Source organism: Boleophthalmus pectinirostris, unplaced genomic scaffold (genome assembly GCF_026225935.1).
Source record: "Boleophthalmus pectinirostris isolate CB_2022bp ecotype Guang Dong unplaced genomic scaffold, ASM2622593v1 HiC_scaffold_23, whole genome shotgun sequence".
Classification (NCBI taxonomy): Eukaryota; Metazoa; Chordata; class Actinopteri; order Gobiiformes; family Gobiidae; genus Boleophthalmus; species Boleophthalmus pectinirostris.
In genome coordinates this window covers 39,584,189-39,722,169 of record NW_026571207.1, presented here as the reverse complement: position 1 = coordinate 39,722,169, position 137,981 = coordinate 39,584,189, and the positions used below count along the sequence as shown (strand labels likewise).

Genomic DNA, 137,981 nt, shown 5'->3' with positions numbered 1-137,981 from the left:
CAACCATTGTTAATTAAGTAAAAAAAACACATTGAATACAAATTGTTCTAACAGTGTGTCTGTGTGTGTGTGCATGTGTTTCTGGGTGTGTGTGTGTGTGCATGTCTGTGTCTATCTGTGCGTGTTCTGTGTGTGCGTGCGTGTGTCTGTGTTTGTATGTGCGTGTGTTTCTGTCTGTGTGTGTGCGTGTTGCTGTGTGTACGTGTGCGTTTTTGTGTATGCGTGTGTGTTTTTGTGTGCGTGTGTTTCTGTGTGTGTGTGTCTGTATGTGCATGTGTGTTTCTGTGTGTGTGTGTGTGCATGTCTGTGTCTATCTGTGCGTGTTCTGTGCGTGCGTGTTTCTGAGTGTGTGTGTCTGTGCGTGTATTTCTGTGTGTGTGTTTGTTTCTGTGTGTGTGTGCATGTCTGTGTCTATCTGTGCGTGTGTGTTTCTGTGTGTGTGTGGCTGTGTGTGCGTGTGTGTGTGTGCGAGTGTGTCTGTGTCTGTTGTTGCATGTGTGTTTCTGTGTGTGCGTGTGTGTCTGTGTGCACGTGTGTGTTTCTGTGTGTGAGTGCACGTGTGTCTGTGTGTGCATGCGTGCGTGTCTGTCTTTCTGAGTGTGTGTGTGTGTGTGCGTGCATGTGTATTTCTCTGTGTGTGCGTGTGTGTGTCTGTGTGTCTGTTTGTGCGTTTGTGTTTCTGTGTGTGTGGGTGTGTGTCTGTTTGTGCGTTTGTGTTTCTGTGTGTCTGTGTGTGTGTCTGTCTGTCTGTGCGTGTTTCTGTGTTTGCGAGTTTCTGTGTGTGAAACTTTAATTGTTGGTGGACACTCTGACCCTGAACAAATTTATATAATAAAATCTAAAATGGATGCAATAGCGCCCCCTAGGGAGATTGTATGGAACAATAAAATTTAACTTTTTCGTACACATACAAAATTGCCAATGGGACGTCCCAACAAAAACTTTGACGTACTCAAACCAAATTTGGTACACAGATGGATCATGGGACTAAGAACTAAAAAGTATATTGTGACGATGCCCCCTGCCAAACCGGAAGTCCGCCATCTTGGATTTAAAAAAAATCTGCACATACAGAAATTGAGAAAAATTGTACAGTTCGGTTAAGATTAGGGGTTAGGATTAGGTTAGGGGTAAGGTTCAACTTAAGGTCTGGGCTACAGTCAGGAGTTCAGGTATGTTTTAATAAACTCTAAAATAAATGCAATAGCACCCGCTAGGGAGATTGTATGAAACAATAACATTTTACTTTTACGTAGAAATACAAAATGTGGTACACACATTTGTGACATGGTCTTGATGAAAAAAGTCAATGATGCCCACACTCCATCTCCCATCGTGTTGCCATGGGAACAGATCAAAAATCTGTCCTTGCCAATGGGACGTCCTAACAAAAACTTTGACGCACTCAAACCAAATTTGGTAGACAGATGCGTCATGGGAATAGGAACAAAAAGTATATTGTGACCATGCCCCCCTGCCAAACCGGAAGTCCGCCATCTTGGATTAAAAAAAAATCTCAACACATAAAGAAATGGAGGAAAAAGGGGTAGGGTTCGGTTAAGATTAGGGGTTGGGGTTAGGTTCGGGGTAAAGCTAGGGTTTGGAATTCGGGTTAGGGCTAGGGTTCGGTTTTGGGTTAGGGCTAGTGTTAATTTTAGGCCTAGGGTTAGGGCTACAGTTAGGAGTTCAGGTGGGTTTAGGGGTTAGGGTTAATTTAGAAGTTAGATCAATTGGTAAGGTGCATTTGTGGGGCACGGCATGTGCAGGGCTCAGCGTGGTCGAGGTGCGGCGTGGCGTGGGCGCGGCGTAGGCTCGAGCGAGGGCCGATCATCGCCGCTTGCGGCTATATTTATTATTATTATTATTATTATTATTATAGTTTATTTTTATCTATTATTTCCATTATATATTATTCAAAGATGCAAAAAGTCAATTGTCAGTTTTTTTCATATTCACATCAAAAGAAGAAATTACGTTTCTCACTCAAGCTAAATTAAATAATAATGATAAAATGACAGAAAATTTCAAAGGTCTTTTTAGGGGGACGCCTGGTGGGTAGGGAGGAGAGCGAGTTTAGCCTCCTAACAGCATTATATTATGTTATATTATATTATATTATTATATTACATTAGATTACATTACATTACATTAATTATATTATATTATATTTATTATATTATATTATTTCATTGGTCTTTTGTATAGCTGATGGCACACTATCGAAAAAGTCAAGAATTGACTTCACGGAATGGGAGGAGAATACAGGAGGTGCAGCTGTGGATGAAGTACAGGAGTATTCCTCTACAAACTTGTGTGTTGATGATGGATCAGAAGAGGAAAATCTACTTTCCTTTTGGGAGAAACAAGGCCAGTCATTTCCACGACTACAGCACCTTGCCAAGAGAGTGTTATGTATTCCAGCAACAAGTGCTGCGAGCGAGCGCTCCTTCAGTGCAGCAGGGCGCGTTATAGAAGCCAGGCGCTCTCGCCTGAATCCGGACACTGTAGATGCCATTTTATTCCTACATAGTGCCAAGAAACAAATCTAGTCAGCATTTTTGTTTGTTCTGTTTAGTTTTTTTGTTTGTTTTGTTTTTTAAGACACACTGCGTCTTAATTAGCCCATTTGACCTCGTTTTTATGTTTATATTATATATTATATGCAGTTTATTTTATTATTTCTAATTTATTTCAGCTGTTTGCAAACACATAAGTGGCTATAGGGCCATATTTATTTAGTTATGCCTATTTTTTGCCTATTTCAATTGGAATATGATTTCAATAAAGGTTCATCTGGATGAGATGATCTGTCTATTTTGTTTCGATATCAGTTATATTTTAAAACACGCAGACATTATAGCATAGACTCCAACTCGGGGGTATTTAAAACTTAAAGAAAGACCCATGGAGTGAGGCTATGACTTTGAAATAACATCGGGCAATGGCAGAATGTTCAGAATGTAACAACATCCAACACGAAGGCAAGAAGGTTCAAAAATAGTCTAGTCGGAAAACGTTGTCAGTTAATTAGCTGCGCAAGAAAACCAGGTAAGTCTGGGGTTGTTACGGACAATTAAGAATGTGAACATACACGCTGAGCGAATTTTGGAATGAATGAGCTATAGAGTTTGCATTTTTATCGAGGCTCCTTAGTTTGTTTGCTGTATGATTGTTCTAAAATCTAAAATCAATCGGCGGATGGCGGGTGGGTGCGGTTTTGAAAACCTTCAGTGCAAAATGGGTAGCGGGCGGATGATGAGTTTTGTGTCGCGGTTGCGGATGAAAAAATAGCCCATCCGCGCATCTCTAATATATATATATATATATATATATGTATGTGTGTATGTATGTGTGTATATATATATATATATATATATATATGTGTGTGTGTATATATATATATATATATATATATATATGTGTGTGTGTGTGTATGTATATATGTATGTATACATATCGGGCTGAATTTATTATTAAGCAAATTGGTTGTTGAATACTTTTGAAATTTATGTAATAGGAAGGAAGATGGATGATTGTTATGTCTGTGTGTTATGTCCTAGGCCAAATCCAAATCAAAATGACCAAAATGTACAATCATTAGGGGAGATGCTACAAGGTTCTGCAATATCGGAAGTGGGAGAGGGTCCAAGCATAGACTTTGACCTGTGCGCTTCCGTGATGCAGTACAAATACCAAGTAAGATCTAAGACTTTAAGAGAAATCCATCGTACTCTTCCATGGCCTACTTTTTACGATAAAAGATTAAGACCGATTTTAAACAGTTCAATGAAAAGTAATCAAATTATTAAGAGGGTGTATTTTTGTGCGATGAGGAGAGAATTTGGACAAATTTGTAATTTCAGAAGAGAATTTGGACATAGAAATGCCCAATGCCTATAGAGAAAAATGATCAACTTCTGCCTTTTCCGGCACCACTCCTCCAGGAATGTCCAGAGTGCTCTGTGGTTCTATAGTTTGGAACCCTAGAAGAGGAGGGACGTCTACTCTTCTAAAATTTTGTGATGAACATTCTGGGAGGATATTTTACACAGGAAATAGACAGGCTGTTTCCACTCTCAAGATGGACTTCTCTAAAGGTCATAGCACCCAATGAAAAGTTTTGTTTCTCTTTTTTATTGTTTTTGCTTGGTAAAATTTAGAAAACTCATATATACTCAATTTAGAGAGCAGTTTGGCACTTATATATCTGTGGTTTGATGTTAAAATCTGTATTTTGTTTTGTTTTTCTTTGAGATGTATCGTGTGCAGCAAACTAGGAAGCCTCAGCCAAATGAGAGAGGGGACGAAGGGCCCAGAGGTCAACAGAGGGGAAACAGGCTCATTGGCCGCAACTGAGGTACCCCAGCATGTGTGTAGTTTGTAGAGAATTTGGCTTGCCCTATTTGGCACCCACGTGCCCTTATTGGACACCGGGAGCAGCTTGGATGGGGTGTTTCACTACTACTTTGCTGAAGTACAGTGAAGTACTGAGGAATTTGTGGCTTCCAAGTTCTCCTTGGGAACTTAATGTTACTGGGGGGGAACAATATATCAAGATCCATTCGGAGAGGTGCATTGTCAGGAGCAAGGGTGGTAATGAACTGATTGGTTATTCTCAAATTGGGGGAACTTGGTGGCAGTGTCCCGCAATGCACCCTGATTTGACCGGGGCAATATTTCAGCACCCGGTAATTAAAAAAACAACGACTGATGTTTGTAATGAAGTCTGGTTGTACAAAGCCTGTAAATGGAAGTATTATGGCGGGTTCGGTGAGCCTGATTACTGTACTTCGGCACATCCAGATTATAACGGTATTATTTGGAGCGATGCTCAAGCCATGCAAGAAAATTCTCCCGAACTGCTTAGCATGCTGCGGACGAGCAATTATAACTCAATTGCAGCCTATCATAGGCAATTTGGTACAGGGAATAGGCGTTACATGTTAAATGAATGCATAGTTCAAAATACGTGTACACAGTTAGTAAAAATCACCAATGAGGCAATGGCTCAGATTGCCTCCCAGTGCTTTAACGGATGGGCAGCCTATTTCTGTCCAGAAATCTTCTATCCTAGAACAATGGACCCAAAGCTGTTGATACCTGCGAGGATGGAAGAGGAGAGGCCCAAGTCAGCTGCACGCGGCATCCAGAACGTCCCGCCCAGTCACATCGTCCTGGGACGCTCGCCAAAACCTTCACAGGGGGATGTCGTGAACCCCCCCTCGGCCACAGGAGAGCTCACTCGGGTAGGGTAAAAGGATGAAGGTTTTGGCGTAAGCCCCACTAAAAGGGCTCCTGAATTCAGATGAAGATGTTCATGATGCTTTATTTTGATAATTGAATAACTGTTAGAGCATTAGAGATTAATAGTGTTTGATTTAGACATTAGAAGTGCTTTTGTGACCCATATTACCATGAGTTACTTGTTTTGCTTTGATTTAATCTGATTTGTTTCCTTTATATTGATTTGCTTAATTCTTTCAATTTAATTTTTTAAGTTTAGGTTGTTTTGCAATAATTTCTGTAACCGTTTGTGTGCAGGAAAGATAAGGGCCTTCTGTTCTTTTGACAGCTGACCTTTATTTGACATTGATGTACGAAACCTATATGTTATGCGGTGTGTGGGAGGCCTGTATGCAATGCGGATGCGAAGCTTCCTGCTCCTTCGACGAAGCGAGGTGGCCTTTACTTCACACCTGGCTGGGGCAGAGGCGTAGGGGGCTAGAATGGTGAAGATTGTGGTTTCTAAGAAGTGTTGCCTGTACTTGAAAAAATGTGTGCTATCTGTGACGTACTGATCACTTTGCATGTACCTGGGTGGAGTTCTGTGACCCTAGATAAATATTGAAAATTCCGCATAATAACTCAGATCCTGATTTTTGGTTGGCATTGGCCCTCCGGCTGTAATCGGCTAAGGAGTTCAGAATCTCTAATTCGGACTAGGCTGTGCTTTATAGCTTTCCTGGTCACAGGGTAATTTCTCCAAAAGGGTACTTGCAAGGTGATTTGTCCTAATTATTTTTGTATGAGCTTTCTGTTAAAAATACAATAAAAAGCAGATGAAATAAGACAAAGACAAATCACTTGTTGGAATCTTTTGTTGAGTCTTTCCCTCAATTATTAAAAATATATATGTATTCACTACGAGCGAGTCAAGTCATCCTAGGTGAGTTACTTACAAAAATGCAATGTTTTTGATGCAAAGCTAAATTTGGTTAAAGGTTTTGAGGCACTGCTAAGGATAAATTAATATTTGCAATGTTTTGGTATAAAACTAAATCTGGTTAAATCCTTTGAGGCACTGTCAAAAATGTGTTTTGGGCAAATGTTGTCAGATAGAGTGTAGAGCATTTCATAGGGTGGTTTCTAAAGCTAAGTGAAGTTGTAAGTGTTCCCCAGGTGATACTTTAAGAGTTGTTAAAGTTACCTGTATTGTGTTTCTTAAAGTTAAGTGATCTTTTTGAGTGTAGTAAGATATTTACCTTGTGTTATCGAAGTTAAACGATAATTTTTGAGTGTAGTAAGATATTTGCCCTGTGTTATTGAAGAAATTATCTTTTTGAGTGTAGTAAGATATTTACCTTGTGTTATCGAAGTTAAACGATAATTTTTGAGTGTAGTAAGATATTTGCCTTGTGTTATTGAAGAAATGATCTTTTTGAGTGTAGTAAGATGATATTTTTGAACATGCATTGTGGTTTTAAAGCTATGTGATCTTTTTGAGAGTAGTCAAACTTATTTGCATTGTGTCTTTAAATCTGAGTGATTTTCTGAGGGTTAATACAGTGATTAGAAAAGGAGTAGTGAGATCCAGGTGGTGTAATTTAGCCGCTGGGACTTTTAACAGACATTGAAATTAAAGAAATTGATGCGGATGTGGAACTCCTGATAGGAGTAGATGTGCCAAAGGCTATGGAACCGTGGCAGATTATAAACAGCCAAGGTAATGGACCCTATGCTGTAAAAACTTTACTTGAATGGGTGGTGAATGGGCCACTAAATTCTGCAGCTGTAGACAAACATGGTAGACCTGTGGCATCAGTAAACCGCATTTCAGTTGAAAACCTGGAGTCTATTCTAAGGCAACAGTACAGCCATGACTTTCCTGAAAAAGAATATGAAGAAAAGCCCCAAATGTCAGTGGAAGACACACAGTTTATGAATATGATGTCACAACAGGCAACATTGAAAGACAATCACTACTACGTACCTTTGCCACTTCGCAACAAAGACACTGTGATGCCGAATAACTATCACATTGCTGAACAAAGAGCTCAATATCTGGCCAGAAAGTTCAAACACAATGACAGTTTTGCAGAGGAGTACAAAACATTTATGGAAGACATCATAACAAAAGGATATGCAGAAAAGGTACCATTAAAAGATCTGCACATAAAAAATGGCAAGGTGTGGTATATACCCCACCATGGTGTCTATCATAAGCGCAAAAAGACACTCAGAGTTGTTTTTGACTGTACTTCCTCGTTCCAGGGTATATCCCTCAATAAAGAGCTGCTTCAAGGACCTGATTTGACCAAGTCACTGCTCAGAGTGTTGCTCAGATTCTGCAAGGAACAAGTTGCTTTAATGGCAGATATTGAAGGAATGTTTCACCAGGTAAGAGTGAATGAAAAGGACTCAAATCTGTTGCGATTTTTGTGGTGGCCAAATGGAGATGTGAGCCAACCACTGGAGCAGTACAGGATGAAAGTGCATTTATTTGGTGCCATTTCTTCACCAAGCTGCGCCAATTTTGCACTGAAAAAGACAGCAGAGCACAATAAACACAGTTTCACAGCTGCAGCGGTCGAAACAATAAAATCAAACTTCTATGTAGATGACTGTCTCAAATCTGTTCCCACAGTAAAAACGGCTATTCAACTAGTCAAAGAACTGAGTATACTGTGTGCAAAAGGAGGTTTCAAACTCACTAAATGGGTTAGTAATAGTCGTGCTGTTTTATCTACTATTTCAGAAGAAAACAAGGCAAAACAAATAAAAGAACTTGATTTAGACAGAGACAAACTACCTGTTGAAAGAGCTCTAGGCATGACATGGAATATAGAAAATGATACATTTGGATTCCAGATTTCAGTCAAAACTAAGTCACTTACCAGAAGAGCTGTTCTGTCCACTGTAAGCTCTGTCTATGACCCCTTGGGCCTGGTAGCTCCATTTGTGCTAAAAGCAAAACTTATCCTGCAAAATCTCTGTCAAATTAAGTGCGGATGGGATACAATTATTCCCAGTGAATTGTGTCAATGTTATGAAAAGTGGTTATCTGAATTGGAACTAAAACATTTTCAAATAAACAGATGTCTAAAACCAGAGAACTTTGGTAAAACAACAACAGCTCAGTTGCATCACTTCTCTGATGCAAATGAGCAGGGGTATGGCACAGCCAGCTACCTGAGACTAACAAACAGCTCAGGACACATCCACGTGGTTTTAATAATGGGCAAATCAAGAGTAACACCCCTAAAGAAAATGACTATCCCCAGACTGGAGCTCACTGCTGCCACTCTTGCTGTTCGTGTTGATCGCATGTTGAAATCAGAGCTGAAAATGGATTTATTGGAATCTGTTTATTGGACAGACAGTCAGTCTGTATTGAAATACATTCGAAACCAGTCACGAAGATTTCAAACCTTTGTTGCAAATCGAGTTGCAGTAATCCAAGCACTGTCTTCAATGGACCAATGGAGATATGTTGATTCTAGGCACAATCCTGCAGATGATGCCTCTTGTGGGTTGAATATTGAGACATTCTTGAAATCTAAAAGATGGATTAATGGACCTGATTTCTTGGCACATGATGAAACACAATGGCCACCAATTCCGAAGGCAATGCAATATGCTGTATCAAATGACGACCCTGAGATTAAGAAAGATGCTTTTGTGAACACTGTCAACACTGTACAAAAGAGTCCCACCAGCAAACTAATGGAGTATTTTTCAGATTGGAATAAACTAAAAAGAAGTGTTGCATGGATACTGATGCTCAAGGGACTGCTGCTGAGAAAGACAAAAGTAAAGAAAGATGAAAAACTGTGAAACTGATAAGTTGACAGTGAAAGATATAAAAAATGCTGAACAATGTATTCTTGCCTATGAACAAAAACGATACTATAAACAAGAAATCAACCTCATAAATCAGGGAAGGTACTGCCAAAAGAACAGTCCACTCTATAAAATGGACCCCAAGCTGGATCAAGATGGCCTACTAAGAGTTGGTGGCAGGGTTAACAAAGAGTCAAATGGAACAAAGTGAAAAGAAATTTACAACCGGGTGATGTTGTTGTCATTGCTGACCACACCGCTCCCAGGAACCCATGGATCCTAGGAAGAGTCCTGCAAACACAACCTGGAGGTAAAGGATTGGTACGAAATGCCCTCATTAAAACTAAGACTGGTATCCTCCAACGACCTGTGACCAAACTCTACTTAATATTAGAAAATGAAGATTAAATGGATGGACTTTGAAACTGCCTCAAAACCAAATTTGACTGACCTGACCTTACTTGACTACCCCCCCATCCAGATATTAAAAATATTTAATAAAATGTGAAATATTTGAAAAAGAATGTAAAATTATTACTTATTAATAATATTGTAATTGCTAGACCAGCAATTAGGGGCTGGAGATGTTAGAGCCATAATTTAATTTATTAAATAGTTATTTTATATTTTACCATAAATTCATATTTTATTATACCTTAAAAACAATTATTAAAATATTATTCTTAAAATTATAGAAATGTTAAAATGATTTATTTTCAGTCCCAATTTAAGTTACTTCAGTCAATTTGTCTTTTGGTTTATAGCGTAAGAGGGTGGGTCCACGTAAGAGGGTGTGTCCTAGGTAGGTAAATTAGGTCAAATAATCAGGTCAAATAGGTAGACAGGTGTGTGGGGAGAATGGCATTGTGGAGGGCGACCGACACGGTCTTTGACCGCACCGAACTGCATACGCTGAAAATCTGCAAATAAAAGAAATCAAACGAACTACGGACTACGTGAGTTTTTGTACATTTCGTGTGAGTCAAGAAGCGGATGCACTAAGGATGGTTATTTACATGTGTTACAGCTCATGTTAAACTAGAAGCCATAACACTGTCTGTGACGATTTATTCTGATTCGGCCTACATCGTTAGTGCAGTTTTTTGTTGACATGGCGACATGGAAAAGAAATGGTTTTATGACAGCTAGAGGCACTCCTATTACACATAAATCTCTTTTTGAACGCCTGGATGTGGCTATTCGTTTGCCAGCTGAGGTAGCAATAGTGAAATGTGTCGGACACTCTAAGGAAGATTCTTTCGTTGCCAGGGGTAATGATGCAGCGGACCACGCAGCTAAGGCTGCGGCTGGGTATAAGCTGCAGGCTCAGGGAGCCTTTGTCGTCAGGGACGACCCATCACCCACAGACTTATTGCCGGCTATCACGGTGGACGTGTTAGTAGATGCTCAGGGAGCTGCTTCTCCGCAGGAAAAGTCTTTGTGGTGTGATAAAGGAGCTGTCAGGGACAGTCAAGGCCTATGGAGAGGCCCCAAGGGCCAACCAGTGTTGCCCATGGGCCCTCTTTCTAAGGCTGCTTTGGAGGAGGCTCATGGCCCCTCCCATGTAGGAACTCAGCCTATGATGAGGAATCTACATATGTGGTGGCATCCATTTATGTCTGATTTGGTCTGGGACCATTGTAACAACTGTGATACTTGTCAGTATTTTAATGCTAAACCCACCCTTAAGCCAGCGCCTGGTAAGTTTCATCCAGCCCTGTGGCCAGGCGCAGAAGTGACCATTGATTTCACGGACATGTTACAACGTGTCCAAGGTAAGAGATATCTTTTAGTTCTCGTGGATTCCTTCACAGGTTGGCCTGAAGCCTATCCCGAGAACCGTGAGGATGCTTCTTCTGTGATTAAGGTAATGATTAATCATTATATTCCTACTCATGGCTTTCCAGCTCTGATTAGGTCTGATAATGATACACATTTCAACAATCATGCGTTACAAAAAGTTGAAAAAATGTTAGGCCTGCGCCATAAGTTTGGTTCTGTGTATCATCCGCAAAGCCAAGGACGAGCTGAACGCATGAATCGCACACTAAAAGACAAATTGGCTAAAATTTGTTCTACTTCAGGGCTTGATTGGCTCCAAGCCCTACCCCTGGTGCTTCTGGCAGTGAGACAAACTATTAATAAGGTCACTGGTTTTTTTCTCCTTATGAATTGCTCACTGGACGATTGATGCCAGGCCCAGGGGCTACATTGGTACTGCAGGAAGAAGTGCCACTTCCAAATCTCCAGTATAAGCCGTATTGGAATATGTTAAGGCAACTGGTATCTAGTTTTTCTTCTCAGGTGCAGGATCGGTTGGATGTTTCTGGAGAGGAGACTGCTGCATCTCCACCCTCTGAAGTCTATTTGAAAGTGCTGTCCCGGAAGTGGTCGGAACCACGCTGGACTGGGCCGTATAAAGTGACTGCTCGTACAACTACGGCTGTTCAATTGGACAAGAAAGGACATAAATGGTTTAATTTTACACAGATTAGACCTGTGAAGTGTTGATTTTTTTGTGTTGGTTTGTTTGTGTTTTCTTTTTGTATATATATTTTTAGATGGATTTTGTTTGGTCCGGTGCTGCACGGTGGTTTTGAATTCCAGGTGTGGTGTTAGACTGTGTTCTCTCCTCCCTGTCCGTGGTTGGTTACTACACTCTGGTTGACGGTTAAGTATCTACACACGATTATATGGCTGTTGTAGATTGTATTGGGCTCCCCCTCACTAGGAGGGGGAAATATAGCATTTTGACAATTTTCATTGTCGGTGTGTTGGTTGTTTTCAGTATTCTGCTATGGGAAATCGTTCAGAAACATGTACAAATCAATCCAAGATGTGACTCAAGGTCACTCTCAACAGCAGAATGTGATAAGTATGTCAAAATGACTATACAGTACTCCAAGGGGTCCTTTAGTACGTACCAATTTGATTTATGTTCTGCAATTCATTGTAAAACACCAAATGTCCCATCAGCAGGTTTTCGGGATGATGATATTATTGCAGGGTGTACCATGAAACCACGTCGGGGTTATTGTAATAGGTTTGAAGATGTCTATTTCTACACAGGACCGGCGGTAATACTTAATCCATATGTAAATAATATTAAGTTAGCTAGGGGTCAAGCGCCCCCAGGTAAGAAATGGGCGGTCCCTTTGGTGTTAACGATACAGAATTTGACACAACCCTTTGAGAAAGATTATTGTGGTGTTCCGGATATTCTACATATATTTATTACAGTTGACGCAGGAGTTAAACGCTTTGATGATGGAGTGATTAAAGTAAAATTTGTTAGTGATTCAATTAGAGAGGAGAATCCTGAAGTGGTGGTGAAACCAGTGAGTGATTGGACTGAACGACAATTATGGGAAATGGCTACGGGGTATGGAGATATAAAAACATGTGGTTATGGGCAATGAAAAATATGGCTAAAGTGACCAATTTTACAGATTGTATTGTGTGTTCATCGGCCAGACCGACACTGAAGACTCACCCTGCTCCAATTTATGTAGATGATTTTGATGGGTATGATTGTTTATTAAACTTATTTGATAGTAACGCTAAGTAACATGAAGCATGTAGTGACTTGTCCTGTTGTGTCTTTGCTACAACATATAAAAAGGGTAAATAAAGATTCAACTCGGAGGTTGGATGAATTCGTGAGTTCTCATTCATTTACTTCAACATAACATATCAGGGCGCAGGCAGATAACCTATAAGTAAAACCAATAACATAGGGGGTGATTACGCCTAAACAAATAGATCCACTCAGATACTACACTCCTCCCCTTTTAGATTTATGCTACACACCACATCTCAAGTAACATATAGTAACATGTAACACATTTTAAAACATCTTCAATACATTTAACACAATGTGTTGTTCTGTTGACAATTTTTTTTTTTTTTCAAACAGTCCATAACAAAAGACTCATAAATCTAATCTTTTTCGGCGGGGCCCTGATTCGTTCAGGGTTACGTCTAGGGACTTGTGGAGTGCTCTCTTTAGGGTGCACTTCTTCGATTGTAGGTGTTACATTACTGTCAGTATTGTGCTCACTGTTGGTTGTAGGGTCGGGTGGACATGTTGGTTGCTCTGGGGTCTTTGGTTGAGCATTCAATATTTAATCCACATGTCGTCTCAAAGTATGCTCGCCAGTATCTACCTCATACATCAACGGTCCACTCCTAGTAACTATCCTTCCAGGCATCCACTTGTCCCCTCGATAATCGCGTGCTAACACTTGTTGCCCCACATCGAAACTCCTTGCTGTTTCACATGACAGAGTGCTGAACTGTTTATTTTGCACTTCCATCCTCAGATTTGGTTTCAGGAGGTCAATACGAGATCTCAAGTGTCTGTTCATGAACAGCATCGCTGGTGTTTGATTTGTTGTTGCATGGACAGAGTTGCGGTATACGAGAAGGAAATTGTCGACTTTGTGTTGAAGGGAGATGTTCTCTCTTGTCATTGCGTTGATTGACTTTTTAAAGGTTTGCACGAACCGTTCTGCTAACCCATTTGTTGCTGGATGGTGCGGTGCTGACTTAAAGTGTTTGATACCATTCTTCTTCATGAAAAGTTTAAATTCATCAGAAGTATACTGTGGACCATTATCACTCACAATCTGCTCAGGCAAACCATTCCTGGAGAAGATGCTCCTCAAAACTGAAATAGTCTTGTCAGATGCTGTAGATTTCATTGGTACTACTTCTGGCCATTTTGAGTGAGCATCCACAGCTATTAGGAACATAGAATTCATGAATGGGCCAGCGAAATCAATGTGCACTCTCTGCCAGGGTGCAGATGGCCATTCCCACGGATGTAAGGGTGCCTGTGGGGGTGCATTTTGAAGACTCTGGCATCCTGTGCAGATTTTGGTGATATCCTCAATTTGTTTATCTATCCCTGGCCACCATACGTAGCTACGGGCTAGGCTCTTCATTTTAACAGTTCCCACGTGACCCTCATGCAGACTTTCTAACACTCTGGTGCGAAGCTTAGGGGGCACTACTACATGTGAGCCACACATCAGGGTTCCCTGACAAACTGACAACTGGTCACGTCTTGCCGAAAACTCGGGAAAACAGGGATTTCCATGGACAGGCCACCCTTGTATCGTGATGTCATAGACTTTTGAAAGTGTTGGATCATTCCGCGTTTCGCTTCGTATCATGGCATTTGGTACTGGCAGCTGATCCACTAGTGCTGTATGGAATACTTCAGCTGGATCACGTCCTGAAGACTTTTCCTCAGATGTTGACAATGGGAGGCGTGACAAGCCATCAGCGTTACAGTGTTGCTTAGTCCCCTTAAACTCAATGTCATAAGAGTGTGCTCCTAAGAACAAAGCTCATCGTTGTAGTCGGGTAGCTGACATCACAGGAACTCCTTTTCTAGGATTGAAAATTGACAAAAGGGGCTGATGGTCAGTCACTAAGGTGAACCTCCGGCCATAAAGGTAATGGTGGAACTTCTTGATGCCCCATACAAGGCTAAGGGCCTCCCTGTCGATCTGCGCATAATTGCGTTCTGCACTTGAAAGAGACCTCGAGACTTCCGGTGGACCCGGTCAAGATGGAGGCAGCATAAACTCCGTGTCCTCGCTCCCCTTTCTGTAAACTTCAACTTTCTAGGCATAGTAAGGTACAAGATCTACTGTACAAATACGAAACATGATTACTATGCCGCACAAGAGTAAATCCAGAAGTACAGCTTCGGCAACCAAGCAGATTATGGCGAATGAAATGCGTGAAATACCCGAGGAAGAAGACGATGTTAGCAATCACTCGGACGCGGAGACAAGCGAGGCTAGCGATGCTAATCTGGAGGCGATTCTCCGTGAACTGCGGCAATCCCGCCGAGAAAATGCATCCAATTTTAAAGAACTGAAGGCAGACGTGGCGTCGAAGTGGATGATAGAACGATGCTACTTGAAGAAGCAATGGCGGAGCTAGTAAAACAACAACACAAACTCGCCGCTAAAATGATTGATCTGGAGGGGCGGACAAGAAGGGAGAATATTCGTAACTACGGAGTGCCAGAGGGCGAGGAGGACGGGTCACAGTCGGTATCTGCATTTGTGGATAGTTTGCTTAAAGGCGCCCTGGTCGCTCTCCAACCCGTTGATCTGAACATCGAGAGGGCGCACCGCTCTATCGGTCCTAAAGCACCGCCTGGCGCCCCTCCGCGATCTATAGTGGTCAAGTTCTCAAGCTACAGAGTTAAGGAGGAAGTCTTAAGGCTCGCCTGGCAAAATAGAGGCTTCACTTTTAAAGAGAAGAAGATTTCTGTTGACCATGATTATACCACAGAGGTCCTGAAACGCAGACGTGAGTACGGTGAAGTGAAGAAGCTGCTAAGAGAAAGGCAATTCGCTTCCAAACCCCTTATCCGGCCAGATTGAGAGTATTTTTTGAGGGAGAAACGTGTGTGTACAACTCAGCAGAGGAAGCCACGAAAGACATGGTGAGGAGAGGTTTCTCTGTGTCAGTGATCCAGGCACCTACTACAGCTCTGGATAAAATCACGACTACCATGTGGCAGAGAGTGAAGACAAGGGAGTCGGAGAAGGCATCTGAGGGAGCTTCAAAAGAGGGATTTAAGAAGAAACTTGCAGCTTTTCGTAAGGAGTGACTGTATTTTATGGAGAGAGCATATGATACAAGTAACTTAAATGACTGACAATGAGGAGAAAGTTGTTTCAAAGATGGATGTATTATGTGAGCAAAGGGGAGTACGGGAGTTAGGAGTGGATGGACCGCCATCAACGTACTACACTATGGGAGGCCCCCAGACGCCTGAACTGGGGGAATCTGGGGTCTATCCTCCCGAAGCCACCTACCACCTACCAACTGGACTCATGTAGGGTCATGAAGAAGACCCCTGCCTTGGAAGTCAAGTTAGGGTTTGTACTACCTGCTTCAGTTGAAGTGACTGTTCTTTTTTTACTTGTTCTTGTTCTGTGTTCTGTGTTTTTGTTTATTTTACTTAGATTTACAAAGATCAATACAATGGTAAAATGGTGGTTCAAACAAAAAAAAAACCATAAATGGCTATAGACTCATCAGTGAAAATGATTTCTTATAATGTAAAGGGTCTCACAAATCCAATTAAAAGGGCAAAAGTTCTAACGAAATTGAAAAGGGAGAAGGGTAAAATTCTATTTCTGCAAGAGACTCATTTGACGAATGAGGAACATTTGAAACTAAAACGGCAAGGCTATAACAAAGTTTATTATGCATCATATGAATCAGGGCGTAGAAGGGGGGTGGCAATCTTGATTTCATCAGGGGTGGTTTTTGAAAAAACAATTCAGATAAGTGATCAAGAGGGAAGGTATGTAATGGTTATTGGTAGACTGGATGGCATTGAGGTCACTTTTTTCAATGTGTATATTCCTCCGGGTGCAAATTGGGCATTTCATAAACATGTTATTGATTTAATGATAACTAAGGCTCAAGGTATATTGATCTGTGGGGGTGACTTTAATTTGAATCTGGACCCTTTGAAGGATTCTTCTAACTTGTCCACTCAGTCTGCCAGTACCCAGAGTAAACGAATGAGAAAGATGTTGAGTGAATATGGTATTTGTGACGTATGGAGGGAGCTTAACCCCACAATGAAGGATTATTCCTTTTACTCTGCAGTTTATAAGACGTATTCAAGAATTGACTATTTTTTTGTGTTGAGCAGAGATATTGGGAGAGTGACATCATGCAAATTGGGGGTGATAGATCTTTCAGACCATAGCCCTGTGTATCTAAATTTGGTAATGGATAGTCCAAAGTCTGTATCACTGTGGAGGTTAAATACCAACATACTTAGGGGACGGGTGAAGGAAGATGTGGAAAAGGAAATACAAACTTATTTAAATGATAATGATAATGAAGAGGTCTCACCAATTATTTTATGGGATGCATGTAAAGCCGTTCTTCGAGGGAAAATTATAGCCAAATCAGCGTTACTTAAAAAACTTAGACAAGAAAAGCTGCATAAATTAATGCAAGAACTCGAAGACCTTGAGAGACGTAATAAATATAAAATTGACGTAGAAACCTTAAATAAAATTAAAGTAATAAGAAACCAAATTGATGATCTACTTATAACAGATATACAGAAAAAAATGATGTTCCTCAAACAACGATGCCAAGAAGTAGGGAATAGGTCAACCAAATTACTGGCATATAAACTGAGGAAACAGCAGGTTGAGAGAGATGTATATAAAATTAGAGATCCGATTACTAAACAAATTAAATACAAATTGCAGGATATTAAAGGATGCTTTGAGACGTATTATCAGAATTTATACTCCTCCCATCCTCAAGACACCCATAATTTTTCAGAAACAGTTCTTAAAACATTGAACTTGCCAAAAGTAACAGAAGCACAAAATAGGGCGTTATTGGCAGAGATAACAAGTGAGGAACTAAAGAGAGCAATACAAGCTCTCAAAACAAACAAGTGTCCGGGCACAGATGGTTACCCAGGAGAATGGTACCGCCTTTACTCTAAGACCCTCTCACCAGTATTGCTGCGAGCCTTCAACTGGGTCTTAAAATATGGCAAAACTCCCCCGTCTTGGAATGAAACAATGATTACAATGATTCCTAAAGAGGGGAAAGATAAATTAGATTGTGCCAATTTTAGACCAATCAGTTTGCTAAATCAAGATTATAAACTATTTACTTCAATATTGGCCAGAAGGTTAGAGATAATTCTCCCTGAAATCATTAACTTGGATCAAACTGGTTTTATAAAAGAAAGAAAAACGCGAGACAATATCCGCCGCACGTTGCACATAATTCAGCATGTTTTTACTCAGAGAGAGCAAGCAGTAATATTAGGATTGGATGCTCAGAAGGCTTTTGATTCAGTGGAATGGGGGTTTCTTCTAGAGGTCTTGTCTATATTTAATTTTAATGACAGGCTACTAAGAACTATAGAAACCCTTTACCAGAATTCTACAGCACGGATTAAAATTAACGGAAGGCTATCGGACCCGATCAAAATACAAAGAGGATGTAGGCAAGGCTGTCCGATATCTCCTTTGCTGTTTGCACTGTTTATCTAACCGCTGAGTCAATGGGTCAAACAGAATGAAAAGATTAAGGGAATCAAAATTAACCAAGACGTGCATAAAATTGCACTTTTCACAGATGATGTGCTTTTGTATCTAAGTGAACCTGACAAATCTCTCCCAGAACTTTATCAGATACTGACATTATATGGAACTTTCTCTGGCTATAAAATCAATTCTAGTAAATCCCAGGTCCTTTCATTTAGGTATACACCCAACGACCACTGTCAATCACTCTTTGAGATAAATTGGGAAGCTGAAAAATTAAAATATTTGGGGATTACAATACTGAAAGACAAACTCTATAGTGTCTGAAAATGATAGCTTCTTGATGAAGACCCTCAAAACAGATAGAACCAGGTGGAACCTGGTGCCCTTCCTGGGTCTGGCACAAAGAATTGAAGTGGTTAAGATGAATATTTTACCAAGGTTTTTGTATCTATTTCAGTCATTGCCGTCGGAGCTGCCTACAAATACCTTCCAGGAACTTGACAAAATTATATCTAGATTTATCTGGCAAGGGAAAAGACCGAGAGTTAGATACAAGACGCTTCAGCTGGCAAAAGATAAAGGGGGGCTCTCACTACCAAACTTTCAAAACTATTTTCGAGCAGCTCAGATAAGTCCCTTGATTGATTTATGTGATTCTGGGTACATGGCAAGGTGGAAGGATATTGAATGTGTGGTATGCGGTGACATCCCCATTCCAGCTCTGACTTGTAAAAAAGATTTTAAATTGAATAACCCCTGGATTGAAGCTTCATTGAATATTTGGTTTAAACTGGTCAGGGAGTATAAGGAATCATATTTACCAATAACTTGGATAAACTATGACCCGAAATTTGTGCCAAATGTTTTTAATAATAAATTCAAACAATGGGCGAGTCGTGGGCTGATCATTTATGATAATCTGCTGGATAAAAAGGGGAATATTCAAACTTTCCAGAACCTTAAGAATACATATAATTTAGATAATAAGGATTTTTATGGGTTTCTTCAAGTTAGGCATTATCTAGAGAAAACTAAAGCACAAACCAAACTCCCTACGGGGATAACTGGACTTTTTCTAAAAGCATATAGAGATGAACCAAGATCCAAAGTTATTTCTAAACTTTATAGTGAAATACAGTGCAGTGGGGTTAATGATGTTAAATATATAAAGGAAAAATGGGAAAAAGAAGGAGGGTTTAGGTTGCAATTAGAAGAGTGGGAAGAGGTTTTGAAGAACAATGTGAAGTGCACAGCATCCATCAATTGGAGAGAATTTGTCTGGAAGAATGTGATGCGTTTTTTTAGGGTGCCTTCTCAGGGTGCTGCTACGGGGAGGGATACCTCCTGTTGGAGAAAGTGTGGGACAGGAAGCGCCGGGCATTATCACATATTTTGGGAATGTCCAGCACTTTCACAGTTCTGGTCTCAGGTCAGGAGCAGTATTGAAAAAGTTCTCTCTGTTACTTTACCACACAAATTTGAGACATTGTACCTTGGGATAAAGCCTGCCCATCTTATAGAACATAAGAAAAAATATATTTATAACATATTATTGGCTGCTGGGAAAAAGTGTATTACAAAAAGATGGCTTAGTGATAAAGTTCCGAGCATTGAAGATTGGATAAATGTTGTTCACACCATTTATGTAATGGAAAAACTGATATTTAATATGAGACTTGACTTTGACAAATTTGACAATTACTGGAAAACTTGGAGAATGTTTGTTGCCCCATTTAGATCCGACTTTGATTGAGTATGACTCTATGAAGCCATTGTATTTTTATTTTTGACCGTGTATGTGTATATGTGTGCATGTGTGTATGCATGTATGTGTATGTATATATACATATATATATATGTATGTGTGTGTGTGTATGTATATGTATATATGTATGTGTTTGTTTATGTGTCTGGGTGTATGTACATGTATATGCAGATATATATTATTTTGTTTATTATTATTGTTATGGTTTTATTTTAATTTTTTTTCTTTTGTTTTGTTATAATTAGTTTTAATATTATCAAGCTTTTTTCCTTTTGTTCAAGCTTGATAAATTCTCTAATGTAAATACAATGACTTTATTTACTTTAAAAAAAAAGGAGAAAGGACTATAATTGAAATGCTGTGTCAATGTATGATATATATTGTTCCTTTTGTCTCCAATAAACTTTAATGGAAAAAAAAAAGAAAGAGACCTCGAAGCGAATGCAACTGGGCGCTCAAGTCCATTGTCCATAGTATGTGATAAGACAGCACCAATGCCATACGGGGACGCATCACATGCTAGTCGGATGGGCCGTGCTGGATCATAGTGGGTGAGTAGTTCATCAGATGTTATTAGTCGTTTTGTTTCTGCAAATGCCTTTTCACAGTTTTCTGACCAATGCCATTTCACTCCTGTCTGTAGTAGCGCATTCAATGGGTACAACACTGAGGCAAGGTTTGGGAGAAACTTGTGGTAATAGTTTACCAGCCCCAGATATGATCTTAGCTGTGACACATTTTCTGGTTTAGGTGCTTTCAACACTGCCTCAATTTTCTCCTGTGATTTTTGTAAGCCATGTTTGTCAATGACATGTCCGCAGTATGAGATTTCACTTTTGAAAAATTCACATTTCTCTCGCTTTGCCCGTAAGCCATATTCATTCAGCCTGGTGAGCACCTTGCTTACATTTTGGAAGTGATCATCATCGTCTTTTCCTGTCACAATTATGTCGTCAAGGTAGCATTGTGTTCTAGGTATATCCTGAAGTACCTGATCCATTGCTCTTTGCCAGATGGCTGGAGCTGAGGCAATGCCAAACACGAGACGATTGTACTGGTACAGTCCCTTATGTGTATTGATTGTTAAGAACTTTCTGCTTGACTCCTCCACCTCCATCTGGAGATAGGCTTGTGACAAGTCAATCTTTGAAAACTTCTCCCCTCCAGCCAAAGATGAGAAGATGTCTTCAATTCGTGGCAGGGGATACTGCACAGTGCGCAGCACTGGGTTAATGCTCACTTTGAAGTCTCCACATATACGCACATCTCCACTTTTCCCTTTCTTAATCACTGGAACAATGGGTGTAGCCCAGTCACTCCAGTCAACCTTTGATAGAATGCCAGATGTCTCTAACTTTTGCAGTTCGGCATCTATTTTTGGGCGAAGTGCATAAGGCACTGGGCGTGCCTTGTGGAATCTTGGTGTGGCATCTTTGTCAAGTTAAATTTTTGCCTTCAGGTGCTTAAGTTTACCAATGCCTTTCTCAAACACTTGTGCGTTAGCCTTTAACAGCTGCAATAGTCTTTGATTAAAGTTTCCATTGGAGCTCTTGAGGCTTGTTGATATGTTGAGAGCTTTAATCGCATGCCAGTCAAGCTGAATTTTCCTTAGCCACTCACGTGCAAGAAGAGCGGGTCCTGCGGTTTTCAGCACATAGAGCTCTAACTGGTGTGTTTTGTCACCATAAGTCACATCCACTTTAAGTTTGCCCTTTGGCGACACTTTCTCCCCTGTGTATGTTTTTAACATCACTGAGGTCTTTTCTAATGGTATTTCGGAAAACAGTCTGTTGTAGTCGGTCTCAGAGATTACTGACAAAGCTGAACCTGTATCCAGCTCCATTTTAAGTTTCACGCCGGACACCGTTGTGGTTATCCATATTATTTTCCTGTCCTTTTCTGTTATGCTATGCAGTTCTAAGCATGACAGGTCATCCTCATCGCTACTATTCGTGCTGTCTGAATTTTCACTGTACATCAGTTCCTGATGAGTATAAATTGGTGGATCAAATAGCAGCCGGTTTTGAGAATATACCTATAATTTCTGTAATTATTCCAAACACACCCAACAAATGTTGATCGTATTAATTACATTTATTATAATTTGTTAAGGCTTAGTAACCTAACCAGAGACGCAGTGGAAGGTTTGGCTGATCAACTCCATCCAACATCTTTAGTTGCTTTTCAAAATAGGATGGCTCTTGATATGATCCTAGCTGAGCGTGGAGGAGTTTGTCATTTGTTTGATAATCAATGTTGTACTTTTATTCCTAATAATACAGCTCCTGATGGGTCGGTGACCAAGGCCCTTGAAGGGTTACGGATGTTGTCAAAAGAAATGCATGATGCAGCTGGAGTGGACAACCCACTTACTGCATGGTTAGACAATGTTTTGGGAAAATGGAAAGGTTTAGTGGTCTCATTGATCACCTCATTGGTAGCTGTATTGGCTATATTTGCATTAGTTGGATGTTGTTGTATTCCTTGTATTTGTGCTCTGTGTCTTAAGGTCATTAACAGTGCCATTCGCCCTGATCCAAAAGGACAGTGTCCCCAGCTGTATATGAAGGATATTGAAAAGGACCCAAAACCACATGATGTTACCCTACTTGGATGAGTGACCTCTTAAGAGAGGTCAAAAGGGGGAAATGAAGACTATATCAAGTAATACAGTATCGTGAGTGTATCACATGCATATATCAAGTATTGAAATTATATTTGACTATTACGCATTGAGTTGTTTAACCACTGAAATCTTATGTATGTTTAAAGGTACCACGATGTGAAACATGTATGCTTTTAAGGTAATCCTTTGCAGATATAGGGGGTGTCTGTTTAGGGGATTTCATCACAGAGCAGCAGCAGTGGAGATGGGTCGGCCTGGTGCGAAACTAAACAAACGGGTGATTTACATTGGGCTGCTGTCAACTCCCTAAACCTAAAGGAATGCAGAGATACTCCAGAGAAGACTCAAGGCGTTACCTGTTCAACATATTATTTGCATATGTCTATATTAACTGGGTTAAGTTAGTTCAGGGGCAGTTGGGTTGCCTGATCATAAGACCTCTGTAGCCATAGGCAGTTAGGGACAACAATCTGACCCAGAGCTCTGTATTAGAATTACATTGTTTAGGGAATAAATTCTTTTGGATTATAATCGATCAATTCCAGTGGTTATTTTTAAGAGAACACGCTGAATGTTTTTTTGAGGATACCTAACAGCGTGTATAATCCTGCTTTGTAAGTAAGAAAATCAGGAAACTTTCACAATTTTACAATTTTTCAACATCTTGAATATTAAAAACTGTAAGTATTTGAATTTATTTGATTAATTGTCCAACCCATGCATTTACATTCTTGAGTACATTGAGTATCGAGCCGATATGCAAACAAATAAACACACAAGAGTCATGACAGTTCAGTTTTAAGATTTCTTCATATATTTTGGTCAAGTCAAATGGCAAACGACATATGGTCACATGTTATAAATAAATACTTGCATTTTTACATTTGTACATATCTACATGAACAGTCCAGGTCTGACAGAAGACAACGGATTTAAGACCAAAACAACAACAATAACACATCTGTCCCTTCATTAAACTCACAATGTTATTTTTGTGCTAGAGACAAATGGACCTGGATAATTTTTAATACAAAAGCAGATAACACATTGTCTCCGTAAACAGGTTTAGTAAAAAAAAGACACAAAATCAAAGAAATAAAGTCATAGATGATCTTAAATCTTAAAATGACTTGAGTTGTGACGTTGATCAGTTTTAGGCCTACAAGATCTGTTCCTGACAGCTGTTTCACATGTTTAAAGATGCACTATGTAACTTTAAAGTAGGGATGGGCACGATTAGTCGATTAATCGATAATTGATCATTAAGAATTTCATCGATTACATTCATTTTAATCCACAAACCGAATGTAGGTTGCTGTGCGTCGCGTGACCAAACATGTACTACATGTAGCTCTCTGCATTCAGAAGGACGAGCAAACACAGTCAGTCAGTCTGCAACGTGCAGAAGCGCAAATGTGTATTTAACAATGACTTGTACAAGAAATTCCACGCTTTCCATTGCATTCAGGACAAGTGGGAGTCCATGTGCACAGTGTAAAAAGTAGCACATATGTTTCGGTGTCCAGTGGGAAAAAGTTTTGCCAGGTGAGACTTGCGCAATGTCAATGACGAGTCCCCACCTCCCTCCCCCCATACAGTGTCCTGGTTTTGACAAATGCAAATATGGTCACACTAACCTGTATTCCACTGAGTGGTGCCGCATCGGCGCACAAGAGCTGTTTTTTTTCTTCTAGTTTATGCAAATTAGCCATGTGGTTTTAAGTTTTGTTTCTGTGAGACTTGCACAAAGCTGCATTAAACACATTATAATGTCAAACAGCTTGATGTGGCTCTATAGTGGTTACGGTTTATATGTCGTAAAGTTAAATTTATGCAGATTAGTAGTGCAGATAGTAATAATAATGATGATAAATTTGATATAAAAACGTTAATGATTAATGGATAATGATCGTTAATTCTCCCGACGATCGATTAAGGAAATTTAATCGAATGCCCATCCCTGCTTTAAACATGTGGGTAGTATGCCACTTGCTAAACTCCAGGTCTTTGCTTATATGTTCCATAGTATGGCATTAAACAGATCTTTTTCCATGGAGACAAGTCTCTGACATCACCAGGCAAAGTCACATGTCAGATGTGGAGACGCATGTCTGCCGCAAGGTGTGTGAGCAATTAAAACTAGGGATGTACCGATACGATACAGGTATTGGACAGGCCTGTTGATGGAAAATTCGGGGGCCTGGGGCAAGAGACCTCACAGGGGCCCCATTTAATATAAATAGACAGGAAGAGGGTCCAACTCTGGGCCCCTAAAACCCTGGAGCTTGAAACAACAGACCTCTTTGTCCCCCTGTCTGCTGCCCTGGCACTATATCTGCACCGATATTGAACATTTTGGTGGATCAGATTTTGGTTCGGCTCATATTGTCCTATAAATTGGTGTAATAAAATGATTTACTGCCAAACACTGGCCCAAAATGTCTCATAATATTCAACTGGCAACTAACAAGCTTTAAGACCACCACACATTGCAGGAATTTTCAATCTTAAAAAATTTTTAAACGTGCGACAAAAAGCTCACACCACAAACAAGAAGAATCTTACAAGATTTTAAATCTACGATCACAAAGACTGGAGCAGAATATAAAGTTGTGAGAGCGATCACGTCAGCGGTTTCCTGTTTACAGTAAAACCAGTCGCTCTGACACTCTTAAGTGTTCAAAAATCAGAGCTCTGCACTTCTAGTTCAGATACAAGTCAAACTGTGTTATTATTATTTGGGAAATGTGGAGCAATATTTCAGATACAGGATTTTTAATTCACAGAAAGCTGGAGATAATGTCCACAGGTAGTAGAGTCACTATCACTAATCTGCAGCTTCACCTCAACCTGCACGAGACTCAGACTACGTTCAGACTGCAGCCTGAAGTGACCCAAATCAGATTTTTTGGCCCCTATGTGATCTGTATCTGATCTTTTAATGACAGCCTGAACGACACAGATCCGATTTTTTCAAATGCAACCCAGGACACTTGGATATGTGCTCCTAAAACCGATACATATCCAATCTTTTGACATGCGACTTCAGTCTGAACGGCCATAGCGCATTCATCCGACCTACACGTTATTGACAAGTCACAAATATACACAAATGTTCTTCTCGGCACATGAAAATTGTTAATGAACTCCGTGTCGCTGAAGCGAAGCACATCACCACTCACCACTCTTGGCTACGTCTCCACATCCACACGTTCCTTTCAACGGACGTCAATGCTACTGCCCCACAAAACACCACGGCCAAAACCTTCTCCTTCTCAATCTCGTCCTTAAAACAAGTAAGTTGTTCATGTTCTGGCTCCGGTACGAGAGAAACTTTAAAATCTCCAGGTGCTCAATGCTCAGTGTTTGGACAACTTCTGTAAACACACAGCATGCTCACTGCAGTTGACGTCGTCGTGTCTCCAGTGCACATGTGCGACACTTTTGGGTCGTTTAATGTTCACACTGGAGATCACATACAAGTCGCATTTAATTGGAAATGTGAACGACCTCGCAAAAACATCAGATTTCACAAAAAAAATCCGAATTGAGCGTTAAGCCCTGCAGTCTGAATGTATCCTTAGAAGTACTGAGGACAGTCTCTATGGATAATGTGGATGAGATGCTGTAGTTTAACTTTACAACTTAAAGAGAGGTGAGGAATAAATTCACCTCATTATTTTTCGATATTTCACAAGTTTGTATGTTGAGTCTGTGTGTTTGTCACTCCTCTGATGCTCTGTTTTATTGGCTGTTGCCATAGCATTGCTGATGTCTGATGGTTACGATCTGACAGAGCCCCTCAGTCTCACAAGTTACAAAACATTTGGATGATCATTTTTACCACACGCTGACTGAGTTTAAAGGAAATAAATGATGTTTTCTTTTCAGTCTGGGCCCAAGAATCGTTTGATAACAGCAGATATCTAAAATCACTGTGTACACTAATGATGACACCTATAATCACATAAATGTAGGAAAGATAAAGCCATACTGTGGAACATTCAAGTCTAAAAAGCATCTCCATGGGGACAAGCAGACCAGAAAAGTTACACAGTGCATCTTTAATATTAACACAAGGCACTGAAACCTGTCAGAAAGTCTTAAAACAACAAACTAAAATCTATGAACTTGTGCAAACTCAAATTGAGATTCAGAACTTGAAATCGCTTTAACGAAACCTCGACATTCTTTTTTCTGTGTTCGATTAGCGCTCGCTCAAACGCCACGGAATAAATAGCAGATAAAGGTCCGATAGTTCAACACTGATAGTCGATACAAAATTAAAGTGTGCAAACGCTGCCACACGGGCTCTGCTTCTGGTTCTGGCTCTGGTTCTGGCTCTGGTTCTGGTCCAGTCTCTCGGTGTCTCAGGGGTAGGGCCGCAGGTGGCTTGTCTGTGGGACCACGGTGAGGTAGTTGGAGGGCACGTACCCGCTCTGCCCTCCTCGCGTCTGGACCAAGCTCCACTCGGGGTTGCCCTTCTTATCGTGGGGCTCCAGGACTCGCACCGGCTCTCCTGCCCCCAGAGAGACCTCCCGGTGCCCCCTGGCCTTGAAAGGGTACGCCGCCACCACCTGGAACCCAGAAAGAGTCGAGGATAATACGTGAAATGAAGTGTACAGGTTTAGTGACGTGTACGAGATCTGAAGAGATCTGTTAGATGAAGAGATCTGTTAGATCCATATTTGTGATTGAAATGAAATATATTGTTACCAGCTCTAAACCAGATCTAAACCAGGACTGAACCAAGCCAGGTCTAAATCAGGACTAAACCAGGACTGAACCAAGCCAGGTCTAAACAAGGACTGAACCAGGTCGAAATCAGGACTAAACCAAGCCAGGTCTAAACCAAGACTGAACCAAGCCAGGTCTAAATCAGGACTAAACCATGACTAAAGCCAGGTCTAAACCAGGACTGAACCAAGCCAGGTCTAAACAAGGACTGAACCAGGTCTAAACCAGGACTGAACCAGGACTAATCCAGGTTTAAATCAGGACTGAATCAGGTCTAAACCAGGACTGAACCAGGTCTAAATCAGGACTGAACCAGGACTGAACCAGGTCTAAACCAGAACTGAACCAGGACTAAATCAGGACTAAACCAGGTCTGGGGGTGTATGTTCTGGTGGTTTTATCCATGGAGATGTTCTTGCTTTGTCTAGAATGTTCCACAGTATGGCATTACACCTTTCTGTCTTCATGGAGACCAAACCAGACCAAGTTACAGTTCAGATCTGTGGAGAGGCGACCACGCTCACAGTAAGAATGTCGGATTTTGTAGATATTTTTGAGCTGTAAAACCACCTGTAATTGAATAAATCTAAGACAGATCTGTTTAATGTCACACTGCGGAACATTCCAGATAGAGTGATGACATCTCCATAGAAACAGACAGTGACGTGACCAAAAAGTTCCGTAGTGTACCGTTAGGCATCACTGCAATAATGAACTTGCAGTGTTTTCTATCTGGTCTCGAGTCATTTTTCCCTCTACCACTACCACTGATAAGTACAAACGACTGCGGCTCTGAGTGAAAAGGTTAAAGCTCCGGCTACATGTCCCCCTCTCTGCTTTTAACGAGACGAGCGGTGGCAATGAAGACGCGAACACACAGGGCTAAAGCTGTCGCGCTAACGTCTCGCTAAAGCCCGGCGTCATTAGCAAGCCGTCACCCCCCGCGCCGCTCAGAGACTAGAACCGCCTGATGGCTAGCACTCATGCCTCACAGCAAGAAGGTTCCTGGTTCGATCCCCGGGTCGCCTAGGCCTTTCTGTGTGGAGTTTGCATGTGTCTCCTTGTGTCTGGATGGGTTTCCTCCGGGTGCTCCGGTTTCCCCCATCAACCCATCAATCATTGTGTGTCCTTAGGCAAGACACTTCACCCACATTGCCTAGTATGAAAGTGGTGTGTTAGTGATGGTGGTGGACCGATGGCGCCAATTGGCACGGCAACTGCACTTCTGTCAGTGTGCCCCAGGGCAGCTGTGGCTACAATAGTAGTTTACCATCCTGTATATATTCTGTATTTATCATGAGATGCTGTTTCTGAGGGTGAGATGCTTGTACAGTGTGCGCGTCACGGTTACGTGTGTCTGAGTTACACGACAAATCTTTCCAGCTGGGATTTATGAACGCATCTCCACTAATATGAGGTGAGTTTTCATCAAATAAAAAGTGATGTAGCATTGAAGACATGAAGAACATCTAACCTGCATCCAGCCTTAATAAATGTAGGCACATTTTCTGATCAACAGCGGTCTGTCTCCTCGCTGTGAGTGCACAAGAGCGAGGAGGGAAAAGTTTAGACACACAGTGTTGGAGAAGCACGGGTGATTGTGTCCATGGAAATATAATAAGTATAATAAGATCTTAAAAAGATCCAAGATTGTGTCTGATCAGATGAGCCAAGACTATCTCCATAACTAAGAAAAGTGTACCATTCACAGCAAAGAGTCAAAATCAATTAGGCATTCCTCCCGGGCGTTTTTTTGAACTGCTGCGCCCGGGAAAGAGGGGACATTCTCTTTGGCCTTTAATAGGCCAAGTCTCACACTATGATGTATTGAGTTAGAAAATCTGCATTCTATATCTATCTATATTAATTCAAAAAACGTCTGTCTGTGTGTCTATTTGTCTGTTCCACATGTAACTGTCGAACCATCTTTCTGACCGTTCTCAAATTCAGAGGGTATCGTCCTAATGGGACGCCGAGCTGTATTATCAGAGCAGACGAGGAGCCACGGAACTGGACGGATGATTCGGGTGGGATTAACACGATTATCGAGGTACCCTGCTTTTATTTTGTTTTTTGCTCTTTGAGTGAAGTGAGCCGGAGGTTTTGGTCACACCGTACCCGAGCATCGATACAGGCCTGCAACTTAGGGTGTATTTAGATGCCGGCATTAGGACTAGTAAATGAACAATAGAGTTGTACATTTTTGTGAAGCTTGAAAGCATTTCAAGTTGTGCATTTTTATTTATTTTTTCTTTATTAAAGGGAGGGTTATTTTAAATCTACTTTGTGTCTGGTGTTAATTTGGTACCCCATAGACTATCTGCTTTTGGTCATTTCCTGTCTGGTATTAAAGGTGCTGTACTGCTGTCCCAAAATATTAGAAGTAGGTTAGGTTTAGTACGAGAGTACACTGTAAAAGAACCCAGAGCCCACTCAAGTAATTAATGAGTATTCAAGGGCTACAGTTTCATAAAGGGCACAATTCAGGACAAGAACAGTGAGTATATGGCACAGAGGACAGTGAGTATATGGTACAGAGGACGGTGAGTACATGGTACAGAGGACGGTGAGTACATGGTACAGAGGACGGTGAGTACATGGTACAGAGGACGGTGAGTACATGGTACAGAGGACAGTGAGTATATGGCACAGAGGATAGCGTGACCAAACAGGGGTCTGTACATGTGTCTATCTGCACTCAGAAGGAGCGAGACACAAACAGTTGGTCAGTCTGCAACGTGCCGAAACACAAATGTGTATTTAACAATGACTTGTACAAGAAATTCCACGCTTTCCGTTGCGTTCGGGACAAGTGTGAGTCCATGTGCACAGTGTACAAAGCAGCACATGTGTTTTGGTGTCCAGTGGGAAAAAGTTTTGCCAGGTGAGAGTAGCACAATGTCGATGATGAGTCCCCACCTCCCACCCCCCGTACGATGTCCTGGTTTTGACAAACGCAAATATGGTCACACTAACCTGTATTCCACTGAGTCATGTCTTTTAATCCGACAGAAACTGACCGCATCAGTGAACAAGAGCTGTAGTTTTATCTTTGCTTAGTTTATGCAAATTAGCGATGTGGTTTTAAGTTTCATTTCTGTGAGAGTTGCGCAAAACTGAATTAAACACATTATAATGTCAAACGGGCTGATGTGGCTCTAGAGTGGTTACTTATATGTCGTAAAGTTGAATTTATTTATGCAGATTAGTAGTGCAGATAGTAATAATAATGATGATAATTTTAATATAAAAACGTTAATGATGAATCGATAATCGATCGGTAATTCTTCTGACGATCGATTAAGAAAATTTCATCAAATGCCCATCCCTATTCTTTATACAGAATCACTTTTAGGAAGGTCTTACATAGTATTAGTAGAAATACATCGTTATGTAAGATAAAATCCTGAAATAGTTGTGGTACTCATTCTGGTCTGTCTACGTTTATAGATTAACTAACTTAGTTTCATAAAGGGTACAATTCAGGACAGTGAGTATATGCTACACAAGAGGGAGAATAAATACTGTACAGTGAAAGCTAAAAATGCAAGCCCAAAGTAGTGATCCATCTTGCATTTGCTACAATATTTCAGTTTCTTCCTATAAAAGATTTCTCCAAAGCGAAGCCAAAATCCCCTCTCATTTTTCAGCGGCGCGCATGACAGCTCCATCTGCCGCTCTGAAATATTAACACCAGACAGTCCGATCTCAAACTTTTCTCAAACATCTGCGAGTTTACCTCCATGTCATAGTCATTTTGCATTGGCGAGGGGAAGGGAGAAAGATCGAGTTTGGCGTTTTTTGTCACGACTAAACTCGGAGAGAGTCGTCAAGCTAAGAGTGTTCATGTGGGGAAGTGTAGAATATTTATAGCCCGTGTCAGGCTAAAAATAATAAAGTTTTTTCTCATACACTGCGGCTGCTCACTGTAGCCTGACAATTCAAGACATTACGCAAAAGGACAGTCAAAAAAGTCATGCTCAGGTACGACTGATACTTTACACTGACACCAGGACTAAACCAGGTCTAAACCAGGTCTAAACCAGGACTAAACCAGGACTAAACCAGGACTAAACCAGGTCTAAACCAGGTCTAAACCAGGATTAAACCAGGACTAAAACAGGACTGAAACAGGAATAAACCAGGACTGAAACAGGTCTATACCAGGACTAAAACAGGACTGAACCAGGACTAAACCAGGACTAAACCAGGTCTAAAACAGGACTAAAACAGGACTAAATCCAGAACTAGAACCAGAACAAAACCCAGGACTAAAACCAGGACTAAACCAGGCCCAAAACAGGTCTAAAACAGGTCTAAACCGGAACTAAAATCAAAACTACTCTAAACCAGGCCTAAACCAGGTCTAAACCAGGACTAAAACCAGGTCTAAAAACCAGGTCTAAACCAGAACTAAAACCAGGTCTAACCCAGGCCTAAGACCAGGTCTAACCCAGGACTGAATCAGGTCTAAAACAGGACTAAAAGCAGGCCTAAACTAAGACTGAACCAGATCTAAACCAGAACTCAAACCAGGTCTGAACCAGGACTAAACCAGGACAGGGGGTGTACTGGAATGTTCATTAGTTACCATGGTGACACATTGCACACACACACAAAAAAAAAAGGAAAGATAAAACCAAGAAAACATACAAGATGGATTAAAACAACACATTTTCAGTGATCAGTACCGGTTTAGTAGGAGTAACTAACAGGAAAACTGTGGGCTAATGCTCTTTGTCAGACTTAAATTAAAATCTAATTTGGATAGAGATCATGTTTTTGGTCATACTGGCTAAAAAGTGATGTACTGTGGCTTTAAATAACTTGAGGAGTGGCCATAATAGTCACATTTTGCAGTTGAAAAGACACTGATGAGTCTGAGTTCTCACCTGAAACACGGGCACGGCCGGGGATAAGGGGGGAGCTCGGGGTTTCACTGGGACCCTGGGGCTGGAGGGGGAGGACGGGGAGGGGGCCAGGGGGAAGAGGGGGAGGGGGCCAGGGAGTAGGGGGGGCACAGGGGGACGGGCCTAGGTCTAAGCTCTTGGACAGGTTCCTCCCTTCCAGTTGGGAGTCCGCTCTGTTGGGCTGTGGAGATGGAGGCGGGGGGCCCTCTGCTGGAGGTGCCTGGTATTGTCTCAGTTTAGAAGCAGGAGCGTAGCCTCTTTTCCCTGCAAACACAACACTACAGTTTGAGTGAAGCTTTGTCCTTCAGTTTTTATTTTCAGAAAGATAAACGCACATTCATGTGTTGGATTAGGTAGAAAATACAACAATTTGGGATAATGAAGCAAATTCTGTTGAACATTCTATTGCCTGATTACAAATGTTTTGAGCTGATTTATTATTAATATTTATTTGAATATAATTTAATATTAATGGAAGCCCTTTGAGATGTAACATCTCGTTTGTCGAGCAGGTCCTAAATACATTAACAAAAATAGCATTTACAGAAAAGAAAGGGGAAAAAACAAACAAATTAAAGCGAAACAGTTGTTTGTATGTGAAGTGGTGGAAAGTAACGAAGTAGTAAAAGTGCTGTACGCAAGTACAATTTTTTAGGTATCTGTACATTTTCAAGTGGATACTTTTACTTTTACTTCACTACAGTTGAGAGCAGTTATCTGTACTTTCTACTCCACCACATTTCTGAACTGGATTGAAACATTTTTAATACTTTTTACTCTTTAAGTACATTTTAAAAAGGTATTTTAATACTTTTTCTTAAGTACTTTTACTTAACTTTTACTTGAGGTTTTTAAAATTTTTTTTGCTCCAGTCTCTGTACTTCTACATAAGTAACTAAATTTAGTTACATCTGTCACCACTGTGTATCCAGGTTTGCCTTAACTTTTCTTATGTCTGGTTCTGTTTATTTTGTTAATGTGCTTGGTGTACAAAATTATAAAAATTATATAAAAAATGTAATCAAAATAAATGAAAGTTCTCTGACCTCCAGCGTCCACGAGCCAGCGCCTCCGGTCTCCTTTACTGTCCCTCTCACTGACCACAGCCACCAGCTCCCCTTTAATCAGGCTCAGGTCCAGGTCTCTGCTGCCCACCACGCCACATGTCACCTCAAAGATCCGCTCCCGTGGGTGCTTCTGACACAGCTGATGGTAGCGGAGGGCCCAGCACGGGTGCACAGGCTGGAGAGGAGGAATGAAGGAGAGAGGGACAGAGGAGTGGGATTATTATATGGGACTATTGTACAAGTTACACTGCAGCAGATTATTCATTCAAATCTTCTGCATAAATAAACTTTACATTACTAAATTTTACAACATATAAACCATAACGACTATAGAGCCACATCAGCCCGTTTGACATTATAATGTGTTTAATGCAGCTTTGTGCAGGTTTGTTTATAGTCCAATGAGATTCATTTGGTCTTCCGATATTCTGTGTTATTAGGTTCTTTTTTAAATCAGCTGACCAGACACGTCACAGCAACATCACGTGACCACTCTGAGGAAGACGCTAGTGAGCAGTCGAAACTGTCAGGTATGAAATAACACTCTAGGTGTGAAAAAAAGAACCTAATAACACAGGTTTGTTTATGTTTGCCTGTGAGCAATATGAGTGTTTATGGTCCTGTTTAGTTTGATTTTCAACAAAAGCAGGAGAATGACTTAACTGTTGATTAGGGACAGGGACTGGTTTAACAGCTCCTAGAGTCACACACACTCAGTTTTTGACCATTTTTGACCAGACAACTGGAAATTAATTTGTACTAAAATGACCAAAAAAGACTAGGAACATAGATAATGCTATTAAACCCTCACATACACAGTTTAACAGCAAAACAAAGTGATTTGGTAACACTTTACAATAACTACACCTTATTTAGCCTTAATAAAGCATGAACAAAGACTTAATTAATAATGATTCATGCTTAGTAACTACTTAATGACTACCTGAATTAGCACTTAACTTGCACTTATTTCACCTGTGCTGTAAATAGTTACTCATAAGTATTTCTTACTTAATTACTCATGAACTAACCATTTGTGTGTGCACTTGTAAATGTATATTTAAGTACACATTTGAGCATTTATTAATGATAAGTAAGCTATGAGAGAATGATTTACTAGTAATGCATTATTGTTTCTCTGGAATTTGACCAACCTTAACAAATTCTTAATAAAGCATAATTAGTCTTCACTTTAGAAAAGCTCTCTGAAAGACTTAACTAACAGATAACAGCTGCCTGAATGATCATTGCATCACATTATTAGTAAATCATTCTCTCATGGTTTACTAATCATTAATAAATGCTCAAATTTGTACTTAAATATGCATTTGTAAACATGCAAATTGTTAGTTCATGAGTAATTAAGAAGTATTGAGTTACTATTTTCAGCACAGGCGAATTAAGAGCAAGTTAAGTGCTAATTCAGGTAGTAATTAAGTAGTTACTAAGCCTGAATCATTATTAATTAAGTCTCTGTTCATGCTTTATTAAGGCTAAATAAGGTGTAGTTATTATAAAGTGTTACCAGTGACTTTAGTAAGTAGCAGTAGTAGTCAAGTGTCTGACTGTCCACTAGAATAGGCTGAGCAGACATCGCTATTTACTACGGTTGGGCGGTATCCAAATTTTGATAACATTAAACCTTCTCAGCATTTTACTGGGGTATACCGTATACTTTGACTCGTTACGAATTATTTTGTAGCTTGTGCCTATACCATGCAGAAACAGAACAGGAAGCATTATATTTGCCTCAAAATATTGAAAAGTGCCAACAAAACATGCACACATTTAACAACTTTTATTAACATTTTTCAAGTGCAAATGTAAGTCAGTCATCATAAATTAAATAACAACAAATTGTACAAGGTGAGCTAAAGTGCACTTCCAGCTTAATCAACACAAATCGATGAGCCTAAATTAAAACACGGCCCTACAGCATCTTACGCTCTTATCAACAGGACTTGGAATAAAATGCAGTAATGAAAATATAAGCAGTGGCATAGGCTATAGGCTCCATATTCTACGAATTCTGAAATTGCAATAGGTACACTCAGTTGGTTTATTCATCTGTCTCCCCTGTCATTCAGCCTGAAGCCAAAATGTTGTCAAATTGCAGTAGTACTAGCTCTGCACTGGTATCGGTTCATATCAGGTACAGACAGATACTTAAAGTTTTAGTATGGGAATCGATATCGGAACTGAAATAGCTGGATCACGTGTCTTTAAACCCAGACAAATATAGAGAACAGTGACTTCATACACAGTACACAGCAGAGAGCGGTTTATATACTGAAGAATGTCGTGGTAAATACAGACCATAGTGACAGGTGCGCTCAGAGCCTCCTCCACAGTCTGACACAGATCCTGCAGTTTCCTCATGCCCTCCATCACTGTAGCCTCCGCCCACTCCCAGAATGCACTGGGGCTCATCCCGCTGTGAGGGAGCTGCAAAAAACACAACAAGAAAACATCATCCTAATAACACCTTTACATTTGTGTTGTCTGCAAAATACTTATCAAACCTCTCCAAAGTGCTGTCAATAATAATTCTCTGCACACTCAGTGATTCTAGTTGTTTCCTCTCACTACTTACTCACCAAACTTGTATTTGGAGGCACTGATGCATGTTTGAGTCATCTGTAATTGCATATTTTCAACATGTCAACTCCCATTTAGTATCACAGTTTTCTAACGTGGACATCAGTGGACTTGTTTTTTTTTATTAAGTCATTTTATATCAAAATTAAAATTTATAATGTCCAAATTATTTTTAAGTCTATTTTTAAATTATTTTAAGCTATTATTTATTATCTGTGTTACCTTTTCCTGCTGTTCTGAAATTGTGCATTGCAACACTGGAATTTCCCCACTGTGGGACTAATAAAGGCATATCTTATCTTATCTTATTAAAACCTTAATGATCCACAGATGTCGTCGTGGATTCTACCTCTAAAGCAGACTCAAGCAAAATATGTGTATAGGCTGTTTATTCTATTTCTGTCTTGGGGGTGACAGGTGCATGATATGTCTTGCAAAAAGCTACAATCACTGGTAATTAACATCAAACTGAGCTACTGAGTGTCGATAAAAATTCTCTAAGTTCAAGGTAAAAGACGTTAAATACAGTTGTACCTGAGTAGCAAAAGTCTGGAAGAGCTGTGTCATGTCTGAGGCCAGGTCTCGGTGTAAACAACTGAACGTCCCCAACAGTCTCCAGATGAGCTGCAGAGACACGGTGTTAAACCGGGGCAGCTCTGTGAGGAGGAGAGTGTTCATGGTCCTGTGGGGGGCGCAAGAGAGCAGAGGGGGAAGGACATCAGTACAAGTACAATGTCATGTATTTTAGTGAGCGTATGTCCATAGCCAGTGTTGGGGAGTAACAGATTACATGTACCAGTGTTACATAATCAGAGTACAAATTATGAGTAACTGTATTCAGTTACAGTTACTGTTTCAGTGAGTGGTCATTGGATTACAGTTACTTTATTGAAATAAATAGATTACACAGCGGTATTTTCCTGTTTTCCTGTTTTCACATTTTGGGCTGTATCCCCCCCTGTTCTTCTTTCTTTTTTTTTTTTTTTTCGGTAATTCCACTCATTGTCTAAACCAGGTCGAAATCAGGACTAAAACAGGACTAAACCAGGACTAAAACCAGGTCTAAACTAGATCTAAACCAGGTCTCAACCAGGTCTAAAACCAGGACTAAACCAGGACTAAAATGAGGTGTAAACTAGTTCTAAACCAGGTCTAAACCAAGTCGGATGTGTCCTCCTCCTCTTCTATCAATAATATTTTTAATTTGGTTAAGAAAAGTCTGGGCTTTTTATTTTCTTTTAGCAGACAAAACATCTTATGTTACGATACCCTAGTCTTTGGATTACTTGATTTGCTGTAGAGAAGCAAAGTATTCAGATTACATTACTCACCTAAAGTAATTTAATGGATTATGTTACAAACTACATTTTGGGGTATGTAATCTGTAATCTGTAGGGGAATACATTTTAAAAGTAATCTTCCCATCACTGTCGATAACCTGTATTCAAGGGTTTCAAAATGATGAAAAGTAGCGTGACTGCCATAGATATTAACAATTTAAAACAAAATATTATATATTTTTGAACCCATGAAATACAGCATTGAAAAATAATAGACATAATACTGTAAATCAGGAGTCTCCAACCTGTGGCTTGGGATCTACCAGTAGCTCTCCTCCCCCTTCCAGGTCGCTCCCCAAGGGATTTCTGAATTACATGTATTGTGCTGAATAACAAAACACTGATTAATGACATGTCTTATCATAGTATTATCTGGAAGGCTTTAATAATAACTAATAAATGGATAATTACCAGGTGTTTCCCTCTCAAGTCTACCATTTCTTAGTTCACAGTCATGAAAAAAAAATAAGATAACAAATTTGTGGGTCAATCATACACTGAATGTTTGGAATCAGATACAAAAACTATTAAAGAGAGCTGTGGTCTTGTCTCGAGCTGTCCCAATAAATGGAAATGTTGAGTTCTTGCTATCTTTTTCAGATAGGAGCTTTAGGTGCTGGGCAGAGAGAGGCTTGATCATAGTCAGTCAGTTATTTGAAGTAAATGTATTTAAGACTTTTTCCCAATTGAGAGCCAAATACGGCTTACCTTCCAGTGACCATTACATGTACTTACAGTTAAGAAATTATATTACAAAACATAAGGACTGGGATCAGAAGAGACCCAACAAATACTGACAAATATTTTAGTGATCTACTTGAAAATTCTGGCGTATTGAAAAGCAAGTGAGCAAGATTTACCAAAAATTGTTAATGGACGTGTCTAATAATACAAATCATATAAAACAACAATGGGAAATGGAAATTAATCTGACTGTGGATAATGATACCTGGGCGAGTTTGTTCTGGTTGTTATAGAGGGGTAGGAAGTCAGATTTGGAAGGAGTTTGACTGGAAGGTCAAATTAAGATTTTTTAGAACTCCGCTGAAAACTTTTATTTCAAAATGTAGTCTTAGTGACAAATGTTGGAGAAAGTGTGGACTTGTGGGCGACCAGACTCACATATTTTGGGACTGCCTCGATATAAAACGTTTCTGGATTGATGTTAAAGATGTTCTACAAAATATATTGGCTGGGGACCTGTTGATGGACCCAAAGATGTTTTTGCTTGATATATTTCCTGATGGTCTCTCTCATGATCAGTGCTTTCTGCTGCATCTTCTTCTGATGACTGCAAGAAAAATTATCACTATCTATTGGCTGAAACCTGAAATACCGACCGCTGAACAGTGGAGATCAAAAATCTGAAGAGTTTATAAAATGGAACTGTTAATGGCTCAACTACAGCTCAAGGTGCCAACTTTTGAAAAGAAATGGAGCCCAATTATTGACTTTTAAGACACGTATTCCCTAACATGCCTTATTTTTTGTTTTATTTTTGCAAATTTTTTTCTCTCCTTTCTTCTTCTAGAGGGGGGAAGGGGGAAAAAAAAGTGAATATTTAAATTGTGTGAAGGCCCGGCCTCAGGACACTGTTGATGTGGATTGATTTGTGGCAATAAAAGTTCAAAAATAAATGGACAATGGTTTATGTTTTATAGGCATCTAACTGTACCCAAAGACTCGCCCCCTTACTTATAACTGTCTCAATTTCTTGCGGTCACTAAAACTAGTAGCTTGCTGGCATTTTTGCTTTGAAAAGGAAGCTCACAGGAGGAAAAAGTTTGGAGACCCCTGCTGCAAATCAAATCTCTGGCAGCAGTTCTCCTTAAGACCACCAGATGGCACTGAAGGCCAACATTTGACGTTTATGTATTTACAAGCTGCAGTTCTTTACACATATTACAGCAATACAGTTTGATTTGTATAAACTTGATCACAGAATGTCTCTCAGTCGTCCAGGGAGGCTTCAGAGCAAAAGAAAAACGGTTTACAGGAGTTAACAGAATCAAATTTTCTTACGCTTTGATGAGAGAACACTCAACCACAGCAGTGTTGAGTTACAGACATGACGCTGGCACAACCTGTGATCCGTGCACTGAAAACCCAAACCTCAAATGATATGTACCATCATGTCCTCTAATAGGCCTGGGTGTGTAGGAGGTCAAAATAACACTTGTGTCCAGCTCAGTGATCCCATAATGACAGGCTCCTGCTTCAGACCTGCTGTTTAGACCGTGTCTTTTTAGAACTGATTTAGTCTTTGATTTAATCCTGGTCTAGTCCTAGTTTAGACCTCCTTCAGACCTCCACGTTTAATTCTAGTTTCAGCTCGTTTAACCCTGGTGTCATCTTACTTTTTTAAAATCTCTATTATTTTATAGTTGTTTAGTCCAAATTTTGTTTTAGTCCAGTCCAGTTTTGGTCAAGTTTATGTCCTGCTCTAGTTCAGATTTAATACTGCTTTAGTCCCAGTCTAGTCCTGCTCTGATTTTGGTCTAGTCTCAGTCTAGTCTTGGCCTAGTCCCACTCTGATCCTAGTCTAGTCCCGGTCTAGTTCTGCTCTGATTCTGGTCTAGTCTTGGTCTAGTTTTGGTCTGGTGTCTCTCTGGTCCTGATCTAGTCTCGGTCTAGTCCCGCTACAGTCCCCGCTCTGATTCTGGTCTAGTCTCAGTCTAGTCCCAGTCTAGTCCTGCTCTGATTCTGGTCTAGTCTTGGTCTAATGTCGGTCTAGTCTTGGTCTAGTCTTGGTCTAGTCCCGCTCTGACCCTGGTCTAGTCTCGGTCTAGTCTCGGTGTAGTCTCGATCTAGTCTCGGACTAGCCCCCCTCTAGTCCTGCTCTAGTCCCGCTCTGATTCTGGTCTAGTCTGGTGTCTCTCTGATCCTGGTCTAGTCTCAGTCTAGTCTCAGTCTAGTCCCACTCTGGTCCTAGTCTAGTCTTGGTCTAGTCCCGCTCTAGTCTCGCTCTGACCCTGGTCTAGTCTCGGTCTAGTCCCAGTCTTGTGCCAGTCTAGTCCTGCTCTAGTCCGTGTTGAGTGTCGTTTTGTGCGTTTGTTTACTTGTATGTATTGGCTGTGGCCTGCTCCTCATAGCTCAGGTTGCTCTTGGCTTCTATGAGCTCATAGTCCAGAAGTTTGTCCAGTCTTTTCCGGATCAGGTTCCTGGGTCCGACAAGGAGGTCTCGGAGCGCGCAGAGGGGTTTGTGGATGAGGGCACGTAATCGCTTTTCCTGAACGGACAGAAACACGTTTAAACAAAGGAAAAGAGGAGACCGGAGGGAAGGATCAGGAGGTCAGAGGAAAGGCTGATTCAAGACTGAACTTATCAAAATTAATAATAATACACATAAGAATATATATTTTAGTTAGTACACATTTATTACCCCAAGGAATCTCAAAAGCAAAGTATTTTAAAGAGTTAAACAAGGAATAGTTCTGGGGTAAATTAAAAAAGGTGTCATGAATATGTACATTTTCTGGTGTGGGTGTGTGTCTGTGTGTGTGTGTGTGAGTGTGTGTGTCTGTGTGTGTGTGTGTGTATGTATGTGTGTGTGTGTGTTAGAGATGCGCGGATGGGCTACTTTTTCATCCGCAACCGCATCGCAAAACTCATCATCCACCCGCTATCCATTTGCAACCACAGTTTTTCAAAACCGCACCCGCCCGCCATCCGCTTGGTCTCCTCCCATTTGCTCCGAGTTCAGAGTTTTTTATTTGAGTAGTGAATCCGCCACCCGCCCGAATTTAATTAAAATATTATTTTTCGTCACGTCATCCGCCCGACCCGCGGTTTAGCCGCGGAGTCCGCGGTTGTAACCGCAATCCACGCATCTCTAGTGTGTGTGTGTGTGTGTGCATGTGTGTGCGTGTGTGAGTGTGTGTGTGTGTGCGTCTGCATGTGTGTGTGCACGTGTGTGTGAGTGTGTGCGTGTGCATGTGTGTGTGCGTGCATGTGTGTGTGTCAATGAGTGTGTGTGTGTGCCCGTGTGTGTGTCAGTGTGTCAGTGTGTGTATGTCCGTGTGTGTGTGTCTGTGTGTGCATGTGTGTGCGTGAGTGTGTGTGTCTACGTGTGTGTGTGTGGGTGTGTGTATGTGTGTGTGTGTGTGTGTGTGTGTGTGTGTCAGTGTGGTGGGGTGTTGCTTCATGTCTCCATGGAGATGTTACTGCTTGGTTCCACAGTATGGCATTAAGCATATCTAGCTTCATGGAGACAATTGGTGATGCTACCAGACCAAGTTACAGGAGATCTTCAAGATATTTGAGCAATAGTATTATGTAGTACTCAGTGTTGGGAGTAATGTGTTATAAAAGTAATGAATTACTGTAATGTGTTGCTTTTTGCTGTATCGCAGTAATGTGGCATTACAGGGAAAAAAATGGGAAGGTGGGAAGGTGGTGTCACACACGCACAAGGACCGTCGCTGTATTTCTCTTCCCTTAAAAAATCCTCTATACAACCTTTAAAGCTCACAAGAGTCAGTTTTGTGTAATATAGGCCCTTTAAACCATTGTCGCTCAAAAACTAAATGAGGTCCCACAACGGTCTGGGATGACATAAGAAATACAGACATACATCTGAGCATGGACATGACCACACCGCTCATAAACACAGCCAATTCCCAGCGGAGCACTGCAGACTAAACACTCTGTACTCACAAACATGGGCAGGATCCACTGTCTGAGTGCCGTGGTGATTTCTTTATAACAGACCGCCTCCCTCTGCGCGTCCATGTACAGGTCAAACTCCTCCGTCTTACACGAGAGGAATACCTGCGGCAAACAAGCACAACATTTATTAAACACTTTAACACATAATAAATTAATCGACAGGTGTTATCGGCATGAGAGATTCTGATTTCTTCACAAGGGATACATGAGACTCAGTAGATTACATGGGCAGTGTTGGGGAGTAACAGATTACATGTACCAGAGTTACGTAACCGAATCTGTGTATTTTTAGATGCTATAAGGTATGCTAATAAATGCTGAGGAATACAGTATTTGTACTCTCTTTTACTGAAGACACGCGTCCGAGACACCACACACGCTGCAGCCATAGCAGACCTTGCACAGGTCAAGTTTTGGCCGCTACATCCTGTTTTCACATTTTGGGCTATATCCCCCTTTTTTTTTTTTCCCCGGTAATTCCACTCATTGCCGGACACTAAACCAGGTCTTAAACCAGGTCTAAAACCAGGTCTAAACTAGGTCTAAACCAGGTCTAAACCAGGTCTAAACCAGGTCTAAACCAGGTCTAAATTAGGTCTAAACCAGGTCTAAATTAGGTCTAAACTAGGACTAAACCAGGTCTAAACTAGGACTAAACCAGGTCTAAACTAGGTCTAAACTAGGACTAAACCAGTACTAAACCCAGGTCTAAACCAGGACTAAACCAGTACTAAACCCAGGTCTAAACCAGGACTAATTCAGGACTAAACCAGGTCTAAAATCAGGAATAATACCATGACTAAACCAGGACTAAAAACAGGGCTAAAACCAGGTTTAAACCAGGTCTAACAACAGGAGTAGAACCAGGACTAAAACCAGATCTATACCAGGTCTAAACAAGATCTAAACCAGGACTAAACCAAGACTAAACCAAGACTAAACCAGGATTAAAACCAGGTCTAAACCATGTCTAAACCTCATCTAAACCAGGTCTAAAACCAGGTCTAAAACCAGGTCCAAACCAGGTCTAAACAAGGTCTAAACCAGGACTAAACCAGGACTAAACCAGGACTAAACCAAGACTAAACCAAGACTAAACCAGGACTAAAACCGGGTCTAAACTATGTCTCAAACAGGATTTAACAGGACTAAACAATGCTGTGCAGACCATGTCTCCTCCTCTTTTATCAATAATATTTTTAATCTGGTTAAGTAAAGACTGGGATTTTTCTTGTCTTTTATCAGACAAAACTTCTTAAAAAAACGTTCTTTCCTCGTCTTTGCTTCTCTACAGCAAACCAAGTAATCCAAAGTATTCAGATTACATTACTCACTTTAAGTAATTTAATGGATTCCATTACAAACCGCATTTTGGGGTATGTAATCTGTAATCTGTAGGGGAATACATTTTAAAAGTCACCTTCCCAACACTGTACATGGGTGTGTCCGAATGTTCACCCTAACCCCTAACTCCTCATTCACTCCATAGTCCTGCTCTCTTTAACGCAAGGGAGGCCAAACTACGGCCCGGGGAATCTCTTTAATCCGGCCCGCCGAACTTGAATAATGATAATAATAATTTTCAGTGTTTTAAAATAAAACACAAAAATAAAAAGTAAATACCGCGGGACTTGAAAGACAGATATTTTGTTGTAATGCGTTGTAATGATTTTTAATGATGGGATATTTCAAAAACATGGGATAGGTTTTCTACATATCCCAGGTTCTTTTTTCTCTTATGAAGTGGATTACCAAAAAACCCCATCCATCTGCTCCTGGTCCGGCCCATTCCGTCAAATTTTAGAACACTTTGTGGCCATAAAGTTTGCCCACTCCTGCTTTAGCGCATTACACAGTACACTCATTCACACAGATTCAGACACACAGCTCACCGCTGTCGGGTCACGTGACTCTGGCGTCTGGCTGAAAAAAACGTCTAAACTCTGATAAATCTCGATTTCTGTCTAGGGTGACGAGAATTTCAAAATTAAAAAACTGGGATGTGGTGGTTAGTAATAAAATTGTGAAACGTGCGTAATTAAGGGAAATTGTTATGCAGAGATTCATGACTAACATGTGAGTCAGCATAGTCACATTTTTTTCAGTTTTGATAATTTTTAAGCAGCTTTTCTGTATTTTACCTAAACAAATTACAATTTATAGGTATGAAATTGGTCAAAAATAGGGACACCTGGGACATTTCTTGTATAAAATTGGGTTAAATCAATGTTTTTTGTATAAATCTGCTGGGACAGGGGACAAAGACCAACAGCAGCCTCCGCACCGTTCTCTGGTTTGGGGGCCAAACCGAGGCACTTCCTGGTTGTGCTTTAAATAGCGCATAGTGGCGTGCTCAAGGGGGGACGTGTGATCGTGGACTCGACCATTGTGGACTATTTGGGGTATTATTTTGGGTTTTTTAATTCATTTAATGGAATTTATGTTAACCTTATGAGGGGTTCTTTAAGTTATTTTTATTATGTTTATTTCCAAGTTGATTTGTGTTCATCAATACAGTTTGTGTATGTTAATTCCTTTAAAACCCCATTTTTCGTTAATTGGTTAGCCCGGGGGGAGGGGCTAAGGGGCATAAAAGGAGGGAGTTCCAGTCATTTGGTAGTCTGTTTTTGGCCTGACTGCGTAGGTGCTGGCTACTGTAAGTGTGATTATTGTAAATATTGTTGTAAATACTTCTTTTTTTGTTGGACTCTACCACCTCATTTTTTTCACTGTAAAATTCCCCTCTGCACTTGGAGCTGTGGTGTGAATAAAAACCCACTTAAGTGAAGTTTTTCGACTGAGTCATATATTTTTTTTACATTTATTTTGGACGAACCCGTGACAGACTAATAATAATAATACAAGTTGTCGTCACGGTGGATCAGATGCGAATGGACTGGATTTGCTTTTAGGCCAATAGACTCCACAGTCGGACGGCCATTCCAGAACGCACAGATTACCAGTCCGCCCCTGCCGCTAACACCAGAACGGTTTATTTAAGAGAATTTTATTCAAAATCAGGATTTACAGAGCCATAAACCAGCACTTTTATCTGTTTGCATTTAGTCGTGCTATGTCCAGTGAAACACCTGTCACTAGTAATGGGCAAATGAGTCGGAGCTCCGGAGCACGTCTCGTTCTTTCTGAAACAAATTGCTCTGAAGCACTGCCTCGGAGCTCGTCTCGCAGCAGCCGCTCACGTGACTGAAGTGTGGAAGTGTCAGTCCCTCCCCCTACTGCTTCACTCTGCGTGTCAATTGCTTCAGTGTATCGAAGCGTTTCATTGGCTCAGCGAATGTTCCGCTCTGCGATTGATTCAGAGTGCTTCAGAGTGTTCAGCGCACTTCTGTGGTTTAACAAGCGCTAAACTGCTACAGTATAAAAGATGCACCAATATTTCTTAAAAATGTTGGGTAGTGAGGAGTATGGTGTGACGTTAGTGGTGATTTTGGTGACTTTTGGCGACTTTTGGCATTTGTTTCATTTTCGATGGCATCTACAAGTGGAAAAAAGCGATCCATGGTTTGGGATCACTTTGATCTAATTCCACCTAACAAGGTAACACCTATTTTCTTATTTACAGCATGTTATAGTCCGGTTCCTTATTGTCATTTTTTGACCTTAGTGGGAAGTTTTTGAGGATTTGCTAACCTATATATTTTTGGAAAGGTTATAGTATATGGAGTCAGAAAATCAATGTTTGCATTTGCCCAGAGGTCTTTATGGTGGCCATATTGGATTTTGAAAAAAATGGCCACCAAAACACTCTTTTTGGAATATCTCAGCCTCCGAATAAGTTGAAATGTTGATTTTAACTGCTAAGACTTACGTTAGGACCTTGTGGCTCCTCTCTCTGTACCTGCTGCTGTGAACCTCGACATTTTGGTCTTAAAATGTTTATATGAACCCGCTCTACATGATCCTGATTTATTTATTTATTTTTTTTGCTATTTTGTCTGTCATAAAAATCCTATTCATAATATAAAGCCCGTGGGCGGATGAGATCCGTCCTGAGTATTTCAAGTCTCTGGATGTTGTGGGTCTTGGCTGACACTTCTTCAACATCGCATGGCGGTCGGGGACAGTACCTCCGGACTAGCAGACCGGGGTGTTGGTCCCTCTGTATAAGAAGGGGGACCGGAGGGTGTGTTCCAACTACAGGGGAATCACACTCCTCAGCCTCCCCGGTAAGGTCTGTGCCAGGGACTGGAGAGGAGAATCCGACTGTGGTTTTCGTCCCGGTCATGGAACACTGGACCAGCTCTACACTCTCCATCGGGTGCTCGAGGGTTCATGGGAGTTTGCCCAAACAGTTCACATGTGTTTTGTGGATCTGCAGAAGGCATTCGACCGTGTCCCTCATGGTGTCCTGTGAGGGTGCTCTGGGAGTCTGGGGTTCGGGGCCCTTTGCTAAGGGCTGTCCGGTCCCTGTATGACAGGAGCAGAAGCTGTGTTCATTGCCGGCAGTAAGTCAGACCTGTTCCCAGTGCATGTTGGAGTCCCCAGGGCTTCCCTTTGTCACCAGTTCTGTTCATTGTATTTATGGACAGAATTTCTAGGCGCAGTCAGTGGCTGGAGGGGGTCCGGTTTGGTTTGAGCAGGATCATCTCTGCTGTTGGCAGACGATGTTGTCCTGTTGGCTTCATCAAACTAGGACCTGCAGCACTGGGGCGATTTGACCCGTGTGTGAAGCGACTGGGATGAGGATCAGCTCTTCCAAATCTGAGGTCGTGGTTCTCGACCGGAAAAAGGCGTTTTGTCGTCTCCGGGTGGGTGGAGAGTCCCTGCCTCAAGTGGAGGAGTTCAAGTATTTCGGGGACTTGTTCACGAGTGAGGGGAGGATGGAGCATGAGATTGACAGGTGGATCGGTGCAGTGTCGCCAGTGATGCGGTCGCTGTATCGGACCGTTGTGATGAAGGGCAAGCTGAGTCGAAAGGCAAAGGTCTCGATTTACCAGTCAATCTATGTTCACCAATGGTCATGTGCTCTGGGTAATGACCAAAAGGAAGAGATTGTGGATACAAGCGCTCAAAATGAGTTTCCTTCGCAGGGTGTCTGGGCGCTCCCTTAGAGATAGGGTGAGGAGCTCAGTCACACAGGAGGAGCTTGGAGTAGAACCGCTGCTCCTCCATGTTGAGAGGAGCCAGATGAGGTGGCTCAGGCATCTGTTCCGGATGCCTCTTGGACACCTCCCTGGAGAGGTGTTCCGGGCATGTTCCACCGGGAGGAGGCCCTGGGGAAGACCCAGGACACACTGGGTCTTCCCTATGTCTATGTCTCTCGGCTGGCTTGGGAACACCTCGGGATCCCCCTGGAGGAGTTGGAGGAAGTGTGTGTGAAGAGGGGACTGCTGCCCCCGCGACTTGGCCCCGGATAAGCGGAAGAAATGGAATGGAATGGAATAATATAAAGCCTGGCTCCATATTCACTCCTGTAACCATGAACATCATGAGCCTCATTTGAGTGGCGCTGAACACTATGGGTGTATATATATGGTCGGATCATATCACAACATCTTCAGGGCCTTTGCGAATACCCTGTGATAGCAAATATAAGCAAGATCGCATCATCAAAAAATGAGCAGGACACCCCTATATGGATGACCCAGGAACTGGAGCTCGGAGCCCATGGCCAGGCCAGAGCTCGGAGCCAATGGGACGGCCGTGGATCTGTCCATCTTGTTGAACAATAATGTTTATTAAACAAATATATGAAATAAGTGCATGTGTGATTTGCTTCATTTAGTTTTCTTTAAATAATTCATGTCATGATGGCCAGAAATTGGTCCTAGTGAAGGCCCAGGGTCCAGGTCCACGGTTCACCACTGCCAAATACAAAGGTGACTGTAGAACTGCACACCAGAAACTAAAGATTTAGCCTGTACCGACATGTGTCAGTGCAGCAGCCAGTGCCAGAATGATGATGATTCCCAAGCTGTGTTGTTGCATAGACTGTATAAAAGAAGTGGACTAAGTGAGTGTGACCCACAGAGTTCAGCGCTGCTCAAATGAAGCTTGAGATGTTCACTGTTATAGGAGCAAATCTAGAGCCAGACACTATATTATGAATAGGATTTTTTTGACGGACAAACTAGCAAAAAAAAAAAAACTAATTCAGGATCATGTAGAGCGGGTTCATATAAACATTTTAAGACCAAAATGTCGAGGTTCACAGCAACAGGTACAGAGAGAGGAGTCACAAGATCCTAACGTAAGTCAGAGCCAGAGTCAGAAGGAGCTGGAAGAGCCTCCTGGAGAACTTCCTATTTGGCACATGGTGGCTACAGCGTTTGATCTGTCCACTCATATATACAGTCTATGGTTATATGAAAGTGATGATGATAATGATGATGTATAGAAAATGTCTAATAAAAAGGTTGCATAATCATATTGTGTCTAAATGTGTTTGACATTCAATATACACATTTAATGTTAGCTACTTTTAAACTCTTTGAGTTATCTGACCAACTGCATGTGATGTTTATAGATTGTTTTAGCCATATTGTTGAAGTATTTCAACAGGATAATTAAAAAAACATGTTTTTGGGAGGAACATTGAGTATTACATGCAAATATCACGATGAAATTGCAAGAAAACAACCAAACCAAGTCATTTTTGACCAACTTATGCATCTAAGGGTTAATTTGGGTAGGTCTTACAGCTTTGTAACTAGCACCATTTGATTCCCTGACCCTGAAAATGTGGGTTTAGCAGTTAAAATCAACATTTCAACTTATTCAGAGGCTGAGATATTCCAAAAAAAGAGTTTTTTGGCGGCCATTTTTAAAAAAATTCAATATGGCCGCCATAAAGACATGTGGGCAAATGCAAACATTGATTTTCTGACTCCATATACTATAACCTTTCCAAAAATATATAGGTTAGCAAATCCCCAAAAAATTCCCACAAAAGTATATAAGGAACCTGACTATTATTTATGTTGCTCTTTACATATTATTTTAAATCATTGGCCCTCGCCACTAACAAAGTTAGGGGCGAGGGGTATTGTTCTTCGTCGGTTTCTTCCGCTCTTTTATTATTATTTTTCCTTGCAAACAATCGCGATTTTGAGGGCCTAAACATCGAAGAAAAGTCCCCAAACCGGGTCCAGATCGACCGGTCCGGCGAAAAATTCGATAAAACGGGCATTGCGACAATGCCCAAAGCCCCCCCCACTCTACAGCGCCCCCTTGAAATTTAAAAATTTTGAGATGAATGGGAGGCTGACACGCATATTTTGTCGTACGGTCACGAAATTCGGAGCAGTGATAGAGCTCAAGGAGACAAGCAAAAAAGCCAATCATTGTGCACCCCTATGACGAACAGGAAGTCGGCCATATTGGATCTAAAATTCGGCGCCGTTTTGACTTGGGTGTCTACAAAAAGATTCAAGTCCCCGGGGTTTGGTCCAAATGAGCTCAAATTTGACATGTCACATCTACAGACATGAACTCACAGAAGTTCCCAAATTTTTTTGGGATACACCTTACGTAGCACGCCGGCGAATAACGCCTTCATTTCCTGTTTTTTCGGTGACCTGTCACGGCCACAGGCATTGTCCGAGAGAACTCAAATTCAAATCACAATTGCGTGATGCTGGTGTGAATGTAATGAAATATGAAATCTAATAAAAGTGAACTCTATAGCGCCCCCTAGCATAGACATGAAACGTCAACATTATCGGATTTGGACCAAATTCGGAAATTAAATTCTATGCATGATGACAAGCAAAAAAGTCTATTACGGACAAATTGCATTTTCCACTACTGGCCAGCAGGGGCGCAAAGACTCCCCCAAAAAATAGTAAAAAAAATGATTGCACCCACAGGGTTAGTCCGATCGTGCTGAAATTTGAATCACTAATGCCTGATCATGGCCTGAATATAATACACCATAAAACATATGAAAAATGAACTCTATAGTGCCCCCTAGCATTGACAAACATCAACATTATCGGATTAGTACCAAATTCGAGGATTAAATTCTAGACATGATTACAAGCAAAAAAGTCTATTATGGACATGATGCATTTCCCACCACTGGCCAGCAGGGGCGCAAAGACTCCCCCCAAAAATAGTTAAAAAATGATTACATGCCCATGTTTAATCGGATCGTGCTGAAATTTGAATCACTAATGTGTGATCTCAGCCTGAATATAAAACAGTATAAAACATATTAAAAGTGAACACTATAGCGCCCCCTACCATTGACATGAAATGTCAACATTATCAGATTAGCACCAAATTTGGGGTTTAAATTCTACGCATGATTACAAGCAAAAAAGTCAATCATTGTGCGCCCCTATGATGAACAGGAAGTCGGCCATATTGGATCAAACATTCGCCGCCATTTTGACTTGGGGTCTACAAAAAGATTCAAGTCCCCGGGGTTTGGTCCAAATGAGCTCAAATTTGACATGTCACATCTACAGACATAAACTCACAGAAAGTCTATTATGGACATGGTGCACTTTCCACTGTTGGCCACCAGGGGCACAATGACTCCTAAAAATATTTAAAGGTGCATTATGTAACGTGTCTAATGGACCAGCTGTCGGCCTGGGCGGATGTAGGGAAGAGAGGGTGCGTGCCGGGGCGGTCGCGAGTCCCCGGAGGTCGTGTGGGGGGGCGGTGCGCACCCGGGGCGAGGGCCACCATCGCCGCGCGTGGCTTTAATTATTATTGTTGCTGTTGGTACGGTGTTGCTCTGCACACAAGTATTGTCTTACAATAACAATACTTCATCGATGCAGAGACACCTGCGTGCCAATGGTTAAATTTGTCCACTAGAGGTCAGTGTTTCTCCGAGGCCTCAGACACATCCAACCGTTTGACGTTTTTTGCGACTGAGGTGTCAATGCTTCATGAAGCTCCATTCGCCCATCACTACCTGTCTCTCTTCGCTGGGGTCTTGCAATGCATTGTGGTCTATGTTGACCACCGATGCCCACTACTTTTCAAGGTGCATTGTGGGAAATTTTGAGTGCACAAAATTTAAACTCACTGGACATTCAGACACCCCTAAAATGGCGTGACCCCTGAATAGTGCTCTAAGTTGGGAATAGTGTGGACTTTCGGACTAGGGATGGGCGTTCGATTAAATTTTCTTAATCGATGGTCGGGAGAATTAACAATCGATTATCAATTTTCGAAAAATTTTTGTATTAAAATTTATCATCATTATTATTAATATCTGCACTACTAATCTGCATAAATAAATTAAACTTTACGACATATAAACCGTAACCACTCTAGAGCCACATCAGCCCATTTGACATTATAATGTGTTTTTACTGCAGCTTTGTGCAAGTCTCACAGAAACAAAACTTAAAACCACATGGCTCATTTGCATAAATTAAGCGAAGAAAAAAAACGTCTCTTGTGCGCTGATGCAACACGACTCAGTGGAATACAGGTTAGTGTGACCATATTTGCATTTGTCAAAACCAGGACACCATACAGGGGGTGGGAGGTGGGGACTCGTCATCAACATTGCGCGACTCTCACCTGGCAAAACATTTTCCCATTGGACACCGACACACATGTGCTGCTTTATACACTGTGCACATGACCTCACACTTATCCCGAACGCAATGGAAAGCCTGGAATTTCTTGTACAAATCATCGTTAAATACACATTTGTGCTTCGGTACGTTGCAGACTGACCGATTGTTTGTATCTCGCTCCTTCTGAGTGCAGAGAGCTACATGTACAGACCCCTGTTTGGTCACACTACGCACAGCAACCTACATTCGGTTTGTCGATTAAATTTAACATAATCAATTAAATTCTTAATGATCAATTATCAATTAATCGACTAATCATGCCCATCCCTAATTCTGACACAACCTGTATATTAATTTTTTTGCAACGGAATGCAACAGAAAATTCATCTGGATCTGCTGTAGCCCCGTCAGTCATGGCTACGCTCTTCATACTGTTGTTGTGTTCTTGGGCAAGACATTCCCAACCTATGACCTGTGTCTATGAACGTGACACAGCGAGTCTTTTGGAGGAGTGACGGTATAAAGCTGCATGCTGTTTGTATCTGTTTTTTGCCTTTGAAAACTGAAATCTAATTCACAGGTGGTCTCTCGATCAGGAGTCAGTATTTCCGCAGGTTAAATTTAGAGTGAATACGCTGACAGAGGCTCGTGTGTTTGACTCAGGAAGTTTGAGCTTGTGACTCATTTAACAGGGAAAAAAAAACTCAACTGTGCGTTCAGTTTATGCCCCTGCAGCAGCGGCAGCCACAGCTACAGTGGAAAACCAAACTAGAACTTTCCAATGTAGAGACCACTGTGTGATTTAAAGTGGGCATTTAGGGGAGTTTTCCAGTCATAAAATACAAGCTATATGATTTTTTTTTCCACCCATGATATTTTTGCTTTTAGCGTAATGCAGTAGGCAGTATAGGTCTGAAACTAACACTTCTTTTAACTAGTCAACAATAACTTTTTTCCATTAGCAGACTAGTCAAGTGGTTATTTCTACTGAGCATTCATTTTTAAATCCTTTTTTTTTTTTTTTTTTTACCAAACCAAGGTTTAAATATGGTAACTGAAGGCTCCTGGTCCAGCTCCCGGTCCACATTTGGTTGACTCTGACCGGCCCGTTTAAGCTCCTTTGGAATTACAAAATAAACATATTTTTATCATTTTACCTCATGCATGGACTAAAGCTGCATTGCTTTTATAATTTTTTTGTGGGGCAACCTCACTTTTTCATTGCTTAGTCAAAACAAACTCTTACCAGTCGGAGCAGCTCGTCAAAACAATGATATTTACTACTTTTTATTAAGAAATACAATAAATATTATAAAAATTTAGTTCAGCATTTTGACCCTCCACAATATTTTCTGTTTCTCATATGGCCCCATGGAAAAAATAAATGCCCACTACTGAAATAGAATATAAGTATGAATAAAATGTATTATTAATGAAAATCAGAAATTGTTAATTAAGTTTTTGACATTTTGATTGGATCACACCGTTGTCTTTGTTATTAAAAAGGTTTTTTGGCATTTGCATTAGAGTCCCGATAAAGACTAGTGTTAACAAAATACAATACATTTGTAATAGTCAGCTGACTCCTGATGTAGTACTGATAAACATATGTACATAAGTATGAGATCTTCCAGTTTAGTTCCCTATAGTACTTGTTGATGTGGACTTGAATATATATATATATTTTAATAATAATGTAAAATTTAGCAAAACTATTAGAGAAGCATAGAGACTTCTGGAGACGCAGCTGCCCTGAGACAAAGACGTGGCTGTCAAGCTGAGCCAAAAGCATCTCCAAACACAACCAATCTCTCGCTCACACGCCATATCCATACATACATATTCATATAAAGGTGTAGGTAACATGTGTGAAGTGTCTTGCTCAAGAGCACAATTTTTGTTTTGCATTGATGAGGGAAACCGGTGTGTCCGGAGGAATCCCACCCAGACACAGAGAGAACGTGCAAAGTCCACACAGAAAGGTCTAGGGATGTAACAATATCCAAATCTCTTAATACGATGTTTTCACGAAACACATCTCACAGTATGATGTTTATTGTGTTATTTTATGTGAGGCTATACTACTTTTCTCTCATCCTAATCCAAATAATTAAGATTTAAAAGTGCTTAATAAGTTATTTCTACATGTAGGCTGGATTGAAATAGAGCAAAGGATCACGGTCTATGTAGTTCTCTATGTTTTTTAGCTGTTGCTGCATCAAATCAAGAAATTTAAGCAAAGAAACTTGTAATTTGATATACTGCGATGGCCACGATATTATTGAGACTTTTGACGAAACCACAATATTTCCGTTATTGTTGCACCCTATGTGACCCTGGAGTCAAACCTAGAACCTTGTTGCTGTGAGGCATGAGTGCCACTGTGCCACTGTGCCATCATTGTCACCTCTGAAAATATCACCTAATTATTTACAGGAAGCACTTCTGTAAACATAGAAATCCGTGTCTGACCAAAACAGAGCCAACGCCCACACACTGCAGATGCAGGCAGGGCCGTCTGGCTTCCTTCCTGACTCTGATTATTTTAAATGAGGACGTTTTCAGATCAAATCTTCAGATACGACAGGAGTAAGTTATAAGTTACCTGCAGGTGGTTCAGATAGGTCTCCACGTTCTCCAGAAGTTCCAGGATGCATTTCTCCAAAAGGTAAAAGAACCCCTCCAGAGCGTCAAACTCCTCATCCACCAACTGCAATGGCACACACAAACACACACACACACAGACAGAGGGTCATTGTTTTTGGAACAATACAGATATGTAACCAGAATTGTATTTATTTTTTAATTTTTAAAATTAATTTATTAATGACAAATCCCAAGGAGGTCAGGCTTCACACTCAACCAAACACCACCCACACATCACATCCATACACACTCATACTTAATACAGATCCATAAGGAAAGAATGAATAATAAAAACAATAATAACAATAATTGTGCTAAAAAATGTGTTATTCTCCATAGCAATTATTTTTTCTAGATTGTACTGATTGTGAATTATGTTTTTAAAGTATTCGAAACATACATTTGATATTGTTGAAGCCTTAAAAATAAAAATCTTTCCCAATTAAATAACTGTATTCAGAAAAAATGTGAAATTCCTCTCCAAAACGCACAACATGATGTTTCTGGGGGAAATTTCAAAAGAAATTCCCATGGACTGTACAGAAGATTGAACAGAAACTCAAAACTTAGCAACATATTGTTGTGTGTGTATTAGGACCGGCGTAATGTAATTTTACCAATGAATTTCACCGCTCATAAATGAAAAAAAATAAATAAAATAATATAATAATGTATATATATATATATATATATATATATATATATATATATATATATATATATATATAATTTTTTTTTTTTTGTTGTTGTTTTTTTAGAAAAAAAATTTCACTAGCAAATACTAAATCATTATTATTATTTATTTATTTATTTATTTATTCTTCTTCAAGTAACTAAATTGTGCCCATAACAATGATATTATTAATGTGTATTTTCTACCATCCTGTGCTGAACCAAAGTTAGTCTACTTTTGCACAGAAACATCAGATGGAAACATCCAGAACTTTCATCAGCACAGATCTAAAATGCAGTAAAAATAGATATGAAACCTTTGGAACGATTCCAGTCTCATGTTTGATCTGCTGGCTGAGGCGAGCCGTCTTCTTAAAGATGCTGTGAGTGTTCAGTCTGTTGATCATGTCTTTAATACTCAGAGTCTCGGTCTTCTTGTATTTATCGGCTGCGGAAAACAAAACAGGGATTTTGGATTATTTTAAGGGAAAATTATGTCCTCCTTTTAATATATGTTCTGTAAAGCGTCTTTGAGTGTGTTGAAAAGCACTATTGAACTAAAATGTATTATTATTATGTTTTCAAACAAGGTTATGTGAACACTGTTAGCTTCACTACTTCCTGTCCGGTTTTATCTCTATGGTGTTTTTGCCGAGTCATGCTAAAAAAATGTATATTTAATAAAAATAAGACAGTGAACAGGGAGCTGCGGGTGATCATGTTAAAAAGTACACAATTAAAATGTGGGCCCAGTCAAGCAGAAGTAAACAGCAAGGCCAAAAATTCAAGTTAATGCATCTGATATAAAAATGTATTCAACAGATACATATGTACTCTAGTTTATGAAACTGTTTACCTTTTTTCTGTACCATTTTTGGTTCTAAAGTTCCATCCGTTTTAAACAGACCATGTATGAAACATGGAACAAAAATTATTTCCCAAATTTCAAAGACCTGCAAATCATGTAAATAAATTGATGTATTTTGTCATATCTTGTGTTATTCCATCTTTGAACTGTTGATGAAGGTACACGATAATTTTTTTTTTTATGTATTTAAAATGATAAAGATTTGCTTGGAAGGACTGACATATTTTATAGAAATAGCTACCTTTCATTTTGAAGTAATATTAAAGTATCTGGAAGAAAAAAGCTGACAAATTATGCAAAACCTTCTACTTGCTTGCACAATTTCATAATCTCATGACTCAAAAAGTAAGAGGTTTTTCAACCTAATCTTGTACCATATGGTAGAAAACTATATGAAGCAAATATTCAAACCAGTTTGTTAAGGATATGTAAGTGAGAACCGCTAGTTATTACTGTTTGGATTTATTGCCCAAAAAGTGCTGCATATTTCATTCCCTCTGTTACCGACATGACTTTTAAAATTTTTTGTCAACTTGAAAGAATATCACAGGTTTAACTTTACTCTGTTGGAGTGTTAACTCTTTCCTACATTCTGATACTTTACTTATTTCAATAGTCCCTCTAGTTTCTGAATAAGAGACATTTGAATGTCAAAAATCTGCCCCTGTTTCCCTCCGTTACCACTTGACCGGACCCATGTATACTTCAGTGGAAACTTCTGTGTTTAGAAAGAGACGTTTGTGTCTCAATGCTAATGCTAACGCTAATGCAAATGTTGAGGCATAATAAATATTAAAACACCACTACAAATTAAAGTATTCTACAAGTAAAAATAACCAGGGTGTTTATTTTATGATTAAGTTTTTAATAAAACTGTACAACAGCTCACCGTTATATAACAGATAATACTCCCTACAACTGTACACCAACTCACCCTTGTGGAGCAGATAATACTCCCTACAACTATACAACACAACAACTCACCCTAACCTAACAGAAAATACTCCCTACAACTGTACAACAACTCACTCTTATGTAACAGATAATACTCCCTACAGCTGTACAACTCACCCTTATGTAACAGATAATACTCCCTACAACTGCACAACTCAATCTTATGTAACAAATAATACTCCCTACAACTGTACAACAAATCACTCTTATAGAGTATAGTATTATCTGTTACAGATAATACTCCCTACACTTTTTCCAGACTCACCCACTTCTCTGAACTCCCTGATCCTCTTGTACTCATTGATGCGACAGTTGATGTAGACGGAGGCCTGGGCGGTCTGCTCCAGGAGGCCGTACGAGGGGTGGGATGGGTCCGTGTGCTTCAGGATGGTCTGGAGGAGGAGGGGGTAACGTGCGATCCTCTGCACGGGCATCACCAAGAAGAAACTCAGCGAGGAAGCCTTCAACTCCGGCCTGAGCGAGAGAAGACGAACATGTATTTGTACTGTGTAATAACAAACAAGTTATACAGGAGATAGAGGACAACATGAAAAGTATGCAAAAAAAAAAAAAAAGAGAGAAAGAAATACAGTTAAAAGAATTGTGTCTCCACCTTTAGTGAAAATGACTTGAATGCAAAATATTTAAAAGTTGCACTATTAAACAGCTCTACCTTACGTTTATTCAATTACAGGTGATTTTGTAGCTCAGAAAAACCTAGAAAAACTCTGACTGTGATCTGACCAGTAACTTGGTTGGGTTTGGTCTCTGTGAATATTATTTTTTTATTTTATTTATTTTCCAATTTTGTTTATTGATCATTTTAACATTAAGAGACAGACAGAGTGGACACATCTGAACTGGCCAAACAGTCCTAAATAAAATAAAATAAATAAAAAACAAGTTTAAAAAAAAAAAAAAAAGTTTAAGTAAATAAAATTGATAGTATTAATAGTAGTAATGATAGATAAATAATATGAATATATAATGTAAATTAATACAAAAAAAAAGGAAAGGGACTAAGATGAAAGGTTACACGGCATAAGAAGAGGGGAAAAAAGAGGGGAAAAAAGGGTTATTTTCTATATTTTAGTCATCCTCCAGGTCCGAAGATAGAAAGGTTTAATGCCATACTGTGAAACATTCTGGACAAAACAGTAACATCTCCATGGAGAAAAGCATTTGACGGACCCACTGTGACACAGCTCCCTCAAAGCAGGAACGCATGTTTACCTTGAAAAGTATTTAAGGTGTGTTTACTGTTTATACCTTGGCTAGGATCAATTTCAGTCCTGGAATTGTCAATCTCGACTGAATAAAAGGTAAAAGGAGCTTGAACCTGAACTTGAAAACTACCACTATATGACATCACAATTTGGAACAGAGCATTTTTAGATTTTAGATTTAGATTTTTATTTGCACATATAGTAAAAACAACATTTCAAACTGAAAGTAACAAGAAAAAAAAATACTGTGCATGAATGAGAAGACCTTTTCAGTCTTATAAGATTACCTCCCCTATAGACATGCTTTTATCACAACAGTCCTGAACAAGCAAGTTAACTTTCAGTTAGTAACTTGGTGGATTTTGTTGCGGCCGATATGATACCGAGAAAATGGGAGTTGGAGCTGCCGATAGCTGATATAATCGCCGATACATTTAGTGATGTAAAAATTCACTGTAAATCTTGAATTGTTTAACAAACTTGGGTGTGGCTCTAGTGGATTTTAAATTGGGTTTATTTAGGCGACATTTATCGTTATTCTGCCTCTTTACATCATATGTGTAAATGTTGACCATTCACACCTCTATTCACGGCTCATTTACATATCAATTCTGATCCAGTAACAAATACATGGTCAATATAGTCACTTTACAATAGGCCAAAAGAAGCAGCTAATCACTAACTAATGAGAAATAACCAAAACCAGCTTTAAAATAGACATTTCCAACACTCACACAGGCTCCTCTGAGATCACAAGTCTGCACTAATAAATGTCCTTTTAATCCAGACTCAAACCGATTGTCTGTAAAAAGAATATAATCTCAGTGTTTGGATCTATGTCTGCGGGTGTAAACAAGAAAACGTGAGTGAAGTGACGTGACTCTGGTGGTGTGTTCAGGGACAGTACGGACACACACACAGACAAATGACTCCGCAGATAAATACTGATGCGGAGCCACATATTAGGACATTTATCTGTCTGTAAATTGGATTAAATGAACATAATGTAGAGAGTCTAAGCTTTATAACGAGGTATAACATGCCCACGTGAAATATTGGCACATATTGGCAAGATTTAGGCCGATAGCTGATATGTTTCCAAGTGCCCATATATTGGTCGGGCCCTAGTTCAAATATTAATATCATTAGAAATCAATGTTTGTTTAAATTGTCTTTTAAAATAGTCCAGTGAGGAAATCATTTTGAGCTTTGGAGATGTAGACAGACTAATAATAAAGGTTTACTCAGACACGTGTGAATGAAACAAAACACAACCCCAGGTCTGTTTTTGAGGAGGTAACAACATTCTAAACATGACTTAAAGCTCACATGAGGACATTTTGAGTAATATAAGACCTTTAAATAATGCAGGTCATATGCAGATTCATTATACAAGCAGTTTCAGTCCTTGCCCTATATCTGTTTGTCATGTGAACGGAATTACAGTCAAGTTATGCTTTATAATGCGAGTTTGAGAATGCAGTAAAACCGGTCCGGTAAAGCCGTAACCAAAACAAAAAAGGAAATGACTGATGGATGCCATAATAGTAATGAACCTGAAGTGACAGTTCCAAGTTTAGTTTTCTCGGATAAATGACGTAGATTTATAGCCTTTGTTCAAAGTTCATCTCCAGAGCCTCACGCATGTTTGCATAAGAATAAAACAAAGACAAAGGAGTGGCAGACGGAGCAGTACAACAGTGAAGGAGTTTTGTTTTGGTTTATTTTAAGGCAGCACTACGTAAATTTCCGAAGGTGATATAATACCTGCATGAATCCCTGGTAATATCAGTCAATCAATATTCTCCATACAGACTTTATTGGTGTAAAAAAAAAAACATAAAAAGCTGGTTCAAAAAGCTACACAGTGTGGCTTTAAAAAGATGCAGTGCTAGTACCGGATTGGTGACACTCGTATTTGCAAGTGTTGCCTAGGCCTGTAACGATAACAAATTTTGCTGGATGATTAATTGACCAAGATAATATTGACATTTTGAGACCAATTTCAACTAATATAATGACCATGGAATAAAAATGCTAATACATCCTCTCAATGATCAATAAACTTTACTTTCTAAAGAACATTTAACACAGGAACTGTAAGTCAAACAAAAACAACAGGCCTAAATAAAACAGACTTAACATAGGACTAGCCTAATGTAGTCTGACTGACAGCAAGGATTTGTTAACAAAAATGCACTTGAATAACCCATTGTTGAACCAAATCCAACCAAAGCAATAAATAAAATGGATTAATAAGTCTCTAACAAAATTGTCCTTAAAAGTTATTTTAATCACTGACTTACATTGGAATATTGTGTCTCGTCTCTCTGTGGCTGCTGCTGTGGCCTCGTAATTTTGGTCATTTAAATGTTCGTATTAACCCGCGACACAGGATCTTGTTTCGCTCTGAGGGAGTCTCTGTCCTGTCTGGTGTCATGTCGGTTCAGTTTCGGGATTTCGGGCTCTCCCGGGCACTAGGCTAGTTCTGTCGCTCGGGTTTGGGTTTATATCGGCTGCTGGGGTTTGGGACATTTCTTCTCGTTGTTTTTGCACTCACTGAATTTGACGCACGTGGCTGTTGAGACGTGTCCCGCTCACCAGTGTTGATTCGGCATCATGACTTGTTGTGGCGATGAACGGCGATGAACGGTTTTGTCACGGCTTTGTCCTTCCGGTGCGCTAGCTTGTGTTGCTAGCGCACAACACGGACAGCGGAGTGCAGAATGCGCACACACTACGCACGCATCCGCTCTGTTGATAAACACAGCGCACGTCGGTTCAAGCGTCATTACACTTGTTAAACGAGGAGTTAGAAATTGATAGAAGCCTTCTAACATTCAGTCTTTTTGAGAGCGAGAGAGAGCAAGGAAAACAAACACGCATGCAAATAGAATTTATTGTGGCTGGAAAAGTTATCGAGCTTGTTAAAAGTTATTGCACGATTAATCGATTTATTGATTATCGTTACAGGCCTAGTGTTGCCGATGGAGTAGAATATTACATGATTCTATGGATGTGTGTTAGTGCCCAGCCATCTTGGAATGTCTATTTGGAAAGTCAGAAAAAAATTTAGAACTAAGGCCCCATCCACACTAGTTCGTATTCGAAAGTGGATTGTGGATGCAGTGTTCGTCCAATCAAAGCAAAATCCCGATCCCTTACTCAACCTCGGTTATGAATTTAAAAAGTCAACGCCACAGCAAAAGGCACCAGCTGTTGGCCAAGAAACAACTTCCACTTCAAAGAGACCAAGACTTAATGTTGCTGTAAAACCACAAGAACAAGAAAGTGTGAGCTCAGTCTGTTTGTCTTCTGTACATCTCACTTAACAAACGGGATCCCGCTTCGATGGAGCTCCACATACAAAATGTTCGCTGCAAACTTGGGTTGATTTAGGCAGTCAAAGGTTTCCTTTTTTGTCCTTTCTGTGGATCAATACTGCCCATCACCTTCGCCTTTCACTATTTTTCAATTCCGTTGGGAAGAGAAACAGTTTGAACTGAGGTTTGAGTCACACACATCTGATTCCCTTTTGCATTTATGAAGTTCACAAACAAATTTCTGGAGTCGTTTTTCGCTGTTAGGATCCAACAACCACACATTTAACGATGTCTGAATCCCAAAATTAAAATATGACAATATCAGAACCAGAAACAAAAGTGATATGGTTCAAAAGACTTGAAAAGATTGGCTTTGTCAATAGACGCATCCCACTGGGAAAACAAACATGGAGGTTTGATGCTCACTTTTTAAGAAAATCCTTCCCAGTATGCTTTGTGCAATGACTGGCAGTCCGAGATTCTTGATGTGTGTATTAATGAATCAAACTTTATTTGTATAGCACTTTTCATACATGGACCGTAAAAGCTTAAAGACTCCTCACTGAGAGAGAGTTTGGACTCTTGGGACCGAGAGGGCTCATATGATAAAAGCAGATCAGATAAATAAATAGGACTAAGACCATTAAGAGCTTTATAAACCAATAAAAGAATTCTGAACTCTAATCTACACTAATCCGATTGAAAACGGTTTCAGAGAAGGAATGATCTGGGGCCTCCAGCTCCCACGAATTCATCCGAGTATGGATCTGCTCTGGCACTGTGTGGACGCCTGAAAACACTGATACTCTGATGTAGGTCTGTGCACCGCAAAGTAATTCACCATCAAAACACTAAGAGGCTAGAATATATGTCTGTTCATATAAACATGTGTCTGTGTGTACGACCTGCAGACGTATAATCTCTGAAACGTTTCACATGAACCATCTCCAACACGACAGAAACACAGAACAGACTCACCATCAGCAGAACACCCCTCTGTCACAGAAAGAACACTCATATTCCACTGAGTCGTGTCCTTTAGTCCAACAGAAGATAAACGGCATCAGCGCACAAGGAGTGAGCTGTTTTTTAGTTAGCATTTAGTTTATGCAAATGAGCCATGTGGTTTTAAGTTTTGTTTCTGAAAAATGTAAACAAATATGTTCAAAGCTGTGTGGACAGGGAAGACTTGCAGACACAGAAATGATGTGTCTGGACACAGATAATTTCCGATACGGTGATATGTTTCAGTGTAAACGTAGTCTAAAAGTGTATATTAAAAACTCTGTACTCTGTCGCTATGTACTGCTTTCCTGTTTCTGTGAACCTGTTCTTGCACAGCCTTGGAACCTCTGCTCTTATAACTGTGCTATTATGCTCCGTTATGCTAATGCTGCTAATGCATGTCAACAAAAGGAGAAATTCACTCTCAAACGTTGCTTTATTATCTGTTAATGTAGTAACAATGCTCAGGGCTTTAACATGATTCAGTCTGCATTTTATCTGATTTGAGCACTTCCCTAGTTTTTCTTACAACTCAGTTTATAGAGTTTATGTCCACCATGGATCTAAAAAAAAAAAAAAAAAAAAGGATATGCCCCGCCCCCTCTGTCCTGGTATTTTGTCGAAATGGGCTGCCCCGTCAAAATGAGCTCCCAGCAGCCTAAATTGACAGTGATGTAAATCGATTCACACTACCCCGTCCAAAAAAGATACTTTACATTTTTTTCATTTACAGTTGTATAGATCCAATAAAGTCCAACTCTAAACTTGACCCTGACTTCCCCAGGTTGACAACATATTTATTTGGATTAGAGACGCAGGTTTGATGCTGTTTGCACACAGGGATCACACTTTATATCTTAGTTATGTCAAATTTTAACTCATTTATATGAATATTCATAGGTAGTTCATTTTGACAGTCATATGATGTTATCAAATAGAGTTTTGACTAAAGGTAGCACATATCGGCAGGACAGTTTAGCCCTTGAATAATGCTCCCACTGCAGAATCACCATTATTAATTTCTCATTTATATGAATCTGGGCAGAGGAGCTCATTTCCACAGGCCAATATCTTCTATCACATAAGACTCCCACTATAGAAGAGAAAGAAATTACTAGAAACACTGTAATATTAAATATATAAAAATATATATAAAATAGCATAAAATATATAATATTTAGGCTACAGTGTGAATTTCCAATTATAATATAGTGATATTTTATTTATACAATGCCTTTCTAAACAAAGTTACAACGTTTTCTACACATGGAAACAAAAACAAAAAAAGATGTAATGAAAATGATAACGTATTAAATCCAAACTATTCAATCATCTAACAGATATTCTGCCGCAAATCTCACACACACGCCGTTGCTTACATGTTTAACTGAACAACAAAACAAACAATAAAATCAAATGTGTCGCATAAATGAGTTTCCTTTCTCTACACAAGCAGCAAAACTGTAGCTCTGTAACAAAATAATTTAGTAAAACACACCTAAACATACTCTTAGAGAAATATCGATACAGCAGCCCACGATATCGATACTGTATCATCACATTAAACGATACGATATATCGATATTCCGATATTTTTGCACACCCCTATTATAGATTCCACAACAACAAATTTTACCATCATTTTCTTATTAAATGAACATGGCATAATCCTGAACTAAATATAGTTTTAACTTACGCAGAGCTCTTGAGGACTTTCACGATCTGGTCCCACAGCGCCTCCTTCTGTTTGCAGCTGACCTCCCATGCGGTCACCTGGCTGTAGTTGGACAGATATTCTTTATAGGCAGTTTCCATGTCTGCGGCGAGGCGCAGGAACGAGTTACCTGTGAGGAATACAAGACATAAGAGACATAGTTATTTGAGTTAGTTGAAAAGCTTCAGGCTCTGTGCACGGCAGCCTCACTGTTAGTGTCACTACATCCTGTCCAGTTTAATCTCTGTGGTGTTTTTGCTAAGTCGCTCTAAAATTAATAAATATTAAAAGATAAGACATTCAACAAGGAGCTGCGGGTGTACACAAAGTACACAAATAAAATTAATATACATTGCCAATAATGAACAGTACTTTTTTACTGGTCATTTCTATCAAAAACATTGGGGTTTACTGTATTATTAAAAACAGTAGTATTTAAAATGTGTATGACATTTTTAGAATTCTCTAATTTTGACTTAATTTGGTGGGATTATAACTATACTGATGACATCACACTAGGGAAAATTTCATCCAAAAGTTAGAAAAAAATTGTTTCTTAAGTGTAAATTGTGTCTGATACTTTAAACATGATTTTAAGGTGTTTTCTTATATTTGTCAGATAATAATATTTGTGTACATAAGAGAAGTTTTGTTGGGTAACAGTTATGAAATTCTTAGCATGATATCACGATTTTCAACAAAGAAGTAAAATACTGTAAAATCTGTCACTTTAAGAGGCACTTTAAGAGGTAATGTATTAGTCTAATCTCAAAAACAAAGCTGTGAAGTTATGTTTACTTTCTGTTTTCTGAGTCAAGTGAAGAACGGAAGACAAGAAGGAACACTGCGATAGACACTGACAGACTGAAACCCACTTCCTGAGAAAACACAAAAGTACTTAATGTTTACAGGCATGAAAATGGGTCAGTGGTAAAAAAGGTGACAAGAGCGTACGAGGGGTGAGATAGGGGACATGCCAAGTGTTTTTGGAAAGTAAAAAGGCGAGTGTAGCTCCTCACATGTGTCTATTTACACCATCAAAAAAGTTTTAAGATTGTCTGAAAATGCAAGAAAAATACTAAATGGATTTATTATTTTATGGCCAAGTCAGTTCCTTATGGTCAAATTGTATTAAAATGATGCTCTCATTAGAATAACAGCTTCTGACCTGACAGAGCAATGCTTACAGTTAGCATCACACCTCCAGAGAATGTTGATGTCATCAGCTGCAATGTATCAACAGCATATATACTGTAAACTAGGTCCAAAATGTGGACTTAACCAAAAGAAATCCAGGACATGTGGACTAATGCAGCCTAGAAGAGGGCAGTGCTCCACAGACTGAGACCCTCTGGTTTGGAGAGGGTCATATTTTTATCTAAATGTACACAGGGAGCGTCTTACAGAAGTTCTGGAGGAAGTCTGGGTCTCCAGGCTGGAGCTGCTCCTGGTCCACAGAGTTCAGGAGCTGACTAGTCACAGACACCACCCCGGGCAGGTGCTCAAAGAGGGGCTCCACGTTCAGAAGGGGGGGCTGAAGGAGAGACAGACATACTGAGTGTCAGAGAATGGTCAGAGGTCATGGTCACATTTTTATACAGCAAAGCACACATTTTTATACACTCAAGGTACTTTTCAACTAGGAACCACTCACCAATTCACACACACACTCACACACCAGTGTACTCCACTTTTGGAGACCCGCACCCGTCCGCACCTGCGCAGTACAGCACCACACCCGCCCATTAACCTGTGATTATATGAAAGTTAAATCCACACCTGCCCGGACCTGTTAACATTCCAACAGTTGCCCACCTGTTCCCGTGCCCATGCCCATGATAAATCAGGGTCAGCCCAATAGTCCAGGACTAAACCAGGACTAAACCAGGACTGAACCTACGCCGTGTCAACGCATTATAAATATATACACGTCGCAACCGCTGAGCTGATCGCCAGGACTATGCCAGGACTACACCAGGACTACACCAGAACTACAGCAGGACTACAGCAGGACTACACCAGTTCTAAATCAGGACTAAACCAGGAATAAACCAGGACTAAACCAGGACTAAACCGGGACTACACCGGGACTACACCGGGACTACACCGGGACTACACCAGGTCTGGACCAGGTCTAAACCAGGACAAAACCAGGAGTGCAGCCACCAAGCCTATCACCTCCGCTGATCGGTTTTACGTAATAAATACACTAAAGTCTCTCTCTCAGCTTGAACAGCCATCGTTCGAGGAAAAGATCTGGAAATTGTGCTTGTTTCTAGGGAAACGGACGTCCTGGATGCACATGAAGTATTTTTCTCCCGTTCGTCGTTCATTTGCTTCACCTGACCCTCCCATGTGTAATCACTACCCACCCGGAGAATTCCAGAACGTTAAAACCCGCCCATTTCAGAAACTAGTTGGGTGCCCTGACCCAGTGCAGGACTCTGACTCAGACACTGGGAGCGAGGTGGGTGTAAAGCGTCTTGTCCAAGGACCCAACGACAGCATTCATCTGTGGGAGCTGGAATCACACCATCAACCTGTGGGTCAGTAGATCTGATGATGTTTATGTTGAGATTTGGATTCGAACCTTCAACCTTCAGATCAGTGGACAAACGCTCTACTAAGTTTATTCAGTTAGAGAAACACAAAGATTGGAATTAGAAACTTCATAAAGGTGACGAGTCTAAAAGTCCTACGTTATGCAATGCTCGGGACTTTCTGTAATATTTTTAGAATGAATTTAATTGTATTGTTCCAGAAGGAAATGACTCATCTGTCAGTGTCAATCTGGGTGAAGGTTGGCCTAGTGCTGTCATCGGCTGTCATGAAGATAAACGAGTTTAAAACCTTAATGTGTAACATTCAACGCAAAGCAGTAACATCTCTTATAGAGGCGAGCAGGTAGCGAACTCTTTAGCAAGTACTGATTACAAAAAAAAAACATGACTATTCTGGTATCCTGCAGGAACAACCAGATCTTGAGACTGATGTGAAGAACCGGAGTGCCCACACAGGAGGAAACCCACCCAGACACAGGGAGAACATGCAAACTCAGCCACTGAACTGCTGTTTTATAGGAAGCAAACAGATTCAAACGTTTTTATAAAAAGGAAGCTGATATATAAAAACAACAACAACAACTTGTTTGGAGGATTTTTTGGTTTCAAAGATGCAGTAGCCTTGTACCCTAATTACGATGACCAAAAAAAAAAAAGAAAAAAGAAAATCCATTAACTGTGGACATGGTGGAGCCAGCTAAACATTAGAGGCTTCCTTGTTATATATTGGCTGTTAGGTTGTCATTCAAACTCCCCCACGTTTCTAGTGTATCTGACTCGCCGGTGCACTGGGATTACGTGGTTTACGTTCGCCTCTCACACATTCCACATAAACAAGATGCTGCCGTTTACTCGACCAAAGCAGGGGTTCTTAGAGGCTTTTTCCAAATGTAGCTTCCTCACAGTTTGTGCAAAGTTTGTCGCAATGGCAGACAAGTATCCACGACCAGTTAGTAAAAGAAAAGAAAAAGAAAGTCTTCGCTGAAAGAAGAAGAGAAGAGGAAAAAGAGCAAAGACAAGCAAAGGTGATTCTTGGAGATTCTTTCCAGCGATGGCCCGACTGAAGCAGATGAAGGGTCTAAAGAGCTGGTTGGCGCGTTGGTTGATAAATGACTTCTGGACAGGTAACTTCAGGAGAATTCGTTCAGAGGTTCTGAATGCACACTGGCTGTAAACAAGCATGATTTCTAGCATAAGGAGGAAGCAGGAGGAGGGGGGGTGGTGTCATGCATGTGCAGCAAGTGAAAACGGACGTTGTATTTCACTTTCCTTGGAAAAAACTTTAAAGGGCCCATCTCATGCAAAACCAACTTTTCAGAGCTTTCTACCTTCTAAGAGTGATGTGTGGGCCTTGTATATGTCGCTGAAGTGGTTTTTAGATTGATTTGGCGTTTTTGTTTTTTTTGTTTTTTTTACAAATTCTAGCGTATTTCTGCCACCCTCCCACGTGACAACGAACTAAAGCTGCTACAACGATGGCGTGGCACGTACACCTATGACATGTTTGACGTAGCAGAAAGAGCTTCACACCCGCCTCCCTCCCCCACTTCACCGCCTCTGCCCTGCCTCTACCCCGCATCGACTGACAGTTCCCACACAAACACCTAAACAAAAGTGACAGCATAAACTCATTGTTCTACACTGCAGTGAACACGATATAATAAGTTTATCTACTAGTGTTTATTAATACTTTATCAATCAGTAATGTTCAGATGATGTGGATGTGGTGCTTGAGCTTCGTCCACCTCAAAGTCCTTGTCCGATTCCAGGTCCAACACATGCGGCTGAACTCCATGATGAATAAAAGTTTATTCCTGCAGCTATCAGGGTGCACGCCTGTCTCCTCCTCCCTCCCCACTGATCTGAAGGTTGGCAGTTCGAATCCAGCTCTCGACATAAAAAAAAAAAAAACATCACAGGTTGAGCGGTCAGATCCACTGACCCACAGGTTGGCTGGTGTGATTCCAGCTCCCACAGATGAATGCTGCCGTTGTGTCCTTGGGCAAGACACTTAACCCACCTTGCCCACAGTGTCTGCGTACACTGGTGTGTGAATGTGTGTGTGAATGAGTGAGTGGTTCCTTGTTGTAAAGCGCTTTGAGTGCCTTGAAGGTGGAAAAGCGCTATAAAAAAATGTGACCATTTACCATTTACCATTTCATAGTTCCTGGATCTGTGACTGTCTCCAAGAAATCAGTAAGATTTCAAAACTATTGTGTAATGGATGTTCCAAAACCCAAATTGTGCTTGTATATGTGCAGAAGATACAATATGAAAAGAGTTATTTTGCATGAGATGGGCCATTTAATCCAACTATTACTCCCATCTCAGTATTAAACCTGAGATGTTCCAACTGAACAGAGTTTGCTAGTATCAACACAATGAAGAAATTGTGAAATGAGGTAAGATATCTTGCTTAAACAAAGGTTAAAATCAGGTCAGCTGGTTGTGCAATATTATTCTTGCACATTAAAGGTAACGTTTCTGGTGGAAGGTTCGTCTGGTGGTTTTCTCTATAGAGATGCTGTTGCGTTGTCTGGAATGTTTCACAGTATGGCATTAAACCTTTCTATCTTCACAGAGACCAAACCAGATCAAGTTACAGGTCAGATCTGTGGAGAGGCGACTCCGTTCACAGTCAGAATGCCTGTTTTACTAGGTATTTTAAATAATTTAATAAATGTTAAGTAAAGCGGTTTACTGCGGAACATTCCAGACATTTCTTACGACCTCTTATATATATCTAAGAAATATTTTTATTACTTTATTTCTATATTTTATAAAATTTTTACTTGTACATATACATTTATATAATTATGCCTTATTTTATTTATTTATTATATTGTGATGTGTGAGCTTCTGTGTCCAAATAATTTCCCTAATGGATCAATAAAGTTTGTCTAAGTCTAAGAGCAATGACATATTCATAGAAACAAGCAGGTGACGGACCCCAACGAAGAAGTTACACAGTGCAGCTTTAAACTCCGCCCTTCTTCATACCTGCATTTTGAGCAGGTGTTCCTTAATGGTTCCGGAGCTGAGTTGTAACATTCTGAGGTAGTTTCGTTCAGACTCCAGGAGCTCCAGAAGGGCCAGGTTCTGTCGCTGAGCTCTGATCTCCTCACACTTCTCCTCCTCACTTTTCCTCTGGTCCTCATCGCTCTGCTCCTTCAGCTCGATAAAACTGTCCTGATGGAAGAGATTACAATGTGTCAAACTTTTGTGTTACTGTATTTGTGAAAAGAAAACATGTGATTCCTATATTACTGTATTTTTTGGACCATAAGTGGCACTTTTTTCATGGTTTGGGTGTTTCCTGCAACTTATACTCCGGTGCGACTTATATATTAAAATGTTCACACTGAAGCCGCGAGAGGCTCTAGTCTAGTGTGTCAGTATCTGCTGCTAAAGAGCCTCTGTTCTGTCTGTATCATGTCAGTCGATCGCACCATTACTTCTGTATCTCTGAAAATTTTACATTTAAACAAACTTATAAAGACGGCTGAGAAGACTGAACACAAAAGCTCCCAAAAAGAAAATTATATTTTGCAGATTACAAACTGCAAGTCATGAAATCTGCAGCCGAAAACGGTAATCGAGCAGCAGAAAGAAAGTTTGGAGTGAGAGAGAAACTTGGGACAACCGGGATTCAGAAAGACCGGAATAATTCTAACTGGAACTGATGCTGAGTCTGACGACAGCGACACAGAAGCAGAAGCAGCGCTCCGTTTACCTCTGGAGGTCGAGGTCGAGTTGTTCAGAAGTGACACCGAGGATGAAGAATTGAATGGATTTAGTGATTTGGAGTGAGATGGAGAGTTTGTTAAACTTGTTCTGTTCTGTTGTTTATGTTATAGTTTATCTGAAGAACTGTTCATATGTGACGTTAACAGTCTGTTGTTCTCTTTTTACTACAACTTGACTTTACACAGGAAATGTCGGTTCCTGGTCTCTGATTTTATCAAATAAATTAAATAAATAAATTTCCCCCCAAAACTTGTGACCTATAGCCTGGTGCGACTTATTATGTTTTTTTCATCTTCATTACGCATTTTTTGGCTGGTGCGACTTATATTCCGAAAAATATAACAATATAACAACATTGATTCTTGTGAGCTTTAAGTCATGTTAGAATGTTATTACCTCTTCAAAAAACATCCCCAAGGTTGTGTTTTATTTCATTTTCACATGTCAGATCAACCCTTTATTATTAGTCTGTCTACATCTCCAAAGCTCAAAACATTCTGTTCCACCTTGTGATGTCATGAAGTGGTAGCATAGTGGTAGCTGTGTTTTGTTTCATTCGTACACGATCATGAGAATGAAACTCAACTTGACAAGTTTAATGCCATACGGAACAATCAACACAAACCAATAACAAGACGGCAGACTCTCTACCAGAAAACTCACATAATCTACCTTTCAAAAGCTTACATTTAAATTGGTTGTTATATTTATATTTCATTTTTAAGTATGAATTACATTTACTAAAAATATAAAATACTTCATGACCCATATTATGAAAGTTAGCATATTGGAATGTCCTAATTTATTCTAAAATCGCATTTCATGAAAAATCCCAATAAAACTCTTTTATAAAACTGAAATGTGTCCCGTTGCCATGGGTTACCTGTGAGCAGATACTCATGTTGAACACAGAGGTGTTACAGTCCAGCAGGTCTGTGCTCTCGTCTGATCCACCAAAAAAGTCTTCGTCTTCGGGGCTGAACAGGTCGTCCAGCTGGTCGTGGTCCTGGAGCAGGTCGGGCATCATGGGCCTGTCCATGGGCAGGAGGAGGGTGGGGGGCTGGGGCCGGGGGGGCACCTCCATGATGGGTCACTGAGGAGGGCAAGAGGAGAAAGGTAATGTTACAAAGACGGTCAAACACTGACAACTACTTTGACCAAAACAAGATAAGATAAGATAAGCCTTTATTAGTCCCGCAGTGGGGATATTCCAGTGTTGCAACGTGCAATTTCAGAACAGCAGGAAAAAGTAACATACAATAAAACAGATAATAAATAATAGCTTAAAAATAATAAAAAAATAGACTAAAAAATAATAATTGCACATGGATATAATTGAATGGCACATGTTCAGTGTTAGCAGTGTTTGTTGTACAGTCTGACAGCAGCAGGAAGGAAAGACCTGCAAAACCTCTCCTTCACACAGCGAGGGTGAATCAGTCTGTCACTGAAGCTGCTCTGCAGAGCAGACAGAGCGTCCTGCAGGGGGTGAGACTCATGGCCCAGCAAAACTAAATAGAATGCACTGTGAAACTACAGAGCTCTCCAAGGGTCCTTTGTAGACCTGTCACAATAACACGTTTTGAAATGTGATATATTGTTGAAGTAAATATAGACAATACATGATAATTGTGAAACCAAACCATAAAACAGGAACAAAAGTGCAGCATTATATTTAAAATTCAGTACTGACGTTCAAGAGTGAGCACTTCCAGTCAAAAGTTTAGTCATACTTAGGGTGAACAGGCGTCCCTATTTACCCGGGACAGTAACAGTTTTGAGCCTGTCCCTGCAGATTTATACAAAACCAATTCATTTGTTCCAGTTTTATACAAGAAATGTCCCAGGTGTCCCTATTTTTGACCAATCTGATCTAAATCAGGACTCAAACAGGACTATCATAATTTTGACTAATCTGATCCCCGCCAAAAGTAAAAAGGAGCATACCGTATTTTCCTCACCATGGGACGCTCTGGATTATAAGGCGCACTGTCACAGAATGGTCTATTTTCGAACTTTTTTCACAAATAAACCGCACTGGACTTTAAATGAAACACAACAGTGTGATGGGTGAGTGGTTTTGTTTGTTTGTGGGTTCACGGTGACTCTGGGCTTTGTTCAGTTGTGGTGTGTAGGAAGGGTGCTGTCTGGGATCGCTGGATTGTCGGCGTGTTCGCAGTGACTCAGTTGTTCAGTTGTGTCTAGAAGTGGCACATTGCACTCGCTTTTTTGGTTCGTTCCTCGTCGGCGTGGAGTGATGAGTGTGTCTGCGGGTGTTTTTCGTCGTGTGCTCGCTGTCTGCTCTGTGTGTGTTTGCGTGCACTGCGGGTGTTTTTTGCTGCGGTTTTGTAGTTTACTGAAGTCGTGCTGGGACACCTGAGTGGATTCGTGTATAGGGCGCTCTGGATTGTGGGGCACGCAGTCGTTTTTTGATGGGGTTGGAGGCTTAAGAACGTGCCCTATGGTGCGGAAAATACGGTAAATTGTCATTTGATATAACAGACAAACACTGCCAACTACTTTGACCAAAACAAAACAAAATAGAATACACTGCAAACCTACAGAGTTCACCAAGAGTCCTTTGTAGGCCTGTCACAATAACACGTTTTGAAATGTGATACATTGCTGAAATAAATACAGACAATAAACAATAACTGTTAAACCAAACCGGCAGAAAGCAGAATTATCTCTAAATATACAGTATAAATATAAAATACGAGCGGCAAAAAATAACAGAATCTAACACTTAAGTAATTAGTTTGTGTCTATAATGAGGCATAGATGATCATAATTCAACCTTCTACAGCTCAAATCTCATCATAGTGCAGAAAAATAACAAAACAATTCTCCATGATAAATATTGACCCAGAAATATTCACGTCTCCTCTATTGTGTATTGAACAATGAATCGATACAGTAATTATCCTGACAGCTCTAGTACTTTGTGGATTTTTAAAAAAGGGGGTGTTGCATGCTCACAAGTTGATGGGCAGTAGCTCCAGGCCACAGTGTTTTAGGATCCCAGAAAGGGATCCTCTTCCTATCTTAGGGGGCCCATGTAAGGATTTTTGCCCAGGACCGCCAAATTTCTGTTGACAGGCCTGTCTGGTTATACATTCCAAATATAACTTCAAGAGGGTAAATGAGAAGGGGACTATGACATGGTTTTGCAGAATAGGTCTGTTTTAATGTAACTCTCCTGGACATGTTCTAAATAAGCACTGCATTTTTTATTTTTTTATTTTTATTTTTTAAATCGATGCAAATATTTTCATCCACAATCATCAACAGAAAGTTCATAGAGAAATGATAAACAAAGCAACCTGTATTATTGTATTTAAACAAGTTTTACTGCTAACAATCACCTCTGATCAAACCTGGAACTAAACCAGAACTAGACAAGGACTAGACCAGAACTAAAACTGGAACAAACTAAATCTACCTGAGGGCTAAACTGGGGCCACACCAGGACAGACTTGCCCAAATGCAGCTAGTGTATGTAATATGGAAATCCTCCGTGTAATAGTCTCAAACAGAACCCCTCCTTTAGAGTCTGAGGTGAGACATGTGACGCTCCGGTGTGAAACAGCGGGAGAGGAGCAGAGAAAATACAGCTGTGTCCAACCTCACTGTGAACATCAACACTAGAGAGAGGAGGAGGAGGAGGAGAGAGGAAAGAGGAGGCATTTGGCTAGGGGTGTGCAAAAATATCAAAATATCGATATATGGTATCATTTAATGTAACGATCCAGTATCAATATCGTGGGCTGCTGTATCGATATATCGCCAAGTCTATTTTTTGGTTTATTTTACTAAATTATTTTGTTACAGCTACAGTTTTGTTGCTTGTTTAGAGGAAAAAAAACTCATTTATGCAACACATTTGACATTTTCACTGTTTTCAGGATTAAAATGTTTGTGTTTCATATGAACTTTGCACAAAAAGTGGTTTCACAAAGACTTTTAGTGTCACAGCCATGAATTAGCCATTATTTTTATTGAACTGTACTGAATTGATTTGAAATATATCGTATCAAACCGAAAAAGCACTGTATCGAGGTGTGTATCGTATCGTGGCCTATGTATCGAGGTGTGTATCGTATCGTTGCCTATGTATCGAGGTGTGTATCGTATCGTGGCCTATGTATCGAGGTGTGTATCGTATCGTGGCCGGTATATCGAGGTATGTATCGTATCGGCAGCTTCATAACGATACCCAGCCCTATATTTGGCACAGATTAAAGGATTAAGGATTAACATTACGCAAAATTGACTCCTGTGAGCTTTCATGTGATCATTTGATGCTTTCAGGCCCCTGTTTGCTCTGTTTGTGAATGAGACGAGATGCTCAACACAAGTGACAAAAACAACACTGGATCATAAAGAGTCTCCTCTGCAAATCAGCATGTGCCCAATTTGATTTTAAAGAGGAACTGTGGAACTTTTCTGATGGAACGTGTGCCACAAGCTTCTCTCCATAGAAATGTCATTGTTTTGATTGAAATCTTTCAAAATATGGCCTTAAACCAGACAAGAATACCTGAAAAGCATTTGTACTGTGAGCGGGGTTGTCTCTCCACACGTCTAAAAAGCTTTAGGTGGAGTCCACACGACAACATTTTTTCACACAGAGCAGGCGCTTCAGGTGGTTTTTTGAAAACTTCTGAGAATGCTGGCGTTGCGTTTTCATGTGGACAAGCAAACTGCAGCTTTTAGAAAATGTTGTGACTAGAGATGGGCATTCGATGAAATTTGCTTAATCGATCGTCGGAAGAATTAACAATCGATTATCGATTAATCATTAAAGTTTTTATATTAAAATGATCATCATTATCATCACTATCTGCACTACTAATCTGCAAAAATAAATTCAACTTTACAACATATAAACCGTAACGACTCTAGAGCTACATCAGCCCATTTGACATTATAATGTGTTTAATTCAGTTTTGTACAAGTCTCACAGAAACAAAACTTAAAACCACATGGCTAATTTGCATAAACTAAGCGAAGGAAAAAAAAACTGCTCTTGTGCGCTGATGCGCCACGACTCAGTGGAATACAGGTTAGTGTGACCATATTTGCGTTTGTCAAAACCAGGACACCGTATGAGGGGTGGGAGGTGGGGACTCGTCATCGACATTGCGCGACTCTCACCTGGTAAAACTTTTTCCCACTGGACACAGAAACAAATGTGCTGCTTTGTACACTGTGCACATGGACTCCCACTTGTCCCAACCGGAACGGAAAGCGTGGAATTTCTTGTACAAGTCATCGTTAAATACACATTTGTGCTTCGGTACGTTGCAGACTGACCGACTGTTTGTATCTTGCTCCTTCTGAGTGCAGAGACACATGTACAGACCCCTATTTGGTCACACTACGCACAGCAACCTACATTCGGTTTGTCGATTAAAATAAACGTAATCGATGAAATTCTTAATAATCAATTATCGATTAATTGACTAATTATGCCCATCCCTAGTTGTGACCCCATCATCACCGCGGGCGTTTGTTTGTTGCAGAAGACATTAATATTATTGATCCGACGTGTGTGTGGACGCAAATTGTTTTTGACCCCTCCAAAAAAAATAATAAAAAAAAATCAGGAATGTTTTCGTGTGGATGTAGCCTTAATGTAATACTGTGGAACATTCTAAGCAAAGCATTAACATCTCCATCGAGACAAGCACTGATATTACTTATTAACTGCAAGAATTTTAAAAACAAAATTGTGACCTGACTAGTTTCCTATTAACCGAATGAGCTTTAAATTCACTTATATTGCATAAAAAAAGAGATGAGGGGCAATTTAAATTTAGCTTTAAAAATTTAAAATAAAAAATAAATAGTGCATTGTGCATCTGTCACCTGCTTGTTTCTATGGATATGCCACTGCTCTGCCTGGAATGTTCCACAGTATGACATTAAAAATTTAACAGTGCATTGTGTAACTTTTCTAGTGGAGGATCTCTCAAATGCTACTTTACATTTATTCAATTACAGGTGGTTTTATAGCACAAAAATACCTAGAAAAACAGACATTCTGACTGTGAGCGGGGTCGCCTCTCCACAGATCTGACCTGTAGCTCAGTCTGGTTTGGTCTCCGTGAAGATAGAAAGGTTTAATGCCATACTGCGAAACATTCCCGACACAGCAACAACATGTCCGTGGAGAAAAGCTTTAAACAGATCCTCCACTAGAAAAGTTACACAATGCACCGTTGCATTTTAAATTAAATAAGGCTGAAGCAACACTAGTATCACTTAGGCTACGTTCAGACAGCAGGGCTTAATGCTCAGTTCTGATTTTTTGTGTGAAATCCGATGTTTTTGCGAGGTCGTTTACATTTCCAATTAAACCAGGACTACATCAGGTCTAAACAAGGACTAAACTGAGACTAAACCAGGACTAAACTAAGACTAAACCAGGACTAAACTAAGATTAAACCAGCAGTAAACTAAAACGAAACTAGGACTAAACTAAGACTAAACCAGGTCTAAACTAAGATTAAACCAGGAGTAAACTACGACTAAACCAGGACTAAACTAAGACTAAACCAGGACTAAACTACGACTAAACCAGGACTAAACTAAGACTAAACCAGGACTAAACCAGAACTAACACCAGGACTAAACTAAGACTAAACTAGGACTAAACTAGGACTAAACCAGGAGTAAACTAAGACTAAACTAGGACTAAACTACGACTAAACCAGGACTAAACTAAGACTTAACCAGGACTACATCAGGTCTAAACAAAGACTAAACTGAGACTAAACCAGGACTAAACTAAGACTAAACCAGGACTAAACTAAGATTAAACCAGGAGTAAACTAAGACTAAACCAGGACTAAACTAAGACTAAACCAGGACTAAACTAAGATTAAACCAGGAGTAAACTAAAACTAAACTAGGACTAAACTACGACTAAACCAGGACTAAACTAAGAATTAACCAGGACTACATCAGGTCTAAACAAGGACTAAACTAAGACTAAACCAGGACTAAACTAAGAATAAACCAGGAGTAAACTAAGACTAAACTAGGACTAAACTAAGATTAAGACTAAACTAAGATTAAACCAGGACTATTACTATTTTGATGTGTTCGGTGTGAATCTACAATGTGAATACTCATGAAAATAAAGAAGGAACACTGAATGAATGCAAAGGTGTCCATATTTTTGACTGCAAGTGGAGACTGTCAGTGCAGAAAGCATGGCAGCTGTTTGACCAATCCTTAAAAGCCTTAACTCAAGTTGGGAAATGTTCTGGATTTACTTAGTTCTTTAGTCAAGCCATTTAATTAAAGGTCTTACATTACGCAAAATTGATTCTTGCGAGCGTTAAGTCATGTTCTAATGTTGTGACATCATTAAAAACAGACCTGAAGTTGTGTTTTGTTTTATTCACATATTTTTGAGTAACGTTTTATTATTAGTCTGTCTACATCTCCAAAGTTCAAATGCTCTGTTCCACATTGTGATGTCATGAAGAGGTAGTTTTCAAATGAACAGCTCCTTTTTACCTCAAGTCCCATAAAGATGGGCAATTTCAAGTCTGAAATCATCCAAATTATTCTAGTGAAGGTGTGTGGAGTGTAAAAATCCTTCCAGACCGACTCACTAAAAGCTGCTGATTCTTTCAGTTCCCAAGCGGCTCTTCAGATTGTTTTGTTGCAAGCAGGACTAAAGCAGGTCTAAAGCAGGACTGAACCAGGACTGAACCAGGACTAAAACAGATCTAGACCATGTGTAAAATAGGACTAAACCAAAACTGAACCAGGACTGAGTGTCAGGACTCGGTCACTATCTCGTGCCCAAGATTAGTCCTGGTTTATTTATTTTATGCTAAACTACAGCCAAATATGCTCGTTTTTAAATTCTATGTACACGCAAATTTCTCGTTTTCAGCCACTGCTGCTGTCAAATCACAATTCTGCACGCGGACTGTGCATGTTCAGGGGCAGTACGGACACACACACACAGAAAAATGACTCCGCAGATAAATACTGATGTGGAGCCACATATTTGGACATTTATCTGTCTGTAAATTTGATTAAATGAACATAATGTAGAGCAGGGGTGCTCAATACATCGATCACCAAGGTCGTGTAGGTAGATCGCCGTGTCTCGTCTCGGACTCGCGTTTGGACCCGGTCTTGTCTCTCACTCAAGGTCTGACACTCAACAAGTGTGATCATATTTCATTACGGCTGCTACTGTTGGTAATAAACTTGTAGCGGGGTGCAGGAGCGTGTGGGGCGTCTCAGTGCAGCCTGTGCGCCCATTTGAAACCCGCGGAGACTCTACGGCACATCACAAACACACACGCTCCCTATGCACGGCTCGTCTGCAACAGCGTGTGCCCTCGTGTACCAGCGTGCATCACACACACATCCTACCTGTCCATCTGCCTCTCATCAGCACGCCGCCCCTTGCCTTTTCACGCTCTCGCTCCTTCCTGCGTACAGAGAAAACAAGCCCCTCCCACAGTGCGCGCTGATTAGAAGAGCAAGACCAAACGTGAAGCCAAAACCAGTCTAAATTTGTGTTCCAGTGTTGGCACAAAGCAGGTCTACAGCATAGAGCAGATCTACAGAACAGAACTACTGCCACATTTGGCTGAAGTTTGTCTAACAAAAGTGCACAAATGCATCTGTGTTTGTCACGATGTGCGTTTGGTTTGGTAAATGTGCAGAGGCTGGTAAATATCACTGCAAAACCAGAAAAGAATGCAACTCCAGTTTGGATCTTTAAAAAAACAGGTTTAACTAGAAAAGCACTCAGAGAGCGCAGACCTCTGCCAAAGGCTACCCCCATTTTTTATATAAATTGCGATAAAATCAGTCTTCTGGATCAGATCCGGATCAGCCTTTGGAATATGAAAGAGGATCCCATTGTCCATCCCTGAGTCAAATTTCATGGGGTTTTGTCAATAATTAACCGAGATATTGAGAAACAAAATTTTTGGCCCCATTTACCACAATGTTAACTAAAATTTCAAAGTGATCCAGAATCCAGGATTTCTTCCGGATCACCTCCAAAATGAAATCAGTTCTTCCTTTTCACATTTCCAACAAATCCTGAAAATTTCATCAAAATCATAACAGACAAACAAACAAACAAACAAACAGACAAACGCCGGCAAAAACATAACCTTCTTGGCGGAGGTAAAAATCTTCCTTCACTTTTTTCACAGTTTTGTGTAAAGTGCCAGAGGAAGTTCTCTTAAAGAAGGGGTTCTCCAACTGTGGGTGAGGGTCCAAAAAAGGGGCACAGAGTGTTTCAGTGCAGTTTGCTTGGCTTTGTATTAGGTAGATCATTATGACTTGGTCATTTTGTAAGTAGCTCGCCTGCTGAAAAAGTGTGAGCACCCCTGATGTAGAGAGTTTAAGATTTTTTACATATCGGCCGATAGCCAATATGTCTCCAGGTGCCCATATTGGCCGATAATATCTGCCAACCCAAATATCAGTCGGGCTCTAGTCTGTTTGTGATGAGGAAACAACATTAGAACATAAATCAGTAAACAGCGTCATATAGGATAGGCCCTTTAAGTCCACATAATAAATCTGACTAACCTAACAGCTCCCTATCGCTCTCCTGTTGTGTCTCCCCTCTGTAATCCACATCACATGACCTCTGGCCTTCGCCCTCTGACCCCTGCAACCTCTCTCAGACCTGACCTCCAGACAGGGCCTCAGACTTAAACTCGGCTCAAATCAAAGTGACGCCGCCCGTACGCTTTTCACATCTCATTCACGTCAAGAGCAAAGAACTGACGGTCCTGACGAGACCACAGGAAATGTACGATGACAGACACGGGAGGCACACTTCAGTTTATGTGGAAGGATCTGGACCACTTTAAAGATTATTTATACTAGGGTAAGGTGATCGGATGTCCCCCGTTTCAGCAGATTTATCCAAAACTAGTGATTTCTCCCAGTTTTATACAAGAAATGCCCCTGGTGTCCCTATTTTTGTACCAGTCTGATCCTCGCCAACAGTAAAGAGAGACATACATTGTTATTTGTTTGGGTAAAATACACAAAAGCTGCTTAAAAATGACCAAAACACAAAGAAAATGTGACTATACTGACTCACATTAGTGCCAAGTGCAGAGAAGTTTTCCTTAATTACGCACCCGTTTCACAATTTTATTATCACCAACAACCACAAACCAGTGATGTCCCAGTTTTTATTTTGAAAATCTGGTCACCCTCGCTGTCGGTTTTATCCGTGTACTGTGGGAGAAAGCAGAGGTGAGAACAAGTCGTTGTTTTGCAAGTTTCAAGTCTTTAACCAAGTCCAAGTTTTTTAGTTTTTTTTAATTATTTACTTCAGTTACAGGTATATTTTGACATTATTCTGACATTAATTCACAGACAGTCATATTTAACATACACAGACCGAAAAGGTACAGGCTGAAGCTTGAGCTTATTCTGCCTTTACCCTTTATTCCTTTATCAGAGCGTCATAAATATTCATAAAATTCAAAAAATTCATAAATACAGCAAGAGGAAACAAACTAATCAGAAACAGAACAACAAAGTTCTACAGCACAAACTAAGTCTCATATTTCATGTGTCTGTCCAGAGTTAAACATTTAAACTTCTTTATAAAGTGAAAGAGACTGGTGCACAGTTTTAGGTTTTCTGTACAGTTGTTCCAAAGCTCCAGCCCTTTAACAGATTTACAACATTTCATAATGTTTGTTCTAATTTTCTTTTTGATAAACATGGTCGTGCCTCTGAGCTCATATCGGCTCTTTCGGATTTTGAACATGTTCTGTAAAGATTTTGACATTGTTGTTTACTTTGAACATTATTTTCAGAGTATAAAGGTCGACTAAATGGTTTGAAGGTTTATAAATAACACATTGGTTGATTCATTATAAGTTGATAATGTGATGCTCTTATTGCCTTTTTTATGCAGGGTAAAAACTGGATCTGTATTAGTCTTATATGTATTGCCCCAAATCTCAACACCGTAGGTTATGTCGGGGATTACCAGCGAGTTGTATATAATAAAAAGACTGTTTTTTTCTAGAATATATGCATATTTGTATATAATTGCGATCAAGTCAAGTCCCAAGTCAAATACAGGCAAGTCCAAGTCGAGTCTCGAGTCACTGGCTGATGAGTTCAAGTCAAGTCCAAGTCGTCTGCTTTGAGCTTCAGGTCATTTCAAGTCTTTAAGCCAAAGCACCAAATATATCTTAGATTTTTACAATTTATATGAAGTTTAAAGGTATGGTATATTTAAATATTTATATAAGAGTTGTAGAAATGCTACTTTTTGCTTTTTAAATGTCTTGACAAGATCTTAATGTGAATGATTACAGGCAGAAGAGAAAGAATTAAGATTTAAAAGTGTTCAAAACCAGTTATTTTCTCATGTAGTCTGCATTGAAATGGAAGCATCATGTTCTATGTAGTTCCCTATGTTTTACTGTATTATACTTTATTGTATCACTGTAGTACATTTGATGATACCATCTCACAGTACTTCAGTTCCATCCAAAGTAACACACAGAGAAGTGGGGGAGACATGTTCCAGTTTGCTGCATGTATCAACTGTAAAGAAAAAAGTATTTTCTAAAAACATGTATTTTTTTCAGGAGGAGGAGTCAAGTCTTCTGAAGTCTTCTCAGGCCTCAAGTCTGAGTCAAGTTCCAAGTCAATGACCTTCAAGTCCGAGTCGAGTCCCAAATCAATGTCCTTCAAGTCCAAGTCGAGTCCCAAGTCAATGACCTTCAAGTCCGAGTCGAGTCCCAAGTCAATGACCTTCAAGTCCGAGTCGAGTCCCAAGTCAATGACCTTCAAGTCTGAGTCGAGTCCCAAGTCGTAGTCCATTTTATCAAGTCAAGTCTGAAGTCCTAAAAATAGTGGCCCAAGTCACGACTTGCAAGTCCCTACCTCTGTACTCTGGGACCAAAGAAAGACACTGGGGAACTACAGGGCTGAAAGATTAAGCACAATCAAATCAAAATCACTATTTTAAAGGACACAATTAGCAGATCGTAAAAAAAATTATATTTGAAGTACCATAACAAAACAACAAATCTCTGTCTTATTCTGCATAAAAGCTGATAACTCTGTAGTTTAGTCGGTATAAACATGCTCTGAAATCTGACTCTTGGATTAGTTTGTCACTTCAGATTTCATATTTTAATACATCCAGAAGAACTGACAAAAAAACAGAACATTGAAAAGCATTGTATCACTAAAACCTAATCGCAGTGTTTGTCCGAAAAATTACAGAGATATTTCCCCAAATCTTTCAGCCTTCTATACTACATCAATAAGTAATGTCAAGAATCCCCATTTACTTGACAAATTCAAATACAGCAACTACAAAAAGCACAAAAATCCAATTTTGACAACAATGTTAACTAAAAGTCGCTTTACGAGTTTGCCAAAAGTGCCTCATTCTGATCCTCCAGCCTCCAGGCTCATTCAAACAGGTAAAGTGAAAGAAGTGTCTTGCACAAGGACACAGAAGAAAGAGATATAGCTTTTGAGAAATCAGACCATGAACAATACGCTCAAACTATATCCTCTGACTATAAATCCATTTTTATAACTCGCTCACATTTGGGAAGTGAGAGAAGCACGTCAAGTTTCCAGAAGAGTATTTTTACTGCAGGACTCCAGGCTCTGACCATGTGGACTCACTCACACAATAATGAACGGGTTTCAGTCACATGACATTTTCCAGTTATGGACGCCATAAGCCTAAAATAGAGTTTTTTATGAATCGTTATGACAGCACTGAAAAATAACTTCAGTCGCAGGAAAAGTCACAGTCAGACCAAAGAAGTTGATGTTGAAGCTGTCTCCATGGAGATGTCACTGCATTACCTACAAAAGATGGATTTAAAATGTATTAATCCCCATGAAAACAAACCGATGAGACCATACAAATCAGATCTGGGGAGAGGCAAGTCCATTCAAGTGGTACATCGCCTGCATGACTGAAAATTAAACCCACACTTTGGAACATTCTCCATTAGGAGTGTAACGATAATCAAGTCTCACGATACAATATCGTCACTTGATGTTATTAGGCTCTTTTTTCAGACCAAGAGTTCCTCAGGACAGTATCCTACACACCTGGGATACTGTCCTGAGGAAGTCGGACTGCAGATGGCGCTGTCATCCTGCCTCCACCGGTAGGAAGATGGCGCCAAAACCTGTTTAAATCAGCTGACCGGACACGTCACAGCAACATCACGTGACTCTGAGGAAGATCGCTAATGAGCAGTCGAAACCGTCAGGTATGAAAACAAACTCGGTCTGAAAAAAGAACCTAATAACATAAATTATCAGAAGACCAAATGAACCTCATCGGACTGATATCGTCACTGCATGAACCTCACAGTACAATATTTATTGCGATTACGATATTATACATAATAAAAAGACCGACATTATAAAATGCTTTGACCATCATTTGGTGCAACATTTATTGTCACATTCTACTAATGTAACAATATCCAAATCTCTCTGTACGATATTATCACAATATGCATCTCACGGTATGATATTTATTGTGATATTTTGGAAAGGCTGATATAATTGTACATGGGACATTTTTTTGCTTTTAAAATACCCTGACAAGATGTTGGTGTGAATTATTTCACAAGAATTCAAGTAAAAACAGATTTCTTCATGTTGTCTGCACTGAAATGAATCATGGGATATGTAGTTCTCTATGTTTATAAGCTCTTACTACAATAAAACCATGCAATTAAGCAAAGAAACTTGTGATTTGATCTATTGTGACAGTCCATGATGTTACTGTGATAACTTTGACGATACGATATCACAATATTTCAGGTACTGTTATGGGAACAGATATGTTTTATACCATACTGTGAAAGACTATAAAAGTGATATTGTGGTCCAAAGCAAGAAAAATTATCTGACAAAGGATTTTTAGCCAAAACGTTATTTAAAAAAAAGAAAAAAAAAACAAAAAAAACTTTTGGACATCAGGAATCTGAGTGTGCTATGCATTTTTTCACTTTTATTTTACTATTCCTTCCATTTGCACCTCTACCAGAACTTTGGTGTACATTTTCTGTTTCATTTGACACTGTGAAAGACTACAATCAAAGAAAAATGTCCATGGAAACAAGCAGGAGGAGGCTCTTTTCCAGGTCAGGTTAGGTATGTGGAGATGCAAGCTTGCTCAGAGGAAGGATCCATGATTTTTAGAAGAATAAAACCAACCAATGAACACAAAAACACCAAAAAAAAACATACTTTTATTTTAATCTCTTCTGGGCTAAAGGTCACATAGTGTGGCTCTAACAATATTGATTATAACAACAGTCATTTTCTGTTTTGTTTTGTCTGCAGTAGTGGTGTTGTTAGTGAAGTCACTGCTCTGAAATGTGGCCCGTTCACATCTCGTCACAGTGTAAAGGAGCAGCTCTTCTGGAATGAGGCCGGACTGCTTTGAAATCAGCTGCGTCAGGTTTGGCATCAGGTTTAATCCACGGCTTTAGTCACACTGAACGCAACTATTATATAAAAGCAAGTTTCCAGCGGGCGGTACTGAGATGACTCGTGCTGTGAACGACTCATACTAACCACGGGACTTTAAACTGCTGGTTTCACTACATTATATAGGCCAGGAATATTTAAAAGGTGCATTGCGCAACTTTTCTGGCTGAGTGTTTGTCACCTGCCCGTCTCCATGGAGATGTTATTGCTTTGCCGAGAATGTTCCATGGTAGGACATTAAACACATATCTCTAGCATTTATTCATATGGGTGTTTCTATTTAGCCTGATTCATCAGCTGGTTTCACTTCATGGAAATCGTGTGACCTCGCAGCATTAGGATTTGTTCACTTGACGGTAAGCGGGTACTTCTTTTTATTTAACCAATCGCTGCCATTTGGTCATGACTAGAGATGGGCACTCAATTAAATTTTCTTAATCGATCGTCCGGAGAATTAACGATTATCGATTAATCATTAACGTTGTACATATTAAAATTTATCATCATTATTATTACTATCTGCACTACTAATCTGCATAAATAAATTCAACTTTACGACATATAAACCGTAACCACTCTAGAGCCACATCAGCCCGTTTGACATTATAAGCTTTGAGCAACTCTCACAGAAACGAAACTTAAACTGCATGACTAATTTGCATAAACTAAGCAAAGGAAAAAAAACAGCTCTTGTGTCGCTGATGTGGTCAACTTCTATCACACGACTCAGTGGAATACAGGTTAGTGTGACCATATTTGCATTTGTCAAAACCAGGACACTGTATGGGGGGTGGGAGGTGGGGACTCATCATCGACACTGAGCTACTCTCACCTGGCAAAACTTTTTCATGTTTTCAGTGTCCTGGTGAGCTTTTTTCCACTGGACACCGAAACATATCTGCCTGCTTTGTACACTGTGCACATGGCCTCACACTTGTCCCGACTGGAACGTAAAGCGTGGAATTTCTTGTACAAGACATCGTTAAATACGCATTTGCGCTTCGGCATGTTGCAGACTGACCGACTGTTTGTGTCTCGCTCCTTCTGAGTGCAGAGAGCTATATGTTCGGACCCTTGTTCGGTCACACTACACACAGCAACCTACATTCGGTTTGTTGATGAAAATGAACGTAATCGATGAAATTCTTAATGATCGATTATTGATTAATCAACCAATCATGCCCATCCCTAGTCGTGACGTATGTAATGCACCAAATCCCGTAGGAAGAAGGGCAATAACGTCTTTCTCCTTGATAAAATTCACCAAATATTCTCTTTATTCTGTCTTTAAATCCTCATGGAATCGTTGCCAACACAGAATGTCTGTCTTCGTCTACGTCCGTCTCAACGCTTTGTTTACTGTTGTGCTGTTCCACAAAAGGGACACAGACAGACACTTCAGTCTGACGTCATGGCTTCACAGCTCAGTTGATTGGTCGGTGTGTGGTCTACAACTTCCGGGGTTTTTGCAAACCGTCTAGTGATTCTGATTCCTAGTCGCTGGAGACAAATTCTCTCCGATCAAAGTTGACTCTCCACAGGTCTGACCTGTAATGTAGTCTATATAGTAGTTGTCTCTCTTGTGATAGATTTAGATTGAAGCTAAGGCTGCTCGATTATGGAAAAAAAATCATTATCACGACTATTTTGGTCAATACTGAAATCATGATTATTCAAACGATTTTTTTTTTTTTTTTTTAGTTACATGATGCATTTATTCAGCATTTCTCTCTCTCTCTCTAAAAAAAATTTAATAAAAATACTCCTACTACTCCTACTACGACAACAACTAATAAAGAAAGAACAACTACTACAACTACAACTACAACTACTACGACAACAAATACAACAATAACTACAGCTACTACTACAACAACTAATAAAGAAAGAACTACTACAACAACTACTACAACTACTACGACAACAACTAATAAAGACAGAACAACTACAACAACTACTACTTCTACTATGACAACTAATAAAGAAAGAACAACAACTACAACTACTACGACAACAAATGCAACAATAACTACTACAACTACTACTACAAGTACAACTACAACTACAACAACTACTACAGCTACTACAACAACAACTAATAAAGAAAGAACTACAACTACTACAACTATTACAACAATTGCTACAACAACAAATACAAACAATAACTACTACAACTACAACAATTACAACAACTACTACTACAAGTACAACTACAACAACTACTACAGCTACTACTACAACAACTACTACTGTAACTATTACTACAACTACAACAACTACTACTACTACTAACTGTGGCATCACTTTACTGAAGGAAAAAAAAAAAACATTCAAATGTCATTGCATTGTAAAATCTTCATCTGAAATAATGAAAAAGTTCATCTGAAATAAGCAGGCAGCAGAGTGATTCCACAGACCACGGCGTGAATAGTTTGAGGAGTGGGAGTGAGTTTGAGGAGTGGGATTGTGACCGTCCCACTCGACTCTAAGTGAAAGCAGCTGTTGCTTACGGGAGCTGGAGTTAGGGTTAGCGTTCGCCGTGTTTTGACACAAGTGCAGCAGTCAGCAGTCAGCAGCGTTCATTCACAGAACAGAAGGCTTTTGTTTTCTCTCCAGTCAGGGCTTTCCATTGTCCTCGGAGTCTGAGTGGAGAGCTGGGCTTGGACAGTCAGATCGCACCAGGGAAGAACAACTAATCCACTCGAATAAAAATGAATTGGTCTACTACCCTGATTATTATTTTTGAATCATCACTTGAGTAACTTGAGTAAATTAAACAGAATTCTACCCACTCCTGGTCTTAAATTGTTGGCAAGTACCGTATTTTCTGCACTATAGAGCACACTTAAAGGCCTTTTATTTCCTCCAAAAACGACTGCACGCCTTATAATCCAGAGCGCTTTATATATGAATTTCTTTAGGTGTCTTAGTACGACTTTAGTAAACTACAAAGCCGAACCACTTGCATCATCACGGCTCCCGTAGTCAGGAGCATCGGAAGTAATACATACTGTGATTCCTTTTAATATAAAAATGCACCTGTAAAGAGACACGATTACAACGCCCACTTTAAACTCAAGGCGTTTATAAAGTGAAAGTGCGAGCTGTGTGGGAGCAGTGGATGAGAGAAGACGAACACACATTCACCAAGACAGAGAGACAGAGCCGATCATGGACACCTGGGCTAAGTATCAGTATCAACTGTGGTCCGAGCTTTCACCAAGACCCGAATCATCACTGAACTGCCAGGGAACAGTAACCACACTGGCTCAAATAATGACGAGAGGGATGCAGACGTGCTGGACGCCGGAATCGCCCAACTGTCTGAAAAATTATGAGTTATTGTACATACATACATAGTGAATACACTAACAATTTTGCAGTCTCAGACATTTTTTTTTTACGCGTTATAATTGAATCAAGTTGAGAGTTAAATAAAGTTTGACTGACTTATCCAACTATTGTGTTTCATTTCCTGTGCGCTTTATTTGTGAAAAAAGTTTGAAAATAGAACATTCAATGACAGTGTGCCTTATAATCCAATTGCCCTATAGTGCAGAAAATACGGTAATATAACTTAATATAACTTTCTGATGCAATTATAAGGAAATTAATAAAAATAAAAGATGTCTCTCCCCGTTCTTCACCCCCATTTTGCATAGCTTACTGTTCTGTCAAAGTGACTGAGGTCTCCACTGATATGTTATTGCCTAGAATGTCCCAAAGTATGGCATTAAACAGATATTTGTCTTCCTGTTTGTAAAAGAATACCTTCAAAATCATGCTTTCTTTTTGTTTGAGTGCGGTCGCCTCTTCACAGATCTGACCTGTAACTTGGCCTGGTAGTGTCGCACCTCCACGGAGATAAGAGCCACAGCAATGAACTGACTAAAACATGACTAGTTGACTATAAAAAGTAAGATTTTTCATCACAGTTTGATTATAGCAATATTTATCTGAACTATACGACTCTAAAAGACAGTGACATAAATCTAAATCCAAAAATTGTTTTAGATTTTTGTCAATAATGCACTTTCTTTATACAATATTTTCTATAACGAAGCCTTCATTCATCATATTTCAATCTATTTTGTTAGAAAATGCATATAATATAATATAATCATATATTCTTAATGTACATTCTCATTCTTGTTTGAGTATTTCACTAATCAAAACCAGAAAAAAGAGAGAAAATTGCTGACTATTTGACTAGTAAAATAATAGTTAGTTGCAGCCGTATGGACACAAGTTTAATGCCTGGATCAAAAGTTAAAGTCCATATTTAATTAGAGAAAGCAAATAGTGCTTTTGTAATATTGATCTAAAACACAAACTTCAATTCAACTTTCCAAAACCGTGATTAGAATAAAAGTGAGCATCACAAGCACCAAGTTACACTCAAAACAAGATAAAACCAAGTCTCAAAGTCAAAATCAGCACAGTCAAGACAAGACGAAGCTCTGGGGAAACTCAAACCTCAAGGGGAAATGTCTCAAAACACACTGTAAACCTCTGAACTTCTACATACGAAGCCGAAAACCAGTACAAACTAATTCAAATATTAATAGTTTCTTTTACCTGATAGAAAAAGTCCACCTCATTTTGCTCGATGTCAGAATTCTGCGTGCAAACCCCAGAGCTCGGTTTGAGTGACTGAATTGTAGTGTGGAAAAGTTTCAGTGGTCCAGTCTGTACCATGTGGAAAACTCCGCAGTCCCTCCCTTCAGCTCCTGTGGTTTAGGGTTTTTATAAACACAGAGACAGACAGAACCCCCCTCCTCCTCCCCCTGCTCTCCTCCTCCTCCCTCCATCTCTCTCTCTATGTTTCTCTATAACATCCAACTGTACCTCCTCCCCACCGAACAAGACGGGAACTCCCCATGATTCACATCTGGGTATGACATTTTACATCTGGAGACTGGGGAAGCACATAGGGTTAGAAGAAGGTATAGTATTTTTTCTTAGTTCTGCTTTGTTTTTGTTTACTTCAGTTTTTTTATGCATGCCATTGCTCTAGCTTACATGGATTTAATTACAGATGGTTTTATAATTCAAAAACAAACAATCTGACTGTGAGCGGGGTCGCCTCTCCACAGATCTGACCTGTAAAGTGTCTGGTTTGGTTTGGAGACTGGAGAAGCACATAAGGTTACAATTAAGGTATAGTATTTTTTGTAAGTTCAGTTTTTAAGTGTTTTTAATAAACAGATAACGCAGCAGGTGCCATCACACTGTACAGTGCCATGTTCTGGAAATAAACATCTGGGTGTGATACTTCACATCTGGAGACTGGGAGCGTACATGTTATACCGTATTTTTCGGCACATTGGATTGTAAGGCAAAATAGCAATAATGATAAATTCTCTCGTCTATTTTCATACATAAGGTGCACCAGATTATAAGGTGCATTAAGAGATTAAGTTTTATGAAAGTTTTACACTGCAATTTGTTATTTATTTTGAGTTCCACTGGTGGATGACAATTGGACTGACACACTGTGTGTTCGTTTGTGTTTGCTCGGAGATGCTGCAAATGAATTGCCTTATGGGATCAATAAAGTTTTCTGAATCTGAATCTGAAGAGAAACAAACGGACGACACTTGAGACTGATCCAGACGGCAAGATCGTTGCCGAAATGAAAAAAAAACGTCTATATTTCTGGGACACATTATCATTATTAAGAGTGCCACATACAGGTGTGGCACATGTATTACCTCATTTTCACTCAGTGGTCCGTTTTCGTGAATATTTATTGATCTGACACATATGTGGATGCAAATTTTTTGTAACTTAAAAAAAATAAAATAAAATAAAATCCAGGAGCATTGTTGTGTGGACGTAGCCTTAAATTAATTGTATTTCCTGTCACAACAGAAGGATCTCCTTATAGTGATTCACATCTGGATATGACATTTCACATGTGGAGATTGGAGAAGCCCATTGGTTTATGAGAAGGTATTAGGGATGGGCATGATTAGTCGATTAATCGATAATTGATCATTAAGAATTTCATCGATTACGTAAATTTTAATCGACAAACCGAATGCAGGTTGCTGTGCGTAGCATGACCAAACGGGGGTCCGTACAAGTAGCTCTCTGCACTCAGAAGGCGCGAGCAAACACAAACAGTCAGTCTGCCTGCAACGTACCGAAGTGCATATGCGTATTTAACGATGACTTGTACAAGAAATCCCACACTTTCCGTTCTGGTCAGGACAAGTGTGAGGACATGTGCACAGTGTACAAAGCAGCACATATGTTTCGGTGTCCAGTGTGAAAAAGCTTTACCAGGTGAGAGAAGTGCAATGTCGATGACGAGTCCCCACCTCCCAGTACGGTGTGGTTTATGTTTTAGAGCAGTGGTGTCAAACTCATTTTGGTCCGGGGGCCGTATCCAACAGACTTTGATCCGAAAGGGGCTGGATCAGAAAACTCATGTCATATAAACCCCAAAAATAACAGTTCAAATATTTGTGCAGAGAAATGCAAATCTATTACAGAAGTCTTTTTTAACTGATGAACTCTTTCTTTTACAAAATATTATAGCCCGACCGATATATCGGTTGGCCGATATTATCGGCTGATATGGGCAACTTTAGGCATATCGGCTATCGGCCGATATGCTTGCTGATAGGGGCCGATATTTCACGTGGGCATGTTATACCTCGTTATAAATCTTAGACTCTCTACATTATGTTCATTGAATCCAATTTACAGACAGATAAATGTCCTAATATGTGGCTCCACATCAGTATTTATCTATGGAGTCATTTGTCTGTGTGTGTCTGTACTGTCCCTGAACACACCACAGAGTCGCGTCACTCACGTGTGTTTGTTTACACTTGCAGACACAGATCCAAACACTGAGATTATATTCTTTTTATGGACAATCGGTTTGAGTCTGGATTAAAAGGACATTTATTAGTGCAGATTTGTGATGTGAGGAGGAGCCTGTATGAGCGGTGAGTGTTGGAAATATGTCGACTCTGAAGCTAGTTTTTGTCATTTGTTATGGGTTAGCTGCTGTAGCTCCCGCACATAAACAGACTGTTTTCTATTGGTTTGTTCTAAAGTGACTATATTGGCCGTATATTTGCTACTGGACCTGCACTGATATGTAAATGAGCTGTGAACAGACGTGTGAATTATGACATTTGCGCATATAATTAATTACCGCGGCGCGCACGTATTTACGGCTAAAGGCTAATAGTGCTAGTTTATTTACTAGTTATGGGTCTGTTGCGAACGAAATGACTCTTTCTCTCACTTTTTTTCTCTTCACGCCGCGTGATTCGTGGTTTGACAGCGGCAGCGGCTAAAAACGAAACTTTGAGAAATTTGCGTGTACGTAGGATTAAAAAAAATAAAAATAAAATAAACGAGCATATTTGACTGTAGTTTAGCATAAAATAAATAAGTCCTGGTTTAGTCCTTTTTCAGTCCTGGTTTAGACCTGGTTCAGTCCTGATTCAGTCCTGCTTTAGACGTGCTTTAGTCCTGCTTGCAACAAAGCAATCTGAAGAGCCACTTGGGAGCCAAAAGAAGCAGCAGCTTTTAGTGAGCCGAGCCAAAAGAGCCGGTTCTCTAAAAAGAACTGGAATGCCCATCACTAGTGTCTAGAATGTCATGCAAAAATGCCATTAAGCCAACCTACTGTATGTAAATATGATGTAAAGAGGCAGAATAACAATAAATGTTGCCTAAATAAACCCAATTTAAAATCCACCAGAGCCAAACCTAAGTTTTTTAAACAATTCAACATTTACAGTGAATTTTTACATCACTAAATATATCGGCGATTATATCGGCTATCGGCAGCTCCAACTCCCATTATATCGGTTTCATATCAGCCACAGCAAAATCCATATTGGTCGGGCTCTAATTATGAACAACCTGAAACTTGAAACCTGAAAAATGTAATTTCAACACAATGTTTTAACATTAACTTGTATGCAAATAGGAATAAGTCAATTTTTCTTGTAAAATCCTGCACTCGGCTCCACTTTTCTCATTTTGGACATTTTTCTGATGAGGGTGTCATGGTCAACAGTCAAAACGATCGTCCTTTAAGAGCGTTTGGAGACAAGTCTTCATTTGTGCTGCTCTGGTGGGAGGGGTCACGTACAGAGACGCTGGAGACACTGCTGTGATAAACACCACAGAAAATTTACAAGATTTTAATAGAAAATATAATTCAAATATTTTAGTAGAAAATCAGCCAAGGGCCAGATTAAAGGTCTTGGATGGCCGGATCTGGCCCCCGGGCCTTATGTTTGACACCTATGTTTTAGAGGTATCGACTGTAAAATATGTCAGGTTTGCCCTCTTATATCAACTCAGTGTCTTGCGATCGTTAAAATGAGAAGTTCTCCGTTGTTTTCCTTTGTATAAGAAGCTCACTGGATGCAAAAGGTTGGAGATCCCTGATCTGTCCACACTGATCTGATCAGAAATCTGATCGGTCAGAATCAAAACCTCCTCTCTTTTATTTATTTTAAGTGTAAACTCTGCCCACAGATGAGAACGTCCAATAGGAAGCATCTTGAATGTTGCTGTGAAATTGTTCACTGTGAATTTCACACTCTGAATTTTGACGGTTGAATGAGGACTTGAAAATACAGTATATGTGCTGAGTATTTAAAAAGGCGAAATTGTTATTTTGAATATGAAACATATTGAAAAAGTATACTTAAAATTTCAGCAAATAAAATTCAGAATAAAAATAATTCAAGCATCTTTTTTCAGAGTTAAAACATTCAAAGTGCGAAATTCAGTGTGATTTAAAATTCCAAATCTAATAAAACAAATTATCTTCCACATTTGAAAGTAAAATTTCAAATTTCATTCCAATACCTCAAAAACAAAACAAGTAAACAAACAAAACTCTTTTTAGACAAAACAATGTGATTTGACATTAAATCATAGTACTTTTTTTTATTTTACCGTGTGGTTTCATTTTATTCTACAGTCCCTGACAAAAGTCTTGTCGCTTATCCATTTTGTAGAAACAAAAGCTTATAACCTGACTTTAAATGAATTGATTGGTTTTAGAAATGTCTCATATGAAAGCTAAAACCCTCCCAAATTATGCTCAATATACTAAAATAAATTTGCTTCACTGAAGAAAGATTGATAATTTAATGAACACAGAAAGGTCAGATTTTGGCAAGACAAAAGTTTTGTCGCCTACAGAAAATTGAACAAATAATTTACTTCAAATTAGGGATGGGCATGATTAATCGATTAATCGATAATTGATCATTAAGAATTTCATTGGTTACGTTCATTTTAATCGACAAACCGAATGTAGGTTGCTGTGTGTAGTGTGACCAAACAGGGGTCCGTACATGTAGCTCTCTGCACTCAGAAGGAGCGAGCAAACACAAACAGTCGGTCAGTCTGCAATGCAAATGCGTATTTAACGATGACTTGCACAAGAAATTCCACGCTTTCCGTTGCGTTCGGGACAAGTGTGAGTCCATATGCACAGTGTACAAAGCAGCACATATGTTTCGGTGTCGAGTGGGAAAAAGTTTTGCCAGGTGAGAGTCGCGCAATGTCGATGACGAGGACCCACCTCCCGTACGGTATCCTGGTTTTGACAAACGCAAATATGGTCACACTAACCTGTATTCCACTGAGTCATGTCTTTTAATCCAACAGAAGTTGACCGCATCAGCGCACAAGAGCTGTAGTTTTATCTTCGCTTAGTTTCTGCAAATTAGCGATGCGGTTTTAAGTTTCGTTTTTGTGAGAGTTGCGCAAAACTGCGTTAAACACATTATAATCTCAAACGGATTGATGTGGCTCTAGAGTCGTTACGGTTTATATGTCATAAAGTTGAATTTATGTATGCAGGTTAGTAGTGCAGATAGTAATAATACTGATGATCATTTTAATATAAACACGTTAATGATTAATTGATAATCGATCGTTAATTCTTCCGACGATCGATTAAGAAAATTTCATCGAATGCCCATCTCTACTTCAAATACACAAATATGTTGCATAATGTCAGTGAAGTAAGTAGTGGTGCTGTGAGATCCATATTTAATATCTTGTATGACTTCCATGAGCTTGAAGGACTGCATCCATGCGGTTCGACAATGATTCATACAATTTGTTGATGAAGTCATCAGGAATAGCAAAGAAAGCGTCTTACATGCCTCCCAGAGTTCATCAAGATTCTTTGCTTTTGCCTTCCATGCTTCCTCTTTCATTCTACCCCAGACATGCTCAATGATGTTCATGTCTGGTGACTGGGCTGGCCAGTCCTGGACCACCTTGATCTTCTTCGCCTTGAGAAACTTTGATGTTGAGATAGAAGTATGTGATGGAGCACCATCCTGCTGCAAAATTTGACCCCTTTTATGGTTGGGAATGTAAGAGGTAGCTAATACTTCTTGATATTTTAGGCTATTGATATTGCCTTCCACCCTGCAAATGTCTCGCACACCCCCATACTGGATGTAATCCCAGACCATGATTTTTCTGCCACCAAACTTAACTGTTTTCTCTGTGAATCTTGGATCCATGTGGGCTCCAGTAGGTCTCCTGCAATATTTGCGGCAGCTGTGATGTAATTCAACCGAGGATTCATCTGAGAAATCCACCTTCTGCCACTTTTCCAGTGTCCATCCTTTTAGCAGGCTGTGGGCCTTGGCAAATGCCACACGGTTTTTTAATTTCCTTTTGTTTAGTGCTGGTTTCTGTGCACTGATTCGACCATGGAGGCCATCTCGAGACAGAATTCTACAAACTGTTGTGGTTGACACAGGGACTTGAGGTGACCAGGTCTGGTGGAGTCTGCTGCAGTGGAAAAGGGGCTGGCCTTGGATTTTCGAATCAACAAACGGTCCTCCCGAGCAGTTGTCTTGCGGGGTCTGCCGGACCTGGGCTTGTCAAAAACATCTCCAGTCATTTCAGATCTTTTTCTTATTCTTTGTACTTGACGCTGAGACACATTGAAGGTGTCAGCCACCTCAGCAGTGGATCTGGTCTTCAGCCTCTTGATAATTAACGTTTTGGTCTCAGGGTGGATCTTAGGCATGTTGTCAGAGGTCAAGTTGCAGTTGATGTGAAGGTCTGGTGTGCTGGGGTTCTTTTTATACACACCCACTAATTGATTGATCAGGAACTGATCACAGATGAGGCTGTAATCTAGGATTGGGTGCATCATATGACAAGGCCACAAGACTTTTGTCTTGCCAAAATCTGACCATTCTGTGTTCATTAAATGATCAATCTTTCTTCAGTGAAGCAAATTTATTTTAGTATATTGAGTATAATTTGGGAGGGTTTTAGCTTTCATATGAGACATTTCTAAAACCAATCGATTAATTTAAAGTCAGGTTATAAGCTTTTGTTTCTACAAAATGGATAAGCGACAAGACTTGTGTCAGGGACTGTACAACAATACGTCAAAATGGTTGCAAAAATTTGCTTGTTTCTATGGGCAGCTCACTGCTCTGTCTGGAATGTTCCACAGTATGGCATTAAACAGCTTTAACTAACATTTATTCAATTACAGGTGGTTTTATAGCTCAAAAATATGTAGAAAAACAGACATTCTGACTGAGCAGGGTCGCCTCTCCACAGATCTGACCTGTAACTAAAGGTTTAATGCCACACTGTGAAATATCCCCAGGAAGAAAAGCATTTGACGGAGCCTCCACCAGAAAAGTTACACACTGCACCTTTAGTATAATCAAAAAGGTGAAGCAAAACAGAGAGAGTTGTTGGATCTCCACAGTGACCAAAGTGCGCAAGGCTTTTGGAGTCTATGCGGTGAAGTTTGGTGCATTCTTCACCTCTCTGTGACCTCGGGCTCGGGAGAAGCAGGAGCGGAGAAAGCGCCGAGCTCAGCACTTCTCACAGTCTAATCACACAAGTATTTCACATGAGGCTGGAGAGGCAACACTGCACCGACTGTGACAATGGAACATGTACAACAGGGAAAAACAATGGACAAAAGCTCTGCTCTGCTGTCTCTATGGCAACGGCAACATAAACAACGTTTTCTACACAAATTCACGAACATTTCAGGACGTTCCACTGGACATTATCCTATTATACCTATTATACATAGGGTTTAAAGATGCATATGACTAGGGATGTAACAATAACCGAAATATCATGATATTGTATCGTCAAAGTTCTCACAATAATATCGTGGATCATCACAATATATCGATTTGCTTAAATGAAGAGTTATGGTGCAGCAATAGCTAAAAAAACACAGAGGGAACTACAAAGACCATGATCCTTGGCTCCATTTCAGTGCAGACTACAAGAAGAAATAACAGTTCTAACACTTTTAAGTCTTAGCAGGCCTGTAACGATAATCAATAAATCAATTAATTGTACGATAACTTTTAACGAGCTCGATAACTTTTCCAGACGCGATAAATTCTATTTGCAGCTTGTTTGTTTTCATCGCTCTCTCTCGCTCTAAAAGAGACTGAATGTTAGAAGGCTTCTATCACTTTCTGATTCCTCTCGTTTAACAAGCGTAATGACACCTATCAACACAGCGGATGCACATTTTCTGCACATTTTCTGCACACTTTCTGCGAGTGCAGAAAGTGCCGCTGCCTGTGCGGTGCGCTAGCAACACAAGCTAGCACCGCTGTCAGAGTAACAAAACAGTTCATCGCTGTTCATCGCCAAAACAAGTCATGATGCCGAATCAACACTGGTGAGCGGGACACGTCTCAACAGCCACGTGCGTCAAATACAGCGAGCGAACAAACGACGAGAAGAAATGTCTCAAACCCCAACAGCCAACATAAACCCAAACCCGAGCGACAGAACTAGTCTAGACACCGGGACAACCCGAAATCCCACAAGAAACCAACACGATACCAGACAGAACAGTGGCTCCCTCATAGCTAAATAGCATCCTGTGTCGCGGGGTAATACAAACACCGAGGCCACAGCAGCAGCCACAGAGAGAAGAGACACAATATTCCAATGTAAATCAGTGACTAAAATCACTTTTAAAGACAATTTTGCTACAGAGACTTAAACTTATTATATTGTGTACACTGCAGTGTAGAACAATGAGCTTATGCTGTCGCTCTTGTTTAGGTGTTCATGTAGGAATTGTCAGATGATGTGGGTAGAGGTGGTGAAGCGTGGGAGGGGGGTGGGTGTGAAGTGCTTTCTCCTACGTCAAATGCTTCATAGGTGCATCTGCCGCGTCATCGTTGTAGCAGCTTTAGCTCGTTGTCACGTGGGAGGGTGGCAGAAATACGCTGCAATTTGTTGAAAAAAAAAACGCAGAATCAATCTAAAAACCACTTCAGTGACAAATACAAGGCCCACACATCACTTTTAGAAGGTAGAAAGCTCTGAAAAGTTGATTTTACATGAGATGGGCCCTTTAAATCTTATTTCTTTGGAATATGGCTGTAATGATTCACACTGGAGACTGGTCACAAAAAGCGTACTGGTATGTACAGTTCTGTTAACCTCTCCAAAATACTGTAACCATTATCGTACCGGGAGAGGCATGTTCCACCCTGTGATGTCATGTGGTAATAGAAAATTGGGCCACTGTGTTTTTCAACTGCACACACCTTCATTAGAATTGTTTGGATCATTTCAGACCAATCTCTACTGAACTTAAGGTGAAAAGGAGCTGTTAACATGAAAACTACATCTTTAACCCCTATTACTCAAACATATGTGAATGAAACAAAACATAACTCTACGTCTGTTTTTGTAGAGGACACTACATTAGAAAATTGCTTAATGCTCAGATGAGTCCATTTTGTATAACCTAGAACCTTTAAAGAGGAGATATTACGCATATTTAAATGAAAACTAAACTGATAACTCTGTGAAAATGTTATATTCTCCCAGAATAGAGTGACAACACTAGAATATTCTAATGCAAAATGTGCGAAGGAGGGTTTAAGAAATGCTAGAATAAGAATAAGAGAATAAAAGAGTAATAAAAATATTGATTTATGGAAAACCAAAGTCACTTCAGGTTGACAAAGTTAAACAGTTTTTTTCTACTGACTCATCAATAGCAGCATAATGGAATTCCTTGTATAACAAATGATTCAGACTCATGGTAGTGCCGGACAGTGACACTTGAACACTCAGCAAATCCAAAACAGGACTAAACCCAGAACTAGACTTGGACTAAACCAGTGCTTCTCAAATAGTGGGGCGCGCCCCCTGGGGGGCGCGAGGCTCCGTCAAGGGGGGCGCGTTTGACCTCGGGGAACATGCTTTTTTATTTTTTTATTTAGATTTTTTTTACTGTCTTAAGGGCCGTTCACACCAAAGCGTCAAAAAACGCCTTGACGCCTCTATTTGGAGCCTTTGCATTTGAGTTTAGACGCCCCCGACGCGCGTCTTTGACGCCGTGGACGAACGGGACAAAAATACTTGACGCGCGTCCGTTGCCCTGGAAACAAGAGCCCGGTCCCGGTCTTTTCCCGAAACAATGTCAGACCAGACTGAGAGAGTGTTTTTATGACATAAAACATCAACGGAGGAGATCGGGTTGAGGACTGGGGCGTATATATATTTATACTCCGCTAATGACACTGAATCAGTCCCGGTCTCGTCCTGGTCTAATACCGGTCTAGTCGTGGTTTAATCACGGTCTAGTCCCGGTCTAGTCCTGGTCTAATCACGGTCTAGTCCCGGTCTAGTCCTTGTTTAGTCTCGGTCTAGTCTCGGTCTAGTCCTGGTTTGGTCCTGGTCCGGTCCTGGTGTATTCCTCGTGATCGGCTCGGTGATTGTGGCGTATATATTTATTCTCCGCTCGTGTTTGTGGTTCTCGTTCTGGTTCTCGGGTCTTTCTTCCTGATAATAACGTCGCTGCGTCTCTGGATACTCGTCCCTGATTGGTTGACGCGGCGCGTCTGACGCGAAAAGTTCTGCATTTTCAACTTCTTGACGCTGACGCCTTGGACGCGCGTCTTGGCCGCTGACGCCAAAACGCTGAAGACGCGCCGAGCTGACGCCAGATTCGCGCCGCGCTGACGCCGAAAACGCGCCGCAAAAACGCAGGACGCTCTAGTCGCGCGTCCACATAGACTTTACATAGAAAGTGGACGCTTTGGTCTGAACGGGCCTTGCACTTCTACTACATTAGGGGGCAGAGCGCTCTCATTGGCAGAGTGTGCGCAGGGAGCATTCGTTCGGTGGTGTAGGAGTTTTGTTTGCACTGAGCATGCGCGCTTTGCACACAGCACAGAGTTGGAGTATGAAGTGTAGACACGAAGTGTAGACACGAAGTGTAGCAGACCCTCAAGTGACACCATGAAAAAATATTTAACAAGGATGAGAAGACAGGTGGAGAGAGACGGAGATAAAGAGACAAACGAAAATCTCCCGAAAGCTAAGACGAGGAAATATGACGAAGCATATGTAGCGCTTGGCTTCACTGTGACTACGGTGGGAGACGAGGAAAGACCGGTGTGCTTACGGTGTCTAAAAATGTTGGCAGCGGACAGCATGAAGCCCAATAAATTAAGGCGTCACTTAAATACATTACACCCCTATCACTCTGATAAGCCGCTTGAGTTTTTTCAGCGAAAACGTGCCGAATATTGCCGACAATCATCCCGCTTGTGACTGCTACTTCAGTAAACCAGCGAGCATTGTTGGCGTCATATAAGGTGGCAGTGTTACGCAGAGGTGTACTTATAACAATTTTATAGACAAATGATACTATTTATAGTCACGCGGGGGGGCGCGAGATGTTTTATTCGTCCTAGGGGGGGCATGACAGAAAATAATTGAGAAGCACTGGACTAAACCAAGATTTAAAGCAACAATATATCACAGTCTAATAAATGTAAAAGGTCAAATCTTCAAGACTGCAATTATTTAGCCAACATCATCCACAATAACACCTTATCCTGTCGTATTCTGTATAAAGCCCGCTAATCCTACACTTCAGACTTCTACAAACGTGTTCTGAAATACGTGGGATTATTGTATTAGTTTAGCAACTCAGATTTCAGTCTTTCTTTCAAACAGTACTGCTGCTGGACTAAGTGTCATTTATGTGCACTATACATGTGATTCTCACTTTAAAACTTTCAATGTCAACAGTCACAAAACTGGTCAGGAAAAAAAAAATTTAAAAAATCACATTTCAGTATTTCTCTCAAATCTTTCAAGGCTACTTAGAACAGAGCCAGAATAAAGGCCCATTTATGGTCTAGCACCAAACGTCTGTGGATTCTGTGTTGACGTAAACCCTCTACGCAGAGTGTCTGAGTGGAGATGCACCGCCAAAATTTTCTAACTACATGACGAAATGACGTACACAGCATCGAAGCGACGTAGACATTAAGGGCTGTGACTGGTCCCCCTAGCACCGCTTTACAAACATTTCCTGTACTCAGCTTTCGTTTCTTTCAATATTCATTGAGTAATAATGTTTAATCCAGCTTTGCGCACATTTGTTTATGTTTTACAGAAACAAAACTGTAAACGCTGAAAAAAACAAAAAACAGCTTGCTCTATGTGCTGCTGATGCAGTCATCTTCTGTCGGACTAAAGGACAAGACCATCTGCTGATGGTGAGTCTGTTCTGTGCTTCTGTTGTGTTGGAGATGGTTCATGTTAAACTTTTCAGAGATTATACATCTGCAGCTCACACACATAGATTGTATATGTGAATGGACATATATCCTAACCTCCTAGCGTAGTGGCAGTGAATTACTTCACGGGACATAAACCTCAATGCAGATCCATAAATCAACAACTGCGAAAAAAAATGACTGTGACAAGGTGGCAGCGGCAGTGTGCGTTGAGTCGACGCAGAACTAAACTTTGCCCTTTAGTCTACAAACACAACACTAAATAATGCAACTAGTGTCACTCATATCTTCTACTGCGAGAGATGGAGAGAGAGAGAAGTGAAGGAGCAGAGCGAGTGAGTCCAATCCAATCAGAAGCAGATGTGGCTCAGATGTGGCTCAGATGAACTTTATGCTAATGAGATTCCCCAAAGCAACAGTCCTGATAAAAATGGAGTGATACATCTTAAGTAACATGTAGGTTGAATGTGAATTCATCTTTTAATGCCGAGTTCATAATCTTGTGTGTGTACAATTATGGACTGATTCAGCACTTGGTCACTCTCACACATACTGTATGCTGTTGATACTACATAGAACATAAATATTCTTTAAAAAGGGGGTATTATGCAAAATCGACTTTTTGGAGCTGTCTACCATGGTATAATGTTGTTCTCAAAAACATGCCTGAAGAGGGTTTAGAGTCATCAACGCATGTTTAAAGGTGCACTGTGTAACTTTTCTGGTAGAGGATCCATCTAATGCTTTTCTCCGTGGAGATGATATTGCTTTGTCTGGAATGTTTCACAGTATGGCATTAAACCTTTCTAACTTCATGGAGACCAAACCAAGTTACAGGAGAGGCGACCCCGCTCACAGTCAGAATATGTTTTTCTTTGAACTGCAAAATAACCTATAATTGAGTTAACGTAAGGTAGATCTGTTTAATGTCAAACTGTAAGTGAGTAATGACACATCTTAGCCTTGGCAGCCTCGCTTCCGTCAGTCTGCCCCAGGACAGCTGTGGCTACAATAGTATCTTATCACCAGAGAGTGTGGAGTGAATGAATAATGCTCTGAAAAGCATCTCTGAGTGTCTAGAAAAGCATTATATCAAACTAATGCATTATTATCATTATTATTATTATTATTATTATTAACACACGCAGGTGATAGATCCCTATTTAAAAAGTTGCACAGTTCACCTTTAAGTAATGTAGTGATCTCTCCTGGCTCCTACTCATAACCCTACGGGCTCATACTGCAAACTGTAACCCTCCTTATAGTTAGCAGTACGAGCCTGTACAATGCTCAACCCACAAGCCTACGTCGCCCATGCTCCCACACGACAATTCTCCATAAATACACAAAACGATATGACCAAAACAATTCACTACAACTTCACAAACCAGTAGTTTCATTATGCACACTGATTGTGTTGTGATAATGTTCTGAAGGGAGAGTTTTGCATTACAGTACACTAGTGTTGTCACCATACGTTCATTTTAAACTCTTTTTCGATACTAAAGAAGAGACCCGATACTCAATGAATTCTGATACCACAATGATAATAAAAACACACTTTCTTTAGAGAATAGAATGATTTTCTGCATTAAATCACGGTACTTTCTTTTCTGTTCCCATGTGTCTTACATGTGTGTAATCCTCAGTGGTCCAGTAGGTTCCACAGTGGTTCGTGTGTATACTTGTCTATGTGCTCTTATACTTGTTCTCATACATTAACTTCTTGGGTTGTTTTTAAAGACAATGCAGTAAAGTGTATATACCTTGTTGACATGTTAAATACACTTTACTGCATTGTCTTTAAAAAGAACCCAAGAAGTTAATGTATATAAGAAGACAAAAAGAACATCTTTGGCTTAATTGTTCTCATACAGCTCAACATCATTCTAAACACATTTGGAAACACTTCTATCCTGGGAATGGAACTTTTTTAGTGTCTTCTTTTAGTAACTGCTAGTTTTAGAATGGATATATGGTCATAACCTTATAAGAAAGTAAGAATCGTTCAGTCAATTCTGTTAATTTATTTATTTAAAAACTTATATATTCCAATTTGCTGATGAAAAGAAAAAACAGAAATTTTGACTAATTTGTTATTAGAACTTTTCTGTTGGAAAGTCCTGCACCTGTCTTTGTATGGGATGTTACAAAATACAGTATGTTAATAAACTTTCACATGGTTTTATGGCTCTCTTATCTCACCGGGCTCACCCCTTCCCAGATCTGACCTGTAACTTGGATCGGTTGTGTCACCGTTTGTGTTTATGGAAATAGGCAAATTACTGTAAATGCTGATAATGCTAATACTGTAAAATAATACAGAGCATTCTGGGTAAAACCATAACAACAAGCATTTTGCATTTCCTCCACCGAAGAAGTTACGCAGCTGACCTAGTTGAAGAATCAGAGATGAAAATTCTCAAACTAAATTTTCAATACAAAATCAACGCATACATGATGACCGTGTTTGTATCATTCAAATTCAGACAATGTGAAAACTAGGGGTGTCAAATTATCGCGTTAATTGCGATTAATTAATTACAGTCATATTTAGCGCGTTATGTTTTTTAATCGCGTTAATCTCATTTTTAATCTCTAACTTTACTGTTTCTGTATGTGAGTTGCTTTATTATAAAATCTGTTTTTATGTGTTGTTGGGACAACAACACACACACAAAAAAAACACATTTATAAATTTTTTTATTTCAGTAATTCCACTCATTGCCGGAAACCCACACAAAACGTGCGCAGTAAGAGCGATGTAAACGTCATGTTAACGTTGGTGGCGTCAGTCGCACAATGGACGAGGTCGAAGAGCCAGTAGAACAGAGTCAGCAGTGCTCAGGTAAAAACACATTTGTGTCTTGGAAATTATTCTCCCAATGTGAAATATAAAAGAAAATAACAAATATAAAATCGCCTACAACTTAAATGTCACTGGTGAAAACAACCTGCATAGGCTCATGATGTCTGCACTACTGTCCTATACACACACAAACACACACAAACACACACACACACAAACACACACAAACACACACACACACACACACACACACACAAACACACACACAACACACACACACAAACACACACCTTCATCATCGTCATCAACATGAGAACGCGTGGACCACGTTTCCTTCCTTAGTTACTGCGCGGACACTGCTGTCCTCCCGTGCGCCGCGTACGTTTTCTCGCGTACGCTGCGTAAACCGCGCTTCCTCCTGTGCGCCTCTAAACCAGAACTAACACCAAGACTAAAACCGGAACTAACCCAGTCCAGGACTAAACCAGGTCTAAACCAGGACTAAACCAGGACTAAATCAGGACTAAACCAGAACTAAAACCAGGACTAAACCAGGTCTAAACCAGGTCTAAACCAGAACTAAAACCAGGACTAAAACCAGGACTAAAACCAGGACTAAAACCAGGACTAAACCAGAAATAACACCAGGACTAAAACCAGGACTAAAACCAGGACTAAACTAGGACTAAACTAGGACTAAAGCAGGTCTAAATCAGGACTAAAACCAGTGATCTCATATATAAAGCATTTCTCTATCAATAATATTTTTAATATGGTTAAGGAAAGACTGGACTTTTTATTGTCTTTAAGTAGACAAAAGTTATTATGTTCAGATTTCCTCGTCTTTGCTACTTTACAGCAAACAGTTTCTTATTCATGGAGACTTGGGCTCAACAGCCAATTTGAAGAGAACAAACAAGAACAACATTTGCAGGATGTGGTTGCTACATTCATGTAGTTTTAAAAAGCATGACAATATCAAGTAATCCAAAGTATTCAAATTATGTTACTCACTTTAAGTAATTAAATGGATTAAGTTACAAACTACATTTTGGGATCTGTAATCTGTAGGGGAATACATTTTAAAAGTAACCTTCCCAACACTACAGATTAGTAATAGTAATAATAATGATGATACTGTGGAATGTAAATGACTGCATCTGTTAATGTTTGTAAAACAATAAATGACTTTATAAAGTCACTTTTTTTTGTTCTATATCAGTCTTTTGATCTGCCACAATAATGTAATAATGAATTTAAATGAAAATAACTCAAATTGAAGGCTTTTCTCAACAATTTTTAGGTGAGATTAAAAAGAGATTAATTAGATTAATTAATTACAGATCATAATGAACTCAATTTTTTTAATCGCATGACAGCACTAGTGAAAGCCAAATATGTGTCTGAAATAGGATGGTAAGATGAATCGCAATGGAAACGAAAACACAATTTGAAATGAAATAGCAAAGGAAAAGCAAATGACAAAAGCCTGCCATTTCTGAAGCACCATCTTTTCCTCCAAACAATCATTCTCCTTCTCAATCTCCTCCTTAAACAGTCTTATTCTGCTAACTGTGTGGTTTATATCTGCACATACTAGGGATGGGCATGATTAGTCGACTTGTTAAAAATTTCGTCGATCATGTTCATTTTTATTGACACTGAATGTAGGTTTCTGTGAGGAGATGAGGCTGCGTCTGACACAAACACTGGAGTTGTGCCCAGTTTCGGCTCTGGCTCTTTGGAGATCCTCCTTGTCCCTTTCAGTCTTTTCATCACAACAGAAGCCAAAAGAAATAAAGTGACCAACATAAATAAAGTGAGTGAAATGAGCAGCGCTAATAGTTTATGCAAATGGGACATGTGGTTTTAAGTTTCGTTTCTGTAAGACATAAACAAATGTGGCAAAGCTGAATTAAACACATTATGGCTGCGTTCAGTCTGCAGCCTGAAGTGACCCAAATCCGATTTTTTGGCCCCTATGTGACCTGTATCCGATCTTTTAATGACAGTCTGAACCACACAGATCCGATTTTTTCAAATGTGACCCAGGACACTTGGATATGTGCTCCCGAAACTGATACATATCCGATCTTTTGACATGTGACTTCAGTCTGAACGGTCAAAGCGCATTCATTCGACCTACACATTATAAACAAGCCACAAACGACACTATTCTGCTCTGAAGTAGGCGAAAATTGTTAATGAACTCCGTGTCACTGAAGTGAAGCACATCACCACTCACCACTCTTGGCTATGTCTCCACATCCACATGTTCCTTTCAACAGACGTTGCTGCCGCTGCCCCACAAAAAAACCACGGCCAAAAACCTCGTCCTTCTCCTTCTCAATCTCCTCCTTAAAACAAGTAAGTTGTTCATGTTCTGGCTCTGGTACGAGAAGAACTTTAAAATCTCCAGGTGCTCGATGCTCATGTCCATGTTTGGACAACTTCTGTAAACACAGAGCACGCTCGCTGCGATTGACGTCGTCGTGTCTCCAGTGCACATGCGGGACACTTTTGGGTCATTTAATGTTCACACTGGAGATCACATACAAGTCACATTTAATTGGAAATGTGAACGACCTCGCAAAAACATCGAATTTCACAAAAAAAATCGGAATTGAGAATAAACCCTGCAGTCTGAATGTAGCCTATATTCTCAAACGGGCTGATGTGGCTCTAGAGTGGTGATGGTTTATATGTTGTAAAGTTGAGTTTATTTATGCAGATTAGTAATAGCAATAATGCTGATAATTTTAATGTAAAAACATTAATGATTAATCGAAAATCGATCATTAATTCTCCTGACGATCGATTAAGAAAATTTTATCGAATGCCCATCCTTAGTACGTATTGTGAAATGCGTCTTGCCTTAGTGTAGCAATTCTTCTGGACGTGTTTAAAATGTGGACTTTGAACAGAATCCCAAAGATAAAACATAAATAGAAAATCAAAAATACCTGTCAGAGAGAGAGAGGGGGGGGAAAAATGCAGATTTTCAAATACGAACTAAAACGAGGCATTATAAAAATATACACATGAAAATGAAATAAATGCATCAAAAAGTTAATTAGACATTCAAAACTCATTCAAAAAGGACATAAGAAAACCAGCCTCCTTTCCTTCAATTAGCAAAAAGTTTCAGGTCATTGTTCAAGTGTGTTATGTTTGGTTTAATCTTTAAAAAATCAAAGCTATTATTTGCTTCTTATTAAATTAAAGATCCCATATTACACAAAATGGACTCTTGTGAGCTTTAAATCATGTTATAATGTTGTTACCTCCTTAAAAACAGACCTGGAGTTGTGTTTTTTTTCCCCCCATTATCATACATTTGAGTAACTCTTTATCATTAGGCTGTCTACATATAAAGCTCAAAATCCTCTGTTCCACCTTGTGATGTCATGCAGAGGCAGTTTTCAAGTTAACAGCTTCTTTTACCTTTAATTCAGTAAAAACCAGGGATGTAAAAATAACCGAAATATCGTGATATTGTATTGTCAAAAGTCTCATAATAATACCGTGGAGCATCACAATGCATTTTTTACAGTAGCAATAACTAATAAACATCGGGAACTACATATCCCATGATTCATTTCAGCGCAGACAACATGAAGTTATATGTTTTTTACTTGAATTCTTCAGATTATGACTGTAATAATTCATATCAAAACCTTGTCAGTGTGTAAAAAAAAAAAAAAGTCTAATCTACAATTATATCAGTCTCTCTAAAATATCACAATAAATATCGTAACTTGAGATCTGGATATTGACTGTGAACCAACTCAGCCTATATGTGCAGGGTTTGTGTGTTATATGGGTCCGGTCAAGTGGTAACGGAGGGAAACAGGGGCAGATTTTTTTTACATTCAAATAGCTCTTATTCAAAAACTAGAGGGACTATTGAAATAAGTAAAGTATCAGAATGCAGGAAAGAGTTAACACTCCAACACGGTAAAGTTAAACCTGCGATATTCTTTCAAGTTGTTGACAAAAAATTTAAAAACTCATGTCGGTAACGGAGGGAATGAAATATGCAGCACTTTTTGGGCAATAAATACAAACAGTGATAACTAGCGGTTCTCACTTACATATCCTTAACAAACTGGTTTGAATATTTGCTTCATATAGTTTTCTACCATATGGTACAAGATTAGGTTGAAAAACCTCTTACTTTTTGAGTCATGAGATTTTTTATTAAGAAAGGTCATGGTAACGGAGGGAAAAGTAACGGGGGGAAAATTGTGCAAACAAGTAGAAGGTGCATGATTTTGCATAATTTGTCAGCTTTTTTCTTACGAATACTTTAATATTACTTCAAAATGAAAGAAAACTATTTCTATAAAATATGTCAGTCCTTCCAAGCTAATTTTTATCATTTTAAATACATTTTTTTTGAAAAATCATGTACCTTCATCAACAGTTCAAACAAGATATGATGAAATACATCCATTTATTTACATGATTTGCAGGTCTTTGAAATTTGGGAAATAATTTTTGTTCCATGTTTCATACATGGTCTGTTTAAAACGGATGGAACTTTAGAACCAAAAATGGTACAGAAAAAAGGTCAACAGTTTCATAAACTAGAGTACATATGTATCTGTTGAATAAATTTTTATATCAGATGCATTAACTTGAATTTTTGGCCTTGCGGTTTACTTCTGCTTGACCGGACCCAGTTACATTCACTGTTCGCATGATTTTTAAAAATGTCTAAATTATATTTCATATAGTTGTGTTCTTTTGAAGGGGTAGTTGACTGTATTATTAGAAGTTATTATTGATAAATCGCAATATATCATCCATTGTTTTAGTATTGGGATATATCGTGATATATTGAATCGTGACATGCAAATTTAATTTAATTTATTTATTTGAGACAGGGAAAGCGCACAATTTTTGCATTAACCTTAACAGGAGAGATGCATTGTATATCAGGTTGTAGCATCAGTGCTAATTTCCACCTGTCGTCCCTGGGCAGGTTCATTGATTGATTGTATTTAACTGACCTTGACTATCAACTGTTCTTGGAGACCTTTAGCATGTTTTGGGTTGATGGGGGAAACCAGCACGCCTGAAGGAAACCATCCACGCAGACACGGGGAGAAACATGCAAAGTCCACACAGAAAGGCCCGGAATCTAGAAAACTCAGCCGAATCATGATATGTTTCGTATCGTCAGACTCAAGGCAATGCACACCCCTAATTTATAGATCAGAAAATAGCGTTACATGGGTTCTTTAAGTGTTGGTTTAGGTTTCCACGCTCTTGCGCAGCTTTACAGACAGTCGGTGCAGTGTGTGTGTCTTATCTGCTCACATGATCCTGCAGCGTGAGGCAATCTTTATCGCACTATTTTATGTGGTTTCACGTCATCAAGACTTTTACCACAACGGTCACGAACTTAAGGAGATGCCAAGTAGTGCAACTATTAAAAAAAAAAACACACACGCACAAAGTGAAACTAAAACTGCTGTAGAATAAAAAATAAGGCATGTATATTATGAACAGAATAAATAGTAACTACGAATTATGAACTTCAAATTCTACAAAAACAAAAAGAAGATGAAAAAGAGGAACTGTATGCAATTCTTTATGGTCAAACTAAGCAGTAGTATAACAGTAGTAGTAGTAGTAGTAGTAGTGGTAGTAGTAGTAGCAGCAGTAGTGGTAGTAGTAGTAGTAGTAAAAACAGTAGTAGTGGTAGTAACAATAGTAGTAGTAGTAGTAGTAGTAGTCGTAGTAGCGATAGTAAAAGTAATAGTAGTAGTAGTAATAGAAGTAGTAGTAGCAGCAGCAGCAGTAGAGTAGCAGCAATAGTTGTAGTAGTAGTAGCAGTAGTAGTAGTAATAGTAGTAGTATTCCTACATTAGTACTAGTCTTGTTGAATTCAGTGATTTTAGTCGAGCTGTTGTCATGACGATCATGTTATTTCTAAAGCTCTGTTTTTTACAGCAGTATACGTCAAAAATACTTTTATTGGTCATTTTTATTTCCTGTTTTGGCTCAATTATTTCCTTGACAATTACTGAAGCAGCCCACTTACTACTTTTCCTCTGACTTAAATATGAAACGATGATCTGATTTCACACTGTAAACTGCAACTCTGAATAACTCCCGATTCTTTAGCTCAGTATAATATTATCTATTCCTGTCGACAAACGTACCATGTTGTAGTACTTGTACACCAAAGTGATATTAAAATAACTAATAACTACATGACTAGAAGAAAGTTCAAAAGGGAACGATACAATAGCCAAATACTGTACAGTCAAAACCATAGTAGTAGTAGTAATAGCAGTAGTAGCAGTAGTAGTAGTAGTAGTAGTAGTAGTAGTGGTAGTAGTAGTGGTAGTGGTAGTAGCAGTAATAGTGGTAGTGGAGTAGTAGCAGCAGCAGCAGTAGAGTAGCAGCAATAGTTGTAGTAGTAGTAGTAGCAGTGATAGTAAAAGTAATAGTAGTAACAGTAGTAGAAGTAGCAGTAGTTGTAGTAGTAGTAGTAGTAGTAGTAGTAGTAGTAGTAGTAGTAGTAGTAGTAGTAGTAGTAGTAGTAGCAGAGTAGCAGCAATAGTTGTTGTAGTAGTAGTAGTAGTAGTAGTAGTAGTAGTAGTAGTAGTAGTAGTAGTAGTAGTAGTAGTAGTAGCAGCGATAGTAAAAGTAATAGTAGTAATAGTAGTAACAGTAGTAGAAGTAGCAGTAGTAGTAGTAGTAGTAGTAGCAGCAGCAGCAGCAGTAGTAGAGTAGCAGCAATAGCTGTAGTAGTAGTAGTAGTGCTGTCATGCGATTAAAAAAATTGAGAGATTAATTCATTATGATCTGTAATTAATTAATCTAATTCATCTCTTTTTAATCTCACCTAAAAATTGCTGAGAAAAGCCTTCAATTTGAGGTATTTTCATTTAAATTCATTATTACATTATTGTGGCAGATCAAAAAAAATGACTTTATAAAGTCATTTATTGTTTAACAAACTAACAGATGCAGTCATTTACATTCCACAGTATCATCATTATTATTACTATTACTAATCTGTAGTGTTGGGAAGGTTACTTTTAAAATGTATTCCCCTACAGATTACAGATTACATATCCCAAAATATAGTTTGTAACTTAATCCATTTAATTACTTAAAGTGAGTAACATAATTTGAATACTTTGGATTACTTGATATTGTCATGCTTTTTAAAACTACATGAATGTAGCAACCACATCCTGCAAATGTTGATCTTGTTTGTTCTCTTCAAATTGGCTGTTGAGCCCAAATCTCCATGAATAAGAAACTGTTTGTTGTAAAGTAGCAAAGACGAGGAAATCTGAACATAATAACTTTTTTCTACTTAAAGACAATAAAAAGTCCAGTCTTTCCTTAACCATATTAAAAATATTATTGATAGAGAAATGCTTTATATATGAGATCACTGGTTTTAGTCCTGGTTTAGACCTGCTTTAGTCCTACTTTAGTCCTAGTTTAGTCCTGGAATGGGTTAGTCCTGGTTTTAGTCCTGGTGTTAGTTCTGGTTTAGTCCTGGTTTTAGACCTGGTTTTAGTTCTGGTTTTAGTTCTGGTTTAGTCCTGGTTTAGTCCTGGTGTTAGTTCTGGTTTAGTCCTGGTTTAGACCTGGTTTTAGTTCTGGTTTTAGTCCTGGTTTAGTCCTGGTTTTAGTCCTGGTTTTAGTCCTGTTAGTTTTTAGTCCTGGTTTTAGTCCTGGTTTTAGTCCTGGTTTTAGTCCTGTTTTAGACTTGGTTTAGTCCTGGTTTTAGTCCTGGTTTAGTCCTGGTTTAGTCCTGGTTTAGTCCCTGGTTTAGTCCTGGTTTTGGTTTTAGTCCTGGTTTTTAGTCCTGGTTTTAGACCTGGTTTTAGTCCTGGTTTTAGTCCTGGTTTTAGTCCTGGTTTTAGTTCTGGTTTTAGTCCTGGTTTAGTCCTGGTTTTGTCCTGGTTTTGTCCTGGTTTTGTCCTGGTTTAGACCTGGTTTTAGACCTGGTTTTAGTTCTGGTTTAGTCCTGGTGTTAGTTCTGGTTTAGTCCTGGTTTTAGTTTTGGTTTTAGTCCTGGTTTAGTCCTGGTTTAGTCCTGGTGTTAGTTCTAGTTTAGACCTGGTTTTAGTTCTGGTTTTAGTCCTGGTTTAGTCCTGGTTTAGTCCTGGTTTAGTCCTGGTTTTAGTCCTGGTTTAGACCTGGTTTAGTCCTGGTTTTAGACCTGGTTTAGTCCTGGTTTAGTCCTGGTTTTAGACTTGGTTTAGTCCTGGTTTTAGACCTGGTTTAGTCCTGGTTTAGTCCTGGTTTTAGTTCTGGTTTTAGTTCTGGTTTTAGTTCTGGTTTAGTCCTGGTTTAGTCCTGGTTTAGTCCTGGTTTAGTCCTGGTTTAGACCTGGTTTAGACCTGGTTTAGACCTGGTTTTAGACCTGGTTTAGACCTGGTTTTAGACCTGGTTTTAGTTCTGGTTTTAGTCCTGGTTTAGTCCTGGTTTTAGACCTGGTTTTAGTCCTGGTTTAGTCCTGGACTGGGTTAGTCCTGGTTTTAGTCTTGGTGTTAGTTCTGGTTTAGAGGTGCACAGGAGGAAGCGTGGTTTACGCGGCGTATGCGAGAAAACGTACGCGGCGCACGGGAGGACAGCGGTGTCCGCGCAGTAACTACGGAAGGAAACGTGGTCCGTGCGTTCTCAGGTTGATGACGATGATGAAGGTGTGTGTTTGTGTGTGTGTGTGTGTGTGTGTGTGTGTTTGTGTGTGTGTGTGTGTGTGTGTTTGTGTTTGTGTGTGTGTGTGTTTGTGTGTTGTGTGTTGTGTGTGTGTGTGTGTGTGTGTGTGTGTGTGTGTGTTTTGTGTGTGTGTTTGTGTGTGTTTGTGTGTTGTGTTTGTGTTTGTGTTTGTGTGTGTGTGTTGTGTGTGTTTGTGTGTGTGTGTGTGTTTGTGTTTGTGTGTGTGTGTTGTGTGTGTTTGTGTGTGTTTGTGTGTGTGTGTTGTGTTTGTGTGTGTATAGGACAGTAGTGCAGATATCATGAGCCTATGCAGGTTGTTTTCACCAGTGACATTTAAGTTGTAGGCGATTTTATATTTGTTATTTTCTTTTATATTTCACGTCGGGAGAATAATTTCCAAGACACAAATGTGTTTTTACCTGTGCACTGCTGCTCAGTTCTACTGGCTCTTCGACCTCGTCCATTGTGCGACTGACGCCGCCAACGTTAACATGACGTTTACAACGCTCTTACTGCGCGCGTTTTGTGTGGGTTTCCGGCAATGAGTGGAATTACTGAAATAAAATTTTTTATAAATGTGCTTTTTTTGTGTGTGTGTTGTTGTCCCAACAACAAATAAAAACTGATTTTATAATAAAGCAACTCGCATACAGAAACAGTAAAGTTAGAGATTAAAAATGAGATTAACGCGATTAAAAAACATAACGTGCAAAATTTGACTGTAATTAATTAATCGCAATTAACGTGATAATTTGACACCCCTAAGTAGTAGTAGTAGTAGTAGTAGTAGTAGTAGCAGCGATAGTAAAACTAATACTAGTAACAGTAGTAGAAGTAGCAGTAGTTGTAGGAGTAGTAATAGTAGTAGTAATAGTAGTAGTAGAAGTTGTCGTAGTAGTAGTAGTAGTAGTAGTAGTAGTAGTAGTAGTAGAGTAGCAGCTGTAGTAGTAGTAGTAGTAGTAGCAGCAGTAAAGTAGCAGCAATAGTTGTAGTAGTAGTAGTAGCAGCGATAGCAAAAGTAATAGTAGTAACAGTAGTAGAAGCAGTAGTACTTGTAGGAGTAGGAATAGTTGTAGTAGTAGTAGTAGTAGCAGCAATAGTAAAAGTAATAGTAGTAACAGTAGTAGAAGTAGTAGTAGTAGTAGTAGTAGTAGTAGTAGCAGCAGCAGTAGAGTAGCAGCAATAGTTGTAGTAGTAGTAGTAGTAGTAGTAGTAGCAGCGATAGCAAAAGTAATAGTAGTAACAGTAGTAGAAGTAGTATTAGTTGTAGGAGTAGTAATAGTAGTAGTAATAGTAGTAGTTGTAGTAGTAGTGGTAGTGGTGGTAGTAGTAGTAGTAGTAGTAGTAGCAGCGATAGTAAAAGTAATAGTAGTAATAGTAGTAGAAGTAGCAGTAGCAGTAGCAGTAGTAGCAGCTCATGATTCTTTAGCTCAATATATTATCTATTCCTGTCGACAAACGTAACGTGTAGTAGTACTTGTACAACAAAGTGATATTAAAACAACTAATAACTACATGACTAGAAGAAAGTTCAAAAGGGAACGATACAATAGCCAAATACTGTACAGTCAAAACCATAGTAGTAGTAGTAATAGCAGTAGTAGCATTAATAGTAGTAGTCCAATTCTAGTATTCCTTTAATATTAGTTGGAGAAAATGGTATTTCTAAATGTATAGGCATCTTGGTGTAACAAAATATAACATGTCCATCTTTTCTTTTACTTTATAGATACCTGTACTAGTTTTGTTTATCTTGGTAATTATTTCTGTAAACTAATTAGTAGCATTTCTTTGACCTAATTTGAGCAATTCTAACTCTTTTACTACCTTTGGATCTTACTGTGGGCTGCAACTTGAAATCAAATTGGAATAAAATCTTCTTAAAATCACTTACTGTACTAGTTTTACAAGTCATTTCTAACACGTTTGTCTAGTTTTGATAATTGATGGATGAAACCAATATACGCGCGTACTTTTTCTCCAAATTAGCGAACCACAGCCAAGACAATTTCCTTGGACCATTTTACACATCTGCCAGGCTTTACGCACTCGCATCTGTTCCGAGTAGTCGACTGTTCAACCAAAACAAACGCGTATTTCCAGCCAAAACTCGCCTTACCTTGCGCGTAGGGATCAGCAGACGGCGGGGACGCGTGTCTCCGTGTTCACAGGCGAGAGAAAAGTGGTGCAGGAGAGCGCGGTCCTGCATCAAAATCAGCTCACGGGGCTCCACACGGCTCCGATCAAAGTTTGGTTGTTTGGCGCATAGCTGGGCTGTTGCGTCCGCTGCGGCCGACACGCGTGTACTCAGAGGCGGCTGCGGGAGCGGAGAGGTGAAGGGGGGATGGGCTCTGAGGAAAGGAGGAGGAGGTCGTAGTGTTTTTTTTTGTTTTTTTTTCTTTGAGAGGGAAAGAAAAGGGATGGGAGGAGGGAGGCCCGTGTGGAGGAGAGGACGAGTACGTGCACTTCTCACGTCGCTGATTGACCGCGGCAGATGCGAGAAACAGGAAACGGCAGACACGGAGGACGGAGGTGATTGGACAAAAGAGTTCAGTGAAGGAATGCGGGTAAATCACGGGGCTGTTAAAGGGCCAGTCCGGTGTTTTGCATTACAGTAGGGCCCGGTCAAGCAGAAGTAAACAGCAAGGCCAAAAATTCAAGTTAATGCATCTGATATAAAAATTTATTCAACAGATAAATATGTACTCTAGTTTATGAAACTGTTTACCTTTTTTCTGTACCATTTTTGGTTCTAAAGTTCCATACGTTTTAAACAGACCATGTATGAAACATGGAACAAAAATTATTTCCCAAATTTCAAAGACAAAAAAAAAAAAAAAAAAAAAAGTATTTACAATGATAAAAATTTGCCATATTTTATAGAAATAGTTTCCTTTCATTTTGAAGTAATATTAAAGTATTCAGAAGAAAAAAGTTGACAAATTATGTAAAATCATGCACCTTCTATTTGCTTGCACAATTTTCCCTCCGTTACCATGACCTTTCTTAATAAAAAATCTCATGACTCAAAAAGTAAGAGGTTTTTCAACCTAATCTTGTACCATATGGTAGAAAACTATATGAAGCAAATATTCAAACCAGTGTGTTAAGGATATGTAAGTGAGAACCGCTAGTTATTACTGTTTGTATTTATTGCCCAAAAAGTGCTGCATATTTTATTCCCTCCGTTACCGACATGAATTTTTTAATGTTTTGTCAACAACTTGAAAGAATATCACAGGTTTAACTTTACCCTGTTGGAGTGTTAACTCTTTCCTACATTCTGATACTTTACTTATTTCTAGTTTCTGAATAAGAGACATTTGAATGTAAAAAATCTGCCCCTGTTTCTGTCCGTTACCACTTGACCGGACCCAATATTTTCTTAAATAATGTTGTTTTCTCATCACAAACAGACTTGGAGTTGTGTTTTGTTTCATTCACACAAGTTTCACAGACACACTAACCCTCCACATTTACACTAAGTTCCATCCATCCATTTTCTTCCGCTTATCCGGGGCCAGGTCGCGGGGGCAGCAGCCTAAGCAGGGACTCCCAGACTTCCTTCACCCCAGACACGTCCTCCAGCTCCTCCGGGGGAACCCCGGGGTGTTCCCAGGCCAGCTGAGAGATATAGTCCCTCCAGTGTGTCCTGGGTCTTCTCCAGGGCCTCCTCCCGGTGGGACATGCCCGGAACACCTCGCGAGGGAGGCGCCCAGGAGGCATCAGAACAGATGCCCGAGCCACCTCAACTGGCTCCTCTCTACGTGGAGGAGCAGCGGCTCTACTCTGAGCTCCTTCCGCGTGACTGAGCTCCTCACCCTATCTCTAAGGGAGCGCCCAGCCACCCTGCGAAGGAAACTCATTTCGAGCGCTTGTATCTTGTCCTTTCGGTCATTACCCAGAGCTCATGATCATAGGTGAGAGTAGGAACGAAGACTGACCGGTAAAGCGAGAGCTTCACCTTTCGGCTCAGCTCCCGCTTCACCACAATGGTCCGATACAGCGACCGCATCACTGCCGAAGCTGCACCGATCCGCCTGTCAATCTCACATTCCGTCCTTCACTCACTCGTGAACAAGACCCCGAGATACTTGAACTCCTCCACTTGAGGCAAAGACTCCCCACCCACCCGGAGAGGGCAAGCCACCTTTTTCCGGTCGAGAACCATGGCCTCAGACTTAGAAGAGCTGATCTTCATCCCAGCCGCTTCACTAAGTTCTTCTCTCAAACTGAAAACACTCTGTTAGACTTAGACAAACTTTATTGATCCACAAGGGAAATGATTTGGAGACAGTAGTTCACACATCACAATATAGGTTAATAACAACAAAGAGTAAAAAAAATATAAATGGTGTAATAAATTCTAAATATAGAGCAAAAGACAGGAGTCAAATAAAACATAATTATATAAATGTGCAAGTCAAAATAAAATAGAAATTAAGTAATAAAATATAAAATCACAACTTTATACAAAAGGTCATAGGAAGTGTGACATTGGTGTGATGATTGACAGATTATATGTTACATAAGAGTGAGTTGTTGTACAGTTGTATAGAGTATTATCTTTTATATAAGAGTGAGTTGTACAGTTGTAGGAAGTATTATCTGTTACATAAGAGTGAGTTGTTGCACAGTTGTAGGGAGTATTATCTGTTACTTAAGGATGAGTTGCATCCCATAATACTACAGTTTGTAACACTGCACAGACTCTGTCCCTGAGTAAAGGTGTAGTACAGTCTGACCTCTGCTAAACGCTATAGTTTGTATGATCCACTGTATTCACTTGTGAAACTTGCTTATTTTGTTATGGCTTGGTTGTCAAAGTTGTACCAAAATGATGCTGCAAAATCCTGGGAGAATCATCAAATAAGAAAATAAAATTAGAGAAGGAAGTAAGTACAGAGCATTGAGCGATTAAATATTGGTCAAATATGCACAGATCACTCCAGATACAACTTTGAGAGGGTCAGTGAGAAGAAGAAACAACTATAACATGGTTAAAAGCTCGATTTTGCAGAATAGGTCTGATTTAAACCTGAGCTGTACAGAGAGAGGAGAGACACTGGGACAGACTGGGACAGGAGGATTACAGCTCACGGCTTTGAGCTCAGATCAGGTGGAATTAAACTAATTCTGTGGTGTAAACTATTTTATTTATTTACACATTTTTCTTTCTAGAAATTTTGTCAAAAACAGCACACACCCTGAACATCCACATTAGATTCTGCTGAATTTGTAATTCATAATAACTATATATTCACAAAAAAAGAAGCAAACACAAACACACACAACCACAGACACACACACACGCAGACGCACAAACACACAATTACATGCAAAAACACAGACAAACACACACAAATACACAAGCACACTCAAAAACCACCTACCTATCTATTTATCTGTCTTTCTATCTGCTCATTCTCAGTGTGTGTGTGTTCGTCATCACTCAGACTGTCCCAGGTCGGGTTTCACAAAGGGGTCAGTCTGAGTCCTCCTCAAAGAGCTTCCTGTCTGTGTAAACAAACATGTGCTGGAGTTTAGTCCCACTTTCTCATCACGTTTCTCCTTTACAGCACACAGTCACAAGACGGTGTGACTAAGCCTCTGTCCGTGCAGGAGCCGTCCAGTGCAGGTTGTAAAAACAGTCACCTGAACACTGTTTTTCAAATCATGACATTTCGGCTTCCATCAGAAACAAAATCAAAGAGTCTCATTTATAAAGTGTGTGCATGTACAAAAATGTTCCATGTTACTTTACTTGTTAAGCTTATGATACGTTATGGTATGTATGTTGTTGTGATATGTTAAAAAAAAAGGATGGCTGTGAAAGATCTGGTGGAAAAATGCTGAGTGAGCGGGTTTGGGGAGGTTTTGGGAAAGGTGTGTTTAGTTTCAAACTCCTTTGGATTTGATTATTGTGAAACACAGCCATCTGCTGGTCTGACAAAGGAAGTACAAATGTGGGATATCGTAGTTTTTTTTCCATTGGTCAGCATGATTTCATTGTCTGAGTCATCAGCTGCACAATAGTCTGTTCAGCTGTCAAAATTAGTCAAGAACATGATACCATGAACATCATATATGATTTTTTTTTGGAACATTTGATAAATTCATGACAGTATTTGTCAGTCAGGTGAAATTAGAACTTCCTATCACACTATGTGATCGAGTGGGACAATGTGAATTTCCAACTGGCTCACTCATCAGGGCCTAGTTCACTCCCCATCTAAAGATGCTCATGGAGCTTCTACCACCGTACATCACAGGGGAGGAGATGGTTGAGACATGCGCGTTGTTTCTTCCCTCAAAGGGAGGATGACGACTGCAACCAGTGAAAGTGTTACTGTAGAAACTTTATTTGCTTTATTTACAGCACTGTAGGCTAGATATATTTTTTTCTTTTTTGTTTATATTTAATACATGTACAGAATACTGTAAACATTTTCTTTTTATGTACTCTAATGTATGGAAGTGACTTTATGTGTGTGAATAAAATGGTTAGAGTTTCATTGGCAGTGTGAGTGCAGTGTGTGTGTGAGTGCAGTGTGTGTGTGTGTGTGTGAGTGTGTGTGTGTGTGTGAGTGCAATGTGTGTAATGGTGTAATGTCACACTTTGGAGGCTGCTCTTAATGTGAAATCCTTTTTTTCAGTTTTATCCATAATTGTATTGTGTTAGTTAGACCTCTGCCATAGTGACAAAACATCTAAATATTTTGAGCTGCAGTGACACAAGGCCAAAGGGACGATGCATTTTGGGGGTAATGACTATTTCTATGAGAAAGAAATGTAGTTTTGACACATGGGTAAAGTGTTTTGGAGCAGATCTGAGCTTTTGCAGGTGATCCATGGTGTTGTGCTGAACCATCCAGGTTATTTGTGACAAAAGCACAAAGTGAATGCAAAAGAGCCAAAGCAATTGTGAAGGATCTTTGCAATTTTGACAGGACTGACTCTCTATATAGGAAAGGAATCTGCTTTGAAGCATGAGTGAACAGTTTTGGGAGAGATCTGAGCTTTTGCTGGTGAGCTGTCACGTTGTGCAGAACTACCAGACTGTTTGGCCAAATGAACTTATAGTTTTAAGAATGTCATTTCTGTTTCAAGAAATGAGCCAAACCAACGTAGAAAAACTGTAGTATAAAACTCCTTTGGATTTGATTACAACACACCGCCATCTGCTGGTCTTATAGTGGAAGTACAAACGTGTGATATCTTCAAATACCCACTAAATGTTTGGAATAATGAAGCTATTACTGTCCGCTCTTTATCTCAATTATTTGTGACTGCAGATAAATGATTTAAAGGCGCATTGTGTAACTTTTCTGGTGGAGGGTTTGTTAAATGCTTTTTTCCAAATAGTAGTAGATGTTATTGCTTTGTCTGGAATGTTTCACAATATGGCATTAAACCTTTCTGTCTTCACGGAGACCAAACCAGACTGAGTTACAGGTCAGATCTGTGGAGAGGCTCCCCAGCTCACAGTCAGAATGTCTGTTTTTTTTTTTTTTTTTTTTAGGTATTTTTGAGTTATAAAACCACCTGTAATTGAATAAATATAATAGTAGTGCTGTTTAATGTCACACTGTGGAACATTCCAGGCAGAACAAAGATATCTCCATAGAAACAAGATGGTGACGGACCCCCAACCAAAAAGTTACACAGTGTACCTTTAAAATGTATCGTGTTGAATTTAATATGTAAAGTTTTGTAGTTAAAAGAAAAAACAAACAAAAGAAGAAGCTTTGTAGGGAGTATTATCTGTTACATAAGGCTGAGTTGTTGTACAGTTGTAGTAAGTATTGTCTGTCCCTCTATAGTCTGGTGCAGTGGGTGAGTTGTTGGATATAGATAGAAAAAGTAAAAATAAGTGACAAAAGAAGAGAGATAGAAGTGTGTTGTGTGTTTTATTGTCGCCGTCTCGTGTCATCCCCTTGTTCGTCACAGGGGGGCACTGTCGCTCCACAGCTGAACTACACTGCAGTGGCCCAGAACAAAACTGTCCACCTCTCTTTCTCTCATCTCTCTTTCTTTCTTTATTACTCTTTCTTTTTCGCTCTCTCTTCCTTGCTCTTTCTTTTTTGTCTCTTTCTTCCTCTCCTTCCCCCTCTCTCAGTCTCTCTCTATTTCTATCCCTCTCCTCTCTCTTTCTCTCCTTCTCTTTCTTCCTCTAGATCTCTTACTCACGCTTTCTCTCTCTCTCTCTGCCCCCCCCATTCTATGTCCTCTCTCCCACTCTCTCTCTTGCTCCTCTCTGCATCCACACATCTTTTCCCTCACTCCCACTCTCAGTCTCTCTCTTCTCTCTCTCAGTCTCTCCTGTTTCCACACATCTCTTCCCTCTCTCTGTTCTGTCTCACACTTTCTCTCCCTCTTTCTTTCTCTCACTGACTATTTCTCTCTCTCTCTCTCTTACTCATGCTCTCCTCTGCAGCCACACATCTTTTCCTTCCTTTCTCTTTCCCTCTCTCTCTTTGTCTTTCTCTTCTTCCTGCTCGTCTCTTCATCCTCACATCTTTACCTTGTCGTCCATTCATAACTTCTCTCTCTCTTTCTCTCTTCCTTGTGCTCTTCTCTTCATCCTCATATTTTCACCGTCTCGTCCATCCATAACTTCTCTTTCTCTGTCTTTCTCTTCTTCCTGCTCCTCTCTTCATCCTCACATCTTTACCTTGTTGTCCATTCATAAGTTCTCTCTCTTTCTCTCTCTCTTCGTCCTGCTCATCTCTTCATCCTCACGTTTTTACTGTCATCCATTCATAACTTCTCTCTCTCTTTCTTTCTCTTCCTCCTGCTTGTCTCTTCATCTTCACATCTTCACTGTCTTGTCCATCCATAACTTCTCTATCTCTCTGTCTTTCTCTTCCTCCTGTTCATCTCTTCATCCTCACATCTTTACCATGTTGTCCATTCACAACTTCTTTCTCTCTCTTCCTCCAGCTCCTCTCTTCATCCTCACATCTTCACCGTCTTGTCTATTCATAACTTCCCTCTCTCTCTCTTTCCTCGTGCTCTTCTCTTCATCCTCATATCTTCACCGCCTCATCCATCCATAACTTCTCTTTCTCTGTTTTTCTCTTCCTCCTGCTCATCTCTTCATCCTCACATCTTCATTGTGTCGTCCATTCATAACTTCTCTCTCTTCCCCTCACTCTCTCTTCCTCCTGCTCGCCTCTTCATCCTCACCTCTTTACCATATCGTCCATTCATAAGTTCTCTCTCGTTCTCTCTCTCTTTCTTTCTCTTCCTCCAGCTCATCTCTTCATTCTCATATCTTCACCGTCTTGTCTATTTATAACTTCTCTCTCTCTTTCTTTCTCTTCCTCCTGCTTGTCTCTTCATCCTCACATCTTCACCGTCTTGTCCATTCATAACTTCTCTCTCTCTTTCTCTCTCTCTTCTTCCTGCTCGTCTCTTCATCCTCACGTCTTCCCCGTCTCGTCTATTCATAACTTCTCTCTCTTTCTTTCTCATCTTCCTGCTTGTCTCTTCATCTTCACATCTTCACTGTCTTGTCCATTCATAACTTCTCTCTCTCTCTCTCTCTGTCTCTTTCTTCCTCCTGCTCGTCTCTTCATCCTCACCTCTTTACCATATCGTCCATTCATAAGCTCTTTCTTCTCTTCTCGTTCTCTCTCTCTCTCTCTTCTTTCTCTTCCTCCTGCTTGTCTCTTCATCCTCACATCTTCACCGTCTTGTCCATTCATAACTTCTCTCTCTCTTTCTCTCTCTCTTCTTCCTGCTCGTCTCTTCATCCTCACGTCTTCCCCGTCTCGTCTATTCATAACTTCTCTCTCTTTCTTTCTCATCTTCCTGCTTGTCTCTTCATCTTCACATCTTCACTGTCTTGTCCATTCATAACTTCTCTCTCTCTCTCTCTCTGTCTCTTTCTTCCTCCTGCTCGTCTCTTCATCCTCACCTCTTTACCATATCGTCCATTCATAACTTCTCTCTCTCTCTTTCTCTCTCTCTTCCTCCTGCTCGTCTCTTCATCCTCACATCTTTACCATATCATCCATTCATAACATCTCTCTCTCTTTCTCTTTGTCCTGCTCCTCTCTTCATCCTCACGTCTTCACCCTTCCCGTCCATTCATAACTTCTCTTTCCTTCTCTCTTCCTCGTGCTCTTCTCTTCATCCTCATATCTTCACTGTCTCATCCATTCATAACCTCCCGTCTGTCGTGTCCTGGGTTCACACTTGGCGCAGACTCTGGCGTGATGTTCCGAGCGCCGCACACTCGCAGATTGCCTGTTACGCCACTTAGCTCGGATTTATTGTCACTGCACGAAATACAACAACAAAACTTCAAAAAGAAAAGAGCAAAACCGCTGCAGTAAAAATGAATAAATAATAATAAGAAGAAATACAAAAGAATCCTGAGATGTTTTTTTGTAATTATGACAAGTGTGGTGCATGTTTCACCAAAGCAACATGGTTTGACATCGGGTTCACGTCATCACACGCTCGTAATGACTTGAAAAATGCTCCAACCGGCTCCAGAGTCGGATCAAAATAGACGCTCTGCGGATTTTTCCTCATCCAGGCCAATGATGTTTATTTTGTCTTCTTATATACTTTAATTATTGGGTTCTTTTTACAGACAATACAGTAAAGTTTATTTACCTTGTTGACATGTTTCGGCTGCTGCTGCGGCCATCTTCAGAACTGTCACCGGTTACAACATTATGGACTGGGATGGGGCTCGGGTCATTGGATTGGAAAATGCTGGATCAAGGAGGCCATTGAAATCAGCAAATGAGGCAAGGACAGCATTAATGACAGAGTGTTCCTCCTTTCACACACCTGGGACACCCCTCCTCCAGAGAACATCGGGTGACGGAAGGTGTGGTCAGTCTGAGAAACCTGCAGGTCCATCAGGCTGACCATGCCTACAGGAAGTTACAACAGCTGACCACGCCTACAGGAAGTAATGACAGCTGATGTCAGCTTCTCCTGGAGGTAGCTGAACAGAGAATCTTAAAAAAGAGTCCCGGAGAGTTAAAACAGTTCTCAGACATGTCTCTTTATTAGTTCAAGCAGGTACAGGTCTCTCCGATCCAAGTTAATTTTACATGATTCAGCCACACGGCGTCTCTTTACGTTGTCGTCCCTCAACAACGCCCCTAGACGACGTCCCCCGTTCTTACCATTCACAGAAAGCAGGTGCATTTATACTAGCATATCTTGTTGAGTTAGCATTTTCAGAAGAAACATACACAGCAGTTTTGACCCAACAAGCGTTTATCATAGATTAGCATATGCTAAAGCAGGGGTCTCAAACTCAAATTACCTGGGGGCCACATTAGATAAAGTCTGAGTGAGGCTGGGCCGCATTGAGTATTCGATAAATAGCGGTTGCACGGGAAAAGAGGAGAGAGAAAGAACACGCAACACACTTTCTTAATCTTTAATAACAGTTCAGAACATGAAAATGTATTCAGAACGTAAGTTTAAACTAATACGTCTACTCTTCTTCTTTTGCCTACTCCTTGCTGGTTGAAACCTGGCTACGATTCATCTTGTACAGCTGAGAGATATTTGGCTTGCAGGAGGAAGCAGATCCTCAGGATAGATTGAAGATGCTCATCAGTGAGCCTTGACCTGTATTAGGTGCTTTCACACCGACAGTATTTGGTGCGCACCAAACGATCCATTCGAACCAGAAGTGGTTAGCTCGGTTCGTTTGCGTTGGTGTGAAAGCGTCAATCGGACTCTGACCCGGACCAACTCAAGTGGGCCGAGACCTCAAAAAAGAGGTGGTCTCGGTTCGCTTGAATCCGCACCAAATGACCAACTTTGGTGCGGTTCTTCTGGTGTGAATGCGAACCCGGGTCCAAACCACAGACAGCAGGTCCAAACGAACTATTCTAGATGCATCATGGGAGAAACGCGTCTCCTGCCTGTAATGACGCGCTGTACGACTCCAGCGCAGTAACAGATTGTTGTCCAGACGCAGCCGCGATTCATTTTCGAAATATTTTACCAACAATGGCCAATACAGAGAATGTAATACACGAAGATCAGAGCAAGAACGTGCGAACGTGTGGCTCCAGAGTGAGTCAAAAATGGGGGTGTGTACTTCTGTTCAGGACCTACAGAGGTCCCTTTGTTCCCCGTGATCATGTAGGAACCAGCATTTGTTATTTTAGGCTTTAATTAATCAAATAATTTTATGGCAATAGGCAATCACCCATTCAATTGATTCACCTTTAAAAATGTCCTGCTTTTAGCCTAGTGTGAGAAATACAGTCGGACTAGATCCAAACCGGAGTCCCGAACCAGCGGGAGCAGCTCCGGTTCTGTCCGGGCTCAGATGACGTGGAGCGGGGAGTGAAAAGCGCTTTTCCCGGGAAGAACCAAATGCGGACACCAACTAAACTGGATTCACGTTCTGTCCGGATGCTTTGCACCACCTCGGAACCAGCCGCGGTTCTTGAGCGCGGAGGACAGGAGCAGCACAGACCTGTAGGTAGTACACAGCGCATTCTCACTTTCCCCGCACGGAACAGGGAACCAGCGCGCAGACGGCGGAACGTACCCGCTCAGACCCAGTCATTGCGCACTGGTCTTGTTCGCCACCGTCTGATACCAGCACATGGAGGACAGAGCACATGGAGGACCATCTGACCAACGCGCTTGTAGGACGACAGAAGACCAAGGACCAGACTCCAGCGCTGTCCTGAGGAGCTGTGCGCTACGCTGAACGCTGTTGGCTTCTGCTGTTACCCGAACTCAGAACTGATGCGGTGAGTTTGTAGAAAGTTCGACGTTGCTGTTTTATGAGTTCGTGGTGATAATTTGAGATGAGGACGCCCGCGGTATTAACAGGGAACATCAGTATTGGTTACTGGAGATATCGCTGTTCTACCGGGATACAGAGGCTCGTTAATCGGACCAGTTTTGGTTCGTTTGCCGGTGTGAAAGCTGACCACACTGGAGTGTATCTGCTTCTCGTATGTCAAACATGGATGGAAGACGCTTGTTTTTGCCTCGTACTTTTTGCTAACATGTCGCCAAGCCTCTGGAATAGATCACTGCAGTTTTGTGGTGCTTGCATATTGATGGGACAGCTGTGTTTGCCGCTGAGTGCGCGTGGATTTCGGTGACGCACAGGTGGAGCTTGGTCATCGGGTTGCCAGCAAGTTACGCACCGAGTGTTGAACAGGTAAACAGACTGTCAGTGTCTTTTTATTTCTTATTAGCCCCTCCAATAAAGGTCCCATACTTATGAACAGGGGAATTGTGTCAGCGCCTCCTCTGCGCTCTGATGCTGTGGTTGTGGGAGCGTAAAGTGAAGTGCGCACACGCGTACCACCATGTGTGGTTTGTTTTGGTTCTTCGGTGACGCCGTATGTGCACGTGTACTTGTATTAACAGATCCACTTAGAGTCGTTGCTTCACAACTGCTGTAAATTGAGTTTTGGGATGTAAACTGCGTTAATAATCTGTTGTGAATCTGCATGGGCACCGATTGCAGCTTCATCTGTCAGTGCGGCCCGCGGTAGGGGGTTGGGATTGTGCGTACATCTACCGCAGGCCGCACTGACATTATTCTTTGGAATCAAGTGGAGGGCCGCAAAAAATCCTTCCGCGGGCCGCAGTTGGCCCCCAGGCCGCGAGTCTGAGACCCCTGTGCTAAAGGTTGGAGACTCACCCCTTTGCTGTCCCATATACACTCATAGTCCATATGACATCATATCCCAACCACATTGACACTCCAAAGTCCAGCAACATACACATCACGTCAAGGAACTCAGTGACTTCTATATTACATGGTGAATTAACATGAATGAAACATTAAAACACAGAATAAGCTCACGCTGATATACGACACGTCACTACCAGAAGATGGCTTGCAGCAGCAGCTGAAACATGTCAACAAGGTAAACACACTTTACTGCATCTTCCTCATCCAGAACCGCTCTCTTCGTATTATTGTTGTTTCCTCATCACAAACAGACCTGGAGTTGAGTTTTGTTTCATTCACACACGTTTCACACACAAACTCTGCAGAAGTGCTCCACTGTGTTTTGAAACTCCACACACTTTCACTAGAATCATTCGGATGATTTCAGCCTTGGAACTGTCAATCTCTACTGAGCTAAAGGTAAAAGGAGCTGTTAACTCTTCCAGACCCAAGGGCAATTTTAGAACATTTGTCCTCGCCTGGATTTTTTTTCTTAATTGTTGCTATTAAAACTCCCCCTTTTACCCCCTAATGAAGTGTTATACATCCTTTTTTATTCAGTACAATCTGTTATTTCACAATCTGCTGCTGTAGTTGTGTCATATGCAGTGTTGGGAAGGTGACTTTAACATGTATTCCCCTACAGATTACAGATTACATAGCCCAAAATGTAGTTTGTAACGTAATCCATTAAATTACTTTAAGTGAGTAACGTGATCTGAATACTTTGGATTACTTGATTTGCTGTAGAGAAGCAAAGACTAGAATATCATGACATAAGATGTTTTATCTGCTAAAAGAAAATAAAAAGCCCAGACTTTACTGAACCGTTTTAAAAATATTATTTATAGAAAAGGAGGAGACATGTCCACTCAGCATGATTTAGTCCTGTTAAATCCTGTTTGAGACATAGTTTAGACCTGGTTTTAGTCCTGGTTTAGTCTTGGTTTAGTCTTGGTTTAGTCCTGGTTTAGTCCTAGTTTAGCCCTAGTTTAGACCTGGTTTTAGACTTGGTTTTAGACCTGGTTTAGTCCTGGTTTAGTCTTGGTTTTAGACCTGGTTTAGACCTGGTTTAGTGTCCGGCAATGAGTGGAATTACCGGAAAAAAAAATGAACCTCTCAAATAATAATAAAAATCAATGATCTACTTTTAAACAATTCCAAATATCTCAACATTTTTCATGGTCCTATAATAACACCGGACAGTGGCTGGTCTAAAGCAGAGCCACCTGTTCCTCTGCAACTTTCATCTGGGGGAGTTTGCTGAAAAAAAAAAAAAAAAGAAAAAAAAAAGCTGAACCTCTTGAAGAAATAAACTGTGTATGTGAGCTTTGATGGAGATGTGAAGAGCTGCTCTAACCCAGGGACCGGGCTGAGGAGAGGGGCTGTAATATGCACTATGCACCACAGGAAGAAGAGGATGAGGAGGCACAACACAGGCTCGACTCGGCTGGAGGAGAAGGGAATATAGAGATGATGTGCTATACCACCGGAGAATACCCATCTCCAATATGCTTTACTAGAGATGGGCATTTGATAAAATTTTCTTAATCGATCGTCGAGAGAATTAACGAGTATTTATATTAAAATTATCATCATTATTATCACTATCTGCACTACTAATCTGCATAAATAAATTCAACTTTACGACATATAAACTGTAACCACTCTAGAGCCACATCAGCCCGTTTGACATTAAAGCTACGTTCAGACTGCAGGGTTTAACGCTCAATTCAGATTTTTTTGTGAAATCCGATGTTTTTGCGAGGTTGTTCACATTTCCAATTAAATGTGACTTGTATGTGACTCCAGTATGAACATTAAATCCCGCATGTGCACTGGAGACACGACGACGTCAACCGCAGCGAGCGTGCTCTGTGTTTACAGAAGTTGTCCAAACATGGACGCGAGCATTGAGCACCTGGAGATTTTAAAGTTCCTCTCGTACCGGAGCCAGAACATGAACAATTTACTTGTTTTAAGGAGGAGATTGAAAAGGAGAAGGATGAGGTTTTTGGCCTTGGTGTTTTGTGGGACAGCGGCAGCAACGTCTGTTGAAAGGAACGTGTGGATGTGGAGACGTAGCCAAGAGTGATGAGTGGTGATGTGCTTCACTTCAGTGACAAGGAGTTCATTAACAATTTTTGCCTACTTCAGCGCAGAATAGTGACATTTGTGGCTTGTTGATAACATGTAGGTGGATGAATGCACTTTGGCCGTTCAGACTGAAGTCACATGTCAAAAGATCAAACCTGGACTAAACCAGGATTGAACCAGGACTAAACCAGGACTGAACCAGGACTAAATCAGAACTAAACCAGGACTGAACCAGGACTAAACCATAACTAAACCAGGACTGAACCAGAACTAAACCAGGACCGAACCAGGACTAATCCAGGACTAATCCAGGACTGAACCAGGACTGAACCAGGACTAAATCAGAACTAAACCAGGACTGAACCAGGACTAAACCAGAACTGAACCAGAACTGAACCAGGACTAAACCAGAACTAAACCAGAACTAAACCAGGACCAAACCAGGACTAATCTTGGACTAGAACTTGGAAGCGTCTTGCACACAGGATGTCTGCAAGGCGCGATCGGGTGTCAGCTGTGGTTTGCCCTGTGGAGCGTGGAGTTCTGCATCGGTCCTTAAGCCCGCGGTCACCTGACGGTCCACGCGAGCGCATCTCCGGCGTTTCACCGCTGCTGATATCACCGTGATTTTAGTGAAATTGTATGAAGAAAAACAAAAAACTCACCACTTCAATCCAGGTTAAAAAACATTGTACCGACATTTGTACCGAGTAAAATATTACAATACTTTTCCCTGTAATGCCTTACATTACTGCATTACAGCAAAAAGCAACGCATTACAGTAATTTGTTACTTTTATAATGCTTTACTCCCTACACAGATCGTCCACTTCTTAATGATATCCAGCCATAATAAGCATGCTTTCAAACTTCTTTCTTAATCTAAGGTTTGGACACTGAGTCCTACTTCAACCAGCACTGACATTATACACTTTATTATTGCTTCAGTTTGTGATTTCTATTTTAATTCCCTCTTTGCAATTTTAAAAACAATAGAACAACCACAACAACAGAATCCTTTGAAACATAAGTTACATGCACTCTTTGTTTGACTTCCACATTGTATTTGACGAGAATCGAAAAGAAATCTTCTGTGACACTGAAACCTTATGGGCCTTTTATTGTCAGGGGAGCCATGTTTTATTTTATTTTGTGCATTTATTTATCCTTGTGCAAAAACAACTGTGTCCTGTGGTACTACATTGGCTCGTACTTTCAAACCCCTTTAGCTACGATCTGTCAGTTCACCAGTGCAACGCTGTGAGGGCTACTAATCCTATATTCCAGTCATTAACAACTTCTTGACATGCACCGTTTGCCCCGGAGACGTACGTATGGAAAATATGTAAAGTCGGATCGCATACGGGAACAATCGGGATGAGTTTCCTGACACTGACACAGTCCCCGAGGAGTTCGACAAGCAAAGTTCAAAATCTGACAATTACAGTGTGAGAGAGAAGTTTGGAGACGTTGAGAAATGGAAAACCACAACTTTTGAAGAACTTTGGCATTTCTTTGTGAAACTAAAAATGCGACCGGTTGGAAAAGTGGTGTCAGGGAGCGTAAAGAGTGGAGTTTTTACAGCCTAGATGAGAGCTGTGGCCCAACTTCTCGACGGTGACAGAAGTGTGTGGTAAGTGGAGTTGAACTTGAGAAAAATGCTATGGATTCTCTGCAGTGACATCGCACTGGGGGTGTTCTGTATGTGTGATGTGTGTGTACGGTGGAATGTTCAGAAGATACCATGAGAAACAATGCACAGATTAGCAAACACTGGTGAAAATGTCTAAAATGGTCTGAAAGCTGAAGACAAAAAGGCAAAATAGTAGCCTCGTTATCTATTGGCAGTTGACAGTTGGGATGGATTTTCATTCTTTTTCTTTCCTTTTTTTTCTTTTCTTTAACTCTTTCCTCCATGAAGACGACATTTGACAACATCCCTTGTTTCCTTAATGATGTCTTTTGACACCTCCGCTGTTTCACTAAAGACGTGATTGGACGACCATTAGAAACGGCTCGGTAATTCACATGTAAACAGAGGCTGTGATAGGTGGGGGTCACTACAACCCACACTAGACTGACCAATAGGATTCCAGAATATGGTTTCACCGATTTTTTCCGAAGTTAATCGAAGTACCTTCCAGAAACACAACACGAAACACATGCAATGGAAAGATCGCAGCGCTGCGGTGCACAGTTTTAGAAATAATGAGGAGCGGACGTATTTTATGGACAAGTTTAGAGAAAGTGACTTTTACAGATTTCAAAGTGATGATTAAGTTGATTATAAAGTAGAAAACAGTGATAGCGACGGATTTTCAGAGAGGGAAACTTATGAAGGTGAGAATGCCGGTGATGTGTCTGTATAGAGACCTGCAAAAACATGAACAAACTATCAGGGACTTTATACTCGATTATGAACCAAAATTGCCTTGAAGTCTGGATGTTGCTCAGGTGAGTCCTTTGAAATATTTCAGTCTTTTTTTCCAAGATGTGATGTTTGACAGAATTGCAACAGAAAAACACTTATGTGGAGCTCTGCACACAAGAAAGTAATCAAGATGACAAATACTGAACACCCACTGACGAGGAAGAGTTTTATTATTATATTACTATATAATAATAAGCTAAATGAGTTGAATAAGTTAAATGGAAAAAATGAATTAGGTGCACACAGGTGAACAACAGATAAAAACAGGTGTACACTTGGCTTTACTGGTGATATGAAATCTGTTTAAATACTATGACAAAGTATATTTAAAATTATTTTGAATGAATATAGTACTCAGAACATGCATATATCTGATGCTGAATGTAGTTTTTTGTTTTCGATTTTGCACCTGACCAGGTAAACTGTCATTTTCAGTGAGCTGTTATAAACCTGTAAATGAGTTGAATCACATTTAAACATCCATAAATGAAGAGTTCAGAGTCTGAGATTTCCAGAGATACAAATATGTCTGTGTTTCAATTAAGTTCATGAGTGTGAAAATCATTTATAATCACCCGTGGAAATCTGTTTTCTTTTATGCAGTTATACTCTATGGGCAGCCCTGCTCATATATGTTTGGGTTGTTCCTAGTCGGCGTCCAAGGGGTAAAGAGTTAATCATAAATAGAAGGCTGCTGGATCTCTATATTGCTATTTTGAACAGTTCTTCTGAACTAAGCTCAGATTAAAGTCTAATAAAGCCTCAAACAGAGCAGAGCCTAGTTAGCATCACACACTCAGGGATCGTTTATGACATTAGCTGCAAAGTGTCAATGGGCCTCATTCATGAATCTTTTCTTAAAAAAAAAAAAAAAAAAAACATTATAAAAAAATAAAGATGCTGACAGAACTCTGCGCCAGATTCACAAAACGTTCTTAAGAAAACAAATTCCCTTTTAAGTAGCAGTTGTACCAAATTCACCAACACCCAACGATGAACACCTCCACACTCATTTACAGAGAAAATGAATCTGTATTTGGTAAGAAACTCCCTCTGAACTTTCAAATATGGCCAATATAGGTTTGGTTTTATGACACGTGAAAGCTCGAGAAAGTCACGAGGAGCGTTTACAGACTGTTGACACGACTGTTTGACAGCTTCAGCGAAGATTTCAAATGTCCAAACTCACATGAACACACTCACTGAAGGGAGATTTAAGACATAAACTTATTGAAATCAGCGGCCGCTTTAGTACTATTTATCAGGCTGTCTGTAATCGCAGCCACATTTTAAAATAGCAAGGGGGTGGGGGGGTGATGTTGGTGTTGAGTCCAGCGGTGTTCAGCCTCAGGGCTGTGACAGAGGCCCATATGGAGACACTGGGGCTGGGATAGACTGAGAGTCACCGCTCCTGGAGAAAGTCTGTTAGACCCAATAGACACAGACTCTAGAAAATAATTCATAAATGTTGTTGGATCATACAGTTATACATGTTTTGGAGATAATTTAAGAAAAAATATCATGTACAATCACGGAGGAATTAGAACTTTTTGTTGCATTACCAGAGTAGTAATAATCTAAAACAGTAGATGTTTTTGTTCTTACAAGTGCTCCTGACTGTACACAGCATAAAGTGGCGTGTTAAAATTGACTCTCACAGACTCAACTTTAACATTTTCTCAGAGTTTATATGAGTCCAATCTGTTCTAGAGTTAATTTAACATTTTTGGAAATGTTAATTAAGTAACAGTGGACCAAAACTCCTGTTTAACCCTGAAAACCAGAGTTATAGTAATGTTTTGAGAGTAAACAGATAACACTTTGTAGAGTTATCCTGATTTAGCTAAACAACACACAGAGGTGTTTTATTTTTACTTTATTTTAGTTCATTTAAGATGAAATTATGTACAAAACTGGTTCAAACTGGTCTACTCTCACAAGAGTTTGAAGTGGTGAATGGGAGGAGCCAAATTAACACTAAGAGAAGTTGAATTAACACTAGAGGAAGTTGAATTAACACTAAGAGAAGTTGAATTAACACTAGAGGAAGTTGAATTAACACTAAGGGAAGTTGAATTAACACTAAGGGAAGTTGAATTAACACTAAGGGAAGTTGAATTAACACTAAAAGAAGTTGAATTAACACTAAGGTAAGTTGAATTAACACTAGAGGAAGTTAAATTAACACTAGAGGAAGTTGAATTAACACTAAGGGAAGTTAAATTAACACTAGAGGAAGTTGAATTAACACTAAGGGAAGTTAAATTAACACTAGAGGAAGTTGAATTAACACTAAGGGAAGTTAAATTAACACTAGAGGAAGTTGAATTAACACTAAGGGAAGTTAAATTAACACTAGAGGAAGTTGAATTAACACTAAGGTAAGTTGAATTAACACTAAGGGAAGTTAAATTAACACTAGAGGAAGTTGAATTAACACTGAGGGAAGTTAAATTAACACTAGAGGAAGTTGAATTAACACTAAGGTAAGTTGAATTAACACTAAGGGAAGTTAAATTAACACTAGAGGAAGTTGAATTAACACTAAGGTAAGTTGAATTAACGCTAGAGGAAGTTGAATTAACACTAAGGGAAGATGAATTAACACTAGAGGAAGTTGAATTAACCTCAACCACATCAACAAATAACCCCAACTCAAATCTCCATTGTGGGAATTAATTTCTGTATTTTTTGTTTTTCATTCATGTTAATTCACCATGCAATGTGGAAGGGGTTCAATGTTCTTGTACATGTGTCATAAAGAGAAGTCAGTGTCTGAACTTTAAAATGTCAATGAGTTTGGGACATGTTATGATGGACTTTGTGATGTATATGAGACATAAAGGGGTAGTGTCTGAACTCTTTAACATATGACTATCTGTGGTTACACTGTCTAGGTCAACATTTCTGTGAATTTCCTGTAAATACCAGTTACAGTTTGTCAATATTCTGACGAGATGGTCAGTATAAAGCTGTCAGCTCTTCTTGTACTAGGAGAGGTGACGTGGAGAGATGCTGTGTGAATCAACTTGAATCAAGAGATCTGTACCTGTGTGAGCCAAATAAAGAGACATGTTTGTGAACACCTTTAATCCTTCTGGACTCTCTTTTAAGGCTCTTTTCAGGCCCCTCCAGAAGAAGCTGACAATTTGGTGACCCGCGACGTGATTGCGATGAAGATTTCTGGAGGAGGCAGGTCCAAGATATCACTCTGCAAGAATCCCAAAAAAAGACATTGCAAAAGAGCACGCTACAATAAAAAAGGTCAGAATTTCTGTCTATTGAGTTAATGTCGAAAAATGTGATGTACTTATTGGGACTCTTGCGATATCTAATTGAGTGGTAATTTTAAAGGAACTATAAATAAATTAGCAATTGATAAATAATTAAGAATTGTGTTAGACTTCACGTCAAGAAAGTCAAAATAAGTGGCTTTAATGGCCGGAATTGTGTTATAACTTCACGGAAAAAAAAAGTTGGTGAATCAAAAAAAATAATAGTATTTTTTTAGGCTTTAAGTAAGATAAAGCGTAATTAACAAAGTTAGTAATTCGAAAAGTGCCGTGTTAGGCTTTGCACGAGAGAAAAGGAAAAGCTTTTATAAGAAAATATATGTCTGTGGTTAAACTTTTACGCAGAAAAAAACCCCAAAGCTTTTAATGAAGTTTATATAAAAAAGAATAAAAAACTTAAGTTGCACACAAAAAAGTAGAACATGGAGAAAGGAGTCAAATTTGGTATAGAAACAAAAGAGTAGAACCTATTAAAAAACAGTGGCCTATTGTAAAAATAAAATCTAAATTGAGAAGCAGAAAAAAGTATTAGTGTTTTTTATTTACACTGTGAGCTCAAAAAGAAACAAGCCTGTTCAATGAAGTTATATTCAAACGAACACGAAATTATTATAAAAGACCGAAGGTCAAAAGGAAGCGAGCCTGTTCAAGTGAACATGACATTATATGAATTGACCGAAGGTCAATAGAACAAGTAGAAACCCTGCAAAGCAGAGTGTGTCAAACTGTAACAGTTTTAACTTTACAATTTGTAACAACAAATGCTAAGTTTGCAAGTAACAAGTCAAACAAGTTTAGTGACAAATTAACAAATGCTATTAGTGGATCTGATATAAACATGAAATAGTGAAAGAAATAACCAGTTTTGAGGAGTAATGGATTACAAGTACCAGCATTATGTAATCAGAGTATAAATTATGAGTAACTGTGCTTAGTTAAAGTCACCGTTTCAATGAGTGGTAACTGGATTACAGTTACTTTGTTAAAAGATTCTTTAAATTTCCTGGTTCAAAAACAATCACAGAACATTCAGTTGTCAAAATATTCTTTTATTCATCAAAAACTCCTCTCACACCAAAGGAAGTGAACGCTGATGTGAAGAATGCGTTAGTTTAGTCCTGCTTTAGTCCTGCTTTAGTCCTGCTTTGGTCCTGCTTTGGTCCTGGTTTAGTCTTGGATGAATCCTGATTTACTTCTAGTTCTGTCCTGGCCTAGAACTTTTTTAATCCTGGTTTGGTCCTGGTTTAGTCTTGGGTTGGTCCTGGTTAAGTAGTCCTGGTTTATTCAGTTTAGGCCTGATTTAGGCCTATCTTGGTCCTGTTTTAGTCCTGGTTTAGGCCTGACCACATCTATAGCCTGTCAGTTCTGGTTTAGTCTTGGTTTATATCTAGTTTAGTCCTGCTTTAGACCTGGTTTAGTCCTGGTTTAGACCTGGTTTAGTCCTGGTTTAGACCTGGTTTACAGTCCTGTATACATCAGCCTGTCCTTGAGGAAACTTCAAAGTCTTTCTTTTATTAATTACTATTTTTTATTAATTAGTTTTTCACTTTTGTGGCTGGAAATAAACATATATTTACCAAAAGCAATCTCCTCTGTTAATGTCCTCATCAACATTTCTTTAATTTTAAAAAGCTCCTCTTAACAGACCAAAGGGAGTGAAGTGCTGATGCGGTGGAATGAATCATTGCGTTGAATTTAAAACAGTTGAAACAGCAGCTGGCCCAGAAATAATTGAACAAGTCTATTTCCTTTTTCAAAGTTCATTATCGCATGATTAAGGCTCATTTTCCTTTGATAAAAAGTGAATACATGTTTTTATCTGCGCAGCATTAAACCTTTATGACGAGATGTGTAATTTTCACTCGTGCTTTTGAAGAGGCTGCTTCAGACGGAGACCAATCTGAGGATATTAAAGGGTATTTTCTGCAATTATGCCATGTGAGCAAATGTACAGCAGATAACCCACTGTAAGATAATGAAACGGGAAAAAATGAAATAAAAAACGTTTTATTTCCATCAACTAAATGAGTGAAATGCGCTGGAGAACAATGTATTATTTATCCTTCAAAATCCATACTGTATTTTTTTGGACTATAAGGCACACCGGATTATAAGGTTGAAAACAGTCAGTGAGTGTGTTTACATGTACATCAGTATCCTGGTTATGATCGGGTTTTTTGAGTGTCCCGGTTTCTTCATGGTGCATGTATACACAGTACCCCGGTTTCAGTATCCTGGTTATTAGAAACCGGGACACTGTAGCTGGTATATTCCGATAGTAACTGGGATACTGTGGCATGTAAACGCAGTATCCGGGTTACTGCAACATAAAGTTGGGTGTGCATGCGTCCAAAAGACAAACACTTTCCAGTCTTTTCACCACAACAGTAGTGATATAAATAAAGTGGCCAACATAAATATAGTGACCAACATAAATAAAGTGAACAACATAAATAAAGTGACCGACATAAATAAAGTGTCCGACATAAATAAAGTGATCGACATAAATAAAGTGACCGACATAAATAAAGTGTCCGACATAAATAAAGTGATCGACATAAATAAAGTGACCGACATAAATAGAGTGACAGACATAAATAAAGTGAACGACATAAATAAAGTGACCAACATAAATAAAGTGAATGACATAAATTAAGTGACCAACATAAATAAAGTGTCCGCCATAAATAAAGTGAACAACATAAATAAAGTGACCAACATAAATAAAGTGTCCGCCATAAATAAAGTGAACAACATAAATAAAGTGTCCGACATAAATAAAGTGACTGACATAAATAAAGTGACCAACATAAATAAAGTGTCCGACATAAATAAAGTGACCAACATAAATAAAGTGTCCGACATAAATAAAGTGACCAACATAGATAAAGTGACCGACATAAATAAAGTGAACAACATAAATAAAGTGTCTGACATAAATAAAGTGACCAACATAAATAAAGTGTCCAACATAAATAAAGTGAACAACATAAATAAAGTGACCAACATAAATAAAGTGTCCGACATAAATAAAGTGATCGACATAAATAAAGTGACCGACATAAATAGAGTGACAGACATAAATAAAGTGAACGACATAAATAAAGTGACCAACATAAATAAAGTGAATGACATAAATAAAGTGACAGACATAAATAAAGTGAACGACATAAATAAAGTGAACGACAAAAATAAAGTGACCATACATGAATGAAATGACTGTAAAATAAAGAACTGTGCTAAATCTGTACATGTACAATCTGCACTTATATGGCCTGCACACGTATGATTGCTGAAAACTAAAACATGAACTATCTCCTGTACGATATACACGCAAAACAGACTCACCATCATCAGCACCTCTTCTGTCACAAAAAAACCACACATAATCCACTGAGTCGTGTCCTTTAGTCCAACAGAAGGTGAACCATCAGCGACACGAGGAGCGAGCTGATTTTATCAGCGCTAACAGTTTATGTAAATGAGCCATGCGGAGTAAGTTTCGTTTCTGTAAAACTTAAACAAATGTGATCAAAGCTGAATTATCTGATCAAACGGGCTGATGTGTCTGTAGTGGTTATGGTTTATATGTTGTAAAGTTGAGTTTATTTATGCAGAAGATTTTAATGAAAAATCTGTTTGGTTGGATGTGTGCAGTGGATTGTGGGATATCTCACAGCTCCTCACGCTGGTTAACCTCCCGAGCTTCCGATGCTAAAGGAGCTTGTGGCTTGTATTTTTCCTGGTTTATTAAATTGATTTAAGTAAATTTTTACGCTTGTGCATTTATAAGATTATGTC

General features: G+C 39.8%; 1 protein-coding gene across 2 annotated transcripts; it reads right to left on the bottom strand.

Annotated features, from left to right (window-relative positions):
* Nucleotides 1-23,313: 23,313 nt before the first annotated feature.
* Nucleotides 23,314-115,198, bottom strand: arhgef37 (Rho guanine nucleotide exchange factor (GEF) 37). Of its 2 annotated transcripts, XM_020937756.2 has the most exons (15): nucleotides 114,787-115,198; nucleotides 70,948-71,157; nucleotides 69,318-69,506; nucleotides 65,161-65,290; nucleotides 63,739-63,886; nucleotides 56,754-56,962; nucleotides 54,984-55,114; nucleotides 53,954-54,058; nucleotides 41,831-41,944; nucleotides 40,234-40,403; nucleotides 36,369-36,516; nucleotides 35,553-35,681; nucleotides 33,216-33,411; nucleotides 32,152-32,433; nucleotides 23,314-27,099 (listed from the first exon to the last, which is right to left on the bottom strand). In XM_020937756.2, the coding sequence occupies exons 2-15, from the start codon at nucleotides 71,146-71,148 to the stop codon at nucleotides 27,008-27,010; spliced, it is 2,244 nt and encodes a 747-aa protein (XP_020793415.2). In that variant the 5' UTR covers nucleotides 71,149-71,157; nucleotides 114,787-115,198; the 3' UTR covers nucleotides 23,314-27,007. The 2 variants fall into 2 exon arrangements, with proteins under 2 accessions (XP_020793415.2, XP_055015134.1); XM_055159159.1 differs by lacking the exon at nucleotides 23,314-27,099 and having other exon boundaries at nucleotides 32,278-32,447.
* Between the last annotated feature and the right edge of the window lie 22,783 nt (nucleotides 115,199-137,981).

Excerpts from the sequence above, each read along its gene's own strand:
- arhgef37 (XM_020937756.2), bottom strand. The coding sequence starts at position 71,148 with ATGGAGGTGCCCCCCCGGCCCCAGCCCCCCACCCTCCTCCTGCCCATG. Across the intron at positions 65,291-69,317 it reads AACACCTGCTCAAAATGCAG|CCCCCCCTTCTGAACGTGGA; the intron begins GTATGAAGAAGG and ends TCTCTCCTTCAG. Across the intron at positions 54,059-54,983 it reads AGACTGGAATCGTTCCAAAG|TTGGTGGATGAGGAGTTTGA; the intron begins GTTTCATATCTA and ends GTGCCATTGCAG.